A 121,896-nucleotide genomic window follows, 5' to 3' on the forward strand; every position below is an offset into this window, starting at 1 on the left:
AACAGATGGATTGTCCCTTGAGGAAGTCTCATTTCTGAGGCTGAGAGGAATAAGGTGGAGATGGAAAGGACGTTTGTGTTGTGTTTGGGGATCCATGGCTTGCTTGGTTTTGTTCCTGAGCAGAAGACATGGAGAAGAAAAGTCCAGCTACATGAGGACAGAAGCCAGGAGACAGGGTTGTAGACCGGGGATGCACTTCTGACATCTGGGTGATGAAGGGAGGATCAGGCCATGAGAAGATATACGAGCAGCGAAGTAACACCCCTGCGAGCCAGGAGCTGGGATGGGGCAGAACAGCACGCATGCGGGACATGGTCCTGGCGGCCTGGGGTCAGGAAAGCCTGCTGCTCCCTCCAGGCCTAGTGACTCTGAAAAGCCTGGGGATTTGTGGGAAACTCTGAGTCCTATGCTGTGTGGAGATGTAACACTTGTTGCATTGTCCGTGAATGGGATTCCTTCCATTAACTGTGTAATGAACGCTTGGGGGGAACTGTCACAGGTCCATTAGAGTGAGTTTCCCCAGGAGTCTTGCGGGAGTCAGAGCCAAGGGCAGCACGGCCGAGACCCTCTATGGTGGTCATACCAAGATGGTCCATTCTGACCCTGAGCCATCCCAGCAGGTGTGGACCAGTTCGAGGGTTTTTGAGGTGACTCTGTCCATTTGAAGAGCACCTGGAATTTTATTTCCTTTAGGGCAGCCTTAAAGTATCATCCAGGATTATGGGTTGTGTAGAGTCCTTTTAGGGCTGATCCAAATCCTAGAGTCTCAGGGGATATGCAGACTTTGCTTGACTTGAATCAGAATAGCCATCTAGTTGTCTCTATATTCATTTGACAAACATTTATTGAGTGCCTAGTGTATGCCAGACGCAGGGCCAGTCTCTGGGGAAACAGCAGTGAGCAGATAGAACCTCTCCCCATGTCGGGCTTACCTTTCAGGGGGTGGGATAGGGGGCAGACAGGAAAGGACTCAGTATCTTACTTGTCGAGTGTTGAGAAGAGCCACAGAGATTCTTAAGGAGAGCAGGGGAAGAGAATGGAGAACATCACACATAGATGGAGGGGCTTCTGATGCCAAAATCTGGGTCAGGGGAAGCCCCACTGAATAGGTGACAATCGAGTAAACACAAAAGTGACGAAATAAGCCATATGGCTGGATTTCTGGGGCAAGAGCCATCAAGTGGAGGGTGGGCCAGGTAAAGGCCCTGAAGGGGGGTGTGCCTGGTGAGTTTGAGGTCAGCGTTGCCGGAGAGGGTGGGGGAGGGTGCTCTGTCACAAGGGAGGGGACTGAGCATACTCTGAAAGCCTCCTGGAATTGAAGCTTTCTGTCTCATCATCCTCACGAAACTCAAAATACCCCAGAAATTCTAAACTTCATCTTCCAGGGTGTCTGCCTCTTGAACCTAAAAGTCACGCAACTCCCACCCCCAGTACACCTGATGTAGGGCTTGGGAAATATGGTCCAATCTAGCAATTCCTGAGTGCTGTCCATCCGGGCCCCTGCTGGGCTATCAGCAGAGCAGCCTCATATAACCCACTATTTCACCTCTGGCTCTATGAATGGCTTCGAGGAAAACACACATACTTGCACACACATACACACACACGCAAACAATGGAAGAAGCAACTGAGTCAAAACGAAAAACATTTTTTTCCATGAGACGTTTAGGCTCACATTCTAAGATCAAAATCAAAACAGAAACAATGAGAAATTCACATCAGGAGCCCCCAGTGTTGGTTGTCCCCACTCCACTGCTGATGACAAGCCTTGTGATGATGCCTTCTCCTGACAAGCCATCAGGAGAAACCCACCTCACAGTGATGAGTGGTTACCCTTAGTCAACTGTTCCAGCCAGAAACCCCAGCACTCTGAGCATGCTGGATTCCCTTCTCTCTCCCATCCTCATCACTCCCTCCGTGATCTTAGGTCTCATGGCCTTGAACATCTTCTATGTGCTACTGGTGTCCGACTTTCCCTCTGAGGCTAGACCTCGCCCCCGACCTCCAGCTGTCGTATGTCCAGCTGCTTACCCTCTTCTCCCCTTGGCTGTCTAAAAGACATCTCCAGCCTCACATGTCCCAAACTGAGCCACCGCTCTTCACCTCCTTCTACCTGCTCCCGGTTTTCCCCGTCTCAGTCGATGGCAATTCTATTCTTCCAACTGCTCAGACCAAAAACTTGAAATCATCCTCAACTCGTCTTTCTCTCACACCAGACATCAGCAAATCCTACAGGTTCTTCCTTAAAATATGTTGCGAAGCTGATCATTTCTCACCACCTCCACTGATGCCGTGTTGGTCCACGCCCTCATCCTTAACCACTAAAGTAACGACTTAGTGGGGCTCCCTGACTCTGCCCTTTGCTTTCCCGCTGTCTAATCTCAGCACAGCAGCCAGAGCAATCCAGGTAAAGTCCAAGTCGATGGTGTCTTTCCTCTCCTTACAACCCTCCAAGGGGTCCCATCTCACTCGGAAGAAAAGCCAAAATCCCTACAATGTCCTCCAAGGTCCCACCGGATCCCCCCTTGCCTCTTTCCCCTCTTACCCTCTCATTCCATTTCCCATCACTCTCCCCCTTGCCCACTCTGTTCCAGCCACCTGGTGCTCTGATGTTCCTCAAACAGGCCAGGTACACTCTCACCTCCAGTCCTTCGCTTTTGTTATCCTCTCTGCCCAAAATGCTCATCCCCAGATAGCTGCCTCACCCTCCTCCTTCCACAAATCGTAACTCTCCTGTGAAACCTCCGCTCCCCACTCAGCGGCCATTGTCCTCCTCCAGCCCCACGCTCCCCAGTCCCCTTCCCTGCTCTGTTTTTCTCCTTAGGTCTGAAACTGTCTGACCCGCTGTATATTTTATTCGATTATCTACCTGTCTGTCTCTCCCACTCGAATGCAAGCTCCACGAGACATACATTTTGGTCTGTTTTATTCATTGCTGTCCTCCCAGTCCCCAGACTCGCTTTGGCATAATAGGTGCTCAATTAATATATGTTGGTTGAATGAGGAAGTTTTATTACTGAAGGAGCATGCCCTCCTCTTCTGACCTCCCTCCCTCAGTGGCAGTGTGGCATTCAGATGCTCTTGTGAGCACAAGGGGCTTTCAAGAGTGTGTCCCCAGCTTCCTTCATTTTCAGAAGGACAAGAACTGTGGTCCTTGGGAAGGGAGGGAGAGTCTGGTCCAGCTTCACGGATCACCTGCGGGAGGCTGAGGGTGTAACAGACAGCTAGCTCCCTGAATTTACGTCACACATACAGCCTCTCTGAAATCAGGAGGGCATACGTCCTGCTCCTTTGGGTGGGGAAAGAAATCTTCCTATGAACGAGATTCAAATCCAAACTCCTGGGATGTTCCTGTTTGGGTTTGGTCCCAGTAGTGACGGCTTTGATTTTCCCCCGGAGTTGTGTTCTGTGGGGTTCTACAGAGCCTGGGAACAGTGAGGGCATTAGGACCGGGAGCGAGGCGCGCGCTTGGCTCCGGCTGTGTCTGGCAGAGGTCCTCTGGCTGAGCGCGGAGCTATGTGTGAAAGGAAACCAGGCACTGCCTGCCGGCTTCACATCTGTTGATCTGACCTGACTGGAAGCGTCCAAAGGAGGACGGCTGTCAGCTCTGCTGGACCGAGGACCCGCCAGCTCCCCCCCACATCGCATAGCAACCTGATCACGCGTGCAGGGGGGAAACGAAATACATGGGACTAAAGCCCTGAGCAGAATGGAATAACGATTTTTTTTCCCAAGGATAAAAAGGAGTAAAAGGGGGGCAAACAATTCAGTTTGAAGTCCCCGTGAGTGGGCTTTCAGAAGGCAATTAAAGGAATCCACTCACAGAGGATTGGGTGGGACTTGGGTCCCGTGGCTCTCTGATTGTAAGTGAAGCTGGTCTTACACACGCTGTTGGCAAATGTCAGATGGGAAAACAGGAGCAGGTTAAGTGACGATCAAAGAACTTCCAGGTGGAACCAGGAACCCAGGTTCTGCTGTCAGCTTGAAGGAACCTGGAGCAGGAGGAGAAAGTGAACTTGAACATGACCTGTTGCATTTGGCAAGTTCCGGCAACATGCTCCTAAGGAAGCGATGCAGGCATGGACCACGCAGACTGCAGTTCTTGCTCCTCTTCCTGATGCTGGGATGCGTGCTGCTGCTGGTGGCCATGCTGCATCCCCCCCCGCACGCCCTGCACCAGGCCGTCACAGCCCAGGTCACCAAGCGCAGCCCTGACGCTGAGTACCGCCTGAACTTTGGGGACTCCCAGGAATGGGTGCTTGAGGCCGAGGATGAGGGCCAAGACTATGACCCCCTGGAGGGCCTGCCGCCCTTTATCTCGCTGCGGGAGGATCAGCTCCTGGTGGCTGTGGCCTCACCCAGGGTCAGAAGGAACCAGAGCCAAGGCAGGAGAGGTGGCAGCTACCGGCTCATCAAGCGGTCAAGCAGGAGGCAGGACAAGGAGGTCCCAGAGAGGGACTGGGGGGCCGAGGAGGAGGACCAGGAGGTATCTGAAGATGAGCTAACCCCTCTCAGCCTGGAGGAGGCGCTCAGTGCCCGCATCCCCCTGCAGAGGGCGCTGCCCGAGGTACGGCATCCGCTGTAAGTAAGGCCCTTGCTTCCCTTCCCCCATTATTGGAGTGCAATCCGCAAAACTCCGGGATGCAGCCTTCCTGCGCTCTGCCTCCACTGTCCTCAGGGCAGCGCTTCTCAAGGTGCGGTCCCTGGACCAGCAGCAGCAGCATCACCTGGGGACTTGTTAGAAATGCAGAGTCTCAGATCCCATCACAGGCCCGCTGAGTCAGACACCCTGGGTGGGGTCCAGTGATCTGTATTTAACCAGTCCTCCGGATGAGGACCACTGTCCTAGAGACAGAAAAGGAGGACCTCTGACTTGTTCCTTCTCTTCCCCGTCCTGGGTTCTAGTCCTCCTGTGTCTGGATTATCGGGTCAAACAGCTTTATCTCTGCAATGCAGAGGAGGCCTGGAGCAGATGTTCTCCAAGGCACTTCTGACTCCAGTACCATTTGATATTATGATTGTTGTCAGTGTTTGCTTTTATTTTGTATCACAATAACTATTGCAGCTAAGATTTTTGTGGCTCCTGCCATGTGCCTGGCTTTAATCAAAGAGCTTTTCATGTATTAACTCATAAAGTCCTTAAAACTCCATAGAATGGGTGCTAGAACTACCATCATGCCTATTTTATAGGTATGAAAATAAGGCACAGAGAGGCCAAGTGACTTGCCCACAGTCACACAGATAGTAAGTGCCAATGCAGGGATTTGAATCCAGGCAGAAGCTCCAGTCTGCCTGAACCACCACTCTGTGCCACCCTCCACTAGACCAAGGGGACAGTTCCAGTGCCCATGAGCTAGAATATGCAGCCTAACCTGGCAGGTGGCCTCACCCCCAGGAGGCAAGCTGGGAGTGTGATGACATGCAGACTATGCCCAGGGGAATGGTGGGCTTGTCCGGTACATCTCCTGCCCTCCCCCACCATCACCACGGCTGGCCCCAGAGGAGGGGGCCTGGTTACCAGCGTCCAGGGGCAATGCAGCTGGTTATCTTGGGTGATCTAGGTCCCTTCCCTGTAAGCCACCACTCTTCCCAGAGCCCAGAGAGTTTCCTGGGAAGCAAACACCCCCTCTGACCCTCTGGGTGAGAGGATCCGAGTAGAGCAGCAGCTGGGAGCAGGACCATTTGCTCCTTGGATCCGGGATGGGGCTCGTCTCAGCCTAGCTGCTCAGCCACTCACTCTTAGGGTCGTGCAAATGCCGGGCAGCACCCGAGAGTGAAGCCTCCTTAGGCGGTGTCCCTGGTGCCTCAGTCACCTCTCCCTCGTCCCAACCCTGCTGCTCTGACTCCAGGTCTTGGCCTGAAAAGCTCTTTCCAGGAAACTCCCAGACCCAGCCAGCCCCACCCCATTGAAGTATGGTGCTCTCTGGAGTTTTAATTCATAACACTCATACCAACCGGAGCTAATGGTCATTGATGCCATGCCGTGAACCGCCAGGTCCCAGCACACAGTAAAGAAATGATTGCTGAATGAATGAATATACAGTTCTAAATTCTTGGATACATTTTTCCATTGGCCTAGAGCAAGAATGAGCAGAGCAAGAATGAGCATCCTAATTTTGTTAATCAGAAACATTGCCTCAAACAAGAGGTCTGTGACTACCAAAGGTGCTTGTGTGTATGTGACCACGTGTGTCTGCATTGTGTATGTGTGTTTGTGCATATGCATACTTGTGGGTGCATTATGTTGTGTGTGTATTAAACAGATGCTGTGCATGTTTTGTATGTAATGCATTATGTAGTGCCTAAGGGCCTGGTGCCTGTGTATGTTGTGGTGAGATATGCACAGCTACAAGCTGTGTGTTGTGTTGTTACCTGTGCATGTGTGTTGTGGATGTGTTAATGTTTATGTATGTACGTATGTTTATATGCAGTGTAATGTGTGGTACACGTATGCATTGTGTGTGTTGTGCATGTGGTATGACATGCACCTTCATTGTGCATGTGTGTGTTGTGATGTGGTACTTGTTTTACTTACATTTTTGTGGCACGTGTATGTGTGTATATTGCGTTGTGACTATGTTGTATGTGCTGTGTGTGTATTATGTGAGTGTATTGCATGTGTGTTATAAATGTATACACATTTATAATGCACTCATGTGTGTATTATGTATGTTGTACATGTGGTGTGATGTGTACTTGTACTGTTTGTATGCACTTGCGTGTGTTGTGATGTACTGCTTGCTTTGCATGTTTGTGTGGTACATGTGTGCGCGTGTATTTGGTGTGTGTTGCACATGTATACCATGTGAGTGTGTTGTGTGTGTGTGACAAATGTGTTGTGCAAGTGGTACACATGTACATGCGCAAGCGTGTTGTGTGTGTTATGCTTGTGCTGTGAAGTGCGTGGGTGTGTGTTGTGCATGTGTGTGAATTTGTGGTGTCACTGTGGGTACATTTTGTGTTGTGTGTGTGAGGTACACGTATGCATGTGTGCACCGCTTCTGTGGTTGCCTCCTCCAGCCAGGGTAACCAGCTCATCTCAGGTTGCCCGGGTCTTTCTTGTCCTAGAGACCCCTCAGTCCCAGGCAAATGGAACCCTGGGCCTCCCCAGCCCCAGCCTGCCACTATTCTCACAGGGCAGCACAGCCTCAGCTCTGTCTGGAGGCGTGTGGCGCCCTCTTCTGGCACCAGCCAGTCTCTGCCACCTGTGAGGCCCAGGCCTTGGCCCCGAGACTCCCTTCTCCCATCTGCACTTCAGGCCCGGGAGCCTCTCCGTCCTGGCACCTCTCCAGGATACACACGGGATTCTCTGCAAAGTGAGGCAACAACCCCTCACCTTCCCTCCAGGGTACAGGGTTCTCTTCCTCCTACCACTTTAAAACTGGGCCGAAATACAATCCATAAAAGAACAACCATATATGAAGCACCTATTCTGTGCGAGGCCTGCACTGCTACTTCCCCACCAGGGCCAGGAGAACACTGACATCTGCAGACCGCCTCCTGTCGTAGTGCCCCCCACACCGTCACCAACCCCAGAGTCTTGCAAGCCCATCCCTGACTCCTATCCTGGACAAGCCCCGCCGGCCCAAGTTCCTGCACTAAACTCCTAAACCAGCCCCGGCCTTTGCTCATTCTCCGGTCCAGACCACAGGCCTTTTCTGAGTACCTCTAGGGTCATTGCTGGAGGTCAGTTTGAAAAGGGGACATGCGAGGAAAGTTACCAATAATGCAAGACCACAACAGAAAACAAAAATCAATGTGAAAGAGGTCAAAAGGCAGTTTCTGGAGAGAGAGGTAAAGTTACAGTGAACACCGAGCACTTACCCTGTGCTAGGGACTCTGTTGAGTAGTTTTCATTTATTTAATCTTCATAACAAATGCATAAGGTAGGTGACATCATCATCTCCATTTATGAATGAGAAAACCAAGGCCCAGAAAGGTGAAGGGACTGGTGCCAGGTTACCCGACCAGGTGTGTCTGACACCAGAGTCATGCTCTTAATCACCGTGCTGTACGTTCTGGGCAAGTCACAGGAGCTGGAAGCATTTCAAGCTTTTCCATCTACAAAACGGGGAGAACTCACACTGGTCCACAGGGAGACACGGAGGGGGATGTTTATCACAGCGTCCTTGGTGGCACTGAGGAGTTGGAAGCCACCTGGGCATCTCATCCCAGGGCACTGGAGGAGCTGGGTGCAGCCCAGAGATACTCTGCGGGTGGGGGTGGGGGAGGCCTGGGGGGCGCGTAGCAGCCAGAGACTCGGTGCACACTACCGATGGAGGGAGCCCGTCCAAGTACCACACTAAGTGAAAGAGTAAGACGCAGAAAGAGGTCCATAGCACAACATCATGAGGGAAAATGTAAACTCGATGCACGCTGACAACCCATTCTTTGCAAGAAGACATGAAACTCAATGGAATGGTTGTGCTGTGGGGGAGGGCAGGGTCCTGGGGGACAGGGGCAGGGATAAGGCAAATGAATATGTAGATGCAATAAAGAGAAGGGCCCACGATGGAGCCACGGGCTGAGGAACAGGATTCACTCAGCCCTTCAAAGCTGCTGTCAGAAGGTAGGCAGGGAGAAACAAGCCTTGCCCGTTCTGCCTTGTGTGGCATCGACAGCTGTCAAAGCTCTTCCAGGCCCAGCTCTCCTTTGATCATCCTGGCATCCAGCACAGGGCAACTGATGCCCAGGATCAAAGAGGTTCCCGACTGAGAAAGCGCTTTGTAATCTCTGTGTCTAGGCAGGCAGTGGCTCTCAGACTTGAGCGTGCGTCAGAACACCTAGAGAGCTCGTTAACATACAGAGTCCTGGCCTCCACCCCTATAGTTTCTGACTCAGTAGGTTGAGGGTGGGGCCCAAGAATTTGATTTCTACAACTTCCTGGGTGATGCCGATACTGCTCATCTGAGGACACTTTTTATGCCTAACAGGTTGGACGGAACGAGCTTCTCAAACTTTAACGTGCATGCAAATCTCCTGGACATCTCGTTAAAATGCAGAGTCTGATTTAGGAGGCCAGGGGTATGGTCCAAGATGCTACATTTCTATCAAGCACCCAGTTGGTACCAGCACTGCTGGTCCACAGATCACACTTTTGAGCGGCAAGGGGCTACATCACTGGTTCTCAAAACTATGCACATATCAGATCCCCCCATATTGCTTGTTAAAAATGTAGATTTTCAGACCCCATCACTAGAGCTCTCCATAGTTCTGAGTTTAAGCCCTGTGATCTGAATTTTTAAAAACCGATGCTGGACAGCTTGGGGAACCACAGCAAGTGGAGAGATAGTAGAGTTCTGGAAGGTTCTGCGGAGGAAGTAGTACTGGGATTGGAAAATAGAGAATAGAGGCAGAGAGGAAAAAAGTCTCCTTTATGACCCAGGATTTTGTATTTGAACATAAACGTCAGCTCAGCTGTAGCTGGCTGTGTGCTACCTGCTTATATCAACTTATAAATTGCGTTTATGGGTCGGCCCGTGTTTCTCTGGTTTATGTACCCACGACTGTGACTAGAGCATATGGCCATAGGACAGTGGGCCTGGGGTTGAATTCTGGCCCCACCTCTTACTGTATGACCTTGTGCAATCACTCAATCTCTCTGAGCCTGTTTCCTCAACTATAAAATGGAGATGATGAAAACACCCTTGCATAAGCTTGTAGATCAAAGTGTGCGATGATTTTCCTCCTAGTATCCAAGTCCAAATAGAAGATGCCCTTCTCATATTCTGGAATACAGGGCCTAGGAGTGAGTTGCAAAGATGGAGGGAAGTTGGAGCAGGCAGCTGTGGACATCACATTATTGTCTTTTTTCTGATCTAAGAGTTATTTTCTGCCCCTGTGGGCTGCTAAATCATCACAAACTTGGCAGCACATTGGAATTATCTGGAAAGTCTCAGAAACTACGCATACTCAGGTCCCACTTCCGGGAATTCTTGTTTAGTTGGTCTGGGGTGAGACCTGGGCATCCCCAGGTGGTTCTAATGTGCAGCCAGGGCTGAGAGGCACCAGATGGGTGATGGCTTTTGTTCCCTCCCTCCTGCCCCGAGGCCACTTTGGCAGCAGCTTTGTTGTCAAGGAGAAGGTGGTGTGGCAATCCACATGGTCAGGTAGGTTCTGCCAGGCAGTAAGCCACACCAGGATGACTCCCCGCCCCCTCTGTTGGCTGGGATAGCCTGGGCTGCAAGAGAGAGAGGAGACAGCTGACAGGGCATCAGTAAATGAGAGGGTGGGCACGCTCCTGCGGGGGATGAGGGGAGAACAGGAACAGGATAGGCTGGGGCAGAGACTAGGAAGGAACTCAGCTCACCCCTTCCCCCCGGAAGGGAGGGAAAACAACCCAGTGTGGTCAGTAGGAGTGCTAGTTCTGGTGCCTGGCCAGCCAAATCACGAAGGGAACCCACAAGCACCAAGCTTTCAGCCCTAGAGTCCAGTGTAGCTACGGCTGGGGGCAGAGCCTCCCCTGGACCTCCACTCTGGATCCATCACCCCTCAGTGGGGTTGTGGTGTAGACAGGGCTAAGTCTACCTCTTTGAGATCAAATGCACTCATGGTAGCCAGTGCGGTAGGGTCTTGCTTTGTGCTTCAAGCTGGCCTTGGGGATTAGATTAGAGATGGTCAACCTACATGTTTTTTAATTACTGGGAAAAACAGGTATTATTTACCCCATTGCCACTCAAAGTATGGTCCTCAGGCCTGCAGCATCAGAAATGCAGAGTCTCAGGCTCCATTCAGACCTACTAGATGAAAATCTCTATTTTTAATAAGATCCCTAGGTAATTCATATTCATATTAAAGTTTGAGAAATGCTGATGAGGCCAATGGTTCACAATCCTGCCTGCACATTAGAATCAACTGGAGTTTTACAAATCATTACGCCCAGGCTCCACCCCAGGCCAACCAATTAAATGCAATTCACCGAGACTTGCTCTCTAAATGATTCTAATGTGCAGCCAGGCCGAGAACTACTGACTAGGCCCTTTTAGCTGAAAAGGAACTGAGACACTCATGTTACTGCAGGTGGCGGGGTTACTGCAAGTCTGCATGGGAAGTAAGGAACAGGGGCCGTCAGGGAAGACTGCAGGAGGTGCAGGAGGAGGCCAGGAGGGAGGCTCACAAGTCATAATACTTCTGGGCCTGGGCCTTCCTGACGTCCTCTAGCAGCTGGTCTCCCAGCGCCAGCTCGTGTTGCCCTCACAGCAACTTACCTGTTAATGTCTTGCCGCTAACAACCACTGTCCTCCACTCAAGCTGTGGTCCAGGGACCACCAGCATCAGCATCGCCTGGGAGCTTGCTGAGAAGCACTGGGCTACCTCTTGGCTTCTACTGCCTCATCTTGAGCTTACTGCTTGTTCTACGACCTGCCACCAACGCTGACCCTCTCTGTATGTCTGAATATCAAACTCCTTGAGACAGAGGATCTGGAACATTCACCTGACCACTATCTGGGGGACATTATCCCTATTAGGGAGAACTGTTGCACCAGGATGCTTCATAGGCCCTGGTCAGTGTTCAGACCAGCGACTCCCAGTTGGTGCCCATCTTTAGTCCAGGGCTAGGAATCCAGGATCAGAGCAAGGCCAAGGATGCCCAGAGCTCCTCAGAAGGAGTCTGAGAGACTTCAGAGGACCTCCACAAAGAGAAGGGGGCTGCACACACCCTGCGTGACTTGTCCCCACTGTGGGGAGTGACAGGCTGGCAGCATTAGCCTCAACTGCAGGCTCCAGCCCTTCCCACGCTTCTCTCTCCTCCATAAGCTCCTTTGTCCATGCCTCTAAGGATGATCCCCGGGCTGTATCCCAGCCCTTCTCTCCCCAGGCCTGGCCTGGAAATTGGTGTTCCCAAGATGAGCCCCACCAGTTACAGACAAGATGGGCTGAACAATGGGATTTTCACAGAATGTAGGAAATTGGCTCTATGGTATTACTCTCCTGTTTATGTAGACAACGAGCCTATACACTCCTTGAGAGCAAGAACAGTGTCTACCTTCATTCATTGAACAAGTATTTATTTAGCAACTATTAAAGGTGAGAAGGTGAGCAAGACGCAGCCAGCCCCAACCGCAAGGAGCTTGGGGAGCACTGAGGGAGGCAGACAAGCAACCAGGCTGATACCTCGGTGCGCTCGGGGCTGAGATATGGAAGCCCACCTGAGTGCAGGGCCCCTGCTGATCTGGTAGGAGTTGGGGGTCAGTAACCCCAAAACAGCTTTAGAAAACCCAGCAGAGACCTTTCTACTCTGGCCTGGCGAGGGGAGGGTGGGGACGTGTTTGTGCCACAGCCAGGCCATCTGGTGCAATGCTGTGACCCATTCTCTTCAGAATCATCATCCATATGCGTGTTCCACATTCGTGGGAGTTCCTGGAGCTGCATGAGGAGGGCAGGCATGTGTGTGTAAACACAGACCGGGGCTCCTCTTATCCTAGAGTGGGAAGATAGAAAGCTAACATTTACTGAGCAGCTCTCTTGGGCCAGGATGGTCCCATTAATCCAGGCAGCACTCCTGGGCGGAGAAAGTTATCAACACCCCGCGTTGGCTGATTAGGGATGTAAATAGCAGAGCTAGGAGTCAAAGCCAAGTTGGTTTGATTCCAAAGCCCTTGGTCTTTTCTTCCCCCTGCTGCTCCTCAGAAGATGGACAGATGAGATGTGTGGGCATTGGACACTTGTGTGATGTATCCAAACAGAGATAGTAAAATATTCATCAGATATAGGGTTGAAGGACAAAGAAAGTAGCCCCATATTTAGTAATAAAAGCATGCATTTCTTCATGGATCCTCTTCACAGGTACCTGGTCACATGCGGGCACTGCTTTACAATGTCCAAAAGCTATTTCCCTGCCCTGCCACGTTTATTCCCTCTGCACAGCCATGGCACAAACAGAGCAGGAAGAACGCGAGTCCCCACAACACACAGAATCTGGGGCGCCGAGAGGTGGAGAGACTGCCCAGGGTCCCTTGCGGGGACTGTTTACCTTTTGGACATTTGTTTGTTTACCTACCTTATTCCCTCAAAGGATTTGAAGATACATCATAAAATAGAACTTTGCTAGTAATATAATGTTTAGTCAAGATAAGGGGAAATATACTTTAGAATATCTTTCCTTCTGTTCGTAGTATTCCTCCAGCCTTCTGCTGCCTCCAGGCCTTGGCAGAGGCTGTGACATCTGCCGGGAACACCGGTCCCCACCCACACACCTTCTCTCCACTGTGTCCTACCCACCCTTCAGGTCTCGGCTTCCGTCTCACGGCCCCACTCCCTCAGCGTCTCCTTGGAGCACTTGCTACAGTTGTCAAATAATTCTTTGGTTATCTGTTTAATAGGATATAAACTCCATGACATCAGAGCCTAGTTTAATTTGGGTTCCGCCGAGGCAGACCCTGAGATGAGGATTGGTTTTGCAGGTGGGGCCAGGGCGTGCTGATGGGGGACTGGGGACAATAGAAGGCAGCCATTGGAAGGTGCGTTGTCAAGGCAGTGACCTGTGTGGGCAGCTGGAGGATAGCCCTGTGGGGAACCTGGGAGACGATGTGGGACACGCATCTCAGTGTTACCCACCCTCTACTCTTAGGGCGGAGGTTGTTGGATATTAATCCGCCAACTCTTTTAGTCACTGGCTGAGGGCTGCTCACGGGATGGGTGGGAGGTTAATTCTCCAGCTCTTCGGGTTAGCTGGTGCTTGGGCAGAGCATCCCCCACAGTCAGAGAAAGCCCTCCAACAACTGGAAGTCTGGCTGTCCTGTATCATAATGACATGACCCAAGGGGATATGGGCAGGGGCACCACAGATTCTGCTTCAAAGATCTTATCTACTTAATTCATCTTTCAATTCTCACACATAGTAGATTGTCAGTAAATATCTGTTAAATGACTGGATGGAAAGACAGAAGGTCAAGATCAAAGAGAAAATTAGAATGAAGATAGGCAATCCATAGAACCCTCTCAATAACTAAATATGCTTTTTCTTCCCTCTGAGCTTCCTGACAGCCAAATTGAAAAAGAAACACAAAAGATATCATGATCCTTATTGCTCACAAGGAGCAAACACGCCAGGTTCTCAGAGGAGGAAATCTTTTCCCAGCACTTAGATCTGACAGGAATTTCCCTCCAAAGCTGCTTAGAGGGGATATAAGTGACCCAGTGGACAATGTCCTCAACAGGTTCCCTGTGTAACAAAGCAGGTACATACAACTGATTCTTGTTCTGTCCTCTGATGAAAGCTGAGAGCATGATGCCAAGCATGACTCCACATAAGCAAATTGCTAAGGCGGCCAAGACAGTGGGATCTCAGTACGTTGCTTTCTGAGGACCTTAAGGAATCAGTGTGGACGGTTCAGAATATGTGAAGGAACCGATGGATTTCATGTTCTTCAATAATCTTCCATCATTGTCACTTTGATTTGGACACTGGAACCCAAGCTTTATGACTCTGAATCCAGAACATTCTGTTAGCACTTTAGTCCAAGATGACAATGTATATACTAGTTAAGAGTGATAGGTTTAAAGTCAGACTGACCATCAGCTATTTGCTGTGTAACTTTAAGCAAGTCACTTAAGCTCTCTGGACTCTAGTTTCCACATCTTTAAAATGGGAATGTGTATCCATTATCTAGTGCTGCAAACACACCACCTCAAAATTTAGTGGCTTATAAAAATAGATAAACTGGACTTCATGAACATTTAAAAATTTTGTGCTTCAAGAAAATGAAAAGACAACCCAGGAATGGGAGAAAATATTTGCAAATCATATATCTGATAAGGGATTTGTATCAGAATACATGGTGAACCCTCACAACCCAACAATAAAATGACACCCAGTTTAAAAATTGGCAAAGGATTTGAATAGACATTTCTCCAAAGAATACATAAACACGGCCAAAAAGCACATGAAAAGATGCTCAAGTCAGTATGGAAATGCAAAGCAAAACCACAATGAGACAGCATTTTGCCATTTTAGCCACTAGAATGGCTAAAATAAAAAGACAGACAATAGCAAGTGCTGACAAGGATGTGAAGAAGTTGGATCCCTCGTACACTGCTGGTGGGATTGTAAAATGGTGCAGCTGCTTTGGAGAACAGTTTGGCAGTTTCTCAAAATGTTAAACATAGAGTTACCATATGATTCAGCAACGTCGGTCATAGGTATATACTCAAGAGAATGGAAAACATATGTTCACACAAAAACTTATACATGGATGTTCATAGCAGCATTACTCATAACAGCCAAAATAGACACACTCAAACTGATGAATGGATAAATAAAATGTGGTATATTCAAACAATGGAATATGAGTCAGCAGTAAAAAGGAGTGAAGTACAGATGCATGCTACAACACGATGAACCTTGGAAACATTATGCTAAGTGAAAGAAGCCAGTCACAAAAGGCCACATATTGTATGATTCCATTTACATGAAGTGTCCAGAGTAGGAAAATCTATAGAGACAGAAAGTAGATTAGTGTTTGCTGGGGGCTGGAGTGGTTGCTGAGGGGATGCGGAGTAAGTGCTAATGGGTGGTGGGTTTCTTTTGGGGGTGATGAAAATGTTCTGAAATTAGGTAGTGATACTGGATGCACAATTTTGTGAATATACTAGAAACCACTGAACTGTACGCTTTTATAAGGGTGGATTTCATCATATATGAAATATATCTGAATAAAATTATTATTTAAGAAAATTAGTGGCTTAAAACAATAGCCATTTATTCATGATTCTATAATTTGGACTGGACTCAGCTGGGCAGTTCTTCGGCTAATCCTACGTGGGGCCCCTCCTGTGGCTGCCGTCATCTGGAGGCAGACTGGGATTGAATGATCCAAGATGGCCTCACTCATATCTGGCAGCTGGCGCTGGTCCCCTGCTGGGGCACCTCAGCTTTTCTCCAAGTGGCCTCTCATCCTCCATCAGGCCAGATAGGCTTCCTTGCATGGCATCTCATGGCAGCAAATGGAAGTAGCAGGGCTCCTTGAGGCCTAATCTTGGGAGTCCCAGAACATCACTTCCAGTACATTCTATTGGTCAAAGGAAATCACAAGACCAGCCAGGTTCATGGGATGGAGAAATAGATTCCATCTTTTGAGGAGGAAAGTGGCAAGGTCACATTGAAAAGAAATATGCATATGAGAGTGGACGGAATTATTGTGTCCATTTCTGCACACATGAAAATACCTATTTCAAAGGGCAGTTAGAGGATCAGGTGTGATGATGCATGTAAAGTATTTAGCACAGCACCTGGTATACAGGAACACTCACTAAATGGTGACTATGATGAATATTAATAAAACACTAACATCATCACATGGTCTACCCTAATTCCCCCATTCCTCTGTGGTGAGAACAGATCAGAGACTCAAAGCTGCATGGGTCTTTAGACCTCGTGTAGTGAAGCCCTCATTTATCAGATCTGGGAACTGGAGCCCAGAGAAGAGAAGTGACAGACTTGTACAAGGTCCCGTATCTCCCTTCGCTCATGGGGGATTTGGAGGTCTGAGCGTGACGTAGGGTCTTCTTCCAACGCACACAGCACAGCCCCTCCGACACCTGGTCTCACACTCTTCCCTCCACACCAGCGTCTTGGCTCAGGCTGTAAATGTAGTGCTGGCTCCACTTGCAGGAGGGGTTTTGAGGGGAAAAGAAGCACAGAGGGCAAAAGGTTGCCTGGGGATGAAGGAACAGTAGTTCCATGAGTTACGGGTAACTCAGACGTCACAAAATGTCAGCCCACGAGTTGTATCCTGTCACAGACATGTTATTTGGCCACACAGTTTTTTGAAAAATTGAAATAGTGACCAACATTTAAAAATCAAGATATTTCCCATAAACAATTCAGGTTTATGGCTTTTTCTGAAAACCAGGAAGATCTGGCAACTCTGGGCTGAATTTCCTCCTGGTAACAGTAGCTGCTGCTTTTAGGGGGGCCATGTGGTCTCTAGCTGACTGCAGCCCCCATGGGGGCAGGTCACTGTCTACCTGGCTACCTGCCAACCTCTGTAACATTTGAGTTTGTGCTCCGTCCATACCCAAATGACAGATTAGAGCACTAAGGTGGGGTTGGCCTACATGAAAAAAAAATCCTTGTTGGCTGGACCTTAGAGGATTTTTTTAAGGTTTCCAGTGGCTTCTCTGAATCACTACTCAAGCTCTATCTCTTGTTCTGGTCTACCCACCCCTCATTCTCCACCCTCCAAAGCTCTGTAAGATTGGATGGGAGGTGGGCAGGAATTGTTGGTATACAGTTATGCGTCACTTAATGATGGGATACATTCTGAGAAACGTGTCATCAGGCGATTTTATTGTTGTGCAAACATCATAGTGTGTACTTATATGAACCTAGATGGTATAGCCTCCTACACACTAGGCTATATGGTGCTAATCTTATGGGACCACTGTCATATATGCTGTCCGTCATTGACTGAAACGTCATTATGTGGCACATGACTGTATTGCGAAGCAGATGACAGGTCTTTAGCACCATGTCCCTCCTTGTGCCCTCTCTTTCCTGAGAGACCCAGTGTCCTCATGGTGACATCAGGGGCCAAGGGTTCCCAAACACAGGTGAGGAGGGCCTCATGATCTGGACCTTTTCCTACTGTTCCCTCAGCATCTCTCGAATCTTAAGCACTCACATCGGCTAAGGAGTTAGTGGTCACTCATTATCACAGTCTTTACCTTCCTGAAGGGAATTCATCCTGCATGTTAACAAGACAAAATGGAAGCCACCAAAGCCACCTAGATGAGCAAGGAGATGGGAGCCCTTTGCTCCCCGTGGCTGCCTGGGTGATTGAGGACATCTCACTGCTAGGCCTGTGTTCTAGGGAGGTTGAGTCCAGCAGGGGACCTGTATGAGCACCAATCACTCACACAGCCATCTTTGCCTTGATCCTATGTAGGATCCTATGTAGACAGTACTGCCATGCTGCACAACTCCAAGAGCCACTATCACGTGGGAGTCCATGAACATGGCACCTGCTGGAACTGGGCAAGGCAACGGTCCCAGTGATGGAAATGAGGATTAGATGAGATAGCACATGGGAAAATTCTACAAATATCAGGAACCAACATTCCCAGAACACTTGACCAGTCTTCTACCATGTTGAAGGACAACATCAGAAGCCAGCCAGCACACAACACTACCCTGAGTAATTGCGACAGCTTCCATTTACTGAAGGCTTGCTATGGGCAAAGCACGCGACACATCTCTTTGCTTATATAATCTTTAGACAGCCCTCTAATGTAACTCTATTTGTTACCCTCATTTTAGAGATGAAGAAATCGAGGGGGGACTAGAGAGGTATCCAGGCACATGGAGGCTTGCAAGAAATAATAATAATTAACATTTATTGCACTCTTACTATAAACAAGGCCCTGGGCTAAGTATTTTATATGTATTAACTCATTTGATCTTTCCAACTACCTCATTTTACAGATGAGAAAACTGAGGTTAAGTAAATTGCATGCTCAAAAAGGACTCATTGGGGCCAGCCCGGTGGCTTAGCGGTTAAGTGCGTTCACTCCGCTACTGTCTGCCCGGGTTCGGATCCCGGGCGCGCACCGACGCACCGCTTCTCCGGCCATGCTGAGGCCGCGTCCCACATATAGCAATTAGAAGGATGTGCAACTGTGACATACAACTATCTACTGGGGCTTTGGGGAAGAAAAAAAACGGAGGAGGATTGGCAATAGATGTTAGCTCAGAGTCGGTCTTCCTCGGCAAAAAGAGGACGATTAGCACGGATGTTAGCTCAGGGCTGATCTCCCTCACACACACACACAAAAAGTACTCATTGGAATCACAAAGATTGAAAAAATAAGAATTGATTACTCTAGATGTAACTGGGTCTGTGGATCTGAAAATCGTTGCAAGGAAGGATGGTTATCAGACAGCTTATGTCACTTGCCCAGGTCAGATAAGGACAGAACCAGAATTTAAACTCAATGACAAGGCTTGATCTCTTTCCACTTGACATATAGACTCTTCCTAAGATGCCCTAAACTGACACAGTTTTTGAGCAAGGTGGATGGAGTTGCATTTGGGCTGCCCTTGGGGCATCGCGTGTCACACCCTCCTTCTCCACTCCATGCTATGACCTGGGCCCACGGGTGTAGAGAGGGCTCATCCCTTTTGCCTATCCTCACAAGGCTCAGTGCTGCCCACGTGCTGACACAGCTCATCCCTGGTGATGACCATGGAATCCTGTAAGTCCATGCATATATTTGGTATACCTTCCTTCCACTGGTGTCTGGGGGCTCACAGCCTGCACCATCCACAGGCCCCTCCTTCTGGTCATTCTATCCACCAGAAACAGCTAATCCCTGGCTCCTCTGAAAAACATCTAACAGGCCTGAGACACAGGGCTTGCCAAACTTCTGTTTATAATATTTAGTGCTGTGCTCCAGAGTTGTGTTGAGGGTGTTGGGCCTTCTCACACACCACAGGATTCACTCAGAGCCCACGCTTGTCCTCCCCTGGAACACCAGATTATTTCCATGGTTATTTTCAGCTCTTGTCTCCCATCAGTTTTGCAGCTGCCCGAAGACATGCCCCAAAGCTGTCTGTTTTTGTCTTGAAGGCTGTGAGAGCTTCTTCCCATGGAGTGGGTGAAGGGTCCCTTCTGAGCTGATGCCAGGACATCCACTTCTGCACCTCAGCGAAGCGTCTCCCTCAGCCTCATAATAGCTTTCAAAAGCCCACTTGGCCTTTCAAAAGCCCTAGCAACGAATAGGTTTTTCCAGTCACACTCCTTGCCCATTCTTCAGTTCTCCACCCTCTCTCCGTGAAGAGAGAGCACGGTTCTCTCTCTCCACAAAACCTAGAAAATCCTGGAGCAAGATGCTGGACAGAGAGAAGGGGAGTCTTACAAAATTCTCTTTGAAACCCCTGCTTCTCTGGTTTTACCTCTTCACTTTCCTCTCTCCTACCTGAAGAGGGACCCAAAGGGTCAAGAACACAGAATTTCAAGGCTGGAAGAGCCTTAGCGATCCATCATGTAGTAACGGTACCTCTTCTAATGATGGCGGCAAATGCTTGTACGGTGCTTATTCTGTGCTGGCCACTGTCCTTAGTGCTTTAGGAAGGCCATGTCATCTTCACAGCAGCCCTACAAAGTATTACCATCCTGAGGAGACCAAGGCCCCAAGTATCTAAGCAACTTGCCCAGGATCACTTACACAGCTAGGAAGTGGCGGAGCTCCAGCACCCATGGCCTGAATCATCAGGCTAGACTGCCGCTCTGCAGAGAATGTTCCATGAGGCCAAAGAGAGGAAGTCCATTGCCCTGGGTCACCAGCTACGTAGCAGAGCAGGAAGCTCTCCTGTCTCCTGATTTTGAGGAATCTGCAAGGAGTGTGGTCTTAAAGAGCTAGAGTTTCAATAAGAATCTCTTTCATTATGGAGTCCCTTCTATGTGCCAGGTACTGTGCTAGGTGCTGGTCCCTTGCAAAAGCTTTGAGTGGGTGCTGTTGGCATTCCGAATATGCAGATGAGGAAAATCAAACTTCCGGAAGTAATTCAGGAGGCGTCTTATGCAATACTGTAGAGTGGCTGTTTTAAGATAGCTATATTTTACAAAGATGATACACATGCTAATTACATCTTATCTTTTTCCAAGACAGCAATAAAATAGCAACTGTCTATTGAGTGCCTATAATTATTCTTAGGTTCTCACAACAAGCCGAAAAGGTAATTGTTATTATCCTTGTTTTTCAAGTGAGGAAACTGAGGCTTATAAATATTGAGTATAGTACCCAGGGAGACTTAGGAGGCAGCAGAGTGAAGATTCAAGTCTAAATATGTCTGATTCCAAAGTCTAAACTCTTTTGACCACCTACTACAAGGACAAACATACACACAAAGACACACACGTACGCATGCACACACACTCACCGCACACTGTGTTGTTTCTGGTCCTCATATTCTATGGATTGGGGTAGATAAAGGGGCCAGTCCTTCGGGAAGGCATTGCCTGTTCTACCCTGAGGTGACAGACTTTGGTCTCTATAAAATTGCACCCGAGGGAATCCCCTAGGCAGGCCTCTTTGTCCTCAAATTCCTCTCCTATCTGAGTTGGAAAACAGTCAGCCTCCCGGCAATTGCCCAAGTAATATTTTAGGTTTTTGGTACCCACTGAATTCACTGAGGCAAGATTTCTTTTCATAGCCGTCTGAGGCCCCAGTCCTAGGACTTCCAGATTTGTCTATACCCACGACCACAAAGGAAATGGAGAGGACACAAAGGAAATTTTGAACCTGTTTGTGAGAAGGTCTAGAGCACTTCTGAGAGCAGAGTGGAAATTCTTCAAGTCCGGTGGGTGGATTGTTGGAGGAAAGGTCCACCAGGGCGTGGGGAGAGGGGAGGGGGGGGGAGGAGGAGGAGGAGGAGGAGGATGGAAGAGTAAAAGAGCTCAGCAAACACTGCAGCATGCGCTGGGGGACTCGGTCATCTTCCCAAAACCTTACAGGGAACTGGTTCCACTTTGGACGTGTTATTTGAACAGCCCTGAAATCAGACTATAAAAGTTCATTTTTTTATTTGTCCTAGGGATGCTTCTAAGGACACTGTCATCCATTTAGAGACTTCTTTCTAAAGTTCATAGGAATTTTCTTTAAAAATTAGTGCTAGATGTAAAAATTTGTGAAATCCAAATAAGGTCTGTATCTGAGCTGATAGTAATGAACTATGTTAAATTCCTGGTTTTGATCACTGTGGATGGTTACCTAAGACGTTATCACTGGGGGAAGCTGGGGGAAGATAACACAGGAACTCTCTGTACTATTTTTGCAACTCCTTGTGAGTCTTAAACTATTTCAAAATAAGAAATAAATCTTAGGGGAAAAAAAAATGCTAGAAAGAGCATCGCTTTCCCTAAAAAACCTAGTATGCAACTTCTCTGATGGTGACAGTTCTGTTGCAGAATAAATCCCCCATTTTACTTTGGCTACCAGGAAGCTCAGAGTCAAATTTAAAATTCATTCTAGAAATACCAAGGCCCTTATGGCCTATATATTTATGTTCTTTCTTCAAATGTTGTTTCTATGCTTGCTTATATTTCCCTCTGACTTTTCATTCTTATTTTTATTTCACCATTATTTTATTGTACATATTTCTAGTGAGTGATTTCAAATCCTTTATGGAAAGAAACAATGTATAAATACAAAAACTAATAAAATAATTGGCACAGCTAGTTTATGAGATGGTCATGTATTTGGTTGTTGTTTTTTAATTATCTATGAATTCTGTTTTACTGTTACCTTAAAGCACTTACCTAGTATCAATCACCCTCCGCCCCCACAAACAGGATTTTGAGCCGACTGTCACACGCAGGTTTCCTGCACACTGAGAGTTTCCGCTTGGTCAGGACTCTGCCAGGCAGAGGGACACTCAGCTAATGAGCAGTGAGGGCTGACAGCATCTCAGATGGCGTTACCCTCAGGCAGGGCCGGTCTGGTTGTCACTCTGCCTGCAGAGCCACCATCATGGATGCCTCTATGTGTTGGAAGTATGGGATCCTCCAGACAACCCTTAGTCAAATGCAAATACTCCTCTGAGGAAGGCCAGGGTTTTAACAGCTACGACCTAGAAAGAAGTGCTTTGCAAATGCATTTTAGGAAAGTGCCTTTGTGAACAATTGTGAGTCACACACTGCTCCATGTTTGGGGTTGTTATTATAATTCATTCCACTGTGAACTCAACGCTCAACAGACCCAATGCAAAGCAAACACAAAGCATCCAATACACCCGGGGAGGAGGAGGGAATCAGACAGCCTCCCGGCAGAGGTGACACCATACACCCCCGTCTGTCCAGCCATGAACCAGCAAAGTGGAAAGGGCATGATATGCAGCTCTGCCACTTACCAGCAGTGTGCCTTTCAATGCGTCTTGCCTCCTTTCAGAGCCTGAGTTTCCTCATCTGTAAAATGGGGGTAAGAAGGGCCAACTCACAGACTTATTGTAGGGTAAACAGGCAGTAATGTGTGTAAAGGGCCTAGTACAGTGTCTGGCAGGTTGTTGGCAGTCACAAGTGTTCAATCCTTGCCCCTTCTTCAATAATAATAATAATAATTAACATTTATTAGATGCCAGGAGCTGTGCTAACTTGTAGGAATTCAAAAAATAAAGAAAATAGTGTCCCTGCCCTTAAACGGAAGACAATTAGTGTTCACAGGACACTTACTAGGTACATCATCCTATGTAAGCCTCACGCAGCTCTGTGAGATTGGTAATATTGTCATTCATTCCATTTTACAGAGTAGGACAGTCATCTGCTAAGAATAGTGGCAACACCTCTCACCTGCTAGGAGAGAGGGATGGAATAAAGCTCTTGTAAAGAAGCTCTTAGGATCTGAGGACTGGGAGGAAGCAGACAGACACTGCTGTGGCGGTGTCAAGGGCTCTCTTTATGTGGAAATTTTAAGAAAACTCAGCAAGAACTGTTGCATTGGGAGGAGCAGCTCCAGCCAGGGCCTGGGGAGTGAATTAGAGGATAGCAGACGCTTCCTGCGGCCTTCTCTTCCTCACAGCTCCCTGGTTCTCTTCCTTCAGGTGTCTGCAGCAGCACCCTGGGGACAGCCTGCCCACAGCCAGTGTCATCCTCTGTTTCCATGACGAGGCCTGGTCCACCCTCCTGAGAACTGTGCACAGCATCCTCAACACAGCGCCCAGGGCCCTCCTGAAGGAGATCATCCTGGTGGACGACTTCAGCCAGCAAGGTGGCTGCGGGCTTCTCCCAGGCTCCCTTGGGTGGGCCTGGACCCTGGGAGGAGGCGGGGTCCCATGCAAAGACCGGGGTTTGGAACCTGTTTAGGCAAGGTTCCCAGAAGCAGACCTCCGATGAGAATTCCAGTGCAGGTAACTCATTAGTGAAGAGCCCCTGGGGCAACCAGCAAGGAAGTGGGGGAAGAGGACAGAGAAGGCAGAGCAGCCAAGCACTGCGAAGGTCCTGGCCTGATCCCATGGGGATCTCCCCCAGGCCCCAACCTCCATAGTCCGATAGCTTCTCGCCAAGACACTCAAGAATCACAAGGGAGTGGCCATTCTGTGAGTGCTCCCTGGCTCCCAGACGCTGGGTGAAGCACTTGACGTGCATTAGTCGTTAAATCATCCTTGTGTAGCCTAACCCATTCACTTTCCGGATGAGGAAACTGAGGCCCAGAGAAGAGAACTGACCAGATCTGAGTCATGCCAAGTGCAGCAGAGTCAGGCCCAGAGCCCAGACCTGCAGAATCTTCTTGAATGTCTCCACTGACAAGGAACTCACTCCTGGGAACTAGCCCATTACATGGCTGGGTACCTAAAAGAAAATAGAGACAGAGAAATCACTGCCTGGCTTCTAGGTCAGAGGTTCTCAAACCGGAAAGTGCGTCAGAACCACCACCTGGAAGGCTTGTGAAACACTGATTGCTGAGCCCACCCCAGAACTTCTGCATCGGGGATTGGGCCCAGGAATTTGCATTTCTTATAAGCTCCCAGATGGTGCTGATGCTGCTGGTCCATGGACCACACTTGGAGAACCACTGCTCTAGTCTTTTGCTGGGGCCTGAGGTCTATATCTCTGGCTCAACTAAACGGCCACAGAGGCCCCTCCTGGCCTTGTGGGAAGATCAGACTGCACCGAGGGAAGCTGAGCGTTTGCTCAGGTCCGCAAAACGCTTTTCTTTTCTTTTTTTTTTGTGAGGAAGATCAGCCCTGAGCTAAGATCCGATTCCCAGTCCTCTTTTTTTTTTTTTTTTGCTGAGGAACAGTGGCCCTGGGCTAACACCTGTGCCCACCTTCCTCTGCTTTATATGGGACGCCGCCACAGCATGGTTTGACAAGTGGTGCGTTGGTACGTGCCGAGATCCGAACTTGCGAACCCCGGGCAGCCAAAGCTGAGCGCACGCACTTAACTGCTGTGCCACTGGGCCGGCCCCCGCAAAACCCTTTTCTAAGGGGCATGACAGAGGATAGGATGGAGCGACCAGGTGCCTCTGTTAGTTCTTCCTAAGGTCTTCATGTTGGGAATTTGCCCAGGCTGGCCATGGCAGTGAGTCAGACTAGCTAGAGGCCCCAGGAGTGTGTGGGGTTACTGAGGCACATCTGACTGTGTATTAGGCAGGATGAATGAGCAGGTCCTGGGCTGGGCTGGGTTGGCTGGTGAAAGTGCCCAGAGGCTCTCCAAACCATCAGCTGGGGCAGAGTCCTCCCCAGAGCCCACTTGTGGTCCCTCCCCCATCAGCTGATGAACTGTGTTGTCAGTTTCCCTTGGGAGACTTCCCTTCTCCTTGTGTGTGTAGAAGCAGAGGACCTGGGTCCCAGGGATGTGGGCTACCTCCAATGTCCTCAGCTCCTTCTGCTTTCCACTTAGCTATACTTGGAGCATGGCTTTTGGCCTTGTAATCACAATGAGGCTGCTCTACCTCTAGGCATCACATCTACATTCCAGGCAGGAAAAGGATGACAAGCAGATAGGCAGAGGCTAGCCAAGTTTGTCCTTTTAGAAAAAAATCAGTAGAACAGTTGTTTTTCCAGAATCTTCTCATCCAGTATATTTCTACCAGAGTTGGATCAAAAGGCTACTACTACTAGCAGCAAGGGAGTCTTAGCAGGTGAGAGCTTTTAGCTTCCTGAACAAAATCAAGTTTCTGTTAGCAAGGTGGAAGGGGCGAATGAATGTTGGGAAAAACAACTAGCAATGCTCAATGCAGCGGAGTCACCAATGGGCTGGTTCTCCGATGTGAGGGGCTGGTTCTCAGACATTCAAGTTCAGAAATTTTAACAGCTTCACTAACAGAGGCCCTTCTCTAGGGAATAGACTTGGAGCCAACAAGCTTACTAGAAAAATAATTCCAAAGTAATAACTCAGCACAACATTTTACCACTGAGAAATGCAGCAGCCAAGGGACTGGGAGTCCTTATGTCCACTGCTCAGGACGGTTTCCCCTGCAGAAGAATCTCCGTGAGGAGCCACATGCCACTCAGAAGGCAGCTTCCCAGGGAGCCTGTGGGGCCTTTGGGTAAGGCTGCCTGAACCTTCCCCACTTCCCTGGAGACCCAGCTATCAAAGCAGCCAGACTCTGTGTACCCCAGCCAAGACAGCCTCCAGGCTGGAGAACTGGGGAAATCCTTGCTTTGTGGCTCAGTTCTGTTCAACACACATGCTACTGTGGGCCAGCCCTGTGCTAGGGGTTGGAACAACAGAAATGCATGCAGGACAATCCCTGCCCTTGAGGAGATCTTAGTCCAGTGGGCTGGGGGCTGCCCATTTCCAAGACTTCATGGAGGACACTACTTCTCTGCCAACACATTATTCCATCTCTACTGGCTTGTTCTCGTCGGCTTGTGCTCTTATGTGTACACCTGTGCATGCACACACACATACACACACAACAAAGTTATCTTAAACACAAAACTCAAGAAGCTTCTCTCATTCTTTATTGCCTCCTCCTTAAGGCTCTTTCTCTCCCTTCCCCTACAGAACCATCATTCCTAAAAAAGTGGCTAGACTCTTGGTCTCAGTTTTTCACCACGCACTTTCCCTCCCACCCACTACATTGCCCACTTGCCCCTCCCACTGCAATGGGGCCTCTTTGGCCAGCACCCATGGTCTACCAGCTGCCAAATTTAATGGGCCCTTCTGTCTTTGACGTCCTTGACCACTGTCTTAGGTGGAGTACTCTAGAATCAGATCCTGAGATGGAGATTCATGCGCATGTGATTTTGGGGGGCTGTACTCTCAGGGGAACCCTGCAGAGGAGCGGGGGAAGCAGGAGAGGCAGAGGAAGCAGCTGAACGAAGGTGTGGTTTCAGATGAAGCCCAGCCCCAGCCTGACCCCGTGGGGAGCTCTGCAGTGTAGACTGCCCTCACGGTCTGTCCTGGCCTAAGGCAAGGGAGCGGGCTTCTGTACCCACGCAGGTCGGTCATGGACTCTGGGCTCCTGGGGCCAGGGACGGCATTCTGCACGACTCCCTGGTACTTTCAGGAGAGGCAGTTCCAATACTGAGGGCACGTCTCCAGGGAAGGATGTAACTGCAGTCAGCAGCAAACCCACAGCAGCCGGGACATGTAAACCAAACCAAAGCTGTCAAAGGGATCCCGGGCACCTGAGTAGGGTGCCAACAGGGTCTGCTGCAAGCTCGCTACTGCATCTAGAGAAGGTCAGCACATTCTCTCCTCTCCTGGTTTTATGACATCATCTCTCCTGGTTTTTAATGGAGAGAATCCTGACCCAAACTAATGAAGCAACTTACATCTTAGCAACAAAGACAGTATAAAGATGTATGTGGTTCTCGGGACCCTTGTACTCACCACAGCTCCCAAGAGAGAATTGCCGACAATGATCCTAGTGATGGTCATCACAATCTCACTGGCTGTGGCATCTGTGACCCAACTGACCACAACCCTGTCGATTCCAGGACAACTCAAGTCTGCTCTCAGTGAATACGTGGCCAGGCTGGAGGGGGTGAAGTTGCTCAGGAGCAACAAGAGGCTGGGCGCCATCAGGGCCCGGATGCTGGGGGCCACCAGGGCCACCGGGGACGTGCTGGTCTTCATGGATTCCCACTGTGAGTGCCACCCGGGCTGGCTGGAGCCCCTCCTCAGCAGAATAGCTGGTGACAGGTAACTCACCCCCGGGATCTGTAGAGCAAGAGGTGGGAATGAGAGAATACCGCCTCAGCCACTCACAGAACATCTGCCCACCATTGAAAAAGTGCACAAGTCTCCATCATTAGAGAGCGATTTATTCCTTTTGGTTTTTCAGATGTTTGAGTCTTTTAAGAAGTATAGGAAGTTAGAGTCTTCCAGGCCATCTACCTTGTTTTATAGATATAGAAACTGAGGCCTAGAGAACAGCTTCTATTAAGCTGCCAATATTCCTGAGAAGGGTAACACCTTACTATTGTTGTCACTACCTTTGATTAAAAATCAGCAATTTTAATCAAGATTGTAACATAACCTGGGGAAAATCTCTAAACTTTGTTAGGCCACAGATTACTCTCCCATAAAAAGAAAGCATTAGACTCTGTGATTGCTAAAATTCCATCAAGAACTAACATTCTTTGGTTTTCTGGTTTATATTAGGGGTCTCTAACTTTCTAACCAAGGCCAGCCCTTGGGAATGTGAACTTGGAGAGGGTTGCATTACACACCCCATAGTCAAACACTTAGAATTTTTCTTTGACCATTTCTCCGTTCTCCTTTCCCTGTCTTGCTGTCATTCTCTCCCCTACTTCTTTGCTCCACTCAAACAGTTCCTAAACATGTCTTGTCAACCATTTCCTTCAGTCTGAATATCCCACTCAGGAAAACCAAAACCTGGTGGCCAGCCCACCTTGGACCACCTCAGGCATGCCCCTGAGGCTTGTGGAGGCCTGTCACACTGTAGGAGCTCAATAAATGATTGTTTTGATGATGTCCAGCCAGACAGGAACCAAGCCTGTGATTTCTCTTCTCGCATTCCTTGCCACGGTAAATGTTGCCTGTCTCATTTGAGGTTGGGGATGACCACCTACAAGAAAAAATTTCTGTACAAGAAGGTAGAGGAGTTAGCAAGTAAATCATTAATAGTCCAGTGATTCTTTTTAATACAGAAGAATAATCATAGCTCAAGTGAAATCAAGAAGGATTAATTTTGCCCAATTCCATGACACACATCACTGCCCACTCATGGTTCACATCTCATGAGAAAAGGAGACATGGATAAATTCAGCACCAGAACCAGGACAAGCAAATGTACAAACCCTACAAGGCTGCCATCTTGGATTTTGTTCTCAAAATCTCAATAACTGTGTATCATCAGAGCAGAAACTAAAATTGGTTCTGCCCCTTCCCCATCAAATTCCCATCTTGGTATCAGAGCCAGATGGCTTTCAGAGGGACCTTTAAGATCATCTAGTCCTATCTCATGATTTCATTGTTGAAAAAACCTGAATTCCAGGAACGTCAGAGAGACCCCTCAGAGTCACACAGCCACTTGACGGCTGGGCTGTTCTCTATGTACTTTCATGCAGACATTTAAAAACCCAGTAATTAATACTATTAAGCCTTATGTATATATGACCCTAACAGACTTTTTTCACATACTGTCTTCAGTGACCCCCCCTGTGAGATGCCTCAGGCTGGTATTTTTGCTTCCGTTTCACAGAGACTGAGATTGGGACTCAGAGAGGTAAAATGCTGTGCAAGGGCACACAGAGAGCTGAGTCAGGCGTTCTGACTCTGGGTCCACTGCTCTTTTGATTGTACATGAATTTTTTTAAGAATTGGAGAAGCTGATCAGGGAGAGATATTTAGTCATACCACCCCCACCCTGGTTGTGAGACTTGTGTTAAAACATTAATTAAAATGAGTCCCTCATGTCTGCTTCTCGCATTGGCGCCATTTTCACAGATCTGGAGATTTCTCACTCTAGGCTGAGAAAGACTTGGCAATACCTCAGTGTCCTCAGGTATAAATAAAACGGGGCTCCTGAGAAGCCTTCCACAGTTAAGAGAGGGTGAGTCCATGAAATTCCAATTTCCTGGGCTCTTCCTCTCCTCTGCTTATCAAGCTTTCTCCCGCACACACCCTCTTCCTCTTATTCTCTCTCTCTCTCTCACACACACACACGCAGCCTCTGGTCCTAGACCCACCCTGGCTTGGCTTCCTCTTTACGTCCCCCTCTTCTGTGACTTGACTGTCTTTTTGTCATCCCACACCTCACTCACCGCTCCCTGTGCACTCTGTTTTCTCTGGGCCTCAGTGTTCGGCGTGCAGGCCTTCGCAGGTGAGGGTCTGACAGAAAAGCTCCCTCTCCCAGGTCTGAGTTCTCCTCTCTCTCTGCTGCACACGGCGATGCCCTGTGAGCTGCAGCCTGGGAGAGCATCCCCTTTCAAGGTTCGTTTTCCTCCCCCAGTGATTTTGCTCAGGCGTTTCCCCGGGGCTGCCCGTGGCAGCTCACCAGGTGTAAAGCAAAGCTGTAGAAGCCATGGGGCACAGCTCCTAACAGCGGCTGCTCTTTGAGAGAGGAAAGGGGCCCAAGCTGCCTCTGAGGCTCATGGCAAGAGACATTCTGTCACCAGGTGAGGAGCATTGCCCAGAAAACAAGGAAAGGCCTTTAAGAGCTTTCTTTAAAAAGATGGAGTGGGAATGGTGAGTAAACAGTGTAACAAGCCATACATCAACTATTTCAGAGTTATAACTTCCTCAACATCCTGGTCAGAGAATCCAGGGCCTGGTTACTAGGCCCTGTTTCCCTGCCCCTGCCCACAGAACGGGTCTGCTGAGAGCCATATGGCAACTTGGTATGACAATAAAAGGAGTCCCTTCCTCATGACCCTTTACTCCCATTCCTCAGAAAATTTGTCATAATATACTCATTTTGTTAGAACAAGACACTTTAATGCTAACTGCCAGAAAAGTTAGAAATAAATATTCAAATTTACGTCTATAGTATTTGAGGCATTCTTTAGGATTGGGCAGTGTACAACCCACATAACAGACAGAGTTTCTCTAAGAGCAATTGTTTTTAGGACAGTCCTAGGAGGTGGTGATTGGTGGCTGGTTTCTACATAAAGTAACAAAGGTGAAAATCAAGAGTAGCTGTCATTCCACCTGCCAATTGCCTTGTGCTGATTGCCAGCTCTACTCTAGTCCCCAAGCCAAGGAATGAGAGTCATGGCTTGAGAAAAATGAAGATTTCCAAGGGAAAAGGGATGCCCTTAGCACAGTGCTGAAAGGCAACACCATCTTAAGGGTGATCCTGGCTCAAGAGGCTGCCCAAGCTGTTTCCCACTTGGATTGATCTGGTCCCCCATTCTTAAGGCCACCTAGTGCTCAGCCAGGGCTGAGCCTGCTCAGTGGGGAGAAGCAAGGTGGGGCAAGGAAGAGACCACCTCCCACCTCTTTGCCCTTCAGGGGTCAAATGATTGAAGGCAGCCTGAGGAATCCCATGTGAGTGTGTGTGAGTATGTGTGTGTGTATTTGAGTGTGTGTGTATTTGAGTGTGTGTGTATTTGAGTGTGTGTGTGTGTGTGTGTGTGTTGAGGAGCAGCAGGGGGATCAAGATGCCTCCCAGCCCGCAGAGGGGTTTGATGCCCCAAGGAGACTCTCCAGCCCCCATCCTACTCCACACTCCTCAGCATGACGGAGTCCTGGAAGGGCTGGCACCAGTCCTGGGGTCACACCTGAGCAGCAAGAGCTCTGGGAAGAGAGAATTCAGAGTCTTCTGCTTCTCAGTATAAGAAACTTTCCACAACACTGGGAATTTGCGTCAACTTCCAAAACGACTTTACACATCCAAGACCTGGATAAACATCTAGGTCCAGGAAAAACAAAGAGGGCTAAAACAAACTAGGGCTTATTCTTCCTTGCGGTAAAAGAGTGGGCTGGTAAGGTTGAAAATGCAGTTAGCTTTTGAATGTCTGGACAGGAGTTTATTGGTTGACCTCACATATTTCAGTTAACCAGTCTTTGTTGACAGCTTGACTGCCACTGTTTGTCTTTTGAAACTCAAACAATTTGACCTCCTCTAGCTTAGAAAGGCTTAAGAGATGATCGACCTCGTATCTGCCTGCGAGTTAAAACCCAATTCGCAAGCGAGAGAATGATGGAGTAAGCAGACACTTCTAGCTCCTTCCAAGTCAAACAGGGCAGCTTTGCTATTTTGCTTTAAGTGAATTCCAAGAACACAGACACATGTGTAGGTATGAAACCCAAAGCTAAATATAAGACTGTTTGTCATTTTTTCAATCACTCTTTTTGAGTCACTAGACTGCAGTTACTCCCTAGTTCAGCCCTGGTTAAGCAGCTGCTATGGTCCATGGAAATAAAAACCAAGACAGAAAACATCTCTTGCTTCGTTCATTGAGATTTTATTCTTCATCTCTGTCCAAAATATACTCAAAGAGGCTCATGATTAATCACCTACGTGTCTGGTTAAAGTAGAAGGAAAAGGAGATTTCAGAAAGGAAAAGATGGCATTGGGAATCAGAGGTAATACAGTTATTAGAGGTGAGCTTTACATATGACTCTGAGCTTCCAGCAAGACAGAGCAAAAAGTGAAATTTGATGAATTTGAGAGTTCTCGTTTTCTGATAAAAAGTAATGTACACACACCTTTGTCAGGAAGGACGCAGCTCAGAGATCTAGGATGATTTGATTGTGTGGAGGCTCGAATGCAATTTCCTTTCTCGTCCTGTTATGGCACAAATCTGACGAGACTTCAGAATTCAGCCACACGGCTTCCCTGGCTCTTAATTTTGAAATTCCACAAAATGCTTTGCCAATAGCCAAATCCATCCCATCTGCTCAGTTCATTCCACAGTAAGTGGAGACTTCGGAGGGGGCTGGGTGTCCTCGTTTCTTCCTTGATCTTGCTTCTCAGTTTTCTTAGGTCAAGGCAAGGTGCGCAAAAATGGTAGAGACCCAGAAGGATTGTTGCCCTTCCCTTCCAGAGGGAACAATGTGAAACAGGCAGGAAAAGCATATCAAGATCCTCACTCTAAATATAAACCCCATGACTCCTCACACCAATGTCAGTCACTTAAGGCCACAGATTAAAGCAGATAATTGAACCCCAGGACCACCCCGGCCCTCTCTGTATGGTCTAGGCTTACGCCAGCCCTGGCTGGCTCCGGGATGAAAGAAACAGAGAAGGAAATCGATAGGAGTGTAAACATAGCCTGGCTGGCGTCTCTCCTCCCAGGAATTGTGCTTCTCTTAGAGTGGTACCTTCCAGCCACTCCCGAGTTCAGGCCTGATCCATTCCATGGCACAGATTCTAGAAGTAACAGTCTTGAGAAGCAAGAAAAAAATGTGATTGAGATATTGGCTATTGGAGAGCAGCTCCTGGAACACCTGAGTGATTACCTGTTTAGTTAAAAGGGGAAGTTTCCGGGGCTGGCCTGGTAGCATAGTGGTTAAGTTCATGCACTCTGCTTCGGCAGCCTGGGGCTCACAGGTTCAGATCCCAGGTGTGGACCTATGCACTGCTTATCAAGCCATGCTGTGGCAGGCGTCCCACATGCAAAATAGAGGAAGATGGGCACAGATATTAGCCCAGGGCCAATCTGCCTCATCAAAAAGAGGAGGATTGGCAACAGATGTTAGCTCAGGGCTAATCTTCCTCACCAAAAAAAAAAAGAAAGGTGAAGTTTCCAACCTTTACCAATTTCCCACATCACCCTCTCTGAGGTCATTTCCCAGGCTGTGCAGAAAAAATGAGATAAAATACAATCACCAACAGCATCAGTAAATGAGAAAATCCACATAGACTCAGGACTTTGGTTTGCTTGTAGACACCATGTGCCCATATTAATTTTAATAATATATTTTAGTAAACCCAGTATATGCAAAATATTATTGCAACATGCACTCAATATAAAATTATTGAGGTTTTTACATCTTTTTGTCATACTAAGTCTTGTCAAAATAAATCCAGTATGTATTTTAGCCTTATATCACATCTCGATTTGGACAGACCACATTTTAGGTGCCCAGCAGCCACATGTGGCTATTGATTGCCATGTGGGACAGCACGTGTGTAGATTATGTTTCTATCCCCCAGCAAGTGAATGGTTTATATCCCTTACTTGATTCCACAATTCTTTCCAGGAGCCGGGTGGTGTCTCCAGTCATAGATGTGATTGACTGGAAGACTTTCCAGTATTACCCCTCCAAGGACCTGCAGCGCGGGGGGTTGGACTGGAAGCTGGCTTTCCACTGGGAGCCTTTGCCGGAGCATGAAAGGAAGGCGCTCCAGTCCCCCATCAGCCCCATCAGGTGAGGCTCCATCGCACAGCCTGCTTTTCCTTTGCTTCCTCAAGATGGACTCGGCAGCTCGGGGTCTAATCCTGGCTCCATATGGCTCCCTTAGTTTCCTAGCAAGTTACTTAATCTGTGCCTCAGTTTCCTCGTCAGTAAATTGGGGATAATAACAGTACTTACCTTCTAAGGTTGTTGTGAAGATTGAATGAGTTAACGTATGAAAAGCATTTAGAGAGTGCCAGGCGCTCAGCTATAGGTGTTATTATTGTCATATTGTTATATTAACGGAGTCCAGCGAAGCTCTTCCAGGTGGCTTCAATGGATGCCCCTGTGTGGGACAGTGACAGACCCTGAGCTGGGACCTTGATCCAGCTCCGTCTAACCAGGTAACATTAGAATTTCCCTGGCCTCACGTACTTCCTCGGGAAAAAGGAAGAATTCAGCCAGGTGAAGGCTAAGACACCATAACTCTCAAAATATTTCCAATTTTATTTTGATTGGTTGGTTGTTTGGTCTGATCTTTGGATGTGTTTGGTTTTTAGACAATTATTCTATTTAAGCAGATGTTCTAGATATCATCTGCTGCATAACAAACCATCCAGACTTAGTGATGTGAAACCACAACAGTTTTATTAAGCTCATGATTCTGTGAGTCATGAATTATGAAAGGGAGCATCAGGGTTGGTTGTCTCTGCTCCATGGTGTTTAGGGCTTCAGCGGAATGCCAGGAAATGGCTCAAGAGCTGGGGGCTGGAATCCCCCAGAGGCTTGTTCACTTGTCTGAAGACTGATGCTGGCCATCAGCTGGGACCTTGGTGGGAACTGCACCTGTTCTCTCCATGAGGTCACTGCGCATGGCTAGTTGGGGCTGACCACACTGTGGCACTGGGTTCTGAGACTAAGCATCCCAGGAGAGGCAGGTAAAGCAAGCTCTATTCCCCTCTCCATTTAAAAAAATAATTTATCGAGGTGAACTTCACAAAACATAAAGTTAACCATTTAAAAGTGAACAATTCAGTAGCCTTTAGTGCATTCACAATGTTGTACAAACACCACCTCTGTCTAGTTCCAAATATTTCCATGACTCCAAGGTAAACTTCCGTACCCATTAAGCACTGTCTCCCATTCTCCCCTCCCCCCAGCCCCTGGCAACCACCAATCTACCCTCTGTTTCTATGGACTGATCTATTCTGGATATTCCGTATAAATGGAATCATACAATATGTGACCTTTTGTGTCTGGCTTCTGTCACTTACATAATGTTTTAGAGGTATGCATCCCCTTCTATAACCAAGACTCAGACTCATGTAGGGTCAGCTCTACCATAGTCACAGGCCCACCCAAGTTCCTGGGTAGGAGACATAGACCCTGCCTCTCAATGTCAATGTCACATTGGAATAAGAGCCTCTGGAATAAGGGATCTGGTTGTGTCCATCTTTGGACGGCTGACCTCCATCTGCCGTAGTCGACCTCCATCATATACGACCCACCACCAACCAATCATCCAAGTCGTTCCTGAGTGCCTAGTACAGGGACACGGAACGAAGGAATTAGGCACAAACAGGCCTTCCAACGGTCTGCCCAAGAGTTAGAGTAACTCTAACAGTAGACATTTGATAAGGCACAAGCTTAGCTTTGCAAAATATAATTCTCTTTATTTTGCAATAACTAGACTTAGGTAATTTCTATCTTGATCCCTCTCTCCACTGAATGGCAGAAAACTTCCAGACAAACTAGTCAAATTCCATGGTAGCTTAGTCATCTCATACTTAAATCCATCATCCAGGCATGTCCCCCTTCCCTGTCTCCCTGAAGATGACTTTGAGCTCCAGGCTTCTGTGGGGGCAGTGTGGAGAGGGAGGGCCCCAACTCGGGCTCAGGCTGTCCTGCATCGGTGTGCCCCATGATGTACCTTCACTGGTCATGGCCTCTGGCCAGGGGTTGGCATGCATGGCCACCAGCAGCCTGCACCCTCCACGCGGTATCTGCCAAAGTCTCACATCGGTATGTGGGAAGAAAGAGGAGGACAGAGCCTGACTGTTTCCCTTTGTCCAGCCTGGTGCTACCTGCCTTAGGATATCTTGTTTTAACCAAGGTCTTCTTCCTGAAGGTCTCCCTGGAGGGACTCAGGAGTGGCCCCGTGGCCCTCCCTACAGGAGCAGTACCTGGGGATGGAGTATAAAAGGTCCAGGCACCCACAGCTCTCTTTTTATAAAACACTGGGATTTTTGACATGGTTGCTTGGCTCCAGTCTATCTGAGCCCAGAGTCCACTCTCAGCCACCGGAGCTCCCCCCTGGTGGGCCTCCCTGATGTGCTCCAGGTTCTGACTGCAGTCTGTTCTGTCTTCTGTCTGCCCAGGAGCCCTGTGCTGCCCGGCGGGGTCGTGGCCATGGACAGACATTACTTCCAAAACACTGGAGCGTATGACCCTCTCATGTCACCGAGGGGTGGCGAAAACCTCGAACTGTCTCTCAAGGTACGTCCTGGACCAAGGGAGGACCCAGGGGGTTCTCTGGAGTGGTGTGTGGTCACAGCTTGGAGGCAGCATTAGAAATGCCACCGGTCAGGGGTAAGGCTGTGGGCAAATTATAAAGTCATTAAATGCGGAGTGTCAAATCTCCTGTTTCCTCCACTTTCCCATCTCTCTTGTGTCCTATCTTGATTTTACCCTCAGCCCCTCTCGTGAACTCACCTATCAAACCTGCCTGTAGGAAAGGGCATAGTATCAGTCATCTACCCCCTAGTGCAGGGGTTCCGGTACCTTCTCTGTTCACCCATAGGCCAAAACAAATACCAAACAGTTCTGTGTATTGAGTAGTCTGGTCTAAACAACTTAATAAGTATTTAGCACTTGTTGGGCACTGCACAACTTCTCAAACCTTGGAATCAGATGGACACCACCACTCTCATTTCCTGTTTTCATTTTCCTCTTTACCCCCAAGTGTGGAATGACAGTCTTCCCATCAAATGAATTCCAGGCATTTAGGAGAAGGCAGGAGGGATATGGAGAGCAGAGAACCCTCCTGAAGTAGGAAAGACCGTGTTGAAGGAAAGCTTGCTTTGATCTCTACACAAATGGCTCTGGTACCTTCATAGCAGCAAACTGCACGAGCTTTAGAAATCCCCTGACCACGGGGACACCTTTTTCCCCAAGGAAGCCCCTGTGGGGAATGGGGGTGCTAATCCACGTGGCCACATCTCTATAAGGGCTAACTGTGCATCTGTTTCAAGGGGGCCACGTTCAGGTAGTTCCATGGTGTGGCCCCCTTACCCCACCAGTTCCGCCCCAGGACAACAGCCCCTGTTCTTCCCACCGTGTCACTCCCTTGCCCAGAACTCCCGGATCTGGAACCTTTGCTGCCCCCTGAGCACTGGAATTATCTTTACCATTTATGCTCATGATTTCCTGTGCATGTTGCCAGCCCCTCGCGGGGTCCCTTACTTCCCGCGTTCTTGGAGTGGAGTGCAGAGGTGTTTATTTTCTCTTCATGGCAGGCCTGGCTCTGTGGTGGCTCCGTTGAAATCCTTCCCTGCTCTCGGGTGGGGCACATCTACCGAAATCAGGATGCCTATGCCCCCCTTGACCAGGAGGCCACCCTGCGGAACAAGGTTCGCATTGCCGAGACCTGGCTGGGCTCGTTCAAAGAAACCTTCTACAGGCACAGCCCAGAGGCCTTCTCCTTGAGCAAGGTAAGGAGAGAGCCCGGCAGGGGCTTCTAGAGCCGTCACAGGGCCACCAGCTGGAGGCTGCGCCAAGGAGTGCCTCTCCCTCCAGGCTGGAGGGGAAAATAGAAGCTTCTGGCTTGGGCTTCCCTTGAGTTGCCTCTCTCAAGAGGCTCCTCTACCTGGCAGGGCTGTCCTCTGTCTCTCCCAGCATCTCCACGGGGTGTCATGGCTGGTCTCAGCCTGGAACCCTCTGATGTCTGTGAGTTGACATCTATGGGATGCGATCCTTCACCATGGGGCCAGAGGAGAGATTGGGCGGGGAGCAAGAGATGAAACAGGTCTCAGAGGGCCCTTTCATCCTGACAAAGTGCTCAAGGCTGTGAAATTATCCAAGACGTGAAATAAACATAGATATTAAAATAAACATAAAGGATCCAAAACAAGCCACAGAAAAATAAAAATTTTAAACATTTAATAAAATGTCCACAAACAGTGCATTTTCAACTGGTCAGCTGCCACCCAGCTTACTTCTTATGCAGTGACACATAAATGTGAATTGGGACATTGAATGTGGGACGTGGGTTCACATTAATGCTTGCTGCGCTGCGAGTGGGGGCTCCAAAGGTAAGATTTTCAGGACCCACAATGGTCCTGGAACAGCTCCCACGAGCCCCTCACCAGCCCTCACTGCTGGGTGTGGTCCGTTCCCTGATCCACAAATGTCCCTATCTGCTCATTTGATGACTTTCACAAGGAGAAGGGCACCTCCTACTGGTAAATGAGAAGACCATTTTTTTCTGACCTCTTTTTTTCTTTTGAACATTCTCATTACTTCATGTTTTGGAAATGTCCTATTGCTTACTTTGATGTCAAGATTTAACAACATCACTGCCTCTCTGAAGGTGTTTGATAGCATGCATTTACTTTAAATTTAAATAGCTAAAAGTTAATTTTACTCTAATAATTTCTATCCTTCCATCCCCCTTCTTGCCCCACCCCCAAAACCCTCACATGGATTTTGAGATACAGAAATGCTGGGCACCCAGAAGACAAGGCCAGGGTTTCACTGCTGGAGGCGTTGATGTTCTCTTGTTCTCTCCTCTCTCAGGCATGGTTGTACAGAAGGGAAAGTTCATTGTCATCTGAGGTCAAACAAGGGCTGGGTAGACTTGCCAGTTTGTCTCATCACTGCTAAAGGTGAAGGTGATGGAACGTGCATGAAGGAATGTTTCCGCTTTGGTAGCAAAGTTCAGACCTGGAGAGTGGCTGGGGAGGTCTCAAATGAACACTAAGAATGCCAAGAAACTATCAAAAAACTTATACTAATTTTCTTAGAGGAAAGAGTGAGCCATCTCTTTGGTTTAATGGTGGGTAAATATGCTGAATAAACAAAAAAATTCTGCCTTGGAGTTGTTCTCAAAGTTTCTGTGGATAGACTCATCAGGGGAAATGGTTAAAATGAAGATTCCAGGATCCCCACCCCAACTTACTGAATCATAGTCTCTGGGATAGGGCCCAGGAATCTGCATTTTAACAAGTTCCTTGGGCATTTCTGAGCCAGGTGCTCAGGGGATCACACTTTGAGAAGCATGTAGAGAGCATTTCAGTATCGCAGACTCAGACCCTACTCTTCCTAATATTTTCATCTGAGGACTAACAGAGGGGAAAAGCAGAATCAAACCAAACTCACTTCACACAGTCTGTTGGGCCAGTGTCTAATTGCCAAACTAGAGGCCATCACTCTGACATGAACTTCCTATTCCAGGCCCCTCTCTTTTCCTCTCCCCATCATCCCAGGAAATAATTATCTCTCTTTCTTTGTTTTTGGTCCTTCCAACCCCTTCTCAGCACCTCTTTCTTCCCTAAAAATTTCCAGGATTTAGTACAAAATTTATGGGTAGGGGTCTTTGTATCTTATTAATACAACTAAACACATAAATTTATACTAAAGTGTTAAGGACTTACCTTGATATCTATCCCATATATTGTATTATAAAGGAGAATCTCAAGGAAAGGGGATAGTGTAGCCCAAAGGAATGGTTTGTTAATAGAGGAAATTGGGCACTTAGAGGGGAAGAAAGGTAAACTTGCCTTGTCCCCACCTCCACCCCCCATTTCCTGGCTTACTTCACCTCAGTTGCCCTTGGCTCAGTTCCTGCCTCCATAAGGCCAATCATGGTGCTGCACCACACCAGCCTAGGTGCAAAGCCCACCATTGCGCCAGTTTCCACAGAAAAGCCATCAAAGCACAGATAGCACGGTCTTTGTAGACTGAAGATGTGAGGGTTGTGGGAAGGGAGTGACATCAGCTACCATGTTGCTGGTTCCATAACTCTCTCTAGGGAAGACTCATCCTGCTCTGTTCCTTCCAAACCCTCTTCTCCCAACACATTACCTTCCCGCCTGTCTATAGCCCTGGGGAACTGTGGTGTTGGTCCCCTCATTCTGTCCCAATCCTTCAGCTTCTTCCCAGACACCTCTATCCCACCCCCACCCTCACCACATGAATTCTGGCATAAAGCAGCCTTGCTCCAACTCACTGCCTGTGCCTTTCTCCTCTTCCAGGCTGAGAAGCCGGACTGCACAGAACGCTTGCAGCTGCAAAGGAGACTGGGTTGTCGGATGTTCCACTGGTTTCTGGCCAACATCTACCCTGAGCTGTACCCATCTGAATGCAGGCCCAGGTTCTCTGGAAAGGCAAGGCATGACCCAGAGAAGATGAGGAGGAAGGGGAGGGGGTGGGCAGCTTCGCCAGGCAGAAACTGGGTGTTCAGATGCTGTTCCCTGACCCTGGCCAACCTGTCCCAAGCTCAGCGGGGCCTAGGAGGCTTCCATGCCCGCCCTGAGGGAGGTGACCGGATTGCCCCATAACCTGTCCCAGGGCCCTTCATCACGACAAGTACAGACTGCCTCCTTCAGTTCTGTCCCTTAGGATCAGTGCCTTCAGCTTGACCTCGCTCATTTTTGTGGCCTGAACCTGGCACCCTGAGCCACACTCCAGAGAGGGAAGGACAACAGCGTCTTTACAGTGGAGGGTGGGATTCACTGCTGTGTGGGTGTCCACTTTCAGCTCCACAACACTGGACTTGGCTTCTGTGCAGACTGCCAGGCAGAAGGGGACATCCTGGGCTGTGCCATGATGCTGGCTCCTTGCAGTGACAGCCGGCAGCAACAGGTGGGTGGTCAGAGTTCTCAGGGTTACAGCCCAGGGAAGACCTGAGAGCGATCTTTCCTGGGATGCCCCTCACTTCCGTGTGGGGCATCTCCTTTCAGCGGTCCCATGTCCCTTGACTGCCCACGGTCCCCCACTCTGATGACACAACCCAGCTCTGCCCACCCCATCCTAGCTGCAAGTGCAGACACAGATGTCATCAGAGAATATGAGCATCTGAGCCTGAGGGAAGTGGAGAGGCTGTTTAGCCCACGCCTTCATCTGACAGATGAGGAGACTGAGGCTCAGAGAGTAGCTGCCCAGAAGTTGTGACACAGGTGTCTCCAGGGTTCAGGCAGGTAAAGGAAATGAGCACAGTGAGCTGGATGGAGGCTGCTGTGCCTGAGGAGCACACGCCCCATCCGAGAGGACAGTTGCACCTGCCCAGCCCCAGCAAAGTGTTTTTTGTTTGTATAAAAGTAAATCCAATATTATGAGATCATCCAAAATTTTAAAAAATGCTGGAAATCCAGTTTATGGAAAGCTCCCTATTTAAATTTAAAAAACTATAATTAGAGACCAAAGAAAACCTCTTTGCAGGCGGATTTCCACCAGGGCACCATTTTGAAACGTCTGGACCAGCCAGAGATCATCAGCCAAGTAGAACCAGAGATGGGAAGTGGGTTGCCCAAGTGTGCACTGTAGATACAGAAGCACTGAGGAAGCAAGGGGAGCCCAGGAAATGTTCCCCATGCAGGGGTGCCTCAGACCACGCAATGGGATATACTCTTTAAGTCTCAAGTCCTCTGATGCTGAGTCCCGTCCCAGTAGATGTGTTGTGACTTTCAGGTATTTAATGGGGGTCTATGGGAGCTGAAGCTCCCAGAGTGGAAACTTTAGGGCACCACAGGAGCTTGGTGTATGTGTGTGTCTGTCTATGTCTGTGTGTGTGTACATGAGTGTGTGTGTGTGCATATGTGTGTGTGTGTGTGTGTGTGTTAAGTGGAGAGGAAGGGCTGAATTTGGAGCAGAAAGGCTCATGGCTCATGGCTCCAGGGGACCATCTGCTCCTCTTGCCAGAGGAGGGCTTACACACAGGTGGAGTCATTGGCTCCAGGTTTGGAGCACTGGCCTCATTCAGAACATTTCCCATGCACAAAGCAATTTGGTCTGTGAAATTCCTTCCACAGGGAGAAAGGCTTTCGCTCCACAGTCAGAAGGAAGGCAGAGAGTACAAATGCCCCTGGGGAGAGGAGGGAAACAGCACCTAAGCTCCACTGGGCTGCCAGGGCTGGTGGGATCCTCTCCCCAGAAAGGAGGGCTCTGATAACTTGCTTGGGGAGGGAACAAGAGACAGCACTGAAGACGAACTCCGCGCATTTGCCCGAGGCCCCATTCTGCAGCATGGCTGGACCCCTCAGTACACAACAAAGATGGGGCTGCCCTGGTGACAACAAAAGCTTATGGCCCAAAGGGCAGCCAAAGAGAGACGCTGAACATGACCAGCAAGCACTCTGCCCACAGGGAGAGGCCCCTTCTTGAGTCAGAGTTCCTGTTCATTGTATATATGGCCCACAGGATAGACTATTTGAAATCAACACCACAGCTAGTAAGGATAGGTCAGTCTAGCAGCTTGTCCATTCCCTGGTCATAGTTCTTAACCCTTTTAGGTGCTATTTTGAGGTTGCCCTATCGGGGCAGGATCAGCTCCTGACCCAAAATGTGGTACCGATATTGAGACTGATGACTCCACACATGCAGCAAGAGAGAATGAGAAGCATTATTGTCCACTTAATGAGACTTTTGGGGGGAAAGCAGGGCAGGCTGCCAAGCAGGCCTGCAGCTGGCCTGAGAGAACAAGAAAGAGCGATGGCTTTGGCTCCTGTGTGGTCAGGGGTGGGCCGGTGCGGGCTCCCAAGCTCAGGCTGGGGCTTACCTGGTTTGAACTTCCCTCCACCGGAAAGGAAATACCAGGGCTTTCTCATGAGTTCGCCCAGAAGTGGGACAAGAGGAGAAGGCAAAGGCGTGGGGCTTGAAGCTCAGAGGTCACACATCAGCCCTGGAGTCAGACTCTTTATTACAGATTACTTGTTTCCTTTAGGAAGTTGATGAACTCTCAAGACCCTTTCCCAAGAAAAACACATATACACGCATCACACAAAATTTTAACAATATCAAGGGGTTCATGGATCCCTTGAAGCCCCCTAGGGTCCATGGGGCTCTAAAATCCCTGGCTCATAATCCCCAGCAGCTGAAGGAAAGAGTCAAAGGGTAGAACCATGCCTCTTCCTGCAGCCCCCCGGAATGGTAGACTTAACAGCCTCAAGTGTCTGAGGAGAGAAGAAGGTAGAAGTCAAGGGAAGGCCCTAGATGCAGCAGGGGCGTTCCAGCAGCCATGCAGGCCCCTTGGTCATCGGGGAGGTCTCTTTATATCTTAGGGTATTTCTTTTCAAAATTTCCATTACAGAATAACTTCCCAGGTGGTGAGAAGCCTCAGTGATGCTGGCTGAGGGTTGGTGGGTCCACTTCTTTTCACAGCTTGGATGATAACCTAGAAAGTCTAGCCTGCCCCCAAATCTCTCTCCTTTCAGCCTGTGATGGGGTCTTTGTGTTAAGCTATCATATCCCAAGGGCCTCTGTTAAACACAACCAACAAAGTGTCAGTTCCTGGAGATATTGATCAAATGAGTCAGGTGAGGCCCTAAGAGCCTGGGGGCAAAATCCAGAACATCTCTTGCAGGATCTGGAGTCCAGCACTGAGGAGGACCAGCCGAGGCTGCACTTGGCAGTGCAGGCCCTGGGATCCAGGGGGAAGTCCGTGGGCATGGAGGACACATGGGGAAGCAGATGCTCAGGACCCATTTGGCCTTTTTCAGCTTTGACCTTTACCAATCTTCCAGAACACACCAACAGGCGTTCACACCTGGCACAGGGGAGGAGGACATAGATGTAAAGTGCCAAGTGAGGAAGCCGTGTAACATGGTGGAAACAACTCAGTGCTTTCTAGCTGTGTGATATCAGGCAGGCTTCTGAACCTCTCCAAGTCCTGGCTTCCTCATCTGCAACTGTGGATAATGCAGTCTCCCTCACGCAAACAGAATGTTAGCTTTTTGGGGTTTTTTGATTCTTAGTGGGGAGGAGGGGATTAGCAAGGACTTTCATAGCCAGCAAAACTGTGAGCTAGATAAGCTGAAAGCCCTTCCCCTAAAAGCACCTAGTTATGCCATATAAAAAAATAAGAAGAAATACCGTCTTTCATCAAGTACCCACAGAGTTTAGAGCAAAGGGAAATCTCTAGGGGCCAAAAATCAAGAGGCAACTGAAAATAGAGCCATAGGGCATGGGCCAAGTTACACTGCCTTGGGCAAGGGGACAGTTACTGTCAACCTCAGGAATCCAGAGGCATTGGATCCATGCAGGAGTAAGCGATGGGAGCCCACCTTGAGCCCCCGAGGGATGACCATTGGAAATGAGACTCCCACGTAAAGCCAGCTTTGACTTGCAAAGAGTAACCTACCTATGAAAGATTTGACTAGAAAAATCCACCCACTGCCACAGGAAGATGATAAGGAAGCTTGTCTATCTCTACAGGGTCTTTGCGTGGGAGAAAATTACTCTCCCCTGAAAATTTTTAACCATCTATTGTTGGTTTAGGTTCAAATTTATATGAACTGTGTGGTCTGGGAGTCCTAAAGCAGGACTGGCTACCTAATTTGTGGGGCTCAGTGCAAAATGAAAATGTGGGGCCTATAATTCAACGATTTTAAGAATTTCAAAACAGTAACAGTAGAGCACGAAACCAACTATATGAAAGCAAGAAGATTAAATCCTTCTAAGCAGGAGGCCCCATGCGACTGTACAGATCACATGCTCATGAAGCCAACTGTGTCTCACATCCAAAAAAATAACATAAAAACTAGTTCAGGCTGCACTTGGCAGGAACAAATGGAAAGTGGTTTTATCAGGACGTGCTCTCCAACCAGGCTGCTCGGGCTCCCCACAGGTGATCCCCCTGCAAAGGCACACACGATCCAGTCCTATAAAATACTGAGGAAGAGATAACCATGAGCGAGAGTCAGCAGACACAACAGACAGCAGGAAAATTAGTTACAGGGCCAGGTCAGCTCTCTCCAGAAAGAGATCAGCTTGGGCCCCAGAAGTATTCCTCATCTGCCCTTCTAGCGGTACACTCACAAAACACAGAGCATTCTCCATGGCCTCACCTACGATGCAGTAAACAGAATAATGGAGGAACGTGCCAGAACATACAAATATGAATGCAAAAGCAGCTGGAATGTGGAGATTTCGGAGGCCAGGGCTAGTCTAGTATCATATTTGTGGACTTGACTATGAGATATGGTCCTGCTGACCTCATAGAATCTGAAGATTACCCCCAGACCTCAGCCCTATTGTGAGCTCTCTTTCCCTCATCTCCAGCATTGGGGAGCATCTCCTAGCTGTGCTGACAACCATTGTCTCTGTTCCAGCACCTGAAGCACACCGGCAGGAAGGAGATCCATTTTGGCAGCCCACAGCACCTGTGCTTCGATGTCAGGCAAGAGCAGGTGATTCTTCAGAACTGCACGGAGGAAGGCCCCGCCATCCATCAGCAGCACTGGGACTTCCAGGAGGTAAGTAATCATTCAGGAAGGGCTTGACAGTGCCACTGTCCCTGGCACTGTGTCCCATGCTGTTCCAAGAAGTCAAGTATTACCTTACGGGCCTGTGCCTTTGCGTTGAGCTTAATGACACGGCACTAAGGCCTCGGGCGGAGGTAAAGCCAACCTTGCAGCAAAGTTGGGCCACCAGCATCTTGAAATGTACCAATTTGCCGTGTTTCTGAATAGCTCTGACCTTGGTTGTGGCAGAGAGAGGAGGCGGCCTCTTTTTAAAGTTTATTAGCTCAAGGTCACAAGGAGGACCACGGAGAATGTTACAGAAGCAGTCATTCACCTCAGTGGTGCAGTTTTAGGAGCAATGGAAAAGCCCTCCCCAACTCTGCCACAGAAAGAGATGTGGATATAGATATCTCCTTCTTCCTTTGCAAGTTCCACTGTGAGCATTTCATCGTTTCAGTAAGACTTTGATTCCTATGACCCCAGAGAGAAGCTCTGGATCTTTTCCAGAGGTTATGCATCAATAAAGAGGAAATATGAGGAACGCAGGTGCTTGGGGAGGGTGAGCGGGTCCCCCATACAGGACTGGGATAGGAAGGTGACAGTATCAACAGTAAGTGTCTTCAAATCTTTTCTGAAATGAGTTGGGGTATAAATATGCAAACAAATAAGTACACACATCTTTTTTTATTTCTTTTCTTCAATTTTTGCTTGGGAATAAAGAGGGTAAAATAACTAAGTGGAACTCTGTGCATTGGTAGTCTTAAAGCAGGCTGTGAAAGAAAAACATCACATAATGGGAAACTTAAGCTGCACTCGCAATAAACAGTTGAGAACACAGCTCTTGGAGCTTTGATAACAAGTGAACCCAGGACTCAGGGGCACACATATGTTCAAAGAAGTCTTAGAAGCCAAGTTAAGGTCCTTTATGAATGATCATAAAGGATCATTCTAAGCAAGTCCTCTGGATAAGATACATTTTAGAAACAGCATTTAAAAATAATATGTAAAATGTTGGTGACTAAGATATACCCAGTATCTCTTAGGCATTAAAAAATAAGACTTTAAAAAAGTATTATCATTCAGCCATAAAATGAATGAGGTACTGTTCACAGCAGCTCTGTTCACAATAGCCAAGAGGTGGAAGCAGCCCAAGTGTCCAATGATGGATGAATGCATAAAGAATATGTGGCATAAACATACAATGGAATGTTATTCAGCCTTAAAAAGGAAGGAAATCCTCTTATTTGCTACATGAATGAACTTTGAGGACACCGTGCGAAGTGAAATAAGCCAGTGACGAAAAGACAAATCCTGTATGATTACACTTACGTGAGGTATCTATAGTAGTCAAACTCATACAAACAGAAAGTAGAATGGTGGTTACCAGGGGCTGGGGGGAGGGGAGAACGGCAAGTTGTTGTTTAATGGGTATAGAGTTTCAATTTTGAAAGATGAAAAAGTTCTGGAGATCTGTTTCACAACAATGTGAATATACTTAATACAACTAAATTTTACACTTAAAAATGGTTAAGATGGTAAGTTTTATGTTCTGTATTTTTACCACTATTAAAAAAAGAAAGGGAAAAAAAAGAAGTTAGGTACTATTTTATGCTACAGCATGGATGAACCTTGAAAATATTATGCAAAGTGAAAGAAACCAGTCACAAAAGGCCATATATTATATGATTCCATCTATATGAAATGTCAAGAATAGATAAATCCATAAACACAGAAAGTAGATTAGTGATTCCCAGTGGCTGAAAGGAAGGAAGAATGGGAAGTGACTGCTAATGGATAGTGGGTTTCTTTTTACAGTAATGAAAATGTCTGAAATTAGATAGTGGTGATGGTTGTGCATACTTTGTATATATACTAAAAACCACTGAGTTGTATAGTTTAAAAGAGCGAATATTATGGTATGTGAAATATATCTCTAAGTGGACATTATCAGCATTGTTGGTTAAGGTTGTTTAACTTTTCATAAAGAAATTTATTTTTTCTTGAAAAGGGGATGGCTAGATTCAATATTAATTCTGGTAGATTTTGAGCAGGAAGCAGCAATAGTCTTCCAAACATGACTGACTTTCCCCTTTGGTGGATCCTACTACAACCTGGTGACAATAGTACTAAATTGCTGGGTTAACAGAGGGCAGAAATTAAATTCAATCTTTTTAAAAGCAGAATTTTACAAGTACAGCAATAACAATGACTGTCACCAATATAGTATAAAGACTGAATATGCTCTATACACTAGCATTCTCCTTGTCAGAACTCTCTAAAAGGGCCGGCTCCGTGGCTTGGCGGTTAAGTGCGCACGCTCTGATGCTGGCAGCCCGGGTTCGTATCCCGGGCACGCCCCAAGGCACCACTTCTCCGTCCAACCCGAGGCCGAGTCCCACGTACAGCAACTAGAAGGATGTGAACCTATGACATACAACTATCTACTGGGGATGTGAACCTATGACATACAACTATCTACTGGGGCTTTGGGGGGAAAAAAATGAATAAATAAAATCTTAAAAAATAAAAAAATAAAAAATAAAAAAATAATAAAAATTAAAAAAAAAAAAGAACTCTCGAAAAGATGGCACAACTACACAACCACAATAAAGATAATTAAATTAATGACCCCGAGGCTCTGAATGATACCTAAGTTTTAGGATGACCTAAATTATATTTTATATTAACCAAAATACTACTTACCAGGCCAGTTCACATCACCTCTATTATTCGTTTAATGATTAGCACAAATCTTAGAAATCTTTATAATCTATATTATATTTCTATTTCTTTGCTGACTAATTGCTGGGGTCTGGCTGGTTTTCTTTTTTTCGTTTTCTTCTCTCTTTTCAGAATGGAATGATTGTCCACGTTCTTTCTGGGAAATGCATGGAAGCCGTGGTGCAGGAAAACAATAAAGATTTGTACTTGCGCCAGTGTGACGGAAAAGCCAGCCAGTTGTGGCAATTTGACAAAGTCAACACTGTGGATGAACGATGAATGACAGCATCAGGAGGAAAAGCGAAGTTTGGCCATGGCGGTTCAACCCCAAGGGAACTAAAAGAGCATGTATATTTCATGAAGTGGACCCTGTTGTGTTTGTGCTCCTGGTGATAGGAGAGAAGAAAGCTCCATGAACGAGTATAGAAAAGTCTCTCCTTCTCACATCTTATTTCATTGACTGCTGGCTGTTTTAGAAAAAGAAAAAAAATGGATTCATTGTCTCATTGTCTTCATCACTGGTAGATGATCATTACATAGCACAGAAGATTCTTCATTTTTTTCCATTGACCACTTAATAGTTGCTTTAATCTCTGACTAAGAGGCCTGGATATTCTATGGCAGTGCCTTCAGGATACATAAATCCAATCTATCAGTTTATTTCCAATGGCCTTACCTTGGATTGTCTGCATACCCAACCATGAAAATTGAAGTGTGAAGAGGGTATAGAGGCCTGACATCCCAAAAACTTTGGGTTAGGCTTATTAGGAAAAATTTCATGTTCATTGATTGAGCCATAGCTCAGAAGAAGAAAAGGAGGCTTCTGAGAGAAGAGTAGGGTTGAAGGGAAGATGGAAGAGAGCTTTAGCCCAATTCTCCAGATCAGCCAGCAGCTGAAAGGAGTCAGCAGACCTGGCATAAGATGTTTTCATGTTAATAAGAATTTCATGTTAATAAGAACTTTCTACCTCCATTCACCCTGCCCTAGCCCTTCTCTAGCTTGGTTAACCACAACCAGATTCTCATGCAATATATTTCTCTTCAGTCACTGGTGTTGGAAGGGTCACTCAGACTGAGCATTCCCGTTAACAAACGTGTATACAGTTGAGAAACTCTTCTGATGCCCTGTTACAGGGTTTGCATCAGCTGGATCAGAAATAGCAACCGTCGCAAAGAGGCAAACCTCCCTGGAAGGGAAATGCCAGTGTCGGAGCCAAAATTCTTGTGAGGGGAACCAGAGATAGGTGTTAATGTCCATGAGAGCTCCCAGGGCCATCTCTGAGCCTGTAGGAACTGTCTGAGACCCCTAAATGTGCCCACAGGTTGAACATTCACAACCGTGGGAGAATACACCTCCACCAGAGCAGAGCCAATACTAACGAGAGCTGAATGACTCTCCTTGCTGTGACTGCTGTGACCTGGCCTAGATAGTTTGGCCATAAGAGATGCTGAGTGGGGTTGGTTCTGCTATTAAGAAGAGACCATTCATGCCTATTTCTCTTCCAAATGGAGTTCACTTTCCACAGGGTCAGCTTAGAAACCTCCCTTCAAAAATTCTGATCTCCTTTGGGCTGGCTCAGAACACAGTGTGTTCCAAATGAGAAGAACTAAGTAGAAAGTGAGGGCTTCCAAACACTACCTAACATACTTATGTATTCCTTCTCCACTTGCTTGTCAATGGCCCACTGCTTTTTTCCTTCCTGAGACCACACTCTAGATCTGTGCTAGTAGCCAGTAGCCATGTGTGGCTAAAAGTAAATGCATTAAAATTAAAGAAAATTTAAAACTCAGTTCCTCAGTTGTACTGGCCACAGTTCAAGTGCTCAATAGCCACCTGTGGCTAGTGGCTGTTGTATTGGAAAGCACAGACATAGAACATTCCATCATTGCAAATGGTTCTATTGGATAGCACTGATCTAGATAGATTCATCATCCCATTGAGAGAAGAGATTTTAGCCACAATCTTCTTCCTTTAGACTTGTCTATATTTAAAACAAATTCCCCTAACATCCTGTAGCTGAGATGGAACTAAAAATTCTCAGATGGCAACCTTGTAAAAGGCATTAATGGTTGAAAAAGAAAAATTAAACAAGACCTCTATTTTTTTTTAATGAACTTTATTATTGCCATTGTGGGTGTTTGAAGTTGCTGGAATAAATTAATATAATTAAATAAAAGGCTGAATTCAGTTGTGTAAGTTATGTTTGACAGTAATTAACAAAAGGACCCAGATGGCTTATTGCTTAATTGGTTGAACAAAGCAAGAATGTAGTGTTTCTTGCTTCCTTAACCATCCCCGTGATTTATTACTTTATTACAGAAATGGCTGTCAACTCGGTCCCTGCCTGGTACTTACAGACCCTTAATTTAAACAAAACAGATGCCTCCATTTAGTTTTAAACAAAATTCAACCTTTTCCTCATAGTGTAACTGAGTATTCAAATTTCCTTCTCTATGAACTCCACTTTGATTTTATCCACAATGACCAATTTAAAAGAAGAGAAACCTGGCAGTTGGAAGATTTGATTCCCAAGAGTTCGATCTTCACTTGTCCACTTGAATTTTATGATAGGAATTTATTGTTTGAGTTTCAAGATTAAATTCCATCATCACCCCCAACAAGTTTGCCATCACCATTAAATAGCCCTCTGGGGGGATAGAGAGAAGTTTTCAGCCAGCAATCTAGAATCCAACACTCTTTATGCTATTTCACAACAGTAAAAGCAGATGTCATCCCTGGAGGGGCCCTGATCTATTTCCTCTTTGGTCTCAATGCCGTAGATCCCACTGGCCAACTCAGAATTCCACCTCCCATGGACATCAACAAGTCCCGCAGGTCCGTGATGATGGTGCTGTCACTGCACTAGAATTTGACATTATTAGAGGTCATGTTATTGTTCTCATCTTGAGGGGGTCCCATTTTCTACTGAAAGGCCGTGGAAAAGTCAGTTGGACACCAAGTGATCTGTGTCCAGTCACCAAATCTGGACAATTCTATATATTATACACACTATTTATGCTTGTTCTGTAAAACCTCTTTTAAATATGCAATTTGTTTGTGATTCTTTTTGGCCAAAGCCCAAAGCACCTACAAGTCCTGCCCTGATTATTCAAACACCTTGATTTAGGCATATTTCAAATGATTATGTTAAGCACAATAGCCAAGGAGGTGATATTTCCAGGATTCTAGAACCGTCTGCTACTTCTATATTAATGAGTCCCTCCAATCTCTAATCTCTTTACATTTTCAACCCCTTCTTGCACGAATGTGCTCTTTGGATGTGGAAGTGTGTCCTTAGCATTGTTTCAATATTGTGAGGATCTTTACCGTGGGAGTTCTTTCCACAGGTCTGGGATGTTTATGTTTTCTCATCACCAAGGGCGATAATACCAATACGTAATACCAATACACTATGCTATCACAACATATAAGCAGCTTGCCTGAATTTATTGGCTTAAAAATAGAATCATCATGCTCACTTCACCCCTAGGGTGATAGTTTGCAAGCTCAGCCCAAACATATCAGATTCATGTTTGAATATTAAAGTTTCCCAACAACACCCAAACTGTTCAGCTAACTCATAGTCAACTGACATTCCAGAACCCAATACAAATGCTAAAATGGTACAGTCCTCTCTCTCTCTCAGGAAGACGACAGGGTCAATTCTGCTGCAGCTTGGGCTTATGAAAGCCTTTTAAGTTTTCAGTAAAGTGTGACCAGAGGATAGCACACCCTTTATTGAGAGACCCTCACGAAGGCACTGCTGATCACTCTCCTTTAGGCCCAGGACAAGTGTGGCATTGCTTACTGTTTTGTTTAAATAAGCTCCAGGAGAGCCTGAGTAGCTGTCTTTAAAGTCATAACTTGCCCAGATGCACCAATGCTGACCCTGTTCAGAGGTTGGAGAAGTATGTGTCGTGTGGGAGCTGGGCAGCCATTGGATTATCCAGCCAGTGCAATTCTTCAACTCTAGTCATACGGCCACAGTGGGAGCTGCCTTGCTCCCACCACAGGATCCCACTCCCTTCCCCCAGCTGATTGGCTCCAGGGAGGACATCTGACCCAAGTTGGCTCAATAAGCACATTCTCCCGTAATTTTGTTACTGAGACCAAGAAAACAGTTTTTCTACAAGAGACATAAGAGATAATGTGCAAATGTATGAGCGCTCAGCAGCCTTGTTTTCTCTATATGGCCCTAAAAGCAGATAAATCCAGTCTGGAGAGAGAGAATGAAGGAGCGGAGGAGGAGTAGGAGGCAAACACACAAATAGGAGCAGAGGCAGGAGGTAGACAGTTTCAGTTTGTTCCTGAGGTCTTGCTAGATACCTGTCCTCAGAGTCGATGAGACATCCTCTAATGTTTTGTTTAATCCAGTGCTCCTCATATATTACTGGGCTCACAAATCACTGGGGATTGTGTTAAGATGCAGATTCTGATTCGGTATGTCTGGGGTGGGGCCTGCAATTCTGCATTCCCAATGAGCTCCCAGGAATGCTGATCTGCAGATCACTCTCTGAATAGCAAATGTTTAAACTATTCCAATAGCTTTCTATTGTTACTTGGAACTAGGAGAGCCCTCACTGGACCAGATCTTGGACTATTCTCCTTTGCTTCTCACTGATCTCTTTTTGAATACACATAGTAGGATGGTTTGATCCTATATTTTATAGGACATCACCTCTTGTTCAATGTAATACAGCCATTTTTAATTCATTTTCCTCTCTTCCCTCAGCTCTCTTCCTCTTTCTCATTCCGTCTACTAGTTCTACTCTTTTGACCAGGGGAGTTCTTTACCTTTTTTGTTGTTTTTGCTGCTTGTTCTGTGATCATGTTGCGTTCTCCTCGCTTTCCTTGTCTTGCCTTCAGCTTCCCTCTTCTTCTCATCTCTGAGCAAAGCTGCTTTTCCAGCACCCGTGATCTTGTGGCATCTTTTGTCTCACTCTTCTTTTTTTGCTATCCAGCCCTCTATGATCCTCCCTCACCAAGTCCCACTGACCAATCTTGATGCAGTGAAGAGTGTCAGTTTCTCCAAAGAATTTCTAGAGCACTGAGTAAATTAATTAATTGCTCAAATTTTCAGCTCTTCTCAGCCTTAGCTCCTCTCTTGGAAGCATCCATAGTATGAAGGAGCAGAAATGCCATTTAATATGGATGTGGGATGATAGAGCTACTAGAGGTGCTGCGGGTCGTGGTGGGAATATGGCCCTTGTCATGAGGAGGTGGTTGGGGTTCTGGCAGGTAGGTAGCCCTATATAGAGGATCTACATAGAGGCAGCCATAGGGCACGCTCTGGAGATGGGCTAGGACCTGTGGCCTCTGAAATTAGCCACATCTAAGAGCCAAACATGAGATTAGTTGATCAGAAAACAAATCCTGCCAAAGTTCAAAATTTGAGTCTCTCAATCCTTAAGTTAAATCTTGCAGTAAAGTTAAAGTACAATTAACTAACAAAGAGATGCCAAACTCACCTACAAACACCAGAGTTTGTGACAGAGTATTCTGACCCCACCCACCTCTCTCTGGTCTTATGGCTTCAGTGTGCTCCTGAAGAACTTCCAACTGTCAGTATTTGCATTTATATGCCTGAGGGTTTTTCCCAAAGCCAAAGAAGGCTGCTTCATGATGTAGGGCAGGCCAGTCATGCCTTGGAAGTCACCCCCCAGGAGCAGCCCTCAATTGATGACTGAGAAGAGTTGGAATATAAATACCTCAGCTTCCTCACCTCTCTGGGAGGATAACTCTGAGGTACCAGTTCTACAACATTTCCCAAAGTTTACTGTGAGATTAAGCTCTAATTGCCTACAGTGGTAGCTGGCTTGATAATGCATCTTTCACTGGCTACATTCCCATCCCCAACCCCCTACTGGTTCCTCCTAAGCTCACCTTCTCGATAAACACTTGTACTCAAATTCTTATCTCAGTGTCTCCTAATGGGGAAATTCACTCTAAGACAGATGGCCTGGCCCACCAAAAGCTTCCATCTGTGAGAGTTATTTTGCTCATCAAGTTCCACTCTTTATTTATCTGTAGTCCCATCCCATGCACCAGATACCCCTACTCCCCTGAGATGAATTTATTCCACCAAACTGCAAGAACAAAGTGTGGGCTTCAGGGCAGCTATGTCCCAGAAGAAAGAGATTGAGGAAGGGGCAATGTGTTCAGTCCTTATCCCAAGCCTATCAGTAATATTAGACGTTCTTCCTCCCTGGGGCGGAATGAATGAGAGGTAGAGAGACACCACAAGTGTGCCATTAATTAATGTCCCTTCTTGTAGAAACCTGAAGCCTAGGGAAGCAAAGTTCCTTCCGTATCACAAAAACATTCCCTCTCATATTCCAGTTATTTTTGAATAACTGGTACATAGCAGTGTTAGAGGATGCACAGATATACTATGTAAGTTAGGAGTGGAGAGCATGATTGTTCTCCGTGATAAAGTGATGGGAATTCAGATATGAGGGGGGTAATGAGGAAGACATGGGCCAAACAATAGGGTGAAGACCTAAAGAGCAAGATGATCAAGGAGGTATTCCTAGTGGGAGCAGGAGGGATCGCCAGAGGCATTTTCAGAGTTAGGGGTTTAGTCTTCTGTATAAAGTTGTTTGCCTTGTTTCCATCAACCCAAACTTTTAGCCAAGACTTCCACACTGACTTGTGCACTGTGTTGGAGAATGGGAATCAAGGAACAGGGCTGAGCTCCCAGGTGGGGACAGAGAGGGGAAAGAGTAGCCTTTGCAGGTTGCGTAGATAGCAGTGAGACTGGGCGCTTGGCAGAAGCGGGGTGACATTGGTATAGAGAAAAATTAACACAAATTCTTGCTATGCACCACCACATAGTGCCAATCAAGATAAATCCACTTAGGTAAGGTAATATTTTAAAATTATGTTACACTATGGACTAGAGCAGGGACCAGCAAACTTTCTATAAAGGGCTAGATGGTAACTATGTTTGGCTTTGTGGGCCCTATGGTCTTTGTCACAACTACTCAGCTCTGCCATTGTAGCACAAAAGCAGGCATGGACAACAATCAATAAATGAGCACGGCTGTGTTCCAATGAAACTTTATTTACAAAAACAAGTGGCTGGCCAGATTTGGCCCATAGTCATAGTTTCCACCCTCTGGTCTAGAGTCCTTGGCCCAGCTGCAGAAGGAGACAAATTACAGATTCTTTACAAGCAAACAGAGAAATATTACCAAAGAAATTATAAGCTTGAAAAATATAAAAATAAAGTGTTTCTGTACTATAAATAACAAAAAAACAACATAAAAAGAGAGGAACGATATATAGCATATGTTCTTATTGTAAGCAGGCTCCAATTCTTTTTAGAAAGAGATAGGGAGAAACAAACAAATAATTTTTTAAAATAAAAATATAAAACATTGACCCTGTAGCCCAGAGCCTTCTTTATCTGGCGGACATACTGATTCCGCAGGCCTTCACTGTTACCAGAGGTCGGGCAGAACAAGCTTTCTTTAGGAGACCACAGGCTGCAATAAGAACGTCAACATGGAAGGGAAGGCTGCTGAGAAGCAGAGAAACTCCCAGCATCTTAGCCAAACCCACGGGATTCAATTGCGCTAACAGATAAAATCTGACACTCTAGTCTTTACGTTATTGTGGTGAAGACACTCGCAAAGGACAATGCACACACTCCTCCACCCCTGGCACAATTCTCTTGCCATTGGGATATGAGAACAAGCAGATGCAAGCTCTTGCATGGGGCAAGAGCAATAACCCCTGTGTATTTATATAAACTCTGATTCCTGGCATCAAGTTTGCAAGACTTCAAAACACAAACAGAAGGAGTCAAGCCAAGTAAAGGGACTTCCAACAGGAGGACTTGAGGCCAGGGCTGTACCAGGCCAACAAACCTCACTCCTAGTGCTCCTAAGCCAACATGGGCCCATAAACCATGTTTAAAGGCCAGACCCAGGGGTGCTTCCTGCCTGTTATAATCTATGTATGGGGCTGCCATCCCATCACGCCCCTTCAAGTGTCAGTGTTGGCATGTCCAAGGCTGGCTCCAGATAACATGAACAGCCTGAGGCACCTCCCCCTCCCCACACTCGCAGACAGCATGAAGGTTGTCCAACCCATCTCTACTCTGCATCCTATTGCTCTACTCACCGCACTGCTGACCCCACTTGTCATTGTCCAGTGAGCCTTCACCATGCACAAGGGACAGGCAGTTCCATAGCTTCAGATGCCCTGGTGGAAGACACAGTTGAGGCCTATTGACTTCTATTTTGGAGAAATCTCGTTTTTTCCCCCATGTTGGTCAGATGCTTAATGTAATGAAGGATGAAAAGCCCCTGTTCTTACTTTTCATTGGGAATGTTATATTCTTCTTCAGTCAACTCTTTGAGAATATCCTTGACCACTCTCCACGGGAGGCCCTTGCACATAGCCCTAGGTGGTAGGTTGGTTTGCCTGGTGATGGAGCTACCACTGTCTCCCTGAGGCTCCAGCTCTGCGCCTCTGACAATGACATCCCCTCACAGACTGGTTTGGGCAATGACCTTCCCAGCTGATCAGGTCTCAGCACCCTCCTCCAACCCATCTGCTACTTCCTTGCATAGCTTCCCTACCCAGCTGGCCCTAGCCCAACAGTTGGGACCCAGATGGAAACACGATATATGTTGCCTTAAGATGGCTCTTGTCCTACAGTGTTTTTCAATATGGCTCATGGGGGAATTATATTCCAGACTGAGTGATAGGCTTTTTTAGCAAAGAGCCATGGTCCATACTTCCTTGTTTCCTTCTTAGCACTTACCACAGGGCTGGATGCATGACTCCATGGATTCTATCATGGAAGAGAAAAAGCCAGGATTTGGGATATGGAAAAATGAAATTTCAAGAGTTGGGAGAAAAATGAAGCAGAAAAAATTTTGGACACTAATTGGGCAATAGACAATAAGACCTCTTTGAACAAACATCGTCAGAAATTACAGTAATAACACCCACAAGTGTTAAGTCTATGCTAAGTTCTTTACCCACAGTATTTCTTCTTATATTCACAATAGGCCAACAAAGTCAGTACCATTATTATTTATATTTTGTATTATCCCATTCTATAGTTGAGAAAAGTGAGGCTTAAGTAGATAAAGTAATTTCCCCAAGGCCTTACAACTAGAAAGTGATGCAGCTGGATCACAAACCCAGGTCCATCTGGTTCTAAGGCCTTCACATTTTTTTTTCACTGAGGAAGATTCACCCTGAGCTAACATCTGCTGCTTATCTTCCTCGTTTTGTACATGAGCAGCCGCCACAGCATGGCTGCTGACAGATGAGTGGTGTAGGTCCTCACCTGGGAACTGAACCCAGGGTGCTGAAGTGGAGAGAGCTGAACATAACCACTACGCCATGGGGGCTGGCCCTAAGGCCATCACTTTTAACCTTTACATTTTATTGCCTCCCAGTGTTTGTGAGTGAAGAAATAAAGTAAAACAGTGACCTTCCAAATGGGAACGGGTGAGAATAAGGGCCAAGTTGTTTTAAGATCTACCAAAATTAGATGCATCAGTTTGGATGAGTTTAGGTGCAAGTCACAGAATAACCAATTTCCAGGGGCTGCAGAAATAAAGACCTTTAGTTAGCCCACATGCCCAATCTGAAGATAGGTAGTTCATATATGATGCAATGACTCACAGACATAATCTATGACCCAGGTTTCTTTTAATCTTCCATTCACCATCCCTGTTGGCTTTTGATTCTCATATCTATCTCTTCATGGTTACAAGATGGCCACCACAACACCAAACATTATATCCTCACCCCAGTATCCCAAATAGGAAGGAAGAGAGTCAGCAGAGGGAAGTGCTCTTCTAACATCTTTGTCTCTACTGAGAAAGCAAGATCTTTCCCAGAAGCCCCCCGGCAGACTTACTCTTCTATCTCATTGGCCAGAACAATGTCACATGGTTACCTTTGGCAGCAATGGAGGCTGGGAAAGTGACTAGGAAGGTACCCCAGCAAATGGGGAACGGGCTGAGCACACCGCCATCTAGGACCTAATGGGGGTTCCTCGAGTCATGAAGATGGGCGGTCGACTGATGGATGGCCAGTCACAGTGTCTGCATTTGGGGGATGACTCCTCTCTCAGGCAAGACTGGGCTCTGCGCTTTTTTGTTGTTATTGTTGCTGTTTCTCATTATGAGATGAAAATGGCAGGTGACTAAGACAGAGACCTATAAAATCCAGTGCTCACAACTCCTGGATATTATCCATTCAGCTCCTGCCCTCTGTCCAAAGCTAAGAATCTTCAGTTGCCCCAGAACCAGGTCAGTTTCCTCACTCTGGGGTATGGGGAAGGCATAAGGGTGCCTGCCATTGGATCTCACCCTCTACCACTAGAGTTGGCCAAACATTCTAAGAAGCAAAGGTGTTTTGATCTCTTTTATCACACACCTTCTGGAAAAATTGTAGCCCAAAGTACCATCAACAAAACTCTTCCTTTATTCCTTTCTCTGAGAGGCAGGTTTCTATTTGCTTTCTAAAAGAAACAAAAAACAAGTAAGCACGGCTTATAAAAGTGAGGGGGGGGAACTTCCCACGGGATTAATAATGATTTTCTTCCTTTATTGTGTATCATATGGGAGTATATGATACAGGAAGTTGCTCGGGAGTTTTGCTAAAACAACAGTTACAGCCTGTTAACCCATGTGCTTCCCCTGAGTGGGAGAAGCCACTATATGATAGTGTCAAGGGGCCTCTGGATCTTCTCAAGGCTTTCCTATAAGGTAGGTGCCTCAGAGAAAATCCTCCAACCCTTTGGTTTTAATCCTTTCCCCCTTTAGTCCAGTCAGTAACCACAGAAGGTAACAGCATCTGGCTGACACCCACGAGGGCTGAGTTGGAAAAGTGAAATCCTTCCTGTGTCTGAAAATTTCAAGGTCTGGCCTCTAGGAGGCTGACAAAGCACAAAGGTAAGTTTCTGAATGATATGTTTACTATTAGCAACTCAGATTATAATGCTCTTTCCAGAGCAAATTCTAGACTCTTAAGTTCACTTTCCAAATTAAAAACACTATAAATATTTCTTTAATATCTATTAGGTACCAAGAACACTTCTAGGTCCTTGTCCCACTTATTTTCTGACCTCTTAGCTTGGATGACCTTGATGAGTCACCCACAAATCATAATATTGCAAAATATTGTCTTCACTGCATATTATGTCAGCATAGACTCAGACAGAGTTGGATAGGTACTCTCTGGTTTCTGGAAGGGGAGAGACATTTAAAAAATAATTCCGACAAAGCAAACAACTGTGCCTTTTGATACATTTGCCAAGTAGAACGCTAAATAGACCTGAATATGAAAATAACAATTATTTTTCCAAAATTTCTATGGGAACATGCCTTGCATTCAGTGACCCTTAAAATACATATTTGTGAAGTGGTAATCCATCTATGTTCTTATAATTTCCAGGTGTTTCTCTAGGCTTGACTCTTCCCTTGGACCTCAGATTCACTCCTTGAAGCACCATCAATCCACCCCAGAACCCAAGCAATCAGCTAAAGTGCTCCCTTGCTGGAATCCCTCCCATGGCTCCCCATCACCTTTGGAATAATGCCTGGCTCCTGACACAGCCTGCCTAGCAGGCCCTTTCTGACCTGGCCTCCACCCTCCGGACTCACCTTCCGCCACTCAGTGCACCATCTCTTAACACCAAATTATTTGTAGTCCCGAGTACAACACTCTTTTTCTTGTCTCTGCTTTTGCCATGCTGTTCCCTCTGTCCACAATGCCCTTCTCTCCTTTCACCAGCTTGTTCTTACCCATCATGCAAGACTCAGTTCGTGCATTACCTCTGCAGAGAGTCCTCCCAAACCCCCAGGCTGGGCTAAGTGCCCTCTTCTGGGGCACTGTGTATGTAGCTCTGCCCAAACATGGACCACCCCGTATTAAAATTGTCACACATGTTTCCTCCACCAGACTAAACAAATTTGTCCATCATTTTGGTCAGAGTTCCTAGCACAGTATCTGACTCTTGTTGGGCACATAATACATGCTTGTTGAACTTGAACTGAAGTGATAACAATGTCTTCCTTTTGTGTGTAGGGTCAAATAGACTGAAAGTGAGAAAAGAAAAGTTACAGAACTTAAATTTAGACACTTGGGAGCTCTTATAAGAGCACTTTGTCCTGATTGCTTTTCAGTCTTCCAGAGTCTTTAGACGAGGAGACAAGGATTCTCAATAAGCTAAAAAAATTTTTTTAAAGAATGCACAAATCTAATTCAGTTACGAGAGATCAAAAGGAAACTTTTCGGACAAGCAGAATCATCATCTTTTTGTTCTTGTTTTTGCTGAGGAAGATTCGTCCTGAGCTAACATCTATGCCAATCCTCCTCCATTTTTTTTTTGTATGTGGGACACCACTGCAGCATGGCTGGTGAGTGGAGTAGGTCTGTACCGGAGATCCGAACCTGCGAACCAGGACCGCCGAAGCGGAGAGCGTGGAATTTTAACCACCAGGCCATGGGGCTGGGCTCTATTACGTGGTTTTTTGTGTGTGTGTGAGGAAGACTGGCTCTGAGCTAACATCCATTGCCAATCCTCCTCTTTTTGCGGAGGAAGATTGTCCCTGAGCTAACATCTGTGCCCATCTTCCTCTATTTTGTATGTAGGGTGCCGCCACAGCATGGCTTGAGCATCATCTTTTTTTTTAATAGTGTATATAGGAACACAAATCAGGTCAGCCAGAGTGTGCTAACTGGAAATGGACTGTGGGCAACTCCTTATTTTAAATAAGGAGACTGCGGAGAAAAACTTCAAAGAGCCTGGAAGTGAGAGCCCTGGAAAAAACGGTGCAGAGAGCAAGACGTAAGCCCCCATCTCCCACCCAGAAGGCCTGGTTCTGCCTGGAGCTGTGGGTTTCAGAGCAAATCGGGGAGGCAGGGACACAGTGAGGACAAGGGTTAAAATTGGGAGGTGGGGACAGCAATTACATAAGCATGAGAGGATACATAAGGATTCGATATGAAGCGTGTGGTCTTTATACTGTGGCAGAACGAGTGCAGCTGGGATGGATTCAGTCCCCAGACTAAAACGTATTTCCATTCTGAGCCCCATGGTGCTAGGTGGGAGAATTCAGTCCCGGCGAATGCAGGGTTCCTTCCCCTGGACTGGGTCTGTGTTCCGGGGGTTTCCACAGTGTCGAGGTGTCAGAGGCAAGGTGGGCATCTGCTCTTTGGTTTACACAAGTGCCTTCTGAATCTTCCTCATTGATGTCTGGAAGGTCCCTCCGTGCCAGCTTTCTCTCAGCTACATTCATCCCTCGATCAAGATCTAGAAATAGTGCAGCTCCCTGAGCCTCTCTGGGGCCACGGAGACTCAGTGTACCCTTTATCACCTCCTCAGTACTTTTAGGGGCTGGGAAGTCATTCATTCCACCGCTGCCTGCTCCACAGTGGGCAATGGGAACAGCCTCTGCCCACGCTCACCACACAGCCACCCTGGCTTCCATGCCAAGTTGAGGTCCAGGGAAATGCTGGGGTCTTTCTGCCTCCTCAGGTCCTCCCAGGAAGCCGGGGATTCCCTCTGCACTTGGTGGGGTGGGGTGGCCCAGCAGCCTTCTCCAGGCACACACCAGCATCTAACGCCCATGCTTCTCTGCCCACTTCTAGCTGGGCATAGCCATTTGGAGACACCTACTCGGGGTGGGCCCGTGTGGAAGTTTCACTTTGGCTCCTCAGAAGAGCTTCAGAATCTGTGGGTATACCCCTAAGGCCCCTCAGAACCTAGGCTTCCACATTCCCAAACTTTTCTTTGAATTTTTAGTTTTGCCCTGAGGCAGTAAATGCTACAAACCACGTGGGGCCTGGGCATCTGTACTTTTAAAAGCTCTCTAGGTGATTCTGACATGTAGCCAGGATCAGGGGATTCTGATGCTCTTGTGGTGTAACCTTATCGGGTAACTGCTCTTCAACAATTGCAGAGGCCAGAACAAAACTGAACTTTATATTTTTCACAAGGTGAAGGAAAACTGGGATCATTTGGGATTCTTTGGTTTACAAGCAAAAGAAAACCTAAGCCAAACTGGTTTAAACAGAAGGGGGAAACAATAGACTTATGTAATCGGCAAGTCTGAGATAGTTACCTTCAGGTCCATCTTGATCCAGGATTCGAAAGGGATCACCAGGATCCATCACTCGATGTGGCTTCCTCTGGTTTAGCTCTATTACCTGGTTCCCCAAGATGGCCACCTGACGGCTTTAGACTCCCCCTGTGGCTGCAGCAATTCCTACCACTACGCTGTTCCAGTGCTCTATTGCTGCGTAACAAATTATCCCTAAACTTAATGATTTAAAACAACTATTTTATTATAGCTCATAATTTTGTGGGTTAGGAGTTCGGACATGACTCAACTAGGCAATTCCTCTGCTTCATGTGTCACCAACTGGTGTCACTCAGTGGTATTCAGCTGGTGGATGGTCCACTCTGAAGGGTCCAAAAGAGCTGTACTCACACGCTGGTCCCCCCGGCAGGACCATTTGGCAGGCTGGGCTCGGCAGAACCCTCCCCTCTCCGTGTCGTCCCCGGGCCTCTCCCATGGTCTCCGCCACAGGGCAGCCAGTTTTCCTACATGGCGGCTCAGCACACCCAGAGACCAACGCAGGAGATGCCAGTCCTCTTAAGGGCCAGACCTGGATCTGATAGAGCACTCTTGCCCCCATTCTCCACTGCTCACAGCAATCACGGATCAGCCCAGATTCAAGAGGAGGGGAAACGGACCCCATCTATCAAAGGAGGAGTAACGAAAGATGTGCTCCCATCTTTAAACCACCACCCCCACAGGCGAGTGGCAAAGCCTGAGTCTATGTTCCAGGATCCCCAGAGAAAGCTCTGAGGTTCACGCTGATTAAACTGGCTTGGGGAATGTGCCTGCCCCTGACCCAGTCTCTGAACCAGGAGCTTGGGAAATTTTAATTGGAGCTGGGGGTGGAAACAATCCCAGCCAACATATGGCTAAGAAATTCTGTAGGGAGGAGATGGGGTGGGGGGTCCAGGGGAGGTGTGTTAGCTTGGGGTCACCTAACAGCAGAGCCTGAGCAAGGCCTTGGATGCAGGCACTTTATTTGGGAGGTGACTCCAGGAAGCAGGAGGGAGGGAGGAAAAGCCAATGTAAGGGTGTTGTGAGCAGCGGGGCTTGAGTCTTTCTACTCTGAGATGCCTATAGAACATGGTCCAGGGCCGGCCCCGTGGCTTAGCGGTTAAGTGCGCGCGCTCCGCTGCTGGCGGCCCGGGTTCGGATCCCGGGTGCGCAGGACACACCGCTTCTCCGGCCATGCTGAGGCCGCGTCCCACATACAGCAACTAGAAGAATGTGCAACTATGACAGACAACTATCTACTGGGGCTTTGGGGGGAAAAAAAATTATAAAAAAAAAAAAAAAGAACATGTTCCAGAACGGTCTGCCTGAAGGGCAGCAGGCTGGGACATTTTTCCACCAGTTCTTCTCGCTTATTGGTTGGAGGTTACCCCTGGGGGCATTAACTCTCTTCAGTGCACCTTGCAGACTGCACTTGCAAGAGCAGAGCAGGCTCCCAAGGCTTCAGAGAAGGCTCCGTGGCAGAAAAGTGGAGAGGCTAGGGCTTGACCTTTATGTGGTGCAGGATGAGTCTGAGCCCACATGGAAGTGTCCCCCAGAACTAAGGCTGAAATCCAAGGGGGCCCAGGGATGCAACACTGGGCACCAAACATCTACTGCAGAGCTGGCCAACAAATGCGTCTCAGGGTCAGAGCCCAAATTGCTTCTCCAAACGGCGCCCAGGGAGCACTTCGGCAGCTGCAGGGCACCCAGGAGCTCCTCCTTTGCAGCGGATCAGTGCTAGCCATCTTGCCTGTGGGACTGTTGATGTCCACCAGCCAAGACCACCTGGAACACACCTGTGGTGGATCAAAGTTCGGTTTATCGGCACATGTTGCAACAGGAGAGACCACACACCGTGGGGAACCACGGGTGTCTCGGTAGGAGGGCGTCAAAAGGGGCTTACGAGACTGGAGCCTGGGTTAGGTGATTTTGGGAAGGGTCCTAGGAAGCACGGTCTTGTTCTGGATGGGGAGCTGTCAGAAAACGGGGCAATTTTATGATTGGGCATCTTGATAATTTGTATCTAGGAGGTAGTGGGAAAACAGAACTAAAGCTGTAATGGATGAACAACCACTCATGTTGGCCAGGAGAGGGGGCTCTCTGGTCACTTTTTAAGTTTGCCCAGTGTCCTTGCTTTTGTCTCTGCTCACACATGATGACACTGAGGTCTTGTTTTTGTCTCACTTCACCACGGTCACAGTGACCTTGTCTGATGTTGGTGTTCTGTGAAATTGTGTGTGATAAGTAGGAAGGGGACTCTGCAGCCTAGGATGGGTGCCAGGCCTAGTGGGTGGTGCCTTTTTCTTTCTCAGGTCACGTATGACACAGCCTCTCTGCCCTCATAAGAGTGACAGGTACCCTCATTAGCCTAGCTGCATGGCTCTAAGCAACAATCAACTCACGGAGTACATGGTGCAGAAGAATAGACACAGGACGACAGGCTTTTCCGTCTCTCGAAAAGCTCTTTCTAGGTGTGGCTGGAGACATTTGAGTGGATTCTCTCTCCCTCCTCAGTCACTCATAGCCGCGATGCTCACAGTTGAACCTCAGAGCGATGCCGGACACAAGGAAACTGACAGGGCTCGCCAATCCATTTCCTGCCGTTCGTTTGAGGGTGACAAGGCATGATGGTGACAGCTCAGGTAACATTCCCAGCCACAGAATCCTTACACTAAATGGAGCCTGGCTGTTAGGGAGGAGAGTGACAGACATTCCACATGTTGCAGACTCTGCTGCTGGCTGCAACCCTCTCAGGAGAACCTTACATGGGACTTGGAGCCTGGAGAGCAGTTTCTGAAGCCGGGTTTGTGCGCGGCCACTTATATGACTACGAAGTCCAGTAAGGCACGGTGGGAAACACCTCTGGGGCCTGCATCACTTGCCATTGGGCCACCTCTGTTCTCAGTGGCAGCTCCTGGATAGCTCTGTGTGGCTCCGATTCCTTTAGTCCCGACCTAAGGGTCCTCTGCATTCTGCCCCAGGGTCTTCTTCCTGGCTTACCAGGGGAGTTAACACCCTCACAACTCTCAGTCACAGAGGGGACAGGAACCAGTGGATAGATGCCCCAGTCTTCATCTTTCAGGTGGATAATTCTAAGAAGCACTTTGTGCACTTCCCAGGAAGGTCCAGCAGAATCAAGCAGCAACTTTGATAACGTGTCCTTGTATTGGCTTTTTCTTCTTCCCCATCTCACTTCCTCACCCCCACAGTCCTGCTTCCCAGGTTCACCTCCCACATCAGACACCTGCACCCGATCCTTGTCTCAGGCGCTGCTTTCAGGGCAACCCAAATGAAACCACACAGCTGATGCTAAGTATGTTCGTTCTCCACCCGAGGGCCACAGAACTAGAACGGGACCCAGCCATCCAGATGCCTCTGGCAATCCTGCCACAGGGCCCTTGGCCCTGCTATAGGGCTGGTCCTGCATCCTAACACATCAAGAAGTTCTTTCCAGTTTTCTTCAGTGGGTCAGCCTTTCTAGCAGGAACCTTCTGGTGGCCTGTGACAGAACTGCAAATTCAACGTGCTTAGTCCCGCAGAGGCAAGGGAGATTTGTCGAATGCTGAAGCATCTCGTGTAATTGAAGGAAGGGTCAGGCAACCAAACCCCGGGAAGGTGGGGCAGCGTCTGGGCCTCCAAGGACAAGCCATGCCACTGGCTTCTTCCCTTGGAGAGGAACGAGGCCCCAGACAGCCCAGGAGGCCCAGACCAAAGAAGACAAATGCAGAGACAAATATCGTAATGCACACGGGTTCTCTAAGCTCCAGGAAGAAGCTTTGTCACTGTTGTTCACTGATTAACCCAAGTGGCTATGACATATCTGCAATATGGTATATGGGTGATAGATCTTTGCAAGAAAGAGAGAAGGAAAGAAAGAGAGAGAGAGGGAGGGAGAGAGAGAAAGAAAGAGAAAGCAAGCAAGCAAGCAGGCAAGGAAGGAAAGAAGCAAAGAAAGAGAGACTAGGAGGAGGAGAAGGTGGGAAAGACAGGAGGTGGGATGGGGGAAGGAGGTTTGGGGTGGGATGGAGGATGAAATTATCTAGCCCCCAGCTTTGGACGGACACTGCTCTCTCCAGGGGTCATTGACTGGTGACGTTGTCCATCATCCTTCCCCTCAGAAAGCTGCTGTGGTTCCCCATTCCTGTGACAAAAGTCCAACTAGCTTAGTGTCACATGCAATTCCCCCATAGCCTGGCCCTAACCAGCTCTCCCTCACACACCCTCCACTCAGGGCACGCTGGCCCACAAGCTGGGGCCGTCCTGAGGGAGCCGTCCTGAGCCAGCATCACTGTTCTGCCTCCAGGGAAAACATAAGACATGTTTCCAAAGGATTTTAAATTGCTTTTATGGTGAAAACATATGACAGCAGAACCCAGTGGGGCGTAGTAGATTCTGAACACAGTTAACACTCTTCTAACTCTGGAGGAGAAAGTAGAATGTCATATAGCTGAAAAGGAAAGTATTTCTATCAGTGAATACGGCAATAGAAGGATTATAGAAGTAAAATATTTTAAATAAAAATTAGAGGGAATAATTGAAATTGTATCTGATGAGTTGTATGGCCCACGGCTTGTAATTTTGCTAAGAAAAGTAGAGAAGTATGAAATGATGTCTTCCAGTGTTTTGTTGTTATTGTTCCTGTTGCTACACATTCTGCCATTATTTTACCTCTTCAAAATGCAGCTTTTCATGCATAAATGCATTTGAACAAGAGTAAATTTTGGATGGATTTGGAACTGGGATGTGGAGGTATGTCTATTCTCCTGCAACTACAGTAGTGTGTGTGTGTGTGTGTGTGTGTGTGTAAGACACTCTGCTATACTGTAGGATGCTTGAGGACAAAGTCTTGAGCCTTGGCACAGGAACATGGGTCAACAAATGTGCATTGAATGAAGGAGAGAAGAGAAGGGCAGCGACTATTGAGCATCGGCTGTGTGTCTACACTGAGCACATGTCATCTCATTTAATCCTCACAATCACCCCGCAAGGCAATTTTCATCATTCCCAATTTACAGAAGGGGAGACTGGCTTACCCAAGGTCACGAAACTAACAAAGGATTCAAATCCCCGAACGTCAGATCTCAACGCCCTTGCCGGCTGCAAAGCGCGGCTGCTGCCCTGAAAAGTGCACTTGCGCCATCTAGTGGCAGAACTAGAACAAGCACCAGGTCAGCGTACAACAGTATTAAATCACTAGAAAGCTGCGCCCCCGGAGCGAGTTTGTGAAGCTTGGAGAAGGAACGGGCTCATCTGTGTCCCACCCTAACCGCCAACCCCACGACCGAAAAAAAGGCAACAAAAGCTAATGGCACCATAAATACTAAAGAAGAACAAATAGTGCCGGGATGTTTCAGGAATGTTAAAAACCACAGGGCTGCTGAGCATGCCCTAATGGGGTGCAGAGATGCAGAGAAGAAACTCTTATTTCCTGTTAAGCATCACCACGCTTGGGCAGCTCAAGCACCACTGAAGATTCCAGCTACCATTTTAACCATCCATTTTAAATACCTGTTATGTGCAAGATGAGGTGAGCACAGGCATCAGCCTGGGGTTGTAGCATCTAATCTCTAACTCTGAAACTTCTATTATGGGACGTATCACATTTCTTTGTAATTGTTGATTTAAGAAACAAACAAACAACCGGCCACAAGTGTGAGTTCATTGAGATCAGAGTCTGCTTCCATTCCCCCTTAACTTCAGCACCCAGCACTCTGCCAGACACAAGGCAGGCGCTCCGTGAATAACAGGATAATGCACGTCACACTGCCCTGTGGGGAGACCTGGGAGCAGTATCACACAAACTCTTCCAGAAGCTGGCAACTATACTGTCGAGGTACGATTTCTAAAAACTTAAAAAACAAGACTCTCATTTAAATTATAGTGAGCATGTGCCACAGACTTATTAATTCATTAATGAGGGAATCCGCAGAATGGTGAAGCTTGTTCAAAAAATAGGAGAGACTGGTAATCAGTTAATGAAAGAAAGAATGTTGAAAAAAGATTGCGAACAGGAACCAGGCTGGGAGGGCTCCCCCTCAGTGTGGGGGGGCAGTGGCAGGGCAGGGCAGGACGTTCTGGCCACCTTGGAGGGTGTGGAAGGCAGCCTGACGACTAACAGGCACCATTTCCTGGCTCCCATCACTGTGCTTGGCACACGGCAGGTGTGTAACAAGTATTTGTTAAATCAGCAGGAGCAGCAAATACTTCCTCAGCATTTCCATGATCTGGGCACTGTTCTAAGTGCTTTGTTCATATTAACCCATTTTATCTTCCCAACAACCCCCTGAGACAGGTGCTGTTATCCTCCCCATTTTACAGATGGAGAAACCGAGCAGAGAAAGGTTAAAGGGCCTGAAACCAAACTCGAAGAAGACAAAGCGAGAATGCGTGTGACTATGGAGCAGGTGCTGTGCTCAGAGCTTGCCTCCTTTATGTCATTCAGTCCTCATAGCGATCCTGTGAAAGAATATCACTGTCTCCATTTTATAGCGAAAGAAACTGAAGCTCAGAGAGGTTAAACCATTTCCTAAAGCCACACAGCTAACAAGACCCAGGATTCGAACCAAGGACAGTAGACACAGGGGCTTAGTCCTCCCTGCACTGCCCACTCCAGTGAGTTATTGGGCTGTCAGGAAGCAGGCTGCCAGCATCCAGGGTCAGCCTGTATGCGAGCTGGGCCCTGACTGACTGGTCCCTGACAACCAGCATCCTGGGATTGGTTGGGGGTTCAGGGGTGGGCTGAGCAGGGGAGCAAAGACCCCACCAGCCCCCTCCCAGTCATCTGGGGTGTCCACCATCAGCAAAGCCAGCAGTGCTCCCGTCCTCTGAGTGGGGTCAGAGGGTGGGAGGCCTGCAAAGGGGACAGGGACTACAAGAGGAGGCAGCTGAGTAGTCTCCAATTCTGGGACCAAGGGAAGAGGAAGGACCCTGCGTCAGGGCGGGAGGCTAGACGAGGGCTCTGGGGACTGGGATCCAGGCCATTTTATCCTGTGTGTGCTGGACCCTGGACGGCGAGAGGGCCTCAGTCACCCAAAGATCCATTCTTGCAGAATTTTGCAAGACTTTTTTTCTCTCTTACTTTTTTAGTCTAATTCATTTCTATCAATTATTTCTGTTTACAATAACAAAATATTTGAACAATCCAATTTACAATAATAAGAGAGCAGTTGGAAGTCCAAGAATTGGTGGATTGTTTATATAAACTGTGGTAAGATAAACAAACATGCATGGAATCATTTCATTTTTGTAGAAAAAAGTACATGTGCGCACACACACGTGTGTGCGTGTGTGTGTGTATGGAGAGAAAAAAACAGACAGAAGGAATTGGAAAGATATACACCAAGGTATTACCAGGTATTTGCTGAGTTCTCAGGGAAGTTGGAATTATAGGAGTTCTTGTTCTTTATTTTCTTTTGTTTGCCTGTGTTTCGTGATTTTTCTGTAATAACGATGCATTTCTTATAGAATGAGACAAAACAATAACATAAACAATAAAATTCTATTGTTGAACATTTAATTTGTACCAGTTGAGACCCTATTTTTCAACATTTATGTCCTTCTTGTATTTTGTAATTATAAACAATATGGAGCCAGGAATACTGGCAGAAAATGAACAAGAAATAAAACAGAGGGCCGGCCCCATGGCATAGAGGTTAAGTGTGCACGCTTTGCTGCTGGCGGCCCGGGTTTGGATCCTGGGCGTGCACCGATGCACCGCTTGTCAGGCCATGCTGTGGCGGCGTCCCATATAAAGTGGAGGAAGATGGGCACGGATGTTAGCCCAGGGCCAGTCTTCCTCAGCAAAAAGAGGAGGATCGGTGTGGATGTTAGCTCAGGGCTGATCTTCCTCACAAAAAAAAGAAGAAGAAGAAATAAAACAGAAAATAATGAAAAATTGTGAAAGTTGTCCAAAAGTGTATACATTTGCAAAGCAGTTGTCAAATGTCTTATGATGTAACAAAATTGCTAATGCTTGAAAGAATATTGACAGGAATATAGGCAGATATTGGTTTTGACCAAAGTCGTCTTTGAAATCGTCAGCTGACTTGCTTTTTGGACCCAAGTGTAACCCTCAGGTTTGGTGGGAGGAGGTGGTTCTCTGTGTTTGTCCCTCCGCCACCTTAGTTCTTACAGCCATTGGGCATCCCTCGCCCCCTGCTCCGTCCCTGTGTAGCCCCATTCTTCCATGTCTAATTTCCCACCACTCTTTTGCAAAAGGCACACAGGCTCCCGGAGTCTGCCACCTTCTTCCACCACTAATTCCCAGTATGACGTGAGGCTCCTTCCCTGCTTCTTCCAGGAAACTGCAAGGACTTTTTTTGGTGTTGAAAGTGCAGGGATATGAAATTTCATGTATGGCAAAGCCCTATAGCACATAAAACAGAAATTTCACTTCATGGACTTTTATAGAAGTAACATTTTTAAGGTTATCAGTGAGTCTGCCACGCTAGAGGTGTAAGGCCATGCAACTCAGGCCATCTCAGAATAGGCCTATCGTGCCCCCTCCCTTCCTGGGCTATATCACTGCTGGGCCCCTGGAAACCAGGCAGCTGTTCTCTTCTGGCCTGAGTCTTAAATGCTGGCATCCCGGGAGTGAAATCAGCCAGAAAGCCAGCTCCTCCTCCCCTCTGAGCCCATCTCCTCCAGAGGGGTGCTGTTCCCTCGGCACCTCCATTCCACATGGGAAATTCAAGTATTCTTTGGTCCTCCTGGGGAAATAAAACAATCCTGCCCACAAAAAGACCCCTTGGTACCAACACAGAAGAGAGAGCAGATACAACTTATTATTGGGTAAGAACTAACAGACTCATGTGCATGAAGGCAGCACGAAAGTGGCTGTGGAGTCTGGACAGGATCTCACACAAATTTATGCTGTAAAGAAGGAAAAGGAAAACTTCTCTCATCTCCTTGAGAGACAAATGGGTGGGCCTTGTGATTGCCTCCTGTACCCTCCAGAGACTCCTGAGTTCATGTCCATGGTATGTGTTTCTAGTTCCAAGAGTTGGCAGGCCTTCGACCTTGCATTATAAAATGAAAAAGTCAGGCCTCTTTTCAGGCCTGTTATGTTTTAGAGAAGACTCCCTAAGGAGAGGTGAATGGGAGTAGGTGCCTTTCTCCTTGAAGAAAGTATCATTATTTACCCTTACAGTCCCCTCTGAAAACCCACCCATATTATTCCAAAAAACCACCTCCTTTTTGACAGAACTTTGATGGCAATCTCCCCTCCCTTTTCTCTTTGTGCATCACTTGGTGGGAATTCATACAGTACACAGGGCTTACCAATAACTTCATGTTTACTATCCCAGTTGATTTTCACAAGTCGGTGAGGTGGTTTACTATCTTCACTTTATTGACGCAGAAGCAGACTAGGTAACTCTCCTGAACTTGGTATGGGGGAGCTGAGACTTGAACCCAGGTCTTTAATATGAAATGTCTCATCCTTTTCACCCTCTAAGAATATATTGCCAGGACATTCTAATGCAGGTGAAGAAAGAAAGGTAATATAAGAAGAGGAGGAAGCCAGGAGAGGCCTTTTATATTTCTTTAGTATTTGAGCACTGGGCCGCATTCTAGAACAGAGCTGTCCAGTGGAACTTTCTGTGATGATGGAAATGTTCTTTACTTGAGCTGTCCAATATGGCAGCTACCAGCCACAGCCACGTGTGTACAAGGGTACTTGAAATGTGGTAGTGTGACTCAGGAATTGACTTCTTAATTTTATTTCATCTTAATTAATTTAAATATGAATTTTAAAAGCCACTTGTAGCCAGTGGCTACCATGTTAGACAGTGCAGCTCCAGAATGCAGGAGCCCTGCTAGATGCATCTCGAAATATCACCGAGGTCAGTAACCAGCGGGCCGTGTTTGCCTCAGACCTCGGAGTGAAGGTCCCGCAGATGTTGGCTGCCTGGACATTCACATTAAGTAGGCTGCCCCTTGGGAAAGAGAACACGTGGACCCAGAGAGGTGTCGGCTGCAAGTGCTCTTCTGTGAGCTGACACGGGCTTGGGCTGCACACTATGTTCAGTGAGGCTCTGCCTCGCCCACAAGCTCTGGCCACTGTTAGCTCACCACCATTTTAGAGAGTGTTTAGGTTTCCTCCACTCCTGTAACCGGACTGGAGAGTCTGATCGCCCAGGTTCTTGGTCAGCGTAAGAGAGGAATTCAGACACGGACACAATGGCAACAGCAAGCAAGCAAAGACTTATTAGAGGATAGGTCAGACACACTCCAAGTGAGGAGCAGGCAGTGCCAGAGAATGCATCTGCTCTGTGTCTTGGGTTAGTTTCATTTTTCTTTGGGCTATTTACAGGGAATTTGCATTATCTGGTTATCCGCCAATAATGGTTTTTGCTCCACCCACATGTCAGGAGGGAGAGTTCCTGATCTTTTAGGGGGGTCTCCAGAACTGTCATGGCAGTCATCCCCCGAGGAAGGGGGGCTAATGCATATGGAATTTGTATGTAAATTAAGGAAAGGTGAATGTCCTCTAGAGGCGTACAGCAGAAGGCTTTGTTTTGCGCACTCATTACTTTTATCGTGGTGGTTGAAGGTCTCAGACTCCGGTGCTATTTGTATCTTGTGGGATGCCAGCAAGATGCTGCTTTGATGTAGCAAGGTCTCCAGCTGTGACTCCCCCGCTCATGTCTGGATGCCAGTAATACACTCCACTGATGCAGCAAGGTCTCCAACTATGATTCCCGGCTCATGTCTACCTAGCTACCTATCTCACTTCTCTTCCTCCTCCCCCTCCCGCAGCCCAGAGCACAGCAGCCATCGCAAGTTTGCCCCATCAGACAAGCCAGGACAACTTCATCGGAGAATAGAAATAGTCATTCACCTGCTCAAAGTCCCAGGAACAGAGCAGAGAAAGACCTTTGAAATCATTTCTTCAAATCCTTCTGTTTTACAGTTGAGAGACCAAGGCCTGGAGAGGTGACCAGTACCGTCCTTGGCCTCTTTGCCCAGGACACTGACCCACTGAGCCACAGATGGGGCAGGAACACGTGTGCGAGCGAGAAAAACAGGAGCCATCTGGCCGAGGTCAGCACTCCTTCTGCCTCATTATATCCTTACAGTAATTCCTTAAAATTGATGATGAGTAAAGGGGTATGTTTGGCAAAGAGAACAAAGTTTTCGATCTTTTAACTACCAACACACACGTTTGGGTCCCTTATTGGTAAAAAACATTTCCATCCTGTTCTTAAAGATTCTCTGTAATATAATTCTATTTTTTAAAATCTCCCTTTGCACAGAGATTAGGCCTAGCTCTTATAAACAAAAAATTCTTGGAGCATATTAATTGATTGAATGATCCTCCTTCTCCATTTTTAGGGTAACTACTAATAATTTTAATACTTTTCCAAGGAGAAAATCCTCCTTCACATCTAACTTTCCTGTTTTTTTCCTCCTCTAACTCAGCATGGTGCGGTGAGTTCTTAGCCAAGCCAGATGGACAAGTCATGAGTAGGCCACATTTTTCTAAGAATATATAAACTGTATCTGGCAGACTCTGCTCAAGGTCTAAAGTTCAAGGTTTTAGGGATGGCCATGCAGATCACATCAGACTCTGCTCAAGGTCTAAAGTTCAAGGTTTTAGGGATGGCCATGCAGATCACATCAGACTCTGCTCAAGGTCTAAAGTTCAAGGTTTTAGGGATGGCCATGCAGATCACATCAGACTCTGCTCAAGGTCTAAAGTTCAAGGTTTTAGGGATGGCCATGCAGATCACATCAGACTCTGCTCAAGGTCTAAAGTTCAAGGTTTTAGGGATGGCCATGCAGATCACATCAGACTCTGCTCAAGGTCTAAAGTTCAAGGTTTTAGGGATGGCCATGCAGATCACATCAGACTCTGCTCAAGGTCTAAAGTTCAAGGTTTTAGGGATGGCCATGCAGATCACATCAGACTCTGCTCAAGGTCTAAAGTTCAAGGTTTTAGGGATGGCCATGCAGATCACATCAGACTCTGCTCAAGGTCTAAAGTTCAAGGTTTTAGGGATGGCCATGCAGATCACATCAGACTCTGCTCAAGGTCTAAAGTTCAAGGTTTTAGGGATGGCCATGCAGATCACATCAGACTCTGCTCAAGGTCTAAAGTTCAAGGTTTTAGGGATGGCCATGCAGATCACATCAGACTTGACGTAAGAGCTGCTCACCCGACTTGAAACAGTCTGGATAACAAACTGCTGGCACCACCGAAATTTATGAGGGAATTAGTTACAACGATAACATAATGAATCATCTCCAAGTTCCAGCAAACAAGAAACAGACACCAAGATTCCCATGGGTGTTACATCCCACTTTTAATGACACCATGAGAACGTGGCCCCATTTTTCTCTATAATTAGAGCTAATAAATATCTTCAAGTGGATATTTATGGCAGACTTTGGAAATATTAACCTATTATTACTAGAGTTATGCTGTTCTGAATTTCGATATGGAAAACACAGCCAAAGCCTTGCTCAGCTCAAAACGCAAATGCAGCAAAAACTAATCCTCTGGGACTGTTGTCTGACGTGGGGCCAGCAAGATGAGAGTGGCTGACTTGTTTTAATGTTTCAACTGCTTCCATTTTATCACGTGGAAGGTTTTTCACTTATTCAAACACTGCCACAGAAGAAAGAAAATGGATTTAGAGTCAAAAGTATTGGACTGAAATACCACGCCTGCCGTGTAATGACTGTGGTAGATTAGATTACTTTTCAAAAATGTTCACTCCTTCCCTCCCCACCACCTCCATGGGAGAATTGTATTTCCCTGCCCCCTTGACTTTGGGCTCGGCCACATGACTTGTTTTGGCCAATGGAACTTTGGCAGACATGGTGCAAGCAAAGACTTCAAATGTACATGTGCAGTAGAAACTGGCTCTGACACCTCTGTGCAGGCTAGTCCCCTGGTCTGAGGAAGGGAGATGTGGGATCTGACCCAGACCCATCCTGCAGTTTAGAGCCACCCAGCCAAACCCAGCCAGGATCAGCCAACTCGAGCTGACCCATAGACACATAAGAGAGAAGTAAATTCCTACTGTTTTAAGTTTTGGAGTGGTTTGTAATGCAACAATACCTGATTGACACATTGGCAAAGACTTGGTTTCAGTTAACATGGGGATCACGATATCAACATTACGGTGTAACCTAAACGACATCATGCTATTTATCACTTTACCTGTTTAAGAACAAACAGAGTGTGCCACTCCTGCTTTGGCATCCCCAACCTTGTATATGGTGACAATTCAGCTAAGCTGGGACTACAGGACTACATTTTCCAGAATACCCTTCCCTGTATGGTCCTGGGTTAGCACTGGCCACGAGAAATTTTGTGCAAGACTTGGAAGCCAGTTGTAAAGCAGCAGACATATTTTTTATGCTCTGAAGTTTGGAGCAGGGCACCCAGAACAGTGGGTGCTCACGTACATTGCTGCTGATCTGCTAGCTTGCCCTGTTCTGGGGCAAATACTTATGCAACTTCATGGGGAAGGGCACCAGCTTCCCCTGGAAGTCACCCACAGCATCAAGGTTGGAGGTGGTGAGAGACAGACGTAGGTTCGTTTGTATTTTCTCTTGTTCACACCATGCTTTCTTTTCCGACTACCAGTCTGGCTGACCTATAGTAGGCTCAACATCAGACGCAGAGATAACAGCCTTGCCTTGATGCCTCCACTCGCTCTCACAATCATGTAAAGTCTAATCCTTATAGCAAATCCTTCATTCTCTATCACTCATGGTTTTTCTCGGGGTTGAATTCTGACACACTATGGCTGAGTCCATTGTTGTTTTAACCTGTAAATTCAGCCAAGTTCCCCAGACCATAGTCTTGAGTCATTTCTGATGGAGCAAGAAATATGTAAGATTAACTATTGTCTATCGAGCCCTTACTATGTGCAAACACTGTGCTAACTGCTTTACATGTATTATTTCATTTAATCTTATTAGATGGTCCAAATCCCCATCCAGGCTGGTTCACGCTTGTCTTCATTGCCAGTTAGTAGTTCAGAGATACCTGCTAGCTACAGTAATATTCCAAGTTCTGCCATTTGGGACTGTAGACTAGGACCCAATGCCCTCTGGGGTAACTTTCGGTGGCCTGTGCTGCCCTCACAGAAAGAGCCTGGAACACAGATGGTGCCCATTAAGGTTTTTTGGCCCCCTCGTCCCCACTCTCCATATTGGCATTAATCTTTGTCTAAAGTCACAACCTTTGGCCCTATCCAAGAACTCAGTTCCCGTCTAAGAATGAGCCTGGCCCCAAATCTTTGCCTAGTGACTGGGTCCTGTGACCATGGTCAGGTGTCAGATGGGAACTGCTTGCCTGTCTCAGTCCCAAGTGTTGACCACTGAAGCAGTGCTGTGGCTCTGGGCCACCTATTGGGACTCCCCAGCCCTTACTAGACATTTACCTCTATTTGGGAGCCACTTCATATTGAACCCCTTCACCCACCAAATACCCCTCATTTGCCAGGACCGAAGTGGCTGCCTTCCTTGGATACCTCTCCCTTATTTTAAGCATTTTGTGAGCTAGGGGGATAGTATTTTTAACTGTGATTTCTTTTTCACATGTTCTTTAAACCCTTAACAAGAAATAATTTGTAAAATAATTTCCCAGTCCAGCATGTAATCGGGAGCAATTTGCTTTGTAGGAAGTAGGGAATGGTAGGCATCCCCAAATGGAGTTAAAGAAATCCTAATTACTTATACTTGCAGAAGCTGTCCTATTTGTAAGTGACATTTTCACAAGCCTGCTTCATTCCCATCCTTCAGGTCTCAGAAAAAGTGCCAGATCTGATATGCTTCTGTCTACCCTTTATAAAGGCGCCCGCTGCAGTTACACTGTCACATCGCCTGACTTGTTTCCTACTGGGCCCTTACCACAGTATGTAACCGTATTTCCTCTCTTCTAGTTGCACATGAGCTCCATGATGGCAGGAACCCTATTTGCCTTCTTCACCTAGTGCCTAGTATGTGGCAGGCACTCCACAAACACTTGCTGAATGGATGAATCCATAGAGCAACCCCAACAAAGAAGTACTATTATGGTATTTCACAGACCAGGACACAGAGATACAAAAAGATTAAATAAATTGTCCAAGATCATAGTGGAGGAACTAAGATTCAAACTGTGTCCTCATCAGAGCTGGGCTCTCAAACCACTGCAAGAACTGATCATCAGCCTTAAATAAAATATCAACCTTCTTTCCCAGCAATAAACTGAATTGCTCACCTAAGAATTTCAACTATCTTTGCCTTAATGCCACTTGATTCAAAGCTATTTTTTTTTCAAGTAATAAAAATTCAGAACCAAAACCCATGTGGCCATACTGCAGAAACAGCGGCAATTTCCTTCCTATTTAAAAACTCTTCTGTCCATACCAGAAACCTATTTACAATGCCCCAAAGCAGGTTAAAGATTTCCACCTCATACAAAATCATATCAAAACCTTTTAGTACAAAATGTTGGTATTTATGGGAAGAAAAACTACATGAAAGCAAATGGATTTGAATTATCTGATTTTATTTAGCATACCAATACAACTTATTCTGATAATAAATTAATATGTAATTATCAAAAACACTGCTTTCCAAGAAAAACGCTTCTGAATGTGTGCACTAAAATATATGCAGAATCCTTTAAATAGTTGACTTTATAATTTTCAAACTCAGAAGTGTGATAACATCAAGCTACTGAAGAAGAATGGCGTCTCTCTCTGTAATTCATGATTTAGATAGTTTTGAGTTTATAAAGGTTTCAACTACCATCTCAGCTCCTGCCAGCTATGAGGCCTGAAATGATAGTGCTGACAGTTTAGAAATCACCTGTTCCAGTCTCCTAATCGCAAAGATGAGGAATCCACCAGCATCGCCAATGATTACAAAGCTGGTAAGAGACAGAGCTTGGATTACAAATCAGCTCTCAAAGGTGCTCCGAAATGTCTATTAAGCTAAACAAGGCACATACATCACACAGAACTCTAGTCATATCTAAAAGACCCTGTTTTACTTTGTGCTTAACATAGGATTAAATCCTGATGTGTTCTTTTGTAGTTAACAAATTCAGTGACTCAGTTGCTTTGGAAACAAAATCACTCCCATTATCGCAGATGATCGCTGATGGCCAGTGCCATTTATGCTTCTTTTCTCCTGGGATGTTTGGACTTGGGCAACTTGTCTTTCTGCTCTTCTATGCTTATAGCCGACCTACGTCAAAGGTGTCTGTTCTGGTTTAAAATTTATCAACAGCTGAGGGAACTAATGTTATCGATATCAACAAAACTGTCCAATTTGAGTATGGGACAGTTCACTTCCCTTTGCAGTTCCTTCCCACCAGTCAGCACAGACCCTGCTCTGTTCATCTGAGCCGTCACTGGTGCCAGAGCAACTGTGGGTTACTTCTGGGGCATCAGTGTCCCAAACAGCAAAGAGATTTCTCATCACATCAAGAATATAGCGTACAGTGCTTCATATAGTGTACCACGCACTTCTGGCACACAGTGTTGGTGACTTATTGTGTCTCAGCCTAATTGCTGCACATAGCCACGCTGCTGGCAGGTAAAAAAAAGGCCACACGCTTGTTTTAATTTAAACCCCAATTTGCGTGTGCAGCCCATTTATCAATCAGAAATAGAATGTTCACATTCTGGCAAGCTATTTTTCTAATTGCAGGAGCCATTCCCAAAACAACCTGCCAGACATGAGTGACTTTTTTTAACTTTATATACACATAGCAAGATTGTGTATAGAAAGGGAATTTTTGACTTTCCACGTAAGTGATTCTAATTTTGTGCTACTCAGTGCTGCAGCAAAGCAAGACTGATAGCCTATCTCTATACATCTCTTTTCTCAAGGGCAACATTTCTCTGTAAGAGCAAAGTGTTTGGTTTGGTTGCAGCCTACAGAGGCTTATTAGATGTGCCCTCGGGGGCACACTTAGAACAGGCGTCTCATTTTCAAGTTCATCCTCAGCAAATACAAGAGCTGCAGAAGCTTTACCTTTCAAGAGTCGCGACTTGATTTTGTGGTAATGCTGAGAGCACAGCCGCCAGCCGTGAAGGCTACCTAGAATGCACCTTCATCAGCCTTATCTGAAAACAAGACAAACCAGAGCCCAGATACAGAAATATTACTTGCTCTGATCTGGCAAAAGCACTCAAGCATTTAACTTACTAAGTTGGCATATTTTTCTCCTCTTGTTCTGTTACCAATTTCACTTCCTTCGGCTGTTTTTCTTTTTCTCTTGTCCTGATTTTTAAGGAACATGCAGAATACTGATAAGGTAACGCCATATTCTTTGACCATTTCACTTTTTGACTTTTGTTTCTTACTCACCAACTTTCAGCTCTGCAAAAATTGTGAGCTCAGTATATTTTCTCTTTAATACCACGACCAGAACTCAGTGCACAAAGTATGATGGAAACAGCACGCTTACCAGAACACAAACTTCCTAACAATGCCAGCCTGAGAAGACCGGCTTGCTGTGGGAACTGAAAGTGCAGTACTGACAAGACAAATAATTTTCTTAAGTTTAGAACAGCAAAGTTGATGTCAAGTTTCAAAGAAAGGGCTAATTTTAATAATCTTAATAACCAACTCAAAAATAAAATCCCTTATTTTATTAAGGAATCCTAATGACTTTGAGGTAGATGATGCTGTTTTCAGATAATGAAGCAGGTGTTAAGATGTAAAAATAACAAAACTGAAGGAAAGAAAGTACTGATTTGAAATTGTCTTCCTTTAAATCCAGATGCAAAATTAAGAGCACTTCCAATTCGAAGTTCTAAGCACAAAACCCAGGTATGTCATGTCGTGGACTTAATTCTTTAATTGGAGATGAACTCAGCAGCCGATGGAAAGAATCCACACTTTAACAGAAGGGCAAACTACAAAAGGGTTGTCCCATGAAGAAGCCAGTAACTACGCATTTGATTTTTCCAGCTTGGCGCATTCCCAAATGTTCAGGATTTGGATTCCTAAAGTCTTCTTCAGCATTTAACTAATTCTTTGTTGGTGGAAGGGGCTGGTACTGTTTCTCCACACATAAACTGATCCTAAGACAGAACAAGAAATTACACTAATCACTGAGTGTCTGTGTCACAAATGCATCAATATTAAACTTCCATTTTGTTACAGAATCAATTCAGCTCTGTTTAGTTTTTCCATTATTATATCACTTGATCCTTGTTCAAAGAGCCAATGTCAGCACCAGAATTATAATCTTAAAAGTGTATCAGTTTTTAGTTTTGAATTCATATTTAATATAAAGCACCTTATCTTATAAACAAACATGTCCATCACTACAGAGCATCTACTTCTCAGAAATCACATTTATAAAGACATGTCACACTTTTTAAGTTTCTGTATTAGTTACTACTTACACTAAAACTTCTCCACTTCAATATCTGGTCATTCAAATTCCTGTCCTCTTCAAAGTAATTACTTCTTCCAACTAAAATGGATAGCTCTTTATGTGTTTCCCAATATACATAATCTGCAATGTGGGCTACTTTGTAAATGTAGTTCAATCTCTGATTATTTATCCTGGTTTACATCAGCTACCACAAATCTGCCTCCCAGGTTACCCCTCATCTCCCGCAATCTGATGCCTGTAAGGATCAGCCTGTATTCTGTCCCCGTCACTCTCTCATTGCTGCCCAGCACCTGGAACCCTCCCACCGTGCCCTTTGGAATTTACGGTCTATCATCAGCACAATGCTCCATATTCTCAACCTCTTCTTTAAAATGTCCCTGTGCCTTCTTGCTCTAAATGCAGTGGTTCTCAAAAGGTGGTAGGAGAGGGGTGTTGATTTTGTCTTCAGGGGCCCTTTGGCAATGTCTGGAGATATTTTGGATTGACACAACTGAGGGGGTGCTACTGGCATCTAATGAGTAGAGGCCTGGGATGCTACTAAACACCCTCCAGTGCATACGACAGCTCTGTACAACAAAGAGTTATTCAGCCCAAAAGGTCCATAATGCTGAGGTTGAGAAGAGGCCATCCCCTAAGGACACTGTTTCCCGCATAACCCGTCAAATGGTGGCTCCGTGTGCTCTCAGGGCCCCAGTACCACAGAGACTGGAGAAGTGGCTGGTTGCTCCTTTCTGCCATGGTTCTCTTTTCCTCTCTGAAAACCACCAACTTTGAATATAGTCATGAGACTATATCATCACCACTCCTCTCTGTTGCTGTCACCTACCCCCTTGGAGCCCTCATTTCAACCCCTCTGGGACCTCCACTGTATTTATTCTACCACCTTTTCACTGCCTCTCACTCCCTTAATGTTTTCTTTACCTAGTTAAACCCCATGGTCAATTATCATAATCGCTCTGCTCTCACTCCTTCCTACTCACTTGGCAAAACCACAATCCTGGTTAAATCTAACTTCCTGTGTCTACATTCACCCATATAGCTGAATGTCTACCACCTTAAACCCTCTTGATCCTCTCTCACCACCAGTTACTGCCCCATGTCTCTGCTCCCCTTTCCAGCAAACTCCTTGAAAGAAATGTCTACACTTGCTGTCTCCTATTCTTCTCTCATTCTCTCCAACAAGTTTTCCTTAATCAGGCTCCGTCTCTGTCACTCCATTGAAACTCTTTTTTTTTTTTTTTTTTAATTTTTTTTTTGAGGAAGATCAGCCCTGAGCTAACATCCATGCTAATCCTCCTCTTTTTGCTGAGGAAGACTGGCTCTGAGCTAACATCCACTGCCAATCCTCCTCCTTCCCCCCCACCCCCAAAACAACTACCCCAGTAGATAGTTGTATGTCATAGTTGCACATCCTTCTAGTTGCTGTATGTGGGACACGGCCTCAGCATGGCCGGAGAAGTGGTGCGTCGGTGAGTGCCCGGATCCAAACCCCAGCCGCCAGCAGTGGAGCGCGCACACTTAACCGCTAAGCCACGGGGCCGGCCCCTGAAACCGCTCTTATCACCATCACAAATGGCCTCTCCCTGTTGAAGCTAACGGTTAACTTTCAGTTGCCTTTCTATTAGTGGCATCCGACAAGGTTGATCACTTCCTCCATCTTTTCTCATCTGGCTTCTAGGATATGACACTGGTGGTTTTCCTTCTTCCTCAGAGGTTGCTCCCTTTCAGCCAGCTCTGCTGATTCTTTGCTTCCCTCCCTGACCTTTAAATGTTGGAGGGTCCCAACTCAGTCCTTTCTTTTGTCCATCTCTACCTTCATTCACAGCCCCAGTGATCTCATCCAATCTTACAGCTCTAAATGCTATCTATATGCTGATAACTCCCAAATTTACAGCGCTAGCTTATCTCTCTTTGAACTCCAGACTTCCATATCCAATTGCCTCCTCACTCACTCCACTTGGATGAAAAACAGGCCTCTCAAACTTAGTATGTCCAGCTCTGGCCCCTATACCTGCAGTCACCTCCCCATCAGTTGATGGTAAATCCATCCATCCAGTTACCAAGGCCACAAATGTTGAAATCATCCTTGACTCCTCTCATATTCTACATCCAATCAGTAAGAAAATCCTTATCCTTTAAAGTGTATCCAGAATCCAACCACTTCTCACTATTGCTGCAGCCTGGTCCAAACCACCCATCTCCCCCTTTGATTAGTCTAATAGCCTCCTAACTGGTTTTCCTGCTTCTATCCTTGCTCCCTCAGCCTACTCTGAACACAGCAGCCAGAATCACTCTTTTAAAACTTAAGTTGGATCATGGCACTCCTTTGTTCAGAAATCTTCCAGTGGTTCCCTATATCATTCACAGCAAAAGCCAGAGTCCTTACAGTGGCCCACAGACACCTTTGTGATCTGCCTCACTCCACTAATTTCATCTTGGACAACTCTCACCTTCATTCCTTCTGCTCTGGTCACAATGGCCTCCCTGCTGTTCCTTGATAAAAGCAGGCACGTTCCTGCCTCAGGGCCTCTTCACTGCAAGTTCCCTTTGCCACACTGCTCTTACCCCGCATATGTACAGGGTTCACTTCCTCACCTCTTTCAATCTTTGCTCAAAAAGGCCTTTCTCAATCGGGCCTGCCATGATCACCCTATTTAAAACTGCAATCTCTTCTCATACCAGCACTCCTCATCTCCCTTACCCTGTTCTTTTCCTGTTCCAGAACACATTTTAATCCAAGAATAAATCTTCTTTATTTTAGAAGTAAACTTCTAAATTATAGCAGGCTGCTCTCATGAGGCTAAGTGCCTCGTTCCCACCTTCCCTATACTCATTTTAGAGTTCATCCTTAAGAATGTTAAGCTCTGTTACGTGTCAACTATATCTCAAAAAAAAAAACAATGTTTAGCTTCTAACTGAAGACTCTATTCAAAGTACTGACTAAAAGTGTGTGTGTGGGGGGCATTAATAACATTTATTGTTTTCTATTCTCAGTATCCTTGGGTGAAAAACAATAGGACAACTAAAGACTAAAACAAAATTGTAAAATTGCAACTACGACTTATATCTCAAACAACATAACGCAAAGTTCTATGTAGAAGCCAGGTAAGAAATACTATACAATTCCATTCTATATATAGAAATATATATATATTATACCTTATATAAATATAAGAAATACTACACAGTTCCCTTCAAAATAAATTTAGGAACTCTGAATAATTTTAATTACTTATTAAATAAAAGAGGAATAAAGACTGTCAATTAAATAACTTTTAAGATTATTTTTCTACTATTTAGTAAGTAATCAATAATTTTCATTAAACAGAGCAGTTTTCTTTACTGACCTCTCCAAAGCTAAAATGAGTTAATTTGAACTTTTAAAATGTTAATTTACAATATAGCTGTTTATTAATAGTTTTTAAAATGTTTTAAAACACAGCATTTTCCTAACACTGTTAGGAAACATTCTTCCACACATATCACAGACAGACTTCTCTAGGTCCTTGCCTCAAAACTCTCCCCCCACCTTTTTAAAATTGGACCCCTTACTTTGTCATAAATCACTTTTATAATGAGAGAGCAGCTAGGACACGTTGCCACGTCTTCTCCATTCTCCAAATCTTCCTATAACGAAATCAAACACCATATGATCAGCATAGTGTTCCCATTGCAATCTCCTCCTCCCAAACCCTCCCACCACTATGGGCAAGCTCCTTTGTGGCTTGCCTCTCCATAAGGTACGTGAGCGCCAAAAGGGCCTTCTGAGAAAAATGCCAACCCCATTTTTCCCCGGAAACATCACGTGGGGGAAATACCCAGGAAGGTGAGTCAAAGTTCAGTGCCCTCAAAACCCCAGGGCAAACAAAAACGCGTCCCTTCCTCCAAAGAAGTATCCCAGGAAGTGGGACCCTAAGTAGGGGAGAATGGCGAGAAAACTGATGCTCCTCGCCATCCACCCCCACCCCTCCAGCCTGACTCCACCCCCCTGGCCTGACTAAAGCCCAGAACGATGTGCCCCCTGACAGCTCAGAGCGTCAATTTTGCGGGATTCAGACACAGGATTAAAAGGGAATGGATAACTATAAGTCTCATGCGGGACGGAATGGCGGAAGGAAGACCGCAGCGAAAACGCGCCTGCTCCAAGGAGTCGCAGGGCGGGACCCCGAGATTACCTTGGTGATGCAGAAGTTATCCCCACAAGGGCAGGGGTAGAAATACGTCTCCGAGTCCTCGTCATATTGGAAGTCCTCGATCTCCACCTCGTCGTGAAACACCGCCATTATCACTGGGGCCCGCAGAGGTCTGTCACCTCGCCGTCCGACACGGTCCCGGGTAGGTCTAACTTCGCGGGCGCCGACCCCAGGCGGGCATTGTCACCACGCACCGGCTCAGGAACGGTCACTTCCGGCGCATAGAAAATGACGCAACTCCGGCCTTGTAGGCCAAATGGGTGACCGGTAGCGGTCACCATGGAGATGCCTGAGCTAGGGGGCGGAGACACTGGAAGACGGCGCTCGCTGATTAGTGCTGTCGCTCACGGCTCCGCCCATCGGACGGCAGCGACCAATAAAATGTGGGGATGGCTCGCGCTGCTGCTACGTCATGTCGGGGACGCCGGAATCTCTCAGGCGGAGGTAGTGGACCTTGGCCCGAGTCTGCGAGCTAGATCCCCGTGGCGGCGGCGTGGAGGTCTCTTACTGTGCCTGTCGTTGCCTTGCCTTACGCCCGCGGAGTTTAGAGAGGCCTTAAGCCGACCCAGCGGAAGGCCGCAGCAGGCCTAGGTAGCATCGACGCGGCCTCGGCGCCCCTGGGGAAAGGGGGGTGCTGCTTTGCTGAGTCTGAGGCAGCGGCGGGAGCAGCTCAGCCTCCTGGACCGCCCTGCCTGCCTCCCCGGTGACGGACGAAAGCTCCCTTGGGATTTTTATTCACCGAGTGACCTTGAGCTCAGGGCAACGCCTAGCTTGTAGTTCCTGGCCGCACTCGGCTATTCAGGTACATCCTCCCCTCTTCCTCACCCCGCAGTATCTTCAAATGCCCTAAATTGTGTTGCTCAAAGGACCTACACCTGGAAAGCAGAGATTGCGTTCTAGTCGTGTGTTTGCCAGGCGTATAACGTTATTAACTACAGTGATTAGTAGTAATAGCTTTTATTATTGGGAGTTTGCAGGGTGCCAGGTATTGCGGTAAGTGTAATTCTCCCATCAGCCCTGGGAGTTCTCTATTCTTAATCTTCAAACTAAGACACAGAGAGTTGGGTATCTTGACCAAGATCACACACCTAGGAAAAGAAGGGCCTGTCTGTCCCCAAAGCCCAGGAACAAATTAGTTAATGTATGTGAACAGTTTCCTTTTTGCAAAAGGAAGAGCGTCAGCGAGCAGGGTTATTACGTGAGGCCTGTGTATACCTCGAAGTGAAATGCAAATTAAAGGTGGTTTGTATTGAAAGCGGTGCTAGTGCCTGTTTTGGTACAGCTGGATTCCATGGGGTATTGCTCCATGACTACGCATTTAATTCACCTGGTGGAGAAGGCATGCAGTGCAATGAAAACGCTACAGTACTGAGAAGCAGAAGATCCGGGCTCAGAATCTGACTGTTGCCAACTGGCTCTGGGAGCTGGATGTTTACATTCTTTGGGCCTTATTTCCTTTTCTGACTAAAAAAGGGTTGGATTAGAGATGATTTACAAGATCTCTTCAGATCTAACATTCTACTTTTGCATCGATAGGAGTTTTGGTTTCGCAATCACGTATACCGTATTTTATATTTACACAATACGTATATATTACACAAACTTATATACACATCCCTATGCTTATTTATGTAGACATACTCAAATGTTTGCATGAAGTTACCAATTTTGTGCACACCAAAATGAAGCTCCACCTACTTTAGCTCTTTTAAGGCTTGAAAACCTAAAGGCAGAGGAGTCTTGGGAAGAAAATTCAGAAGTTACATTGAAGGAGTTTGTAGAAGATTTTTTCAGAAGCCTCACAAACGCTCCATTTAGCACAATTGAAAATCTACCAAGCAGTTAGGAAACGCTTGTTAAACTCGTTGAGGGTTAACTGGGATGCTTCTGATCTGTCTGAGCAAAGGAGACATTCCAGCAAAGCCCACACAGCTCAGTGGCTGCTCCCTGTATCTCTGTAGACACAGAGACTTCCCAGGTAGCCTCTTGGAGGCAGGAGGACAGGAGAGAGTCCCCAGTGTCTATTCTGTAGTCCCAGTAATTGATTTGAGGTTGGGAACCATATTTAGTTCATCAGTGCTTCTGAGCATAAGTATCTGCAAATTAAAGATGAGCCATTTTCAAATGTTCAGAAATGGGTGCAGTCATATTTGGCTCATGGAAGTATAAATTGGTAGACTTTTTAGAAAGCAGTTTGGATCCATCAAAAACAATTTGCTGGTTAATCTTGAAATCTGAGGTTAACAGTCCTAAAAGTTACAGGGGTTGTTGAGTAGATTTTGTTCATAATTTTTTTGTGATTTTCCAACTTCTCTTTGAGCATGTATTACTTAAAATGGAAAAAGAAAAACTAATGAGCCACTTATTAATAATAATTGACATTATGTGCCAGGCATTGTACCAAATGCATTATGTCATTGAAACATGCATTATGTCATTAAAACAGCCTAGTGAGTATGGGTATCATTAATCCCATCTTCAGTACTGGGAAACCTGAGGTTTAGGGGCTAAAGAATTTGCCAAAGGAGGCAAAGCTTGAAAGTGGCAGGAAACGATGGTGAGAGCTCACATCTCTCTGACCCCAGAACCTGGGCTCTTAATTAACTACGATGCCATTTATGATGTGATGGTGTTTGAAGCAGAGCTAGACTAAAACAGCCCTGGAGCTCAGCAGACTGCGGAGATTTTCTGCTAGAGCAGTGCTGGTTCCTTTGATGTCTAGATTTGGGGGTCTCCTTGGCCTTCCATACTGCTTTCATCCTGCTGTCTGTCAGCCATCCCCCTTGTCTGGCCAGAGGTAGTTCCTTGCGTGGTTCTAGCCAGTTTGAGATCGTACTGTGCGGAAGAAAGTAAAACCATAGCTACACCCGTGATGCGGGTTTTTTACTCCACTCATCACTTTTAAATAAAACTTTACAATGACTACGAAACTTTACGTTATTCCTGGGGAATGGAAACATTTTGTAATGAGACATTTTTGGACCCTGAGAGCATGACAGAAGCATATTTACTAGTTGCTATAGTGTCATTTGAAATCACATATTTATGGTTTGCTTTTTTTCATAATGTTTTTTATCATAAAATGTTAACACTGCTGATCTGGAAAATACCAGTGACCAAAATTCTTAGCATAAGATCAAATTTAGAACCAGGTCATAATTGTGTAATAGAAACTGTATTTAATGAGTGCTGTTGTATATCAGGCCAAGGGGAGTCGTTTATTGGCAATATCAAACCACCACTTCTTGTTTGGCAGGGAGGAGAGAGGTGGTTAATGTATTTGGGATGATTTTTAGTAAGATTCTTGCTTGCCAGGTTCTTCCATGGACATTTATTCCTCTCAGCAATCCAGTGAGGTGGGGCTGGCATTCCCATTTAAAAATGGTAAGAGGTGACTGGCCCAAGATCAAAAAACAGGGAGGAGTCAGATCTGAGCCCAGTTCCACTGCTTCCAGGTCAAGCACTATAATAACTTGTATACCACTAGGGTTCCTGACCAAATGCCAAATGCCAGGAATCACTCTGCTTCCCCTGTGGCACCTAGGATTTTAAATCAACAGGTGCTGTGATAGTTCTGTGAATTTACTTAGTTTCAGTGCATTACTGCTCTTTGAGGCATTCTTGATTTTTCTCATTCTCTCACCTCATCCAGTCTATCAACAAGTCGTAGGTTCTAATTCCGAAGTATATTCTGTGTTCATCTGCTTCTGTCATCTCTGTAGCTTTATCCTACTCTGATCTTAGACTGCAGCCTTCTCACTGGACTTCCTGCTTCGACTCTTGACCCTCTAGGATCCATGGCATGGCAGCCTGAGTGATTGTTTAATGTAAATTAGATCATGTCCCTCTCCTGGTTTATTCAAACCCTTCAGTTGCTTCCCATTACCCTTAGAGTAAAGTACATGCCCTTTAGAGTAAAGTACATACACACCATGGGCCTGATGTGATCTGGCACGTGTCTACCTGCTTTACTTCATCTCATGTCACTCTCACCTAGCTCACTGCTCTCCAGTGACACTGGCCAAGCGAGATTCCTCTGACACACCAGGCTTGTTTCTGTGATTGGGCCTCTGCCCAAATGCTCTGCCCCTTACGGCTGCTTGGCTGCCTCTTCCTCATCATTCAAGTCTCTGCTTAGATGTTTTTTGAGAGAGACCTTTCCTGATACTCCCCCACCCACCCAATCACTCTATTTCCTGTATCACACTCATTGTAATCTGTAATTGTCTTGTTAATTATGTTTACTATTATCTGTCACATATGCTGTAATAAAAGCTTCATGATGGCAAGGGCCTTGTGTTTAGTTCTTTATTGTGTCTTCACCGCCTAAAATAGTGCCTGGCACCCCAGTAATTGTTAAAAAAATTGATTACTTACTGAACAGAAACCAGTATAGCTCATTTTAAATCTTTAATCTGTTGCTTGCAGTAGTCTTTTTTTTTTTTTTTTACTGCTTAAATGGATATAAGTTTTATTTAGCATTTATGATAATTTTCTCTGTTTCGGAAGTAATTAGGAATTTTTTGGTGAGGTAAGGCCTGTGAGGATACAAACATTGATGAACTATTCTTTTTTGTATGGTTTTAGAAATTACTTAATATATGTTAAGTTTCTATAGTTAATTAAATACTTATACTGCATATATGAAACCATTGGACATACTTCACAAAATGGGTAGGTGTTTTTTTTTAAGACCTTATTGCTTTGGAAGGCACTCCAACACAATTTGATAAAAATACCCTTTTTTTTTTTACCGGTAGGTGGCACTCTTGGTCATGGTTACTATTGTTACAAAACAAGATTTTAGAATTTTAAAGGGAACAGCTTTTAAAAATTAACATTTCTTTGTTTTACAGTTTAGTTGAGCAGTAGACCATTCAAACAGCATAATCACTAAAAGATACATCTTATGTGAGGACAGTTTATTTTAGCAATAGTTGTCTAAAACGTTGAGCAGAACAATATTTCCATATTTAACTATGTATCAGTTAAATTTTATCAAGGAATCTGGCCTTAAATGACATGTAACTTTATCATTCTAGCCATTGGTCTGGTCTTTCATGGGATGGATATCCTAAGTAACAGGAGTTAAAGACGGGCCAAGGAAGATGAAAAAGCGAAGCATTAAGAGAAACCATCAGAAAAGTGGAAACATGAGGAAGAATTGGTGGAAATGGGTAATTGAGAGTAGACTTGCTGTGCGGTGATGCCTGCTGGCTATAATTAGTGTTGCCTTTTGCAGCTAAGGGATAGTGGTGCTTTTTAACGGTTTCCCAAAACATTGCTCTTATATGTTGTCTCTGCCACTGCAGGAACTTTGTGAGAATTTCAGTGTATGGAAACACTGTCCGTGTTCCAACCAGTGTATATCCAAAGAACTCAGCATAATACCAGGACCACAATATTGCATGTCAGTCAGTCAGCCATAACACTTAAGGACTCCTAAAATCTCATGGACTTCTAAAGTAAGTTTTCCTTCTTTCTTTCAATGAGTAATGCACCATTTTTGGCTTAGCACATTTAAAGGAGAGAAACTACATTTAGTAGTCTTGCATGAGGTGAAAGAGGCCTTATACTTTTTTCATTTACTGAAGAGAAAAATAGTGAGTAGCTTATTTATCCACAATGATGCTGCATCATACTGTGGCAAGAAGCAGATCTTTTATCTCAAGACTAGTTATGAAGCAGTGGCTTTTGATATGATTTAGTTATAACTGAATAAATTACATATGACTTATATCACTACCTGATTTATTTACTTGTATTTATTTTCTGTATTCATCGTCTAAAATATAAGCTCCCTAGAGGTCTTTGTTTTGTTCACGTCTGTATCCTCAGTGCCTGCCGCATAATGGTCTCTTAATAAATATTTGTCAAATGCAGGGCTAAATTAATGAATATGGAGTAGGAACATAAGCACACCTAGCTTGAATATTTTTATAACTAAATTTGTTACAATTTGTTTATATAGTGCCTGCCAAAGAGCTCAGAAAAAAGAGTGTTCACATAACATTTTCATTTATTCTCAAGCTAACTAAGATAGGAAAGGACAGATATGGTAATATAACATGTTAAAAGTGGACATCTTAGGCAAAGAAATATTTAAAAATTGGCAGAGGAAAACAGAATGGTAAGAACCAAAAAAATATATCATCTGACTCCCAATCAGTACTTTTCCTAATAGACCAGTAGTTTTTTAGAATTTAAAGTGTCGGGAACCTTTCTGTTTTTTTTTTTTTTTTCCTACTGAGGAAGATTCACCCTGAGCTAACATCCCTGCCAGTCTTCCTCTGTTTTGTATGTGGGTCGCTGCCACAACATGGCTGCTGACAAGTGGTGTAGGTCCACACCCAGGAACCGAACCTGGGCTGCCAAACTGGAGCCGACCGACCTTAACAATGAGGCCACTGGGCCGGCCCCTAGTTTTTTGTTTTCTAAACTTTTTATTGAAGTATAACTTAAAAACAGAAAAGCACATCCAAAGAGGACAGCTTGGTCAAATTTTTTTATTAAGACTTAATTTTTTTAGAGCAGTTTTAGGTTCACAGTGAAATTGAGGGGAAAGTTCAGAGATTTCCCATATATCCACTGCCCTACAGATGCATAACCTCCCCCATTATCAACATACCCCCCAGAGTGTTACATTTATTACAATTGATGAACCTACCCGGACACATCATAATTACCCAAAGTCCATGGTTTACATTATGGCTCACTCTTAGTGTTGCATGTTATGTAGATTTGGACAAATATGTAATGACATGTATCCATCATTGTGGTATCATACAGAGTATTTTTATTGCCCTAAAAGTCTGTGATTTGATGAATTTTTACAAAATGAAATACCCGTGCAGTCAACATTCAAATTAAGAAACAACATTGTCAGTGCTACCTCCCCAAAGGTAACTACTAACTTGATCTCTAACTGCGTAGATTAATTTTGTCTGTTTCTGTACTTTCTAACACCACAGAATATGTGTTTTTTTGAGTCTGGCTTCTTTCATTCTTTTCATTCAGTGTGATATTTGTGATATTCGTCTCTGTTTCTGCACGTACTTGCCATTTGCTCATTCTCCTTGCCGCGAATCTCAGAAAGTTTGCCGGCCTCTTGCACTTTATCTAACAAGAGATATTAAAGACTTGTGTGGTGCTCTTTGGGTGGAATACAATTATCAGGCAGTTAGAAAATCTACTCTCCCCTTCTGTAATAGCATAAAATTAGTCATGTGAACTTGGTCAGAGATTTCGGAAACTAATAGAGAATATATAATATTTGATGCTACCAATGATGACATACATATGTACCGTGGAGATCAGTTGAATCAACTCTAAATAGTGGCAGAAATTTTTTCAGGGTGAAGTTAGGCCCTTAATTGCTTTGCTGTTAGATCAGCTCATAACAGCACCAGCAAAAATCTAAACTCTTCTTCACTGCTCCCTAAATTAGTCTGATATTTCTCTACTTTTTCTTAAAATACAATCATGCACCACATAACAATGTTTCAGTCAACAAGGGACCATGTATACAACAGTGGTCCCATAAAATTGGTACCATACAGCGTAGGTGCATATCATCTAGGTTTGTGTAAGTACACTCTATGGTGTTTGCTCAATGACGAAATCACCTAACAATGCATTTCTCAGAACATGTCCCCCTCGTTAAGTGACAAGTGACTGTATTGTAACTTTCAGTTTTATGTTTGCCCAGGGGACACCATGGCCTGTGCTGCTGTCATGATTCCTGGCTTGTTGCGAGGCTCTGTTGGAGCTGTCTGCACTCAGGCTGCTTCCTTGGGATTGACACCCAGTGCTTTGCGCCACCTTACTCTGACCAGGTGAGTCTTCAGCCTTCAGTGTCATTTGAGGTTGATTTTCAGAGAGACCTGACCTGCCAGTGGTCGTGAGAGGCATATCAAACTCCTGAGGGCATACCATGATGTCTTGTTTAAATGTGCATGCCATCAGCAGGTCGTTAAACTTTAGTTGAATGTGCAAATTTTCACTGACCATTTTCTAGGATCCATAATGTTATATTGTATTTTGGATAGTCATGATATTACAGGGGAAACTAATTTAATTATTTTATGAGGATAAAACTAACCTAATTTTACTTTCTGTTAAAGCGTAATGAAATCCAAAAGGAAAACTGATCACTTGGAGAGAACTGCAGATGTCATCCGCCGGGAGGTCTGTATCTTTGGGCTCTGGCAGGGTTCTCTAGGCTGGATGGTTGTGAGTGGCTTATGGAGAAGGCATTAGATGAGCTGGATCCCTTTGAGGGACAGTCAGGGAAAGTTTGTTATTTTTCCATTCAGAACTTTTCTGAACAGGACATATGACAACTGATTTGAAAAGATAAGAATGAAATACTCAAATTTTTCCCTTTAAACTTGGAATGAATGGATTAATTTTTGATGAAGGGACTATAGCAGCAGTTGAGGGAACTATCTTCACAGGAATAATGTTTAGGTTTTAGAGCATACATTTTATGAAGAGCATACCATTTCTTTTCCTTCTTTTTTTTCTTGGCACCATGTCACAAAGTCCTTGTTCTTATCCCTACCTTAGAACAAGTTCTTCTTTCATCAAGGGAGAAAGCACTAACATCTGAGACAGGAGAGCGGACGAGCTCTTGTTACCCTTCCCACGTGCAGACTTTTTCCCACCATATTCAGACTGTAGAAAGCTAATCCTCCACCTGAAGGGGTGTCAAGGGCTGGGAAATAAAGGATCCTCACCCTTTACCTCAGTGAGTAACCCCGTTTTCTTTTAAAAACGTAAATTGGATATTTGATTCTGCTTTTTGAGTGATTCTTCACACATTTGGATGTATTTAGCTTAGTGATGTGTTTTGAAACTAATAGCAAAAAAACCCCTATGTATTTCATATAGAGAAGGATTATACGCTTGCATAAATATGGTTAGAAATGGCACTGTTGCAGTAGTTTAATTTTTAATATCAATAGTAGATATACTTTAGTATAAAATAATATTGTTTAGGCCCCACTTTTTAAGCTAATTCTACTTTCAGAAAATTGCTTTGGGACCAAGGGTGGTTTGTTTGTGGATTCACCTTTAAGTCGATGTTTTTTGGAGAAGTCTGTGTAAAATTAGTTCAGCATAATAGATTATGAATGTGTGGGAAAATACACTTTACCACTAATGATAAATCTGAAAATACTTTTTTTGGTTTGTTCAACACATAAAAATGCTGATTCTATAAATGTGAGATTTGTTATTATTTCTTTTTAAAAAGTGAAACCTTGCCAGTTTTAAAGAAAAAGTGGTTTATTTAACAGGCTTGGAGTACATTCTTTTCTGTTGTATTTTGAGGCAAATGGAGTTAGAGCAGGGTTTGGCAAACTTTCTGCTGTGGGGAAAGAGGAAGAATCCCCCTCTGCCCTTTCCTTTAAGGTTCCCATGGCTGGCCAAACAATCAACAAGACAGGTTAGCAGAAGAAAATAATACCAATTTTAATAACATGTATACATGGGAGAAACTCAGAAATGAGCAACTGGTCCCTCTGTCTAAGCTGCTTGCTTAAGTATTGTAGCTAAAGGCAAGGAAGGTGTTGGGGGTGGGTAGTGGTCTGGGATTTCAGAGGGCAAGAAGACAATTCTTTTCAAGGTCATCTATAGATAATGTGGTCAGGGAGAGATAGAGTTTTTCGATAAAAGGGGCTTGGTGACCCTCCCATTGTAAGTCTATTTTACATTATCATTACAGCCATCATGATAGAAGATCTGTTCCAGGAAGGAGCCACCATGTCAAATTCTTTAGGCAGTTAGTGGGGGAGGTCAAATGTCCCTCACAGAAAACAATCAAGGTAAAGTGTATTTCAGGGTGGCCAAATCTTGATCTTCCACACTGCCAAGGGCCAGATAGTAAGTATTTTAGGCTTCATGGGCCATGCTGTCTTAGTTACAACTACAAAACTCTGCTTTTGTAGTGTGAAAACAGCCATAGACAACATGTAGACAAATCGATGTGGCTGTGTTCCAACAGAACATTATTTACCAGAACACCCTGGTTTGGCCTGTGGATCGTAGTTTGCCAATCCCTGAATTAAAGTAGCATTTCATAATTTTACAGGACAAAATTACTGAGACTTTTAGGGGGTTATTTTGAGCCAAGTTTAAGAAACCTACACAGAAAGTTAATGTAAACTCTAGTAGTGTGATAGAAAAGTTCAGAATTCTAATGCCTGGAAGTCAGAAAATTACAAGGGTTAATTCCAACTATAGTATTACCTTACCTTGGTGGAAGAATTTTCCAATTGCAATGCTTGTCTTTCTCTTCTGTGTCTAATTTCCACTCCTCTCCCAAACAGCTGGGAGCTAGGAGAAGCTGGATAAAGCCAGATGATGTCTGGGGCTATGACCTCAGCGGCGTAAGGTCATCAGGGGCTCATCCTAGTCCCTCCAGAGGTCAGCTCCTAGCCATAGAGCAGGAGCTTGACCTTGGACTTGTTAGAATGAACAGCACCTCGGGTTGGGCTGTAACAGAACTGGACCACCTTCTCATAGTCTCCACTGCCGCTCTTGCCTTTAATTTGTATTGCAAGTACACTTCACAAAACTCCCCACATGTCATTTGCTCTTCAATTGAAGTCTGCGAGGTAGCCTAAGGATAGGGTGGGGTCTGCATTTTACAAAAGAGGAAATAGAGCCTAGGAGATATCTAGTGGCTTCTCCCAGGGCCGGAAGGAGGCTCCAATCTAGGTCTCTGAGTACTAAGCCAAAGGACCCTGCCTTCCCTCCCGGAGTGGGCAAAGAATGGAGCACTCACCCACCCAGAGATGTCCTTTCCTTATTAGGAATTGGGTTTCCTCTGGAGAACTTACTGAATGACCATATTATCATGTTAATGCTTCTTACTTGGGGCTGTAAATGTAACCAGTCTGGGGTCACCCTGATGCAGGAAACTGAGCTCTGAATTGAATGACATTTGACTGTGTTCCAGTTCACATTTTCTTCTTAAGGATCAAAGAATAAGTAGTCTGGGTAACTTTAAAAATGTCAAGGAGATGAGAGTAGAAATATTGTAATGCAGTAAGGATTGTTCAGGCAAGGCTAAGATTTCACTGGAGGAGTCACTCTGTGCTTGGCCTCTGCAGAGGGCCGGCCCCCTGAGCAATACATACTCTATTCATCAATTTGATGGGAGAGTTTGGTAATGAAAGAATTTTTTAAATTACTAATTCTTATCGATTCATTTGGAAATAAGATACTAGGCTGGTCCTGGAATGGCAGCATTGAAAATGATAGATAAGGTCTCCAACCTCAGATTGTAGTGGGACTCTGATCAGAAGAAGCTGATTTTATGTACCTAGTTGATTTTGGAAAAACCACTAATCCTTTTTCAGTTGTACTAGTTTGCTTCTTTGAGAAGCCTATGCCTTATCCTAAGGATGCCTTCTGTGTCTTGTTCCCTTTTTGTTTACAAAGCACTTGATTATATAGTAAGTTGTTCCTTGATTCTTACCACTACCCTGGGAGGGAGGTGTGGGGATCCTTAGCCCCATTTCACAGATGAGGAAATGAAGACTTAGAGATTTAGATAGGGTGACCCTGCTTCCTGATTTGCCTGGGGTAGTCCTGGCTTATGCCTCTTGTCCTGCTGTAATGATCAAGAGCACCCCCTTTCACTCTCACAGGTCCCCTGCTTTGGGTGATAGATTACACTGTCAGCCTGAGTTTAAAGGACTGTTCAAGTAAGTGGAGGACTCAGCCCTTGAACTCAGATCTTTGATATCAAATTGGTTTTTCTTTCTACTGCAACAAAAGAACATGACATTTGATTTGGACAGACTTTAATTGAGCAACACAATGGAAGATGAATTTCACATATCCTCATCTCTGTTCTGAATCAAAACTTCACTAAAGTGTTCCTGGGCATAAGAAAGGGGGACTTGCTGCTGGCACAGTAGTTTGTTAAAGTCAAATGGCTGGGCTCCTGGGGCAGAGACCTTTGGGGATCCTATGGGTCTCTGTGCTGATTATCAAGTGCTGAAAATCTGCTTGACTTGTGGTTTTGCTGAGGCTTGGGTTTGAGTGGGATGGGCTGCTTGGCTGGAGAGCTGGACTGTGTCTGAGCTTAACCCTTACGATTCTCTGCTAGTCGTCACCTATACATTTTGGGAAGATTGTATGCTGGAGTGGCCTTCTTCAATTTGATGGGGGAGTGCATCTCTTTAATATGAAATCTTTCCCAACAGTTGAACTAATTTGCTTTGATTATCAGAGTCTAATGGTCAGAGAGTCTTTTAAAGATTATCCAGGCTGGGATGAGCGGTACTTGGCATTCCAGCCTCAGGACACTGTCAGCTCTGACAGAGCAGCCTACAAAGAGGGAGGCTCCTTGGGGAAAGGCCCAGTTTAGCAACACTGTAGTCACAGTATCTCACACAGTGCTGAGGCATCATAGGCCCTCAGTATATGTTTCACTGAGTGGAATAAACCAGTGTTAATCCCTGCTCTGGGGCTGGTTCCCTGTACTGCTTTGGATGAGTCACTTTGTAAGGTAGGAACAGTGATGATACCCATCTCAAGAGATGAGGTGATGGTGCAAGTATCCTCTACCCTTCTGTACAGATAGGGGCTGTGAAAAATGAGGATTTGCCTGTACTGCTGCTTCTTGTCTGTGCCCACCACTTAACTTGGTAGTGTCTAAAATGTATAGGGTCAGTGCTTTTCACTGATACACTTTTGTTCAATAAATTAAGTAATCTAAGAGGCAAAGCTCTTTTCCATTTTTCCCGTAGAGGATCCAATCAAATGAAATGGATTTTATTTTAAGTTCAGCAGACATGTTGAGTGCCTGATGTGTGCCCAGCCCTGTTCTAGGTGCAGGGAATACATGTATGAGGCAGGTAAAGCCCCTGCTGTATGTGGAGCTTCATTCTGGTGCAGATAAACCAGAGAATGTCAGATGTGATAGACACTGTGAAGGAAATAAAACTGGATAATGGGGTCATGGCAGGCAAGAATGGCTGGGGGCAGGGGTGCTATTTTATTTTATTTTATTTTTGATGAGGAAGATTAGCCCTGAGTTAACATCTGTTGCCAATCCTCCTCTTTTTGCTCGGGAAGATTGGCCCTGGGCTAACATCCGTGCCCGTCTTCCTCTACTTTTATATGTGGGACGCCTGCCACAGCATGGCTTGATAAGCGGTGTGTAGGTACATGCCCGGGATCCGAACCTGCGAACTCCAGGCCGCCGCCAAAGCAGAGCGTGCAAACTTAACCACTACGCCACCAGGCTGGTCCCCAGGGGTGCTATTTTAAATCAGTGTGTAACATTTGAGCTGAGACTTGAATAAGGAAAAGAGCCAGCCATGTGCATAGCATTCCTGGCAGAGGGACGGGCAGGAGCCAAGGCTTTGAGGCAGGAACGAGCTTGGTATGTTCAGAAGAGGGGGGAAGGATGAGAGGTAGGCAGGGCCCAGGTTGTGTAAACTGCTGTGGCTTGGATGGGGAGTTGGGATTTTATTGTGCTTTGACATGAGGGATGAGGCTACTGACATAGTCTCAGGAGAGGTGATGGTGGCTGGGAGTAGGGTGGTAGCAGTGGGGGTGGAGAGCAGCAGGTGGGTCTAGGACAGAGGTGGGGCTGATGGGATTCACAGATGGGGGCAGGTGCGGTTAGTGAGAGAAGGAGAGGAAACCAAGATGATTTCTAGCTATGGGATTTGAATAATCTGGGTAGATGATGCTGGTGGCATATATTTGCTAGAATGGAGAAGAACAAGTTTGGAGGAGGGGAAATCAAGAACTCAACTTTGGAACAATCTGGGTGAGAGGATGGGAAGTGGATGGAGTTACAGATGAAACAAAATTAGCCATAAGTTTTATCAACTCACATCAACTGTTGAATCTGGGTCATGGGTACATGGAGATTCATTGTACTATTTTTACTAGTTTTGTATATATTTGAAATTTTCCATAAGAAAAAGGAAGAAACATTGGGAGATAAAAGAGTTCTGTGTTGGATGTGTTGTTTGAAATGGAAATTCAAATCAGCAGTTGGATGTATGAGTTCAGAGTTCACTGCTGGAAATAAAACGTTTAAGCCATGTAGCGTAGGGGAAGAGGGCCTAGGACTCAGCCCTGGGGTGTGTCAGCATTTAGAGGTTAAGCAGAAGAGGAGGGACCAGCAGAGGAGATGGGGAAGGAGTAGCCAGCGAGGCAAGAGGGAAATCAGCAGGATGGTGGTAAAGCCAGGAAAAAAAGTGTTTCAAGGAGGGAGTGGCCAACTCTGCTGAATGCTGCTGAGAGGTCGTCATTGGATCTCACAGAATGGATAGTGGGTGACCACAATGGCGTCTCTAGTGCATTGCTAGAGTGAAAGCCTGACAGGATTGTGTTGGAAAGAGAATGGGAGATAAGAAGGTGGGGCCATGACCAAATATAACTCTAGAAAGTTTTTTTATGTGAGTGAGAACAGAGAAATGGGGTGACAGCTGGATTAAGGGAGAGGCTTGTTTTGTTTGTTGTATTTTGAGAAGCAGCAAAGCACAGTGGTCAAGTGCCTGGATTCAAACTTCTGCTTTGCCACTTACTAGCTCTGGGACCTCAGTTTTCTCCTATATAAAATGGGGGTAATAATACCTACCTTCTAGAGTTGTTGGGAAGATTGAATGAGTCAGTGTATGTAAAGTGCCTGGCAGCTGGTAAGCGCTATGTATAGGTGTTTGCTGCTGCTGCTGTTGTTAGGTGAGGTAGAAGCTCCGAGTGCTTGCATGTTCTCGTGGAGAAGAGCAGAAAAGGGTGATGCATGAGAGAGGATGCTTGCTGGAGTGAAGGCAGAGAGGAGCCTCAGCCCAGGTGGACAGGTTAGCCTTTGGTAGGAGCAAGGAGAGTTGATTTGTCATTTCAGGATGTAGTGTTGATGGGCATGAGCCACTTAAGTTATACAGTTGACAGAATTTTGTGGTCTTTCCTTGTCAGTAAATCACTTCAGTAAAACCAGTTTCTTTTAATAAGATTCCTACTCATCAGATTGGTATTCTGCCACAATTTAAATAACATCTCTGGGCCTTGGTGACCTTATGTGTAAAATGATGTGTACTATTCTTGATAATGACTGAATTTTCCTTCGGCTCTGAAATTCTCTATGCCCCAAACGTGCTTTTGTTTCAGGTCATCTCTAATCTTGGCTTTGTCTAAATTTTTAAGCCAGCAAATGAATGAATGGGAGTGAACAGAGGAAGTCAGCCAGGTTTCCCAAAGAAAGACCTATTTCCTGTACCAAGACTTTTGTAGCAGCAGTAACATCAAGATATCCTACATAAAACCAGCTTTTTACATCAGCATGATGGAATTTCCTTCTAGATGCTAACTCCCTCAAAGCATTAAAAATGTGTGCTAGTAAAAGTTGGCAAATATATTGTTATTTTATTGAACAGTAGAAGAGTCTAAATGTTATTTTATGGAAAACTTCATTTCCTGTCATGTGTTTTAACTTAGGACATGGCTAGTGGAGGTTTCAGTTGCGAAATCTTTTGATCCATTAAGTATGAGAGCAAGTACAAATGTTAAAACCTAGAGTTTCTCCTTCATGTTTTGCTTATTCAATAAAAGTAAAGAATGGCACATAACAAGGGCCGTGATTAAGATCCTAATTATATGAAACTAGCTTCAGAATAAAATAAAGATGCAACCTTCAAAAAGATTTTGCTAATGTTTTTAATCCACATTGCTAGAAATCTTTATATAGTGTACAGTATTTGTATTAATTAAAGTGTTACGAGGGAGGCGTGCCTTTAAAAATCATGAATTGTGCAAGGTATTTTGTGTTGCCAGTTATAGCAGTTTTGCCCAGATTATCAGGACTAATAGCAATGGTAAGTATGTTACTTTTTGTATTAATACCAGTAGGCATAAAGCATCTGGGAACATTTTTGGTCATAGAAACTATCCAAAAGAAAATATGACTTTTTCAATAGAAGATATAACTTCTTTCCCTTCTTCATTGAATTTTGTGTTTGAGTGTTGGCGAGTGATTGGTGATTTTACTTCTTGTAGTCTGACATTTGATTGTGAAGTATTCTCCATGTTTCAGCTGAAATTCTGTTCCACTTCTCTCATGATTATGAATGTTGGTTTCCCTGCCACCAGGTGACTCTTTGGGATGTGTTTAAAGCTTACGTGTGTCTAGTTTTGTTAATGAATCTGACAGATGCCAGTTAAACTGTTGTAAATGAAATAATCTACCTCTTGGCTCTGTTTCTACAGATTATTGTATTGAAAGAAAATAATGAATGTTTATAAAATAAACATTTCTTTTTTGTAAACTTAAAAAAAAATGAGACTAATAATGTAATGGAGAGTCCTCTGATGATTCTTACCACCTGTCTTTGTAATAAGATTTTTAAAATAGAGTGTGTGGCAAACAAAGGAAGATCCCTCTTCTACTGAAGGAGTCCCTGCCTGCCCTGACCTCCCCCAGAGTTTGGAACATGAATCTAGATTTTCTGTAGTGGGTGTTTTCCCCTTTCTTTTTAAACAATAAAAGTTTCCTGAACTTCTACTAACCTTTGTTCTGGAAACCAATTTTAATTGACTTTAACTTAGAATTTTCATTCATTCTGCAAAAATTTACTGACTCTAACTATGTGTTGGGCCCTGTGCTTGATCTAGGGAGTTGATATAGATGTAAATTCTACCCAATACCTGACCTCGGGGGGCCTGTGGTCTGTGTGGTGGGAAAGACATGTTCATGAGTATTTATAATTTACATTAATATATGCTGAATATGATAAGAAAGGCAGAAACATTTTCTTGGTAGAGTTGAGAGGATGGAGAACAGAGAGAAGACTTCAGGCAGGGGGTGGTATTTGAGCAGGATCTGGAGGGTGGGTAGGAGGTTGACAGGACTGAGAGCGTGCTGCATGCCTAGGGACCTGGCAGGGTTTTGGAAGTGAGCAAGTGTCAGGTGCCTTTGAGGACCAGCAAGTTGTCCAGCTTGGCTGGTAGACCACTGGCACAGGGATCCAGGGGGAGCTCAAGCTGGGGTGACTCACAAGGGCCTTGTTACATTTTATTGTATTCTTTTGGTAGTTGAGTGTTAGAGAGCCCTTGAAGGGTTTTGAGCCGGAGAGTAACTCAGTGAGGTCAGAACATTAGGAATATTCACCTCTCACTGCTTTGAGAGGGACAAGAAGGAGGCTAAGACAGCAATTCAAGTAAGAAGAAAGAAATTCTTGGCTTAAGATGGTGGCAGGTGGGCAAGGAGAAAAAAAAACATGAGCCAAATTCATGGAACTTGGCTCTGTTAGGGACAAAATGCCTGGAAGAGTCAATGGCTGTGTGTGTGTGTGTGTGTGTGTGTGTGTGTGTGTGTGTTTATCAGTTGAAAATGGATTTACTTTATTGAATCCAAGACAGGTCCAGAATTGAAATCCTGATGATGGAAAGCAGCCATTTTTGTGGGGCCCTCTGAGGACAGGAACCCTCTCCATCTCTGCATCCCCAGTGCCAGGCACTGTACTCAAGAAGTGTTTGTGGAGGGAATGAATATGGTGGACTTAGTGGTACACATAGTGTGTTTACCATTGGGACAGGGCCATCAAGTGATAAAAGGCCACACAGACGTGGGTTTGAATCTTGACTCGGCTGTTCTTGAGTGATCTTGAGCAAGTTACTGAACTTGTCAGTTTCCTCATCTGCAGAATGGAGGATGATAACACTATCTTTTGGGATATAATATGGTTATTCATATTAGCTGAATGAATTAATGCACATAAAACATCTAACCAGCACCTGTTATATACCTGAGATAAATGCTCCTCAGCATTGGCTGTTGTTACTCACAGGGGAGCACAGATGTGAGCCTGTGATGGGCACAAAAGTAATGGTGAGTTGGGGTGGTTAGTAGCCTTGGGAATGCTTGCGGGCCTCCGCCTAGAGGTGGGAGATGGAGTAGGAGTGAGGCAGTTTAGAGAAAGCTGCCATTGAGGAAGTGGGAGGAGGACTGGTAAAGGAGAAGGAGGAGGATCAGATTGGAGAGGCAGGAGGGGACCCCAAGAGTTCAATGTCAGCTAGCCCAGGCAAGGAGAATGCTTCAAGATGGAAAAGAAGTGAAAAGTATCCTATTCAGAGAGATGAGGGAGGGTGAGAACTGAGACGGGACGTTGAGTTTGGTTGTTCAAGGAGACATGGGCCAATCTTGGAAGGAGAAGTTCCGGGAGAGCAGAAGCCAGGTTACCTGTGGTTATGGAGAGCATCACGGAAAAAGGGAAGATTCTGTCGGAAAAGGAAGTATCAGTAGAGGCAGGGATTAAAGTCAAGATTTCTAAAATAGCTTAAAGACAGTATGGCTTTGAAGTTTGCACTAGCAAAATAATCAGTAGGACATGGTACAAAGACCACCATAAGAGAGTAAGTAAGGTCCTTACTGTTGTCCATGAGAACAGTCCCCCTGAGGGTGTGCAGTGCTCAGTCTTCGAGGTCCTGCATGGCAGCACTGGTGTGGTGGCATATATAATACTAAATGAATAAAGTATAATATATAATCTACTAAATAAATACTAAGAAATTAATTATAATTAATGCGATAAAATGCGTTATAATTGACACTTAATGAGTGTTTGCTGTAGGCCATAAGTGCTTTGCATATATTGTCATTTAATCCTCCCAGCAACTCTTGGAGGTATAGGTGTTGTTATTCTCATTTTATAGCTATGCGGGGCTGGGTAGTGTGCCCAGAGTCACATAGCTGGTAAGTGAGTGGTGGAACCAGGATTAAATACTGGGCAGTCTAGCTACAGAGCCCATGCTAACAGCCATACTATGCTGCTTCCTTTTATTTTGTTGCTTAATTGCTTGAGACAAGCAAATGGCATTAGATGTCATGTCTGATGAAACAGAAGGCCTAGAGAGAGGAAAACTGAATGAAGCACAGGGCTGATGGGAGCTGATGAACCTTGATTCAGAGGGGATAGGCGGGACTAGTGTCAAAAGCGCAGGTAGAAGGTCAATAGTGGAAAATCACCCCAGTTGTCTCAGGGAGAGGAGGAAGGGAGTATTGGCAAAATACAGAGAAAGAGAGAGGCAGGAGAGAGCGAAAGGTAGAAAACTTTAGGAGATATTTTGAGGTGGTGAGGGAGACCACCATCTATCATGGGAATTTTCCAGGGGATTTTTAAGAATTGTCTTCCACTGATAGTTTGATTAGACGTAGTCCTGTTGGAGAAAAGGGGCTGAATGAGCCAGCATTAGGGTAGGAGGTTCATTGACCTTGACAGATTTCCAGGGCCCCTTAAGTGGAGCTGTGAAGGTCCTGCCCAAGGAGAATGACTGTGTCAGTCACCTGCTGCTGATTTGACTTGCTGCCAGAGTGGAGTTGAAGGGAAGGAGAAGGTTGGGGAAAGAGTCGTGTTGTCTTTTTCCCCCTGTTGTGAAGATGTTCCAGGTTTAGGGAGGAAGAGAAACCCAAAGGCAGAAGAAACAAAGAATGAATGAAGTAGAGACATTTTGAATTTGAGGGGTGCCGAGGCATGGATGGGCCTTAACCGAAGAGTGCCTGACTCAGACCTTTTTAGGATTTTCTAGAAATCAGATACATCATTCAGAATAGTGCTTCTCAAACTGCCTGGAGTGAAGGGCTGTTTTTGTTGTTGTTTTAAGGTTGTGGACTGTTTATATTTTGTAAAATATAATAAAAAATAAATTAAAAAAACAAAGACATAAAGAGTATAAACACAATTTGTTGTCTATTAGATTCAGCAGATGCACAATTACTCTGTGAAATTGCTAAAAAAACAGGTTTCTGAGTGCTCACTTTTAATTTCTGAAATTAGCTCACCCCGGACTCCTGGCAGGCTCAGAACAAACACAGGCCCCTAGCTGCCGGTGGGCCTCACTTTGCCTACATCGTGCTAACAGTGAACTTCGACTCGAGGGCTCCGGTTCCCCTAGCTCTTCCCAGGGTGTCCAGTCCAGTCCAGGCGTGTGCTAGACACTCATTGAATAAGCACTTGTTAAACAATCCCTTTAAGAGAGGGTTTTTGTATGCGGAATAAAATACAATTAGTATGATAGCAAGTCTCTCAAAAATAAGATGAAGTTTGTTCACCTGATGGTAGGCAGAATTTTAAAGCAAAGTGTGCTCTACCTTGTTTTGCAATTTTCAAAAGCCACATCTTTGTAGATTTCAAAAAACCTTAGTTACCAAAAAACCACAATTTGTTCCTCACATTGTGTACACACTCACCTCAGCCGCAGTTCGTCTTTTGGCTCCAGGTCGTGTCGGCAGCTAAGGTGTGTGGGGCTGCCTATGAGTCCCCATCGGTGAAGAGGCTCCGCCTGCTTGTTGCAGATAAGGATTTTTCCTTTAAAGCTGGCCAGTGGTAAGTGGCTTTTCTGTTTCCTGTGTGTTGTGTGTGTTCAAGAAGGTGCCATCAGAAAGAAGAGAGTATTTTTTCTTCTGGAAAGGACTCTGTGGGCGGCGGTTCCTCCCATGGGATAGGAATTCTGGACCATCTCCATTCAGGGTGGGCCTTTTTGGCATGGAGAATCTGATTCCTTTCCCGGCCTCCAAGCCCACCTCAGTTTTGAGCCCATGACCCTTTCAGTCATATGTGAAAATTGCTGCCTTGAGTTTTCCAGATTGAAACGAGGCAGCTAGTTCTGGTCCATGGACCCGACAGCTCTGATAACAGCTCTGATAATTGATGTTCTGCAGCAGTGGTTGCTAATAGAATGCACTGCAGTCATCTAATCTGCCTGAGTTATGTGTTGCTAGGGACTGATAACATTTTTAGAAATTAGTCATCTTTGTGTCGAATACAGAGTAAAAACAGCAGTCTGCAAAGAAGAGTAACTGGTTATGTCACAGCTGACCACCCTCTCGACTCAATTCCTGCCTCACTCATACCTTGCCTGGGTTGGGTTTAAATATTTTGCTGACTTTATTATCAGGATTCCCCAGTCAGGCCCAGGCCACACCATACAAATCATGAGTCTTCCCCATTCCACTCTGAGGACTTGTCAGTATGCTGACAGGGGAACAGCCCGGCTGTCCCACTATTCCTGCGAATGGCCTCACTGAGCTGCAATTTAATTGACTTGTAAATAAAGCAACTTGTATTTCCTTAGGAAAGGTGTGTTTGGGTGTATGTTTCCTTTATTTAAATAAAGCATTCATTTCTAAATGAATTTCTGGCATGTCAATCTTGGTAGTATTTCTTAGGAGTCACTTGACTAATTTTGGCAGTCCATCTGGAAATGTGGTTTTGTTAGAAGGAGGATGTGTGATAATAGAAGTGTGATAATAGCAAGAGTTAGCAGTCTTGTGTTAATAGTTTGCCTTTGAATTTAGAACTAGAAAACAAGATGCTGATTGCAATAATTTGCGTTTGTGAAGCAATTTACTGCAATCTTTGCACATGTTCAGTGATACATATTAAATGCATTTGGGCTGTTTTAGGGGGGTGGGCAACATTTTTACCCTTCAGAAATAGTTTAGCAGTTATTACATTGAAAAGTGGAAACTTTAATTGTAATGATCTGTTTTTCCATTTTTCCCTTTTGTGGAAGTGTTTGTGTACTGTGCACATTGCTGTCTCTGTGCCTTCAACTCTGAATTGTGCCAAGACGCTGACCCATCTCCTGATTAGAAAAAGCCTGTGCATTGGTTTATAATGCTGCTACCATGGTGTGTCTGCAGGTGTGTTAGCACTTGCAAACTGCAGTTACCTGATAAGAAAAATGTCCTCATTCCCTAGTGATATGTATGGAAATAGGATCTTGTTGTGATTCCTGAAATAAAATTATTCGGGGTTGGAGTTATGTATCCCATATTAGTGAATGGATTTGGTCATTTCACTGATGTTAGGACTGGTTTTAGTATGTGCCTGGCACACTCCTGCTTCAGCGAGCAGACGTGGGGGTGGCCATCTCTGGCTGGTTAGTGTTGACCCTTTCCCTGGCGCCCGGATCCTCCCCTTTTAAAAGCTTACTCCCTTCTCACTGACTTATTGTATGGCTCTGGGGCCCGTGAGTTCTTTGGATATTTGACTGCATGGTTACAGAATGGCCCTTTGCTTAGGTTAGTGGTGTCTGCTCCTTCAGTGCGGTTGCTGGGATGGCTTGCACTCTAGACTCGCTTAGATCATCAGCTTAGTGGTTACCTCTGTGTGGCACTTTGGGGAAGAGGGCAAGGATTTGGGAGAGAAGGAGTGTGGATGTGGCTGGCGTGCAATTTGTGTAGTTAGGATTTTCAGTGTGGAGTGCTGCTGGAGATAAAGGAGAGGGTTGCTGTTGGGCTTGTCTTTGGGGTGGGAGATTGGGCCATGATCCTACACCTCTGCATTCTTGACCAGTGGCCCTCTCTGACACCTGCCCAACTCTGCAGGGGAGGCTCCAAACCCGCCTCTAAATAAATAAATGAATGCTCTAGAGCTTTGGGCACAGATCCCCAGGTGGACACCTTCAACATAGACCAAGATCGGCCTCTGGGGCTCTTCCCATGCTGGGTACTGGTTCCTGTACTAGGAAACCAGATCCAAGAACCTCAAGCAATCGAATCCAGAGAGAAAGGCCAGAAGAGGAAACCCCCTCAGAACCATTTCTCACATAGGCAGGGCTAAACCTCTTGGGCTCGTCTCACCAGCAGGTCCACTGCTTAGCACCCAGCTCCTTGGTGAGTCCTGCTCTTGACCTTCTCGGAATTTCTTCCTCCCTGGGGGTGGAAAGATTAGCCCTACTTCTTGGGACTGGAGTGTGCCACCAACAGTCCTCATGCAGCGTTGTGAGTGCCCTGAGTTGCCAGATTGAGTGTTCCTTGTGGCGCTCACTGCTGTGGACCGGGTCCATCTCCTGAGGGAGGCTGTGTCACAGTGTCATATGCCTAGTGCTCTGGAGACTGCTCTGCTCACATGCTTGCTTTTCTCCCTGCCAGCCCTGTGATGTTTTGGGATCTCATAGTAAAGCATTGTCATTTGGCCACAGTTTGCGCACCTGCTGTGTGCTGGGCACTGGGGCTGCATCTGTGGACAGGACAGGGCTGCCTGGTGTGTCACAGTTGGAGATGGATATGTGTGCCTTACTGCAGAACTAGGCTCTTCCTCTCAGTTCTTCATATACTCATCTGGGGTGTGGTAGGTGCCTCAACTCATGGCTCCAGGAGTGCTAATCCTGCAAAGGTCATTTTTAAAGGGGAGTGTGTGTGTGTTTAAAACTTCTTTCTTGGACAGATATTTTATTAAATATGTATTGTGCATATTTTATTAAATCCATTCAGATGAGATTTTTATGTCATTTGAATTCTGTAGCATTTAAAGAAGGAGTCCTTTTAGATGGTAGGGATTCCCTTTCACTCACCTGAGAAAATGGTCTTTATCAACACCAAGCAGCAGAGGGCACCATAGTTCAGGAGATAAAGCAGCAAAAGTAGCTTATTGATATATTTATTTTTTTAAACATGGGCACAGTGGAAATGCTATATACCTCCTCTCTGATAGCATATAGAAACTGGCTTAATAAATGTCAACTGTAGTCTTTTTCATTTTGTGTCTTGCCTGAAATGAAATGAAAGGGAGATGAAAGTGTTCGTGGAAATGAGTCAAGTGAGTATACGTGAAAGTAGGCTAGGGACCTTTTCTGGAGCACTTCCAGTCCAGAACTGGTTTTTAAAACTATAAAAAATGACTGGATATTTAAGGCAGATTAGAATAGAACATCATATCAGTAGAGAACATCGTGTGCTTTTATTATAAGCCTACTGGTAGGAAAACAACTGAGGGAAATGATATTCTTGCTCTTTGATGGCTGAGAAACATCTAGATTGGATGTACAGATTTCCTAGACATGGGGATGAGAATTTTTTTGGTCGCAGGTTCTAATAAACTGCTCTTTTCTTTGGTATATGACTAAGTTTGCTGCATTTTCTAGAATCCCCACCAAAAAAGGGTTTTTGTGGCATAGAATTATCGAAGGCTTGAAACTCACGAGAGTTCTAGGCTATAGGAGTGTGCTTAGAAGAAAAAAAGGAAACAGAAGACTGGGAATTTAGAAGGCCACATCAGCCTATTTAGTTTGTCAAATGCCAGTGAAAAAGTTTTTGTGGCCTTTTTTTAATGTACTTTTTAAGTACTTTCATTGAGGTATACTTAAAATATCATAAAATTCATACATTTAAAGTGTTGGATTCAGTGGGTTTTAGTATGTTCACAGAATTGTGCAGCCATCAGTACAAATTTCAGAACATTCTCATCATCCCAAAAAGAACCCTGTACCAATTATCATTCATTCCTCATGCTCTCGCCCCCTTGGGCAACCACCATTCTGTGTTCTGTCTTGATGGATTTGTCTATTCTGGATGTTTCATATCAATGGAAGTATACGATATGTGGCCTTTTTTGTGACTAGCTTCTTTCACTTAACATAATTTCAGTGTTCATCTATGTTATGGCATGTATCAGTACTTCATTCCATTGTATGGACATACCACATTTTGTTTATCCATTCATCAGCAGATGGACATTTAGATTGTTTCCACTTTTAGACTATTATCAATAATGTTGTTATGAACATTCATGTACATGTTTTTGAGTGGACATATATTTTCATTTTTCTTGGGTACATACCTAGGAGTGGAATTGTTGATCATATGGTAACTCTGTTTAACATTTTAAGGCACTGCCAAAGTGTTTTCCAAAATGGCTGTGCCATTTTACATTCCCACCAGCAAATGTATAAAGGTTCCAATTTCTCCAGATCCTCACTAACACTTGCTGTTGTCTTGTTGATTATAGCCATCCATCCTGGTGGATGTGAAATGGTAGCTCATTTGTGATTTTGATTTGCATTTCCCTAGTAACTAATGATGTTGAGCATCTCATGTGCTTATTAGCCATTTATATATCTTCTTTGGAGAAATGTTTATTCAATCTTCTGCCCATTTTTTATTTGGGTTGTTTGTCTTTTTATTACTGAGTTGTAAGAGTTCTTTATATATTCTGAATACAAGTCCTTTTTCAGATATATGATTTGAAAATATTTTCTCCCATTCTGTAGGTTGTCTTTTAACTTTCTTGATGGTCTCATTTGTAGCACAAAGTTTTTAATGTTGGTGAAGTCTGGTTTCTCCATTTTTTCTTTGACTCTGTGTTTTGGTGTCGTATCTAAGAATCTGTTGCCATGAAGATTTATTCCTGTGTAAATCTTCTAAGAGTTTATAATTTTAGCTTCTACATTTAAGTCTATGATCCATTTTGAGTTAATTTTTGTATATGGTGTGAGATAAGGGTCCAACTTCATTGTTTCACGTGTGGATATTCAGTTGTCCCAGCACCATATGTTGAAAAGACTATTCTTCTGCCATTGAATTGTGTTGGTACCCTTGTTGAAAATCAGTTGATCTAAATGTAAGGGTTTATTTCTGGACTCTTGGTTTTTTTTCATTGATCTATATGTCTGTCCTTGTGCCAGTACCACAATGTCTTCATTACTGTAGCTTTATAGTAAGTTTTGAAATCAGAAGGTGTGAGTCCTCGAAATTTGTTCTTTTTTTTTAAGATTGTTTTGATGACTCTGGGTTTCTTGAATTTTCATATTAATTTTATGATCAGCTTGTCAGTTTCTGCAAAGAAATCAGCTGGGTTTTGGTAGGCATTGCATTGAATCTGTAGATCGATTTGGGGAGTATTGCCATCTTAGCAATATTAAGTCTTCCAATCCATGAACATGAGATGTCTTTCCATTTATTTAGATCTTCTTGAATTTTTTCAATGTTTTGTGGTTTTCAGTATACGTCTTATGCTTCTTTTGTTAAATTTATTCCCAATTATGTTATTCTTTATGCTATTATAAATGGAATTATTTTTCTTAATTTCACATTTAGATTGTTCATTGCTAGTGTATAGAAATACAGTTGATTGTTATATATTGATCTTATATCCTGCAACCTTATTTGAACTTGTTTATTAGTTCTAATATCTTCATAGTAGATTCCTTAGGATTTTTTATATGCAACATCATATCATCTACAGCCTCTTCCTCTCCAATTTGGATGCCTTTTATTTCATTTTCTTGCTTAATTGCCTTGGCCAGCACCTCTAGGACAATGTTGAGTAGAAGTGGTGGGAGCAGACGCCTTTGTCTTGTTTCTGTTCTTAGGGGAAAAACTTTCAGCCTTTCACCATTAAATATGATGTTAGCTGTCAGTATTTTGTAGATGCCCTTTATCAGGTTGAGGAAGTTCCCAGTTATTCCTAGTTTATTGCATATTTTTATTATGTAAGGTGTTGGATTTTGCCAAATGCCTTTTCTACATCTACTGAGATGATCATATGAGTTTTGTCCTTTATTCTACTAAATGTTGTATTACATTGATTAATTTTCAGATGTTAAACCAACTTTGTATTCCTGGAATTTTTGCATCTGTATTCACAAGGGATATTGGTCTGTAGTTTAATTTTCAGATGTTAAACCAACTTTGTATTCCTGGAATTTTTGCATCTGTATTCACAAGGGATATTGGTCTGTAGTTTTCTTGTGATATCTTTGTTTGGTTTTAGTATCAGAGTTATACTAGCCTCATAGAGTAAGTTGGGAAGTATTCTCTTCTGTGTTTTTGGAAGAGTTTGTGAAGGAAATGTTTGGGGGAATTCACCAGTGATGCCATCTGGACATATGCTTTTCTTTGTGGGAAGTTTTAAAATTACTAATTCAATCATTTTACTTGTTATGGGTCTGTTCAGGTTTTATTTTTTCTTGAGTCCAATTTGGTAGTTTGTGTCTTTCTAGGAGTGTGTCCATTTCATCTAATTTTTTGTTGTATAGTTCATAGAATTCCTTTCTGGTCTTTTTTTATTTTTGTAATGTTGGTAATGGTGTCTCCTCTTTTATTCTTGATTTTAGTAATTTTATCTTTTCTGTTTTTTTCTTAGTCTAGCTAAAAGTTTGTCAATTTTGTTTATCTTGTTGCCCACTTTTAAAATTGCTTCAGCAATAATAATTTATTTGCCTTTCCTTTTAGGGTTGATTTCTTTATCCCAGGAGTCTCTGTGGTTGGTGGTTTCTCAATATGCTCCAGCCCTAGACTGCTAGAACAAGAGAGAATGATAGAATTGGCAGTGAAATATACAAATCACCCTCCTGCCCTCTGGATTCACAATCAGGTGAGCAAACTGCCCATTTTTTAAACTTGAAAATCTGGGCATCTCTGCCTCCCACAAAATTTGTGTTCAGCTCACTTGATCCACCTAAGAAACCTAGGCTTGAGTTAAAAGGGTAGAAGTTCACAAATTGCTCCCCCTATATCTGGAATTCAGACCAGGAAGGTCAAAGAAGCAGAATCTTTTTGATGTGTTAAGGATGACTGAAAGATGTTTTGGGATCTGGAAATATCTTCTAGGTTACCAAACAATATTCAGTTTATACTACTTCATAATTAAAACTTTTTACTTTATATGTGAGTTTTTGAAAATTGGCTCTCTGTATGTCATGTAAATAGTGAATCTATAAATCAGATTATTTTGTCCTAACCGTCCTAAGTAAAGGAAATTAAACTATTCTTCTTTGATTAGTTGGAGGGTTAATGATCTTTGATTACATACTGCTGGTGCCCAGAGCTGAGCACTGCTAAATCCATGGTGCCATTGCCTCTCCATTTCAGTCTCTGGAGAGCTCTTCACACGGGATTCTGAGAGAGAATCCACATTTGCTGCTAATAACTCATGCTTCGGCCGTGGGACTCAGCACAATCCTACATAAGCTGCCTGTTTATTACCTACTAGAACTCGGATAACAAAGAATGAGCTCAGAACAGATCAGTAATTTGTCATCTTAGTTTTTGACCCTTGTCCCCTTTTTACTACCACCCCCTTCACTTTTAGAATTGCCTTCTATATTTACCAACAACCCCCATCCCATCCCTGACATTTTCTCATCCCCTTTACCAAAAAGGAAGGTACCAGTACAAATACGATTTAACAAACAGCATTCTCCCCTTCTTTTCCTGGAAATGATCAAGAATCAACAAAGGAAAACAAAACAAAAACTCTAACTTTATTTTCAGCAGAACTTGGAAACATACTCCAGTATATTTTGCAGAGACTTGTTATGTTTATTTAGGAGCCACAGGGGAATAAGTAGAGGAGGGACGCCAACAATAGCAGATCTCATAGAGCACCAACAAAAACACACAGGAGTGGGAATGGGGGCATAAACTTACAGCCTCATGTGACTTTGTTAAATTAACATTTGGTAAGTAGAGCCCCAGGGTGTTGGATGGTAAGCCAGGTTCAACAGAAGACCACATGAGAAATTGAAATAGAGAAGTTTATTATCCCAGGTCCTGGTGGAAGTGTGTGGCATGCCTCAAGGGCCCACCTGGGGAGATCAAGGCAGGGTGCAGGCAGAAAGAGCAACAGGACCTGGGGCACCTGCCTTTATTAGGGTCCGTGGGTAGAGTGCTTTGGGTTCCCAGGCAAAGGCCGGATCGGTCAATTCAAACCAAAAACAGCAGGGTTTTGGTAAGATCCATGCTGGTGTTATCTAAGGGGTACACAGGCAAAGTCTCTGGGGAACAGGGGAGACTGTTGATTACAAGGGCTGTTGAGGAAGTCATATCAGGAACTTACATTTACTTGTGACTCTGCAGGTGTGCTTGCATGAGGGGCTAATGTCAGTTTAAGGCCCTCGCAGGCCACTTGACCAAACAAACTGGATGCCAAGGCAGCAATACCGTGGAGTAGCTTAGCCAAACTCTTGACATAGCCCTTATCTGCAAAAGAGGGTGTGGAAACAAGGTTTGAGTTAATGGCCACAGAAGTCCCACCTGGATGCAGTTAGGTTCAGTTAGGAGACAGGGTACACAAAGAATCATTCAGACAAGTCATGTTTGTAGGAAGTGGTGTGTCTTGGTGGTGGCTGAAGAGAGCTTTTGTGTTGTGAAAACCAGCTAGCTTAGGACATTCTCTTGGCCTGTCACCCAGAATAGGACCTTCTTGCAAATAGTTGGTCCCCCCAAAAACCCAATTCATCTTAATCTCATGAAAGAAATCAAAGAAGACATGAGTAATTGGAAAGACATAAGATGTTCATTGATTGGAAGACTCAATAGAGTAAAGAAGTCAGTTCTCCTTAAATTGACTATAGATTTAACAACACCTATCAAAATCTCAGCAGGATTTTTTGTAGATGTAGATAAATTCATTTTAAAATTTATATGGAAGGGCAAAGGAGCTAGAATAGCTGAAAATGTTTTGTAAAAGAAGGATAAAGTGGGAGGAATCACATTACTCAAATTCAAGATTAAAATAAAGCTACGCTAATCAAAACAGTGTGGTATTGGTGAAGAGATAGATAAATGGAACAGAATAAAGAGTTCAGAAATAGACCTACACGTGTGGCCATTTGATTTTTGACGAAGGTGCTAAAGAAGTTCAATGGAGAAAGGATAACCTTTTCAACAAATAGTGCTTGGAACAGTTGTACATCCATAGGGAAAAAAAGAACTTAAACCTCATACTTTGTATTCAAAATTAACTCAAAATAGGTTGTAGATCTAAGTATAAAACATGAAACAGTAAAAGTTTTAGAAGAAAACATAGGAAATATTCTGAACTTAAGGGTAGGCAAAGAGTTCTTAGACACGACACCAAAAGCAAGATCCATAAAAGAAAAGCTTGATATGTAGGACTTAATCAAAATTAAAAACTTTTTTCTGCAGTAGATACTGTTGAAGAATTTAAAAAAATAAGCTGCAGACTAGGAGAAAGTATTTGCAAATTAGATATCCAGCAAAGGACTTGTATCTAGAATATATAAAGAACTCTTAAAAGGCAGCAGAAAGAAAACAATAAACATAATTTTAAAATGGGCAAAGGATTGAACAGACACTTCACTAAAAACGATATAAGGATGACAAGCAATGAAAAGATGTTCAGTATCATTAACCATTAGGGAAATTAAAACCATATATAGTGGGATACCTCTACAGACCTATTAGAATGACTAAAATTAAAAATATTGATAATACTAAGTGTGACCATATACCAAGTGTGGAGCAATTTATATCGTAGAACTCTTTTATATTGCTTATATTGCTAGCAGGAATGCAAAATACCACAGCTATTCTGGAAAACATTTTGGCAGTTTCGTATGAAATTAAATACACACTTAGCAGAAGACCCAGCAATACCACTCCTGGGTATTTATCCTAGAGAAATGAAAGCTCTGTTCATACAAAAACCTGTACACGAATGTTTATAGCAGTTCTTTTCATAATTATCAAAAACTGGAAACAACCCACATGTCCTTCAACAGGTGAATGGATAAAGAAACTGTGATACATCCATACAATGGACCACTATTTAGCAATAAAAACAGATGAACTATTGATGCACACAACTTGGGTGAATCTCAGAGGCATTATGTTGAGTGAAAGAAGCCAGGCTCAAAGGTTACGTACTGTATAATCCCATTTATGTCACATTCTGAAAGACAAAAATACAATGATGGAAAACAGATCAGTGGTTGACAGGGGTTAGGGGTGTGGAAGGGTATTAGCATAAAGGGATAGCACAAGGGAGTTTTTTGGGGGGTGATGGAACTGTTCTATACCTTGATTTTGGTGGTAGTTACACAGATCTGTGTGTGCGTTAAGATTCATAGAACTCTATGCCAAAAGTGAAAATAAAGGTTTACTGTAAGAGAACATTTAAAAAGATTTTTACATTTCTAGGGGCATAAAAAATACATATTCTTTTTATGGTTTACATGTCAAGTTGTGTCTGTTCAGAATAACCCCCACTGCCTGCCTTAGCATTTCCATTGTAAATGTATCCTATCACATTTTTACCCTGGACCTTCTGAGTCCTTCCCTGGGTGTGGCCTCGGCTGCCTCATTCCTTTTTAAATTCTCTTTAGATTTTACACCCATTACTGTCTCTAGGCTGCATCCTGAGTCTCTAAAATATGCCGCTGGAGTGGGAGCAGCAAGGTGTCCATGTGCCCCATGCTCAGTGTTAAAATGAGTTTAGCTGTCCCTGCTCCTAGCGCCATGAGCCCCCTCCATTCGTCAGCCTCCCGTGTGACCTGACCTGGTCCTGGTCCACAGCTCCCTGCTTGGTTTCATGCCTCACTGGCATTTCAATGAAGGAACTTATTCTTAGAGGCTGTAGAAAATCTCCAAGTGGCATTGCCTGAATGCACATCCTGATTGTAGTGCCTGCTCCAGTCTGCCCAGTGGGAATTGCAAACAGCCTTTATGGAGTCAGATTTTTCTTGGAACCATTCTCAGGTGGCTATTTTCCTCCTGAGGATTTGTCTTATTAAGTGATTAGAGTGGACAATGGGGGCACGTGAGTGTCTGGGTGGCAGCAGGCTGCTCTGTTGGGACATGAGATAAAGTGCCATAAACGTCTTCCTTTATTTTATCTGCTTTGGCTCAAGCTCCTGGCAGGGTAGAGGGTTCTAGACAGCTATTGTGTGCTGGGCTCCAGTTGCTGTGGAAAAGTTGTTTGTTTCACAAGTAGAAAATCTATACCCAAATTAGATACATTGCTGTGTAATTGAAGGTAATGTCCTTTTACTCACTTCCAATATTATACTGTACAGTACTTTGAGTCTTGTGTTCATGCTGCCCTGGCAGTTTTTATTGATCAACAAAAGACAAAGAGAGCTTTTGATTCTTTCCAGATGCTAGCAAATTAGAAGATGGATCCACTGAAGATTATTTTGTCACTAAGGAGACGACAGGCTTCTTGAGTGTTATCTTTCCCTAGGGCACATTTTCTTGCCAACTTTAGGGTTGAAAATACTCTGGTTTCTAAAAACAATAACCTAAAGGCTTTGTTTGTTGTCATTACTAAGCATGCTGAAGATGCCCATTGGAGAAGATTCTCTCCCTCTCATTTCTTAGTCTCTTTTATTCTTAGATGCTTAGAGATAGAGAGAGAAGTGTACAGGCAAGCGGAGGTGGGGGAGGGGATGGTGAGCGTATAGAGACATTAAATCTGTTGTCATCGTTAGGGAGAGCCCCTCATGTCACAGATTCTGTTTTTGAGACTTGAAAGAGCATTTTACAGCACTTTGGTAGCCAGTGTGGCAATTCCTAGATTTTAGTTATTCCTAACAGAATGCTCCCCTTGCTGCTAATTTCTTTTGTCAAAAATGAAAACCCACTTACCGTCCTTTATGTAAAAATCTCCTGCGTATTTAAAATAGTTAAGTTCAGATGTGTTTTTTCCCCTCAGAGAAAGGATTTCCATTTATCCATTCTTTACCAAAAAGGACCTGCTTTGTGGGTTCAAATAATTTTCAGTTTTTCTTCGGTTTTCTCTAAGGTTAACTCTTCTTTAAGATGTAGAGCCCCAAATTAAATTCCTGTCGAGAAGTACTTACTGCTTACCTGCTGTGCAAGGGGCCAAGATATGAATGCTAAAGATTTGGTCTTCAAAAACCACGTGATAATGTTAATACTTCTTAGGAGGGAGTTTATTTAGTTGATTTATGTCAGGAATGTGTGATGGAACAGTCCTATGCTCTTAGTATCAATTTCTTTATTCCTAGATTCTGTTTTTTAGTGACAGGGAAGAAGGAAGCAGGCACCCCCAGTGCTGTTTCTTCCATGACAGCTGCAAAGACCAAAGTACCCTCTTATATAGAGCTTGATGCCGGCAGGGAGGTCTCCCCCACAGTGTGTCATGTGATGCCCATCTCGGCCCTGTGAGGTGAGCAGGACAGGGGTTGGTACCCATTTTCCAGATGCGCAGCAGAGGCTCAGAGAAGTGAAGGGACTTGCTGGATTTCACTTTTTTTTCCATCTTTAATCACTTGCTGTGATTAAAATTCAGTCTTCTCACTCCTAGATCAATGCGTTTTTTCCACACTAGGGGTTCTCGACCCTGTCAGATCCAACGCTCCCTTTCTAGAACTACCCTCAAGTGAAATTCAAAGTTAATGTAATCAACACATAAAAATTTTTAAAAGTAACAGTTCTCTAAGTGTAATACAAAGGAGAAATAAAGGAAAGTGATTCATAGAGGCTATCTATGTATTTCAATATATAACTATAACTAGTTGGGCACATTTAAACCAGAAGATAGAATGAAGTAGATGGCTGTTCCTTAACGTAGAGTCACCATGAACACACTGTCTACAAATGCAGATGCTATGGGTGGTTGTATGGTGACAGAAGGACCATGCACACATGTCACCAACTGGAATGTGGTTTTCTAGAACAGTAAACATGCTTGGTAAAGTTCTGAACCCAACAAAGTGCAATCTACACAGTGGTTATATTCTGGAAAATTGAGTTAGATCCGTGCAAAAAGCACTTTGAGTTTTTTTGTAAAATGAGGTAGGGTCAGGTCTCAGATCATTGTCCTACATGTACATCCCATGGGCTGTTCACAGTCTGTGCGGGGCAGTCCTGTGCCTTGTAGATAATGGTGTGCTGCTCAACCGGCTCTTGGAGTGAAAAAAGCCCTGATTGGCAGCATTTGCTGATTTCTGTGCTGTCAGTACTCCTACAATGGCTGATTTCAAACTACCAGGAGAAACTGGCTCACAAAATTCCTCCAAATTTAACCATCAGCTTAGTAATAGCCAGCCTGCTCCAGCACACCACTGACTTCACAGGACATCCAGCATCTCTCGCTCTGCCCTCTGGATGCCAGATGGGTTCCCCAAATCACTTAACAATAGAAAAGAGTCACCACAAGTTTCCAAAACACCACCATGCAAAACCAGTGCATTCAGCTCTGATGGTACTTCTGGTGAAAGTGACCCCATCAAATAGTAGATTCTTGACTTGGGTGGGTGTACGTGGTCCTCACCCCCTGGTGTGAAGCCTCTGGCTGCCTGTTTTGGCTGCTCCAGGGAGGAGCAAACAGTCCTGAGAAGTGCTGCCGTGCTGGCCTAAGCCTGTGGAGCAGGTCTGCTTGTGCCCTCCTGGCGAGCAGGAGGAAGCCCCTGGTGCCCACACTCCTCAGCCCTCGCGAGCCAGGGCAGCCACAGTGTAGTGACACTTGCCCCATCCTGCGTCTCTCAGCTCCGTGGCTTTGATCAGAACACATGAGCACCACTCAGAAAAGGAAACTCATACTTCAGAGCTGTCCCCTGAGTCCACTGCCTCTTTCCACAACCCAGTTCATCACCTAAGAAGTTAACAAATGGCAGGATTACTGAGGCGAGTCTCCTTTTCTCATACTGGAATGGCTGTGCAGTATGGATCAGAAAGGCGGAGGAGCAAATGGCCTGTATAATGGACAAGTGGAATCAATTCGCAGGGCCCTGGGAAAATTGAGAGCAAGCTGTAAAAGTGGTCCTAAATACTGATAAAGTTGCAGGAGGTAGATGGAGTTAGTTTTATTAAAGAACATTTGGTTTCCGACCTGTGCTACAAAGGACTAAAGGATCTTTTCTTTCCTGCCTTAGTGTACACTTGACTCTGAAGTGGCCGTGAGAGTGGGTGGAGAGTTCTTCTTTGACCCGCAGCCTGCAGATGCTTCTAGAAACCTCGTGTTGATTGCAGGAGGAGTTGGAATTAACCCTCTGCTTTCCATCCTACGACACTCTGCAGATCTCCACAGAGCCCGGGCAGACAAAGGAAGTGGCTATGAGATAGGAACAATAAAACTCTTCTACAGTGCAAAAAATACCAGCGAACTCCTGTTTAAGGTAAGGGGGACATGTGTGTTTCATAGCTTGCTGTAAGCAAACTTGTGTCCTGGTATTCATTGTCAGAACTTTCTTTCAGTTCTGTCTCCTCTGCAGCAGGTCAAACAAAAGGCTTGACAGGCTTACTTGTGTCCAAGTGAGAGTTAGCCGACACACCTTACAATTAAAACAGCTCCTGTCGAGGAGGCTCCCAGAAGTGAGAGCATAGGGCAGGTTTGGTGGGCTTGAATCTGGAGGTGGATGAACTGAAAAGTCACCAAGGTCCTGAGATTCCATGAAGAGTCAAGAGACCTACAGGTGGGCTCCTGTAGGTGAGGCGTCCATAGTTTGGACCCAGCTGGGTAAATGAAACCCCCATCAGTTGCATCTGTTGAAACTAAGAACATTCTACGAGAGAAGGCTTTCACTTGGATTGCTTTGCAGCTGCAAGGATGTGAACAAAAGAACAGAAACAGTTAAAAGACACAACTGTGGTCAGTGAAACTGCTGCTTAATTGCCAATGCTTGAGAAAAAGGAAAAACTCCCAGGGAGTTAGTAATATGCTTGTTAGCATATTCAGATTTCAATTAAAGCCAACTAACCCTCTGTACTCTGAATGCTCTGGCCTGCTAGGCTGCAAACAATATCTCCCTGAGTAGAGAGCAAGAGCGGCAGATGTGTGCAGAATGGGAGGCGAGCTTCGGCGTCAGTGGTTGTTCACATCTGTTTCGATTTTTTTAAATTGTAGTGTGACTGAATATGTTTGACATTCCAGAAAAATATCCTCGATTTAGTAAATGAATTTCCTGAGAAGATTGCGTGCAGTTTGCATGTTACAAAACAGACTACACAAATCAGCGCCGAACTCAAGCCATATATCACGGGTGAGTCCCCTAAAGATGTTTTGACTATCTCCATTCAGTGACTTGGTGGACACGCCAGCTGATTGAGTGTAGATGCCTTATTGCTGGGAGTTGCCGGCTGGGAATGTCACTACCTGGGGAATTGAGAGATGATTCATCGTGGAAAAATAAAGAGAGATTTAGTTGGTTTTACTTGTTATATACAGGTTTCCTACTGCCCATATTAAAAATTTATTTTCCACATTTTTGTGGAAATGATCTTTGCGTCATCACTGTAGAATGCATACAAAGAATATATTCCAGCTTTGACTGAATGGATTCCATTTGCCATTAATGGTAATTTAAATTACTCGTGGTTTCCCCTGCTTGGAAGGATTTTTCACAACACAGTTTATTTACTTTGCTGAAGGCAGTTTTGAATCTCTACCAGAGATCAGTAAGCTGGCTGGCCGTGTCCGAAGAGCGTGTTATGATTAGCTTCCCAGTTCGCTGGCCATAGTTGAGGAAGCTGGAGATGTACTGTCTGCTCAGGTCTGGCCCCAGGTGCCAAGAGGAGCCATCGTATGAATGCCTCTAGACTCACTAAGCTTGAGTTACTGAGAACACACACTGTCGCTGAGTTGTGGTTAGACCTTCCTCATTTCAATACAAACATGTCTGGCTTAATTTGGGTTTTATTCTGTTTTTTTGGTAGAAGGAAGAATAACGGAGAAGGAGATAAGAGATCATATTTCCAAAGAGACTTTGTTCTATATTTGTGGCCCACCTCCGATGACAGACTTTTTCTCCAAGCAACTGGAAAACAGCCATGTTCCCAAAGAACACATTTGCTTTGAGAAGTGGTGGTAGGGAGTGGGCACAGATAGAAAAGAGAAAGCTCTGAGATCCGCTGAGACAGTAACAGATGTTTTTGTATGATTTGCGGCTTGATGAACTTACCTCTACTCAGTCTTATTTTTTAAGGCTGTGAACTAAGTGAGCAGCTGGAGAAGAAAAGAAAAGCCAGCTGACAGCCTTAAGTGATCAACTTTTTGCAAAGACTTCATTGATTAAACTAGTTTTTACTATATTGACTTTCTTTTATTAATAACTGATTATCTCATGATGTACCTTGAATTGGTCAATATGGATTTTCTTTCCCCCTAGGGATAAAAAGGACATATATTTACATTTAATCATACAAAAATGTGGTTTTGTGTGTGAAATGTAGGCCATCTTTAAATTATTTGACAGCAATCTATATATCTTATGTTCAATAAACATAATTTAAACACATTCTTAATAATTTTATGTTGAAAATTCTTTATATTTAATGTCTCAGTTTACTTTACTGTGGCCTACAGCCTTGTTTCTTTGGACCATCAAAGTTGGGTTTGGAAACAAAATTGTTAGGAAAACTGCTTTAGGGAATTGAATATCCAGCGTGTTTGCTTCATGTTAATGACTATCCGAAGTATGTATCCTGGCTAATTGTTAGTTTCTTCTCAGATGAAACCCTTTCTGTGCTGTGTCTTGGCTGCCTGCCTTAACGCTACATGTAGGAGCGGCTTCTGGTTTGGGACAAAGGCATTGGGACTGCTGTGTTCCATGTTGAATCTGCCTTCAATGGCTGGGCTGGCTGGCTGTAGAAATGTGCTTAGGATTGATTAGGGGGTACAGAACTGTTTGAAATTGCTGCTCCTCAGCCTTTTATTTCATTCCTTTGCCAGAGTTGTTTCTGGCACCAGCAGCTCCTCAACACATACTTGTTGCATGACTGAAAGAAAGCACCTAATGTTTAACTCCTTGGCAAGCCTGGGGTTGGGAGACAGTCCTCGGATGGGTAGAGAGAATAGTGGAGCCTCATCCCAAGGCTGCTCTGATGAAACTGCTGGAAAGCAGCCTATAGTTCTTAT

The 121,896-nt window shown here is 45.0% G+C and overlaps 3 protein-coding genes across 8 annotated transcripts; 2 read left to right on the forward strand and 1 right to left on the reverse strand.

The window, feature by feature from the left end:
- The first annotated feature begins 4,054 nt into the window (after positions 1–4,054).
- Positions 4,055–48,154, forward strand: GALNT15 (polypeptide N-acetylgalactosaminyltransferase 15). The gene is made up of 10 exons (XM_004419399.3): positions 4,055–4,581; positions 23,537–23,703; positions 27,386–27,590; positions 33,564–33,731; positions 36,077–36,194; positions 37,214–37,408; positions 39,950–40,081; positions 40,455–40,559; positions 45,023–45,166; positions 48,008–48,154. Exons 1-10 carry the CDS (start codon positions 4,055–4,057, stop codon positions 48,152–48,154), a joined length of 1,908 nt encoding a protein of 635 aa, XP_004419456.1.
- Positions 48,155–79,553: 31,399 nt separating this feature from the next.
- Positions 79,554–84,748, reverse strand: DPH3 (diphthamide biosynthesis 3). Its single transcript, XM_004419400.3, has 3 exons — positions 84,506–84,748; positions 83,883–83,957; positions 79,554–80,010 (listed from the first exon to the last, which is right to left on the reverse strand). The coding sequence occupies exons 1-3, from the start codon at positions 84,611–84,613 to the stop codon at positions 79,945–79,947; spliced, it is 249 nt and encodes an 82-aa protein (XP_004419457.1). The 5' UTR covers positions 84,614–84,748; the 3' UTR covers positions 79,554–79,944.
- A 208-nt stretch (positions 84,749–84,956) lies between these two features.
- Positions 84,957–121,276, forward strand: OXNAD1 (oxidoreductase NAD binding domain containing 1). Of its 6 annotated transcripts, XM_087430590.1 has the most exons (10): positions 84,964–85,325; positions 89,566–89,700; positions 89,836–89,988; positions 92,232–92,358; positions 92,647–92,710; positions 104,750–104,874; positions 111,507–111,648; positions 118,916–119,158; positions 119,914–120,022; positions 120,696–121,276. In XM_087430590.1, exons 4-10 carry the CDS (start codon positions 92,240–92,242, stop codon positions 120,848–120,850), a joined length of 957 nt encoding a protein of 318 aa, XP_087286716.1. In that variant the 5' UTR covers positions 84,964–85,325; positions 89,566–89,700; positions 89,836–89,988; positions 92,232–92,239; the 3' UTR covers positions 120,851–121,276. The 6 variants fall into 6 exon arrangements, with proteins under 6 accessions (XP_087286720.1, XP_087286716.1, XP_087286718.1 ...); XM_087430589.1 differs by lacking the exon at positions 89,566–89,700 and having other exon boundaries at positions 84,965–85,325; XM_087430593.1 differs by lacking the exon at positions 89,566–89,700 and having other exon boundaries at positions 84,966–85,325; positions 104,768–104,874.
- The last annotated feature ends 620 nt before the right edge of the window (positions 121,277–121,896 follow it).

This window comes from Ceratotherium simum, chromosome 5 (genome assembly GCF_057802395.1).
Source record: "Ceratotherium simum simum isolate JZ-2026a chromosome 5, ASM5780239v1, whole genome shotgun sequence".
Lineage (NCBI taxonomy): Eukaryota > Metazoa > Chordata > Mammalia > Perissodactyla > Rhinocerotidae > Ceratotherium > Ceratotherium simum.

Coding starts and splice junctions, on each gene's coding strand:
- DPH3 (XM_004419400.3), bottom strand. CDS start 84,613: ATGGCGGTGTTTCACGACGAGGTGGAGATCGAGGACTTCCAATATGAC. Junction 83,958..84,505: donor ATAACTTCTGCATCACCAAG/GTAATCTCGGGG, acceptor ATTTCGTTATAG/GAAGATTTGGAGAATGGAGA. Junction 80,011..83,882: donor TAAAAGTGATTTATGACAAA/GTAAGGGGTCCA, acceptor GTTCTGTCTTAG/GATCAGTTTATGTGTGGAGA.
- OXNAD1 (XM_087430590.1), top strand. CDS start 92,240: ATGGCCTGTGCTGCTGTCATGATTCCTGGCTTGTTGCGAGGCTCTGTT. Junction 104,875..111,506: donor TCCTTTAAAGCTGGCCAGTG/GTAAGTGGCTTT, acceptor CTTTCCTTTTAG/GGTTGATTTCTTTATCCCAG. Junction 120,023..120,695: donor ACTCAAGCCATATATCACGG/GTGAGTCCCCTA, acceptor TTTTTTTGGTAG/AAGGAAGAATAACGGAGAAG.
- GALNT15 (XM_004419399.3), top strand. CDS start 4,055: ATGCTCCTAAGGAAGCGATGCAGGCATGGACCACGCAGACTGCAGTTC. Junction 36,195..37,213: donor ACCTCGAACTGTCTCTCAAG/GTACGTCCTGGA, acceptor TCTTCATGGCAG/GCCTGGCTCTGTGGTGGCTC. Junction 40,560..45,022: donor GTGACAGCCGGCAGCAACAG/GTGGGTGGTCAG, acceptor TCTCTGTTCCAG/CACCTGAAGCACACCGGCAG.